This window comes from Conger conger, chromosome 6, assembly GCF_963514075.1.
Source record: "Conger conger chromosome 6, fConCon1.1, whole genome shotgun sequence".
NCBI lineage: Eukaryota > Metazoa > Chordata > Actinopteri > Anguilliformes > Congridae > Conger > Conger conger.
The window spans coordinates 5,571,671-5,687,300 of record NC_083765.1 but is presented as its reverse complement, the minus strand read 5'-3'; the positions used below and the strand labels follow the sequence as shown (position 1 = coordinate 5,687,300).

The 115,630-nt window shown below is 45.1% G+C and overlaps 5 protein-coding genes and 2 long non-coding RNA genes across 10 annotated transcripts in view; 2 read left to right on the top strand and 5 right to left on the bottom strand.

The window, feature by feature from the left end:
• ctu2 (cytosolic thiouridylase subunit 2 homolog (S. pombe)) overlaps nucleotides 1–7,946 on the bottom strand; it is a 9,745-nt gene extending 1,799 nt beyond the window's left edge. Inside the window, 13 exon segments of the mRNA XM_061245159.1 lie at nucleotides 457–574; nucleotides 835–926; nucleotides 1,653–1,784; nucleotides 1,882–1,905; nucleotides 1,907–2,018; nucleotides 3,290–3,405; nucleotides 3,408–3,602; nucleotides 5,423–5,532; nucleotides 5,744–5,804; nucleotides 6,003–6,062; nucleotides 6,147–6,225; nucleotides 6,638–6,712; nucleotides 6,909–7,946. Coding sequence (XP_061101143.1) covers nucleotides 457–574; nucleotides 835–926; nucleotides 1,653–1,784; nucleotides 1,882–1,905; nucleotides 1,907–2,018; nucleotides 3,290–3,405; nucleotides 3,408–3,602; nucleotides 5,423–5,532; nucleotides 5,744–5,804; nucleotides 6,003–6,062; nucleotides 6,147–6,225; nucleotides 6,638–6,712; nucleotides 6,909–6,964 — 1,230 coding nt within the window. The 5' untranslated portion in view covers nucleotides 6,965–7,946.
• On the top strand, nucleotides 7,569–29,813 carry LOC133130467 (E3 ubiquitin-protein ligase RNF166). The gene is made up of 6 exons (XM_061245081.1): nucleotides 7,569–7,980; nucleotides 21,737–21,893; nucleotides 23,069–23,181; nucleotides 24,769–24,883; nucleotides 25,935–26,042; nucleotides 27,127–29,813. The coding sequence occupies exons 1-6, from the start codon at nucleotides 7,799–7,801 to the stop codon at nucleotides 27,190–27,192; spliced, it is 741 nt and encodes a 246-aa protein (XP_061101065.1). The 5' UTR covers nucleotides 7,569–7,798; the 3' UTR covers nucleotides 27,193–29,813.
• A 13,733-nt stretch (nucleotides 29,814–43,546) lies between these two features.
• On the bottom strand, nucleotides 43,547–49,282 carry snai3 (snail family zinc finger 3). The gene is made up of 3 exons (XM_061245075.1): nucleotides 49,148–49,282; nucleotides 45,242–45,841; nucleotides 43,547–44,049 (listed from the first exon to the last, which is right to left on the bottom strand). Exons 1-3 carry the CDS (start codon nucleotides 49,221–49,223, stop codon nucleotides 43,868–43,870), a joined length of 858 nt encoding a protein of 285 aa, XP_061101059.1. The 5' UTR covers nucleotides 49,224–49,282; the 3' UTR covers nucleotides 43,547–43,867.
• Nucleotides 49,283–49,847: 565 nt separating this feature from the next.
• Nucleotides 49,848–55,135, top strand: LOC133130473 (uncharacterized). The gene is made up of 2 exons (XR_009708957.1): nucleotides 49,848–50,251; nucleotides 54,387–55,135. It is a non-coding gene; the product is annotated as an uncharacterized LOC133130473 (long non-coding RNA).
• Nucleotides 54,360–98,995, bottom strand: LOC133130453 (B-cadherin-like). 4 transcript variants are annotated; one of them, XM_061245058.1, is made up of 16 exons: nucleotides 67,842–68,033; nucleotides 67,239–67,356; nucleotides 62,914–63,188; nucleotides 61,486–61,620; nucleotides 61,237–61,392; nucleotides 60,756–60,903; nucleotides 60,379–60,551; nucleotides 60,141–60,269; nucleotides 59,781–59,966; nucleotides 59,370–59,614; nucleotides 57,837–57,979; nucleotides 57,526–57,750; nucleotides 56,665–56,883; nucleotides 55,792–55,922; nucleotides 55,222–55,371; nucleotides 54,360–54,644 (listed from the first exon to the last, which is right to left on the bottom strand). In XM_061245058.1, the coding sequence occupies exons 1-16, from the start codon at nucleotides 67,890–67,892 to the stop codon at nucleotides 54,435–54,437; spliced, it is 2,694 nt and encodes an 897-aa protein (XP_061101042.1). In that variant the 5' UTR covers nucleotides 67,893–68,033; the 3' UTR covers nucleotides 54,360–54,434. The 4 variants fall into 4 exon arrangements, with proteins under 4 accessions (XP_061101042.1, XP_061101044.1, XP_061101043.1 ...); XM_061245060.1 differs by lacking the exons at nucleotides 55,792–55,922; nucleotides 56,665–56,883; nucleotides 57,526–57,750; ... (9 more) ...; nucleotides 67,239–67,356; nucleotides 67,842–68,033 and adding exons at nucleotides 88,920–89,050; nucleotides 91,108–91,332; nucleotides 92,116–92,340; ... (7 more) ...; nucleotides 96,976–97,125; nucleotides 98,949–98,995; XM_061245059.1 differs by lacking the exons at nucleotides 54,360–54,644; nucleotides 55,222–55,371; nucleotides 55,792–55,922; ... (11 more) ...; nucleotides 67,239–67,356; nucleotides 67,842–68,033 and adding exons at nucleotides 85,105–85,845; nucleotides 87,748–87,891; nucleotides 88,920–89,050; ... (9 more) ...; nucleotides 96,976–97,125; nucleotides 98,949–98,995.
• A 17-nt stretch (nucleotides 98,996–99,012) lies between these two features.
• Nucleotides 99,013–100,150, bottom strand: LOC133130472 (uncharacterized). Its single transcript, XR_009708956.1, has 3 exons — nucleotides 99,950–100,150; nucleotides 99,463–99,556; nucleotides 99,013–99,169 (listed from the first exon to the last, which is right to left on the bottom strand). It is a non-coding gene; the product is annotated as an uncharacterized LOC133130472 (long non-coding RNA).
• Nucleotides 100,151–101,111: 961 nt separating this feature from the next.
• LOC133130516 (B-cadherin-like) lies at nucleotides 101,112–108,011 on the bottom strand. The gene is made up of 11 exons (XM_061245158.1): nucleotides 107,952–108,011; nucleotides 107,415–107,555; nucleotides 107,166–107,321; nucleotides 106,688–106,832; nucleotides 106,311–106,483; nucleotides 106,074–106,202; nucleotides 105,714–105,899; nucleotides 105,319–105,563; nucleotides 104,770–104,912; nucleotides 104,064–104,288; nucleotides 101,112–101,780 (listed from the first exon to the last, which is right to left on the bottom strand). Exons 1-11 carry the CDS (start codon nucleotides 108,009–108,011, stop codon nucleotides 101,614–101,616), a joined length of 1,770 nt encoding a protein of 589 aa, XP_061101142.1. The 3' UTR covers nucleotides 101,112–101,613.
• Nucleotides 108,012–115,630: the final 7,619 nt, after the last annotated feature.

Genomic DNA, 115,630 nt, shown 5'->3' with positions numbered 1-115,630 from the left:
GCGCTACACTGGGGCATGACACACTGAATGAATAATAGACAAATACATAAAATACAAATACTTAGTTGACTACATGAGTTAACGGCATTCATGCAGCCGTGTCGTAAAGTGCTACCCTGAGCAGAAAAATGCACACACGCACAGCGCTGTTCCCCACCTGTTTTAGTGTCTAACGCACACACACACACACACACACACAGACAGACAGACAGACAGACACAGACACAGACACAGACACAGACACAGACACACAGCGCTGTTCCCCACCTGTTTTAGTGTCTAACGCACACACAGACACAGACACAGACACAGACACAGACACAGACACAGACACAGACACAGACACAGACAGACACACAGTGCTGTTCCCCACCTGTTTTAGTGTCTAACGCACACACACACACGCGCACAACGCGCACACGCGCCACACGCGCGCACACGCACACACGCACACACACAGCGCTGTTCCCCACCTGTTTTAGTGTCTAACGCACACACACACAGGAGACACTTGGCAGAGGCCTCAGAGCCGGCGTTCTGCGATGGACAGACCGTGCGTAGCTTCTCACTGGTCCTGGAGCAGAAACAACAGACATCTGTACCGTATCAGCCAGTAGTACATCTCCCTCTCACACAGACTATACCACACACCCTACCCCTTTTTGCATGTATATAGCGCTTTTATCACACCCAAAGTGCTTTACAGTGACAAGGGGGAAACGTCTCGACCACCACTGCAGTACTGGAGGATGCACGGCCCCCAGAACACTCGCCACACACCAGCGGAGGTGGAGAACGAGAGGTGCGTTAGGGCGGGGCGGCTGGCGCGGTTACCTGTAGATGGTGCTGACGGTGGAGGGGAAGTCCGTCTGCAGCTTGGTGACGAAGCTCTCCGTCAGCAGCGGGATGCTAGCCTTGTCTGAGGCCTGGGGGGGGGTGGGGGGTGGGGGGGGGCGGGGGGGGGAGAGAGATGTAAACATCACCTGGTCTCCCAAACGAGCGGTCACAGGGGTGCGTGTCTGTGAGGACGCCTTCCCTCCGCACCCGAGGTTTAGTGAGACCACATGACGGGCCCTCGGGGATCTGGGACTCTGGGACAGGAGCCCAGCTTTCCCATTTAAACAGCAGGAAAGGAGAAGGAGGGACGAGAAGAGGAGAGAGGGGGGGGGCACTTGGTTCCCAGCTAGGCGCCGTGCCCTCACACAACTGCCAGAGCTGGGCAGGGACTGGGGCCCGCACACCAGAGCACCAGGGGGGTACGGTGCTTCACAAAGCAGGATTACTAAATTAGTTAACTGGGCCCTGTTTCACAAAGCAGGATTACTAAATTAGCTGGATAACTGGGCCCTGTTTCACAAAGCAGGATTACTGAGTTAGCAGGATAACTGGGCCCTGTTTCACAAAGCGGGATTACTGAGTTAGCTGGATAACCGGGCCCTGTTTCACAAAGCAGGATTACTGAGTTAGCAGGATAACTGGGCCCTGTTTCACAAAGCAGGATTACTGAGTTAGCTGGATAACTGGGCCCTGTGTCACAAAGCAGGATTTCTGAGTTAGCTGGATACCTGGGCCCTGTTTCACAAAGCAGGATGCCTGAGTTAGCTGAGTAACTGGGCCCTGTTTCACAAAAGCCCTGAGAACCGAACGCTCACCTTAGTGTCTAGGCCCGGGACGAACACGGACGGGACCCCGAACATCTTGTTGTAGAAGGCGATTTCTTTGGAGGAGTAGTCCCTCATGGGACGGATGATGACCACATCACCGTAGCGGGGATCGGAGAACCCCTGGGAACGGGAAAGCGGAGGGGGGGGGGGGGGGGGGGGGGTTTAGATTTTTGGGGTGGGCCTCCACCTCGGGGTACGGGTAGGGAACACCCCTCACCGTGTCTGTGGCCAGTGTGGCACCCCCTGCCCTGCGCGATGTTGCTTAGCAACTTCACCGCCAGCCGAGAGCAGCTGTCGCCCATCATCACCTTGGAGTAGCCGTGGGTCCTCGCCGTGTGCACCATGAGGTGATGCCTGATCAAAAACACCCCAAGAAAGAAAAAAATTATAATTATTAAAAAGCACACCCCAACAACTGTTACCCAATCATAATAATAATTAAAAAAACACCCCAACAATCCTGATAGAAAGCAACCCAAGACTGTTATCCAAACAATCCTGATACAAAAACCCCAAGAATATCACCCAAACAATCCTAATACAAAACAACCTAATACTGGTAAACACACAATCCTAATAGAAAACCCAACACTGTTATCCAAACAACCCTGATACAAAAACCCTAACATTATCACTCAAACAATCCTGATAAAAAACAACCCAACACTGTTAGCCAATCCTGTTGAAGAGCAGGCACTGTAACGCCCTCAGACAACCTAAAAGCAGGCGCGCACACCACACATACAAACTCACAGCCCTATCGACTGATGTCTGAAGTCTTGCCCTGAGCAAAATGGCGGCAGTAACCTTGATAGAAAGAAACTCATCAGCACACAGCGGACATGGGCTGTGAGCCAGTACATAAGGAGCTGAACTACAGCCCCCCCTCAGCCCAACTGCCTCACGCAAAGGTGAGCCTTAACAAGACGAGAAACGCCAGAGACCGTCAAGGCCACAGGCTGTCAAGGCCACAGGCCCACAAGAGGAAGGGTTCTTGCCCCTCTCTTCTCTTCCAAAACTGTATGTCATAGATAGACAGAGACATGTTACAAAAAATCTTAATATATAAAGTGTTTTCTTGCAGTACTGTTGTGGATGTTCATAGCATCAGCACACCAAGGTTAAAGAAGTCAGCTGATGACCCTGTTTGTGTACACCTGTAGTGAATCGGCAGTTCTGCTCGTGTGTGTGTGTGTGTGTGTGTGTGTGTGTGTGTGTGCGTGTGTGTGTGTGCGTGTGTGTGTGTGCGTGTGTGCGTGTGCTCTTGAGACTCAATACAGTAGTTCACACAACATGTTTTCAAGGTTATCATGTGGATCAAAACTCAGCTCAGACAATCTAAAATGCTTGTAGCATTAGTGTTCTGGAGGGCTGATGTGATGCTCAAATCCAATGCATTACGTTCCTTTAGATTACCAGGTTGTGTGTAATTCCACACCTGACATCCAAATCGCCCAACATATGTAACATAACATAATGTAAATGCAATTTCAAGAATTTTTTAACAAGCATACGGAGCTGGAAACACACACTTGCACTCATTCTGACACACGCACACGCACACACACACACACACAAACAGGTGAAATATTATCTAACAGGTCTAAAACTACAGAAATACCTACCTCAGCGTTTGCAGCATGTCCTCCTTGGCGGTCAGGGTCCTGACGGAGGACAGTAACCTCCCCAGGTCCTCGCTGCGCCCCAGGCCCAGCCGGGCCGGCCCGTTTTGGGGCGTCCCGCGTCTCCAGGCGGGACAGGCGACCCTGGGCCTCCCGCACGGCGGGGTCCCCGTCCGGACCGCCCTCTCCGGGGCGAGCTCGAGCCCCGGGCTTTAGCGCTCTGGAGGAACTGGTCCACGGCCGCCTTGTAGCTCCCGTCCGGCCTCTGTGGAGCGGACGCTGCGGCCTCCAGCACGGAGGAGGGCAGCTCAAACACCTGGGACACACAACCCAGAGCAAGGGATTACAGAACCTTCACACACTGTTAGCTCCCAAAATGTCCTGTACTCCACCCAGAGCAAGGGATTACAGCACCTTCACACTGTTAGCTCCAAAAATGTCCTATACTCCACCCAGAGCAAGGGATTTACAGCACCTTCACACACTGTTAGCTCCCAAAATGTCCTATACTCCACCCAGAGCAAGGGATTACAGCACCTTCACACACTGTTAGCTCCAAAAATGTCCTATACTCCACCCAGAGCAAGGGATTACAGCACCTTCACACACCTTTAGCACCCAAAATGTCCTGTACTCCACCCAGAGCAAGGGATTACAGCACCCTTCACACACTGTTAGCTCCCAAAATGTCCTATACTCCACCCAGAGCAAGGGATTACAGCACCTTCACACACCTTTAGCACCCAAAATGTCCTGTACTCCACCCAGAGCAAGGGATTACAGCACCTTCACACACTGTTAGCTCCCAAAATGTCCTGTACTCCACCCAGAGCAAGGGATTACAGCACCTTCACACACTGTTAGCTCCCAAAATGTCCTATACTCCACCCAGAGCAAGGGATTACAGCACCTTCACACTGTTAGCTCCCAAAATGTCCTATACTCCAACCAGGGAGCTTGCCTTCAATTGCCACGGTCACCTCACCTAGAGCGAGGGATTACAGCACCTTCACACACCTAAATGTCCTATACTCCACCCAGAGTAAGGGATTACAGGACCTTCACACACACACACACACACCTTTGGCTTCCAAAATGTCCTATACTCCACCCAAGGAGTCCTCTTCCGTTGCCATGGTCACCTCACCCAGGGCTTGTATTTGTGAGGGTTATGCTTCTATGAAGCGCATGCGAAATTCCTCACTTAAATAATGGCTCCCTTTATTCACCTTGATTTTACACCTTTTGATGCATCAGAAGCTTGTAAGACAAGGCGTGAGAAAGCTGTTTGGTTGTGGCACGTCACCTGTGCGTCAGTTTTCCATTTGACTACAGTTCCCGAGATGCAAATCTGCAATTCTGAGAAGTTATAGGACCGGTTTCACAGAAACCGATTAGGTTCAGTCCTGCACTCAACTGGGTTTGTATCTCCATTCAAGATTGAATTCACTCTAGAACTAGGCTTAAACTGGGTCTGTGAGACTGGCTCATGAACAGTCGCTGAATGAATCAAACTTTGTGCAATATATTTTTTCATATATGCCGCACAACGCTATGGCCTACACAACCCCTGCGTGCATCTCAGAGAGTCTAGGAAAGTTGGCCTTGGGAGGCTCTATGTTCCCTTCCCTTATTTTTTAATTACCAACATAAACAAACATTCAACTACTTTCAGCATTTTATTTGGCAATTATTTTTACTATAGCACTCTGGTACTGGTCAAAGTACAAGGGGCTGCTGCAATCGCTCATTTTTATGGATTTGTTGCTGGATATTAGCGCCTCATATACCAGTGAGCCAGTACACATAGTAGCCCCCCATATACCAGTGGACAGTACACATATTAGCACCTTGAGTGTGCACAACAGATTTTTATTAATCTTAGCTCAACAGAATTTGTCTGCAAATCCACCTTTGTATGAGAAAGCTCAAATTTAAATTCCTCCAACACAATCAAAAGCTAATTGCATCGCAACGGATACACAACACTGAAAAACGCATATGGGGGGGAAACAGTGAAATGTATACACACATTACACACAAAGTTTCAAAGCAGAGCAGAGCACGACTGCATCACGCGGAGGGACACAGCACTGTGTCACGGACCGAAGTGAGGTGTCACACGTCACAGCTCACCTGTTCCAGAGGGACCGTGTGGAAAGGGTAGCCCGTAGCTCGGAATATCGCCTCCAGCTGGGCCGTCGACCGCTCTCGTTCCTCCAAGCTCTGGCCACAAGCCCCGCCCTCTGTTAAAAGGTAAACGTGAAAGAACCCCATCACCTATGAAATTGAAATTACAAGAGTGCAAGATAAAAATAAAAATAAATAAAAAACACACAATGTGCTTAGATGAGCCGGTTTTATATCCAGTGTATTTATGTATATGCAGTGCCACCGAAAACAAGCTCTTGGGCGCAGTAGATAAAACGATCAATGACGCAGAGCAATGGTGATTACCGTCTATGTGGAGTATTCCCGGAATGAATCTTAACTTCTTTGGAGCATCCCGACTCAAACCCTGCAAGAAAAGAGCAGAACAACTGGTCAGTTGTTATCATCAGAAATATGGCACAGTTTGGAATTGCAATACCATGTGAGTGACCGCTTGGCACTAAGATTGCCAAAGGCAGCCTCTGCCAAGCATCTTGAGTGCCATATTAGATTTGGATCGAATGGTTATGTGAAGTCCTTTCTGTGCAAAAGGAGTAGCCCTAACCTCCTGGACTTGTGACAGCATAGCGCTCGAGGCCGGCCCCCCGGATACAGCGAGGAGAACCTAAATGCGGAGACAGCGTGCGTCAGCGATGAACTGCATACCGAACGGCGCAAAAAACACGCAAGTACGAAGTAGCTCACCCACCTTCTCTCCGGGAAAGATCACACGGTTCTTGCCCAGCATGGCTCTGAATTTGTGTACAAAGTACTCCTTAAAGCAACACCTAGACACAAGATTGGTGACTGAGAAAATAGCAATAACATAACATAATGACGCTGTTTAATATCCGTGAGTAAAAAAAAAACAATGGTGAACCAAAGTTAAGCATCGTTGCTGCTTTTGAATTTGAGTACTTCTAGCTGTACATCTGAAAAACCAGCAGTAAGACTATTCATGACATGACAGTTGGGTAACAGCTTGGACATGGTCATAAATGTAAAAAATAATAATAATAATAAATATTGATTAATGCTAGCAGATGCTCGAATTCTAAATCGTGAATTGAATTGCCCTGCTCCCAGCTTGACCTGGTTTGACCAGCTCAAGTTATGTTTTGAAACAGTTCAGACAAGCAACCAGCATATAACAAGCTAAACCAGCTAGCATAGGTTTTTTTTCTTTTTTCTTTGCCATACCTGCAAAAGGCATCACCAGCCCGGATGATCAAGACAGCACTGCCGTCTTTACATTTCACGCAGTTCTGGGACACACTGGGATAGAAACAGATGAGTCTTTTTTTTTTTTTAATGCGTAGACTGACACGTCAGGCAGCTAGTTCCACAGCCAAAATAACTGTGGTATAACCAAAATAACCCCTGATTTATGTATTCATAATTTGTACAACGTTACACTACAGAAACACCTCTTAGCAGTGTTAGCCTTTGAAAACGGGATAATATTACTTACCTCGGTACAGTTCTCTTTTCCAACTGCTCGCTGTATTCCTCATCCACTTGACACATTTTCAATGCTGCTAGCTAGCTAGCTAGCCAGCCGGTTACAGTACTCAAAGTTACCCCAAAAGGTAGTCTGAAGGGCCTACTGATACAACTTAGTTAGCATTACTGATAGCGTTAACACAGACGTCTAACACAAGACCATAATTGTGTACATGTTATGTATTACCTAGACAAGCGCTGGATGAAAGCCGGTTTGCTTCCCAACATGCTGGATGTGAGCTGCGTTCAGCAGAAGATCACTTTCAGGCGCATGCAACTGTCTGCAACGTCGCTCTTTTTGATGACGTAGCTTGTCAAAATAACTGCGATTGTACACAAAGCGGCGACATACACAATGCAGGCGACAAATTTTCCCCAATGTTTGGATTGTGTTCCTGTCTTTCTCAATTATTTTCGACACTGAATCCAATAATTTAATTCCACTGAAAATAATAGACATTCTTACAATCGCATTTGGGATTACAGCGCCAGCTAGCGAATGCTATTGCGCATAGAAGCAGTGCATTATGGGAGCGTAGTTTATACAGTTCCGTATTCCATTATGAAGCTCATCAGCAAAACTTCAATACCCAGAAAAACATTCGACACTTTCTGGATTTTAAAGGCTTATTGTTTCCACTGTCTTGCAATGTTTACTTTCGCGTCCGGCGTGTATTCGTCAACAGCTCTACCATCTTCGTAGTGGGGTTGATGTATCCGATGCTAGCCCTCCTTTCCACCCTTCTTGTTAACGCCACTGATCTGTATTAGCTTGACAGCTTATTCAGATCAGTGGTAGCCTACACGTTACACATTGCTGTGAACGCTAACCAACAGTCTGCCGAGAGATCCGCGTTCATGATGGCGATGTTCCGCAGTTTTGTGTCGGCTACCCAGCTCAGACAGCATCACCATCACCCGCAATCGAACGGGGCAGCGGCGGCGGCCGCCCCGACTGAGAGCATCGAAAGCCAGTTTTCCTGCCCCATTTGTTTGGAGGTCTACTACAAACCTGTCAGCATCGTAAGCTGCGCGCACACGTGAGTAGCCAGTCAGCTTTAATGCAAAACAAAATATTGCGTGTCATGGGTCGCGGTTTCGTTCACTTTTTTTTTTTGGTAGCTGGTTTTTGCAGCCTTAAAATATTGATGGGTCCTGTACGTTCGAAAAAAGCAAAACCGTGAAATTGATACGTTGACATTTAAATAATTCACAATTCTCCAAACTGGCTGTCTAGATCACACAAGCCGTTAGATATCATTTTGTTTTACTATGTGCACTATTTGCAGTTATATATAATGCTCTGGCAAGTCGACAAAACAGTGTTTCACATAACAAAGGAATTGGAAAACTGTGTGTTTTGCTTTGTAAATGCTGCCCGACTTCAATATGTCAGCGATACAATAACTGTTTAATTAGTTTTATGACACCACACTTCAATATTTACGCAACAAATGCGCGTCCTTTGTCCGGCTGCACGGTGAACTATACTGATAGGCAGAGCCGCTCTGTGTAGCTAGATTGTTACCTTGCTAACAAACTGCCTTGCCAATGTGGATCGTGCAGTGCATACCCAAGTCATTTTATGCAGAGTATAGTTTCTCGGATTTTTCTGCTCATTTGTAACGGTTGCGGAAAACGCATGCGCTGGAATGAGACAATAACACAAGGTTATCATAGTAAATCGTAGTATTAATGCGTTAGATAATACTGCATATTTTAATGGTTTTTAGGGGTTAGGGGTATTTAGGGGTTTTTTTGTTGGGGTTTTTTTTTTGTTGGGGGGGAGGTGTGCCCGCTTTCAGCGTACGAGGGGCAATGCCCACTAGCCCAGAGGAAACGAAACCTAATTAGAGGGCCCACAGAAAACAGGACGTTGAGCCAGTAAGCACAATGGGGTGTGCACATTTCAAGTCCAGGATGAGCAGTTGAACTTAAAGGGGAACCCGATACTGTAAAGAATTACATTGGAGAAAGGAAAAGGAAAATAAAAAAGGGGGGGGGGGGGGGGTCCTTTGTGGTCGGTGTTTTTGATGCTTTCTATCGTTTGTCAAGTTTTACTTCATCAAGCAATTAGGGTTTGATCGCGCTGACACATGGCACGCACTTCGTTCTCGTCTTGTTGCTGGAATTAGCTCCCCCGTGTGTGCCCATGAGTGTTACAAAGGACAAATAGGCCTCCCACAAATTGTACTCCGTATGCTGCTTAGTTGCTGTTGTTTGAAACAAAGCCAGTTGAAAAGCCTGTCGTGAAAGCACGAATAAATAAATCATAATGTAACATCGGCCTTGATCTAGGTGCGCCTCATTTTGGTATGAATGCATGGACACGGTTTGATGACAGCCGAAGGCATCTGGGCTCGCGTTTGCAGTGCACTTCAGATGTAAGAATTGCCTTCTGGACATACCTGGCATGCAGCTCGCGGTTTGCAAGAAATACAGCACGCGACAGCGCACACGCGCGTATAAATCCTCCGCCTTTGTAGCGCGCGATATGAGCTTCTATTGTCTCGCTCAGCGCTGGCTGCGCACAACTCTCGCGCAGTCCCCAACTGACATTTCGGTATGGATGTCGGGTTGTAAATGTGTAATTTTTAATGTGATTTTTTTTTATTTTCTTGACTTAAGCGCATTCACCAGAACGAGCCTGAATAAAACTGCCAAAAGCCCTCTCGGTCGGCTTTTTACTATAGCCAAAGCCTGAATTTTGTGGGCAAGTATTGGAGATTCACGGCGGAATGACGTATTACCCATTACAAAGTGCAATGGAGCATTTCCAGCAGTGCTCCAAGTGATGGATGATTCCAGAAGCTTATTGGGCCTGTGTAAATGCCTCACCAAGTTCAGCTCCGACAGGTGACATTAGCTTTAACCTTGGCCCTGACCCTTTGTTCTTCGTAGTGTAGAGAATTACTTGCATGCCCTTTTGTAAAAAAAAAAAAAAATGTTTTTATAAAATCTTTCTCAAAATTAAAAAAATAAATAAAATCTTTCTCATCCACAGGGTATTGCACATCCTGTATTGTACATTCCCGGACTGTCCGTTCTGATTTGTGGGGTGCTAGCAGGGGAGGAACACTTGCGTTTGGCAGTCTGATTCTGGCATATGAACTGGCCACAGTTTGTGAATTTCAGCACTGCGGAAGAATTATCACCTGTATCTTGGTTTTAGCATAGGACTTCATGCCAGGCTGATGGTGTGTGTAATATCTCACGTTTGGCTCCCCGTAGCTCTGCCATATGGGTGGGTAGCTGGAAGACGTGACGTTTTCTTCTGGCAGTCTGCGGAGAGAACGATGACGGGACAGAGCATCTCAGAGATTGTTTTCCTGTGGTGTTTTTGTTTCTGTAAAATACAGCCTCCTCCTCTCCATTTTTTTTCTCATTTCAGTTAATTTCAGATCATAAAGGTGATTTATTGGTTGGACAAACACATACCATAACTGCGCTAAATCAGTTGCATGTAATAGACAGCAAATAAATGAACACATAATTCAAGGCATAAAGAAACAACAGCTCTAAATTACATTTATGTCTGCAGAATATCACTTTATAGGTATAATTTCCTTCCTACACTCATGCATGAGTGCAGTACCAGATATTTAATCATTAAACAGATGTTTGACCCTCAGAAATATACACTGAAAATCCTCTCATCTTTGCTTAAGTTCCTTAAGCGGGCAGCAACATTAATTTGAAATCGCAATGTTGTTGGGTTTGCTGCAATTGTGGTCACAGACAAGGCCGAAAAATAAACAAATCATCAAGTCTCGAAGGCATTTTTAAAATGAAGAAAGCATCCAGATTGTTCATGATGGCTCATAGTGAAGCCTTGGGGAGTTTGTACAGGAACATAAAGCTTGTTGTAATCTCTCTTTCCCTCTTGCTCACTCTCCTTCTCACTGTCTCCCTCTTACCCTCTCTCTTCCTTTCCCTCTCCCTCTTACACTCTCTCTTGCTCCCTCTCTCTTCTCCCTCCCTACTTTTGCTCTGTCACCGTCTACGACTCGGTACGAGCGACTCTGTAAATGTTGTCTGTGGAAGCGCTCCCTCTACTGCCCCCTGTTGGCAGGTCTGTGAGAGCCAGGCAGTGCACATGCCACGGTGCACAGTTCCCCAGCCATCCGTGTCAGCGCTCAGTAAGATGTGCTGAAACGGACATTTAAAGTGACTCGTTTGTGTTCTCTCAGGGCCTTAATGAGAGCGGACAGTAAGGATATATTCAGACATTACACACGCTTTTATTCAGAAGCCCATCAGTCGCAATCTCGCAGAAAACAACAGAACTCCGATGCGTGGAGGCTTGATTTGTGTTGTTACTTTCCTAGGCCTAGGTATTTTGTGTGTATTTGGCGGATGAACATGACCATGGTGGAACACAATGTGCCCGTCAGTGAGATGACAAAATCGTGGCTGTCACTCACTGCTTGCCAAACAGATCATGTGCCCTCTGAATGCTTGATGAGAGACTACTGTGAACAGGCCACACACAGGCCAGCTAAGCTGTCACTCTGAGCCGGGGGGCGGGCCTAGCACACGGGAAGTCAAAGCCATGTCACATGCTAGGTCACATGACTAGTGGAGGCGGGGGGGGGGGGGTGTTGTGTCGCTTTGAGGTGGGTGAATCCCTGGTCTTCAGCTGTGCTCTTGCAACCTCACAAAGAACGGATGCTGAGAACCCTGGTGATGTAGCCAGTAGCCTGTAGCCTAAGGTACATGACTGGGACCGTGAAGGTTGGTGGCTTGAGCCCTGGTGTAGCAAGGCCCTTAACCCCACGTTGCTCCAGGGGTCATAGTACTCTGCTTAGTCCAATCAACTGTAAGTGGCTTTTTGCTGTGTGTGTGGTGGGTTTTCAGAGGAACATGGTTCCTCTTTCGCGCAGTTGCGCCGCACGCAAGGGTCTAAGTCCGGTCGAGTAAACGTTCCTGACGGCATTCCACTTCGCCTGCTCCATCATGAGCTCTCTCCGAGGGAGCCCTGCTGATCGTCATGGCGATGAGGAGAGCCCTGCTGATCGTCATGGCGATGAGGAGAGCCCATGGCTCTCCCACCCAATTAAAAAATATTAAAATATTGCTGAGTGCATACACATACACACACTCTCACACTTTCACTCACACTCACACACACTGACACACACACACACACACGCACGCACGCACGCACACACACTCACTCACTCACTCACTCTTACGCACACTCACACACACACTGACTCACACTTACACACACACTGACTCACACACACACACACACTCTCACACACACTCACACACACACACACACACACACACTGACTCACTCACACTCACACACACACTGACTTACACACACACACACTCTCACCCACACTCACACACACACTCACACACGCACACTCTCACACACACACACACACTGACTCACTCACATGCACACTCACACACACTGACTCACACTCACACACACACCCTCACACACACTCTCACACACACTCTCACACACACACCCACACACACACACACACACACACACACACCGCACTCACACTCTCACACACACACCCACACACACACACACACTCCACACACACACACACACACACACTCACACACACGCACACACACACACACTGACTCACTCACACGCACTCTCACACTCACACACACACTGACTCACACTCACACACACACCCACACACACACACACACACACACACGCACTCACACACACACACACCTTGGCTTGGGCTTCGGGGGTCAGCTTAGTTGTTACCATGGAGCTGGTTGTGAAGCATCTGTGAATGTGCCAGCCAGCAGTGTGAGGGTCTGAGGGTTGTCTGTCCCTGTCAGCGTCTCTTCCCTGCTTTGGTGCGACGGTATCAATGTTCCCCGGCCTGGCCGCAGCCTCAGCCGACCCGACCCGGCCTGGCAGGGTGACGGCGTAATGGAGGATTGTGTGAAACTATTCTCACCGAAGGACTGTCTATTCAGCAGAGCTGCTGACCACTGAATCCTGGAGCTCAGTGTGGTCACGGCAAGCGCAAGACTGAATTAAATTGTTTCATTTCTGGGCGGTCGGATTCGTCTTCGAAGACAGGGTGTTGTGAGAATAGCCCCCCCCCCCCCAAAAAAAATAAATAGGATGATTTCTCTTCGGCATTTTAATTGCTGTGAACGTATCCGCGTTGAAGGCTTGATTTATTACCCCAAAGAAGGACAAAATTATTTGTAGAAATCGCAGCCAAAAAAAACAAAAGAAAAAAAACAACCTTTGTTCTATTTCCAGCGCTAACAAAATGTCAGCTGGTTTCTTCAAATGTTTATGCTGGAGCTTGTTGGCTTGAACTCCTTTTAAAGTGATTTCTAAGCATTTATCATTGTCTTTGCGGTAATATTCCTTGGCTTTGTTTGTTTGGGGTTTTTTTTTAGAAATGTGATTAGACCTTTTTTTATTAGAACTTCTGTAACAAACTCTTGGTCCAGTGATCCTCCTGTGGGACTTCTCTTGCTGTCAGCGGATGCACACATTGATTTTCAGGGTGAAGAAAAATCGGTCCCTTATATTGCTCATTGCCATTGGCTCTTAGTTGCATAATTCTTACAATGACTATTGGTTGTATATTTCTTTATCTAATTTTTTAATTTATTATTTTGGTGAATTGTCTATTGACTATACCTTATATTTGAATGTTGCTCATTGTCTTAGAGGTTTGGGGGGGTACGGATCATTTTTGGGGTTTTGGCTGCTATTTTTGTGCATTTAAAGAAAGGAAGTGATGTCCCTGCAGAATGAGGGGTCAGGGATTGGGGTCGTGAGCAGACCCACTCTGAGCTGGTTGGGACAGAGAGGATTGGTTTATAAAACGGCTTATAAAAGGAAGGAAAGAACAATCATTAACTGCCTTAAACTGCAGGAAATGGCTTTTGAGCTTCCAAGCCATACTTCTTCAGCGTAGGGAGCGACCTAATCAGGGTGGAATTGTGTGTATAGTCCAATTTCCCTGACGCCATCTTACTATACAATGTGCAGTTGGCTCATCTCCTACGGGAAGGGATTTGCAGTCACGTTAACCCAGGAAACAATTTGGGCATCAATTCTGTCCAATGTCCAACACCGAAAGAAAGTGTACTACATAAACAAATGACAGTTGTTGACATGCGGTGTAAGTGTAAGTTTTGAAATCTTTTAGAAGAAGAAAAAAAACATGTTGGGCTTTGCTTCTGGCAGTTTGTTTGAGGAGTGAGGGGGAGAGAGGGAGAGAGAGAGAGAGAGGGGTGGAACTGTTTGAGAGAAAGTGAGAGAACCAGGGAATGTGGGGGTGAGTGAGATTTTGAGGAGATAAAAAAAAAAAAGTGTTTGAGGAGTTGAGGAGAAACGAAGCGTGCGGGAGAGCAGTGATTGAATCGAACGAGAGAGAGAGAGAGAGAACGCACTATTCTCAAATCTCCCTGACAATCAAAAGCATCCTATCCTTTGTAGACAGGCGGGGGAGCGTTCTTTAGCAGCAGAACATTGTATTCTGTCTGTCGCCCTGAGTGGGACTGCGAGTAACTTCCTTTGTTTCGTTTTTGTTTTTTTTGTTTTTTTCCCCCAACTTATTTTGGAATTTTCTTGTGTACAAGTTTATTTTGTCAGTTGAATTGAGCCTGAGTGTGTCTGTGACTAGAACTGGCCTCCCCAGCCAGCCAGCCAGCCAGCCAGTCAGTCATTTAGTTACAGTAAGATATTTATTAAACACACAATCCTTCCACAGTTACATAGAAACACCAGCCTTTGTATACAGTCCTCAGATACGTGGTCGTCGGGCCCAGTGTGAGGGCCCAGTGTGAGGGTGGAAAGCAGGGCTAGATATGCAGCCCTCAGGCCCTACATTACATAACATAACATTACATTACATTATTGGCATTTGGCAGACGCTCTTATCCAGAGCGACATACAACAAAGTGCATACCCATAACCAGGGATAAGTTCGCTGAAAGACCCTAGAGGGAAGTACAATTTCAACTGCTACCTGTACAACAAAGATAAGGACGAGGGCCTTTTTTTTTTTTTTTTTTTCTTGAGATCAAAGAAACAAACAAACAGAGCAAAAGTGACCGAAGTTAACTATCCAAACACTGCTTACCTAGCCAACTAAAAATACCGATACACAAAGCAAGTCACAGAGACAACAATTAAGGTTCACAGGGAGGTAGGGAGGGATGGGGAGAGGTGCTGCTTGAAGAGGTGTGTTTTCAGCTTGCGCTTGAAGGTGGGGAGAGATTCTACAGTTCTGACCTCAACGGGGAGTTCGTTCCACCACCGTGGAGCCAGAACAGACAGTAGTCGTGAGCGTGAGGTGGAGGTTCTGAGAGGGGGAGGTGCCAAGTGGCCTGTGGAGGCTGAACGAAGAGGTCTGGCAGGGGTGTAGGATCTGATGATTTTTTGTAGATAAGCTGGGGAAGACCCTTTAACTGCTTGGAAGGCTAGCACCAATGCTAGCACCAAGGCTACAGCGTGACCGCGTGCGACCGTCTGTGACACAGTGCTGTGGGAAGGTCTGTCTGTGTGTTCTGTCTGCGGTGCGTAGGTCTGTATGCGTGCGTTAGGTGTTTGGTAGAGGATTTAATTGTTAATGTTCTCTGTCTTGTGCGGAATGAGCAGGTCCAAACTAATGTAGCTTACTGTTGCATTATCAACATTGCCTTCTCGCAGCGCAAAGCCCCAATGTCAAGTTTAGTACAGTTCTTTACACATGTTCGGACAAGTTTTTTAAAGGATTTTTAAAATGGTGGTGTTTATTCTCTGCTGGCACTCTCTGCTCTATTTCGGGAGATGACATCCCCCCCCCCCCCCCCCCCCCCCATCCCTGTGTGTTTCTCGCACTTCTCAGGGGGGAGAATATTTTGGTAGAAGGAGTATTCGGAGAGTTATGGGAGGGGGAAGAAGCTCGTCGCACAGGGCTCTCCGCTGGGGGGCCCCTTGAAGACTGCAGATGTGTTTCCTTTTTAATTGGAGAAGTTGCTTAAATTGGAATTGCGGAAAGCCAAACGTGTTAACAAGAGACGGTACCGCAACAGAGACCCACGGTTGAGGAGTGCTGTCGGCTTTTAAGGTTCTGTTCCACCGGGAAAAAAACAAAAAACCACAACATTTTCATCAATCTCATCTGCCCCGTTCTGTTTAATGCGGCAAATCATCCCTTCACCTTTCAGGATAATACCTCCATTTGAATGATTACGCTGAGGAATTTGAAGGATAATTGAAGTGTTGAATGTTCCACGGAAATGATCCGGAAGACCATTACGATGCGTTTTCGGTGAAGCATAACCTTAACGAGCGGAAACATCCGGATGGTTCTACTCACGAGCGACACAGCGACCCAGTTTACGCCCGTAACTCCATAACCAGTCATTTAAAAGAAGACGGTTCAGGGAGGTTCTTTCAGTGAATTGAACCCTGGGAATATACACAACCCGAGACAGCGAATAGTCCTGAAAAACATTCCCGTGTTCGTCATGCTTCAACCTAAATATTTTATGGCTGAAGTTTGTATTTCAATATTTGCTGACCATTTGAAAGTTTTTTTTTTTTTTTACATTGATACCGAGCTTTAATTGGATTTACTTGATAAATAATAAATGAGGCAAACTCCCGGCATTTATTCAGACTGCTATCGAGGGGGCCTTTTTAATCGTTCTAATATTCTTCTTGCGTCTGGAGTTTGAGGGATGTTTTTTTCGGTCTGAGTTTAGGATGATCGTTATCGTTCGTTCTTCTGGCAGGCTCTCTGTTATCTGGAGTAAGTTTGAAGGCCTCCAGGACGAGATGGCTGCACATTTGCACATCACAGCGGCAGCCGGAGCAGAGGCGCCCGTGCAGAATCGGAAAACAAAAAATAATAATAATAATAAGAAGAAGAAGCATAACAACAGTTCCAAGATAAGCATAGAGAACACGTCTGATAGAAACGCCTTCAAAGAGCTTGGCTTCATCACAGGGAACGGTGTGACTAATCTAGACGACCGTGAGCTAAACCGGAATTCTGTTCTCCTCCGAAACCTCACATGTCTTGTTACCTCCTTCATACAGGGTTACATTACATGTCATTTGGCTGACGCTTTTAACCTAAAGCGACTTGCAGTTGATTAGACTAAGCAGGAGACAATCCTCCCCTGGAGCAATTGCAGGGTTAAGGGCCTTGCTCAAGGGCCCAACGGCTGTGCGGATCTTACTGTGGCTACAACCGGGGATCGAAACCGCTGACCTTGCGGGTCCCAGACATGCACCTTAACCGCTACGCCACTGGCCATAGATAGTCCCCAGCTAGAGTTAAAATGGGCGAATACCGTGCTGGTCGTTATGAAGCGTCAGAGGCGGTCAGAGGAGGATGGGCTCCTCTTGTCGAGTCCGGTTCCTCCGCTTCCTCCGGTTCCTCCCACGGTTCCGTCTAACGGCCAGCCTAGGACCTGTTTCCCATCGCTGCGTGCTTTTGGGAGGGTTTTAGGGCTTGTAGGGTGCCATCAGGGAGGGTCCGTGTGAGGCCTGTTCACTGACCGCTGTACACACGGTCCCGTCTCACCATTCTGACGTCACTGGGTTGTGTACGGCGTTCCCAGCATGCACTTGTGCTACGGGCGGGGCCAACCCCAGACTGACGAGACACGCCCCCCCCCCCCCAACACACACACACACACACACACACACACACAAACACTGAGTCAGCCCAGGTTCTAAATCATGAGTGACTTCTCAAGTTTTCATTGTCCTTCTAAGTGCTCCCTCCTCCGTAACATCGCGGCAGTTTTATTTCACGATTTGCCTCATACAAGCAACGGAGTGCATTCACCACAACATTTACAACGTTGTCTTATGTGTTGTAGTTGTTGGTCCTCTGTGTTTTAGTGTCTGTGGTGTGGCGTGTGATTGGCACTCGACACGTCTTGGAGAGAGGAGCGTAACGACTCCCGTGGGCGCGATTCACTTGCCTTAAAACGTTTCGGACAGTTTTTTAATCTGTCTGTAGAGCTGTAGGTTATTGCTTTTATAACACCGTAAAAGGAGCGTTTTCCAGCAGTCCTTGGGAGGGTTGAGTTGATCTGAGCCAACCGACAGCAAAGGGCTCAACACTTTCTCCTCAACTGTGCAGAGAGTGAGAGAGAGAGAGAGAGAGAGAAAGAGAAAGAGAGGAGGAAAGAATAGAGAGGATTAATTACAGAGAGAGAGAGAGGCGGGAGAGAGATAGGATAGATAGAGAGAGGGAGAGAGAGGGAGGGAGAGGGAGGGAGAGGGAGAGGGGGAGCGTAGGGAAAGGGCAGATCAGGCACCAGCGGTCAATGACGCTTCTCGTCTAATAAATTATTGCCAGGTGGGGACTTTTAATAGAGCCAAAAACGAGCGGTGGCCGACTAGCTGATTAATAGCAACGTACAGTAAAGCTGTAACCAAGGTAACCGCTTAGAATGATTAAGCATATACTGATACGGTCAGCTCCAACCTCTCCACTGCGCTCGAACAATTTTTATTACTCGTTTATTTTTTTTCCCTGCCCCTCACGGAGCACTTAGTAATTCTCAATTAAGTAAACTAGGACATTTCATGCTCAATTGAGCCCAGTGTGTGCGGTGTATTGTTAGAAAGAGCGCTCTCGGCTTACCGGCGATCGTCGGCGCGGGAGACCCAGGCTAAATTGATGGCTCGTGTTAATTGAAACATAGACAAATTCATTTGCTTTACCGCGGTGGGAAAACGCCGCGCCGTGGCGTGTCAGGTCATCGGGCGGTACAGAGCCAGGCTGGGAGACAGCAGGTGCCGACGGGGACGTTTTCGTGCGCACGGAACGGAATAAATTCAAGCACGGCTGGGGGAAGGGGAAAAAAGCTCCCTTTTTTAAATACGGCCCGTGTCGCTGAAAGCGACTTGTTTTTAAATGTTTATTTCTTGCAAGCGAGAGCATCACGTTCCGTTACCCCGTCTTTAATATGAAGTGGAGCTTTCGGGGTGAAATTAAGAACTTTTATTTATTTAGATTTTAAATTATTTTTTATGTAAACTGTGGAAAATTCTGGAAAGCACCAAATGCCAAGCGCGGGTGTGGAGTCAGCTTAATTTTGCCGCAGTGTTTGTCCGGCCCTTTTGCCTCGTTACTTGCGGAGAGAAACCGAGAGCAAGAGGAGAGATGGACAGGGAAGCTTCAGGCCTGCCTCAGACCTGTGGGAATATTTCCCTGCCTCAGAGTAACCGTTTTGGAAATTGCTGTTAAAAGGCCACACTTTAACACAGTGGCCTCCCGCCCGAGTCCTGGAGAGCTACTGGGTCTGCTGGTTTTTGTTTTTTTGTTTTCGCATTAAAGTCATGAGACCCAGGCGCCCGAGCAGGCGTGGTGAGTTGTGTAATCGAGTTCTGAGTAATCGACTCCTCCAATCGATTCATTAAGTGCAGAGTAACAACGAGAAGCAGCAGACCCTGTGGCCCAGGACCGGGGTTGGAGACCGGGTCCTGGTGCTATCCCAGAATGCACTGGGTGAGAAGCAGCAGCGATATGACCTGGACAGGTGAAACTGTCAGATGCATGTCTGATGTCCTGTATTCCTGTATGGACTTTGCAAAATATCCTTTTTTTTTTTCTTTTTCTTTTTTTTTGGTTCTTTGCTACTGTATTCACTAAAATGTCTGTGTGGAGCAATTGCCGTTTTCCCCCCCCCCCCCCCCTTTGTTAAAAATAACTTTCCACTTCTCTCTGTCTTGCGGCAGCTCGCCCTGTATGAACATTACATCACATTAATGGCTTTTTGGCAGACGCTCTTATCCAGAGTAACGTACAGTTGATTAGACTAAGCAGGAGACAATCCTCCCCTGGAGCAATGCAGGGTTAAGGGCCTTGCTCAAGGGCCCTACGGCTGTGCGGATCTTATCCTGGCTACACCGGGGTTAGAACCGCCGACCTTGTGTGTCCCAGTCATTTACCTTAACCGCTACGCCACAGGCCACCCTAGGAATTGACCTGAGCACTCGTTCTCGGGGGGAAAAAGGCGTGAGGCCGCCCACTCCCCCGCCCCCCCCATTCGATGTGGGGGCGTGAGGGTTGCAGGCCACACCCATCAGCCGATGGTGGGGGGGCTGCCCCCTCACCCCCCCCCCCCCCCCCCCGTGCTGTTTGTCACTGTAAGCCCATGTGTGCTGACTCACGCAGTCTGTGGTGAAATCTGATTGGTCAGCATGCTGATCGGGGTGGGGGTGGGGGTGGGGGGGGGCTCCCAGCCAACTTCTGCAGACGCCCCCCCCCACCCCACATCCCCAATTTGGCTGTTAACCTGGCGAACACGTCCGTCCCCGTACAAACCAAGCTGGACACGAGGGAACATTCACCCAAACCCCAAGCATGTGAGGAAACATACTGTTTCTTTGTAAGAAATGCAGATGTGGCAACATTGGCAGAGAGCAGTCGTCTGGCAGTCGGGGGGTTGCCGGTTCGATCCCGCCCTGGGTGTGTCAAAGTGTCCCTGAGCAAGACACCTAACCCCCAAATGCTCCTGACGAGCTGGTTGGTACCGTGCATGGCAGCCAATCGCCGCTGGTGTCTGAGTGCGTGTATGTGAACGGGTGAATGAGAAGCATCAATTCATGCCGACATTTACCATTTATTTTACACCCTCAGCACAATACCTTATATTCTGTGTCTCACAACATGGCAATCCAATGATTTAGACAAATGAAATTTAAAACACGGGTGTTTTAATCAAAAACCCTGCTGAATAATAGCATTAACAGTGTGTCAGCATTCATGATCTCAGCGATTTTTTTTTTTTTTTTTTTTTTTTCTCAGAATCAATCGTCTGTGGAAACGTGTCTGCTTGTTCTGTCGGGTCAGCGGTTCTGCACGTCGATGGCGGGGCGTGATGTTCCGTTCCGCGCGCGCCCCGTCCCTCGAGCGCTAGCGTCTGGCTGCGGAGTCATCGCGCGTGCCGTCCGCGATTTCCTGACGGAACCGTTAATAGGGAGCCGTTATCGCGGTGCCAAATCGAAAGAAGCCCAGTTCTGCCAAGCACGACAGAATTTTAAACAGCTGCCTTTTTTTATGACTTACGAGAGCGAATCAAATTGCATTTGGTTGGGATTGCTTTCGCAATAAACGCAAGTAGATTTTTTATTTTTTTTTCTTCCTCTCGCCCAGATTCATAGAGCTGCCGCAACTTCAGAAGGAAATGGATTTCTGCTCATTCCTCCCCCAGTGCCGCCCCCACCCCCATTTGAAACAGTAATTCTTAAGCAACATGGAATACGCCTTTAAAATCAGATTTGAATGAGTTCAGTGTACACTGTGTACAAAAGTACAGTGGCGCACTTTTGGCAAGATGGATTATTCATAGGATGCAGATCTTGAGGGTTAGGTTCCAACCTCAGCCATTGTTGTGTGATAATATCTTAAAAAATCTAATCGCGTATGAATAAGGAATGTGGAACGGACAACAGCAGGCGTTGTCTGTCTGCAGTGAGGGATGAGAATACTGAAGGAAATACTGACCCCTCTCTCTGGATTGCAGGTTTTGTGGTTTGTGCCTGCAGGTTTGAGAACGCGTTAACTTTATCATTTGTGACTCATCTCTCTCCTGGTTGCAGGTTTTGTGGTTTGTGGCTGCAGGTTTCAGACAGCGTTATTGTTGGCGACCCCTCTCTCCGGATTGCAGGTTTTGTGGTTTGTGGCTGCAGGTTTGAGAGTACATAATCATTGGGTGACCCATCTCTCTCCGGATTGCAGGTTTTGTGGTTTGTGCCTGCAGGTTTGAGAAAGCGTTAACTTTATCGTTTGTGACCCATCTCTCTCCTGGTTGCAGGTTTTGTGGCGAGTGCCTGCAGCCCTGCCTGCAGGTGACGTCCCCACTCTGCCCCCTCTGCCGCATGCCTTTCGACCCAAAGAAGGTGGACAAGTCATCCTGCGTGGAGAAGCAGCTCTCTTCCTGCAAGGCCCCCTGCCGAGGCTGCAGTAAAAAGGTGTGGGCTGTGGGGGGAGGGGAGGGGTGTGTGTGGAGGGGGTGTGTGTGGGCTGTGGGGGGGTGGGGGTGGGGGTGTGTGGAGGGGGTGTGGGGCTGTGGGGGGGGGGGTGGGGGGGTGTGTGTGGAGGGGTGTGTGTGGGCTGTGGGCTGTGGGGGGAGGGGGGGGTGGGGGTGTGTGTGTGGAGGGGTGTGTGTGGGCTGTGGGGGGAGGGGGGGAGGGTGTGTGTGTGTGGAGGGGTGTGTGTGGGCTGTGGGGGGAGGGGGGGTGGGGGTGTGTGTGTGGAGGGGTGTGTGTGGGCTGTGGGGGGAGGGGGGGAGGGGGTGTGTGTGTGGAGGGGTGTGTGTGGGCTGTGGGGGGAGGGGGGGAGGGGGTGTGTGTGGAGGGGTGTGTGTGGGCTGTGGGGGGAGGGGGGGTGGGGGTGTGTGTGTGGAGGGGTGTGTGTGGGCTGTGGGGGGAGGGGGGGAGGGGGTGTGTGTGTGGAGGGGTGTGTGTGGGCTGTGGGGGGAGGGGGTGTGTGTGTGGAGGGGGTGTGGGGGGAGGGGAGGGGTGTGTGGGGTGTAGGGTGTGGGGGGAGGGGGTGGGGGTGGGTGTGTGGAGGGGTGTGTGTGGAGGGGGTGTGGGCTGTGGGGGGAGGGGAGGGGAGGGGAGGGGTGTGCGGGTTTGGGGAGGAGGGTAGTGAGGGCAGCGCCGCTTGACTCCTGGTTTTCCAGATGAGGCATTGTTGCCAGTGCACACTGTGTCTGAAGTGCACACTGTGTCTGAAGTGCACACTGTGTCTGAAGTGCACACTGTGTCTGAAGTGCACACTATGTCTGAAGTGCACACTATGAGGTGAAACTCTGTCCAGCAAGTAACAAGGGGTCAGCCGTGTGACGATGATGGACCTTTTCGGCAGAACACTCGCAGGGTGCGAATTTGAGGTTAAACAGCCGCATTGACCCCCTGTTCTCCGGTTGGGTGTTTGGTCTGATGTGGTTCTCGTAGCCTATTATATCGCTCACCTAGCTCTCTCTCTCTCTCTCTCTCTCTCTCCCTCTCCCTCTCCCTCTCCCTCTCCCTCTCTCTCTCTCTCTCTCTCTCCCTCTCCCTCTCCCTCTCTCTCTCTCTCTCTCTCTCTCTCTCTCTCTCTCTCTCTCTCTCTCTCTCTCTCTCTCTCTCTCGGATGGCTTCAGGTCACCCTGGTGAAGATGAGGTCACATATTTCCTCCTGCACGAAGGTTCAGGAGCAGATGGCCAACTGCCCCAAATTTGTGCCAGTTGTGCCCACATCCCAGCCCATTCCCAGGTGAGCCATCCATTAACATTTTTGTATTTTTAAAGATGACACAAAAAAAAACATGGTAACAACATGGCAAAAGAAGTTACTGTCTTTGTGTTGAATTTTGTTAGTAATTACACAGCCCGTGTTCAATTGTAAAATGGTCTCATTTCGAATGAATTCTCGTACAGAAAATTAAATTGACGGATCATTGGAATGACGAGTGTTTTTAGTTTGGTTGTGAGCCAGCTTTTTATGTAAATCAAAATTACATCCAGCCAAAATTTAATTGTCTATTCCTTAGAATTGTTCTGGGGGGAGAGATAAAAAAAGAAGTTTTCAAGGCATGCAGACTTTAAATATTACATGTATCACTAGTCCACAAGCTACTGTTTATTAATCAAAAGAAAGTGCCTTCGGTGCAATTTTATAAAAAAAATTATCCAGAGGTCTTTGGAGGGGCAGGCTTTGTATTGCACACGATGGTATAATCTTCGGCTCTCCCTGAAACAACAGTGAAAAAATAATGAGTTCCCTTTGGATTAGAGGAAAGGGAAGCACTTTCAAACCTACCCGGAGATACTGATGATGCACAGCCTGCCCGGTCACAGAGGAAGCAGCTCCGTGCGTGACCGACACGTTTCACGCGGAAAAGGAGAAAAGGAATGAATATACGCTCTCATATATACCTGTCTCCCCATCTCAGACCCTGAATCCCCATCACAGACCCTGTCTCTTCATCTCAGACCCTGTCTCTCCATCTCAGACCCTGAATCCCCATCTCAGACCCTGAATCCCCATCTCAGACCCTGAATCCCCATCTCAGACCCTGAATCCCCATCTCAGACCCTGAATCCCCATCTCAGACCCTGAATCCCCATCTCAGACCCTGTCTCCCCATCACAGACCCTGTCTCCCCATCACAGACCCTGTCTCCCCATCTCAGACCCTGTCTCCCCATCTCAGACCCTGTCTCCCCATCTCAGACCCTGTCTCCCCATCTCAGACCCTGTCTCCCCATCTCAGACCCTGTCTCCCCATCTCTGACCCTGAATCCCCATCTCAGACCCCGTCTCTCCATCTCAGACCCTGACAGGGGAACATGGCTGACATTTTAGCATTTTTGTGCCCCGCTGTTACATGATGAACTGTGGCCGCAAATAAATAATAATAGTAATGAATGTGTGCGTGCACATGAGTGCCCGTTATACAGAAGAGCGTGTGTCCCGCCCGCAGCTGTCACTCATCGGCGTGGGGGGCGGAGCCCTGCGGTTGATGGTGGTAATGGCGTCTCTGATGTTCGCGGCAGAGCCTTGCGAACGGAGCCGAGCGAGAGAGCGGAGCGTCTAGACGAGGTGCCGCAGGGCTTCCCGCGCGCGTCACCGTCCGTTTCATTTCCCCGCGCGTAATTGCACCGTGCAGTTCATTAGCTGGAGAGCTGTTTGAGATTTCTGCTCAACTTTTTTTCGGTCTCGGTTTCGGGGCCCGGAGGAGGCCCGGACGTCGCGGCCTGCCTCAGATCCTCCCGGCCGCCGTTTAGCAGCGGCGTTCCCCCTGACCGCGCGTTTGTGCTCTTCCTCCCCCCCCCCCCCCCCCCTCCTCCCCTCCCCGCAGCAATATCCCAAACCGCTCCACGTTCGTGTGTCCGTACTGTGGGGCACGCAACCTGGACCAGCAGGAGCTGGTCAAACACTGCATGGAGAACCACCGCAACGACCCCAACAAAGTGGTGAGGAACCCCGCTGCAGCGTCCGCTTGTTTGGTCTGTGAAGCAGGTCAGATCTCTGTCTAAAACTGTGTGGCAGTAGCAAGCACTGGAATCCCCGGTTTATCAAGATTGAGCATGTTTTTTTTTTCTAGTCTTAAAGGTGCAATAGGTAATTTAAGACTTCTAACGGTCGAGAGAGGAATAGCAGCAACAAACACGCTCAAACCACAACACTGTTTATCCCCACCCCATCCCCACCGCTGACGTTGAAACGCCTTTCGCTGTTGCAGAACCAATTTTCAAGCAATGAGCTTGAATTATTGTACAGCTATACAATGTTTTGGCACCGGGCGTTGGTTTGTCAACTGCATATTTTGAAACCCGAATTTAAGCACTATAAACACAGGCAGAGGGCGAGTCAACATGTCAGTGAGCCTTTTTCAATGATAGGAAGGGATTTGCAATGGTCTTGTAACAATGTTTTAACACAAAAATCTTACCTATTGTACCTTTAATGGTGATGTAATAACTGGCTTCATACTGTATGCATCGAGCATGATGAGTTATGTACTTGACAAGGAGCCACAGAAATGCATGTATGCAAAAAAATGTATGCATATTATAAGGACAAGCAAGGAAATTTCAGGGGTGAAGCGTTATGTGGTAGGCAATGTTCCACTCTTTTTCCTTCCATAAAATGTTAAAAAAAAAAAAAAAAACAGTAAATGGTACATTTATATAGCGCCTTTATCCGAAGCGCTTTACAATGGATGCCGTCATTCACCCATTCATACACACGCTCACTCTCACACAGTCGACTAGGCAAACGGTAGCATTTATCTTTCACACGACACGTTAACTTGCCTCAGTAGTGTTTTTTTAATGTGGGTGCGTTTATGACCTATAAAGGCTATAGGGGGGTGAAAGGGGTCACCTTGTTGGGGCCAGTGCCCTTTCAGTTTGTTCCGCTCAGGAAGTGAACTGAAGTGTGGCTTAATTAAGAGAGAAATTGGGTGCGTGTCCAATGTTCACAGAAGCGTACCCTCCTGTCTCTCGCCCCACCTGTGCCCAGGTGTGTCCGGTGTGTTCCGCCATGCCCTGGGGAGACCCCAGCTACAAGAGCGCCAACTTCCTGCAGCACGTCCTGCACCGGCACAAGTTCTGCTACGACACCTTCGTGGTGAGAGACGCCGCCGGGATGGCCCCCTCCTGTCCGTCAGTGTCTCTGAAAATAGAGGAGAATAGAGTTCCCCAAAACATTTATATGACAAGGCTCCTCCCCTGAGGAACTTTGCCTTAGTGGATGTCAAGTGCATTAACCATTTTACTGTTAGACTTGTGTGGTAGCTGTTTAAATCACTCGTACATGGGGTGGGGGGAGGCTAATGTCTGTGTAAGACATAGTGTAGCCACAATAAGATCTGCACAGCCATTGGGCCCTTGAGCAAGGCCCTTAACCCCGCATTGGTTAAGGGCCTTGCTCTCCTGCTTAGTCTAATGGTGAGAGACACCGTCGGGATGGCTCCCTCCTGTCTGTCAGTGTCGCGACGAAATTCACCCCACAGACCCCGGCTCCTCTGGAACGGTCTGCCTGAGGAGAACAGAGTTTCCCCAAAACATTTATATGACAAGGCTCCTCCCCTGAGGAACTTTGCCTTAGTGGATGTCAAATGCATTAACCGTTTTACTGTTAGACTTGTGTGGTAGCTGTTTAAAATCACTCGTACATGGGGTTGGGGGGAGGCTAATCCCGGTCTGTGTAAGACCTTTAGCTGTTTGGTACAGTGCAATATTAATATTTAACTCCTGAAATGGGTAGCGTAGTGGTTAAGGTACATGACTGGGACCCGCAAGGTCGGTGGATCGACCCCCAGTGTAGCCACAATAAGATCTGCACAGCCGTTTGGCCCTTGAGCAAGGCCCTTAACCCAGCATTGGTTAAGGGCCTTGCTCTCCTGCTTAGTCTAATCAACTATACTTCGCTCTGGATAAAAGCGTCTGCCATTTCCATTAATGTAATGTGTAGGCATAGCAACCTTTGACCCGAGCAAAGAAGGCTGAACCCTGGCCGTGTGTGTGTGTGTGTGTGTGTGTGCGTGTCTGTATGGTTGTGCGTGCGTGTGTCTGTGTGTGTGTCTGTGTGTGTCTGTGTGTCTGTGTGTGTGTGTCTGTGTGTGTCTGTGTGTGTCTGTGTGTGTCTGTGTGTGTGTCTGTGTGTCTGTGTGTGTGCGTGCGTGCGTGCGTGCGTGTGTGTGTGTTCACAGGACTACAGCATCGATGAAGAGGCGGCGCTCCAGGCTGCCTTGGCACTCTCGCTGTCAGAGAACTGAGGACGGCACCCTGACACACCCGCCAAAAACAAGTGGGCCCTTCTCTCTCCCCCGCCCCATCCACCCTCAGAGCTGACTGCCCCCTGCTCCACCCTGCCCCCTGCGGGAGCTGCTCCTGCCCCCTGCTCCACCCTCAGAGCTGACTGCACCCTGCTCTACCCTGCCCCCTGCTCCACCCTCAGAGCTGACTGCACCCTGCTCTACCCTGCCCCCTGCTCCACCCTCAGAGCTGACTGCACCCTGCTCCACCCTCACACCCTCTGGGACCTGGTCCTGCCCCCTTCACAGCCCTGCTCCCACATCTGCAGTATCCTCCAGGCCCAGTAACATCCCGTGCTTACCCACTCCTCTCCTGTCCTGTAGAGGAAGAGGCTGCCAGTCACATCAGCCAATCACAGCAGGGCCGAGTGATGACATCATCAGCGCTGCCCAGGAGAAGTGCATGAAGATATAACCGCGATCGGTTTCCAAGCAATGACGTTACGCTCGTTTTTTTTTTTTCCACGTTTAGTACTTTTGTATAAAGATGATGAATATCATGAATATCATGAATGTGTGTGTGTGTGTGTGTGTGTGTGTGAGAAGACGGCAAACAAACATGATTTTTATTTTACTTCAGCGTGTTTTTTCTCTAGCTTATAATTTTGTATTTTTTAACGGACCAAACCACAGTGTTCACAGCATAGCGGAACGGCCTCCTTCTTCAGGAGGTTCACTTCTGATGGCAGGCAGTATTAGTCAAGTACAGAAAATGGTGTGCCTCTTTTGGATGGAAAAAATCCAAAAAAAGCCTCCAGTTCCCCGTATTTACTAGAGTTCTTTTCAACACGTGCACGTTTTTCTACATGAGTCTCATAACACGCTTATTTTATAGTCAACTAACCAAACGATAGCAATGCATCTCTCCTCCAAACTGCTTGTTAACTTGCTACAATTGTATTTTTTATGAAACATCAGATAAGATTGAAAAAATATATATTTTTTAAACCGTTTCAGTTTCAAATGGTGCACTAATAAGAAGGTATGAGTAACACACATTAGGGATGTGTTGGTTTTGTTCTATAATTATTATTATTATAATAATTATTATTAGTATTATAGTTATAATTTTCACCATTTTGTACTGTGGACTCAAGGACACACAGCTAATGTAAAGGCTCTTGAGAGCACACACGTTTTTAAACATTATGTGTGTCCGGTCTGTGCAGGCGTGTAATGACCAAGCTGGAACACTAGGGGGCACACCTATTTAAAAAATGATGTGTTCTGGCAATGTACAGATCCTCCCGAATCACCCCTGGTCATATTCCTTTTAGGGAAAGCTTGCTGTGTGTTTAATGCCCCCGTATGTACAGTACTGTTAGTGTGCACTGATGTGTTGACATTTCTCAGAAAGATCTGCTCAGCTTTTGGGCCCCTGAGCTAGGCCCTTAACCCCACATTGCTCCAGGGGGCCGAGTATCCCCTGCTTAGTCTAATCAACTGTAAGTCACTTTGGATAAAAGCGTCCGCTAAATAATGGTAATGTGATGTAATGTAAAGAGGCAGATGTGTATCCTCCTGTATACGATGTCAGTAACAATGGCATGAAGCCCTTCTGGGTGGTTTGTGGAGGTTGGTGTGTGGCATAGTGTCTGTTGAATGGAGGCCTGGTGCAGGTGTCGGTGGCATTGGTAAAGTTGGCAGAGGGGAGGGTCGGTGACTTGGCAGGAGGTTGTGGGTAAATGGCGATGAGCAGAGGCCCTCGGAGAAGCCTCAGGTGCTATCCCATGATCCTCTCTGTGTTCCTAGCGTGGAGACGCGGGTAAATCGCGAGGAGGGAGCTCTTCCTTTTCGGAGAGCGAAAGGTAAAGGAAAACTGGAAAAGGAGAGCGGGAGAGAAGCTTGTTGCCCGATGCTTCTGGTCTTCTCCGTGACCGGAACACTCCCGAGTTCTCCCGCACGCAGTCTATCAAACTGTCTATCCGTGGCGTGGATTTCCCCCGTAACCCTGGGTGCAGAGTCCAGCAGACGCCATGTTGCCCTGAGTTACCATCCTGGTGAGACGGGGCATCGAGCCCCTATGTCTTGAAAAGAGATCGCAGAAAAAAGTAAAGCACGGAAAGGATTTGTCTACAGATCAAGCGAGACCGAAATATGCAGCGTTGCGACATATTAATCAAACAAATCAAAAGATCCATGATGTAGCTGATCAAACCAGCCTTTAAAATGGTAATACAGACAAGCAATATTTTTTTAAAAGCAGCACAGCACAGCGCATGTGTCATTTGTGATTTGACTCTTTACGTGGTTCTGTAATTTGTCCTTTCGATGCGGAACAGCAGCCTTCAGTTTAGCATCAAAAGCTGCAGACTTTTGATGCTGGCATTCTCTTTAAACATTTTTCCAGTACAACTGAAGCTTTGTGTCACCCTTTAAAATTGGCAGATTAGCCATGTTTATTAATCTTATTCAGCAAGAAATCGCACGATGGCATACCATCTTCCTTTAAAGTGTTCCATGTAGATGCGCGATCACTGCCACAAGAAGAAACGCTTTGTGGGGAAGTTGTGCTTCGTGACGCTCCAGGCAGGCTGGAATGATCTGGCCGAAGGTTAAATCTGGGACGAGAAGATTCTGTTTTGATGCTGGCACAGCGAAACTCCGAGCGGACGTTTTGTGAACGCGAGGTGGCAGGAACGCGGATCGTTTTGGGAAGTGAAGGGACAGGACGATGCTAGTATGGTGACTGACATAGGGAGGTGAACTGGGGGTAACTGCTGCTTGTTCCCCTTGTAGAATAGACCATGGGATTTGTCAGTAGTCATTTTTCAATGGGAAATTGAAGTTATTCATGTAAAGTTGACGGTTTTGTGAAAACTTTAGACCCAAAATTTCATTGCCTAATAAATTTGAGGTCACTTTCCCAGGGTGGAATTCCCAAAGTATTGCACTTTATTTTTCAAGATACATGGGGTAGGATACCTACCAGCATTTTGTTTAAATTATTACAAAATAAATTTGTTAGTTTTTTTTATAACCCAAATTACTGGTAAATAAATGTATGTTAAGTGATTGTTGAGGTCAAACTTAAGTGTATGAGCTGTTTTAAATATAACCGAAAAATGTTCTGGAATGGGGAAGATGGGGATAGTAATTTTGTACGAAGTTGTAGAATGTTAATTGTCAAGTAATAATATGGTCAGAAATGTTTGCAGAAATTGAAGCAAGTCTAACGTTACCCATGGACCATTGAGAGGAGGAAAATGGCATGATCTATCGAAGGCCATAAGGCATTTCCGCGTAGCTATATTTATTTAAAATGATTTCTTAAATGTTCTCACCATTTATATTGATGGATTTGGGCCTGAGAAATTGGACAATAAGCAAAGCATCTTTTTCGCTACCTAAACTACAGAATCCAGTCATCTAAATTCAATTCCTCCTTTTTTTCATTGCCTCTTGGTAATTTCTCTTTAGTGATACTCATGTGCACAGTTGAATTATTATAAATTGTAGTTTTTTATTCTACTCCATATTTTAAAGTACTTAACACCTTAGTAAATGATCAAGTTTGAGTTCAAACATCAAAGTAATACTTCTATTTGCCAGCAGGGTACCGTGTTGGCTGAAGATTCAGGAGCCAGTACTCGTACAGTAAATGTACAATCAGTGTGTTAGATATGAACAACAGATACGCGCATCATGGGAAAGCTAGTGAGGTAGCCCTTTTAAAAAGATTACTGTGTTTCAAATTGGAGGTGAGGGCTTTTTTTTACAATGCTGCCAAAATGATCTGGAGGACGTGTACTCTCAAAGACCAGCCATGGTCAGGCCACCGTTAACCAGGTCAATGGTCAGAACCCCCCCCCCACACACACACACACACACACACACAGTCTTCCCTCCAACATTCGCCTGCGTTTCGGGGGGGGGGGGGGGGGGGAGGGGGCTGGCTGAAGAGTTGGGGCGAACAGCACCTGAGGGTACTTATGCATTCGTGAATAATAACAATACCTACAATAACAATAATATGGTTATAGGAATTACACTGTTTGAGGTCCAATAAGACTTTTTTCTTATGTATTTGTAGCGGTTTATACTTTTTTTTTTTTTCTCTTATTCCTTCAATAAACACTGACTCATCCCATCCTGTCTGTCTGTCTGTCTGTCTGTCTGTCTAGTTGTTCCTGATTGCGATTGTATTCTGGGCTCCGGTGTCCGGGCAGCCTCTGGGGTTGGCTGCTGACTTGGCTTTTCCATGACAATAATGAAAATGTGCCGTGTGATTCATCCCCCACCAGATCCACAAACTGGGGGTTTTCGGGTCCCACTGCTTAGTCAGGAGTGGGGCTCGGGTGGGTTACTACATCCACCCATCCATTATCTGAACCCGCTTATCTTGATCAGGGTCGCAGGGGGGCTGGAGCCTATCCCAGCATACATTGGGCGAAAGGCAGGAATACACCCAGGACAGGTCGCCAGTCCATCGCAGGGCACACACACCATTCACTCACACACTCAGGCTTGGCACTCACATGGCACTCACATGGCAGCCAATCACTGTCGGTGAGTGTGTGAGTGTGTGTATGAATGGGTGAATGAGAAGCATCAATTGTACAGCGCTTTGGATAAAGGCGCTATATAAATTCCAACCATTTACAACCATTTACACTCATACCCACAGGCAATTTAGACTCTCCAATCAGCCTAACCTGCATGTCTTTGGACTGTGGGAGGAAACCGGAGTACCCGGAGGAAACCCACGTGAACACGGGGAGAACATGCAAACTCCGCACAGAGAGGCCCCGGCCGACAGGGATTCGAACCCAGGACCTCCTTGCTGTGAGGCGGCAGTGCTACCCACTGCACCATCCGTGCCGCCCGGGTTACTACATGAATATACAAAACAAAAGAAAGCCTATTTGTTATGTTTCCCTAACATTGGTCAAAAGTTCTACATCAAATTAACCTGTATACCTGCACACCTATATACCTGCACACCTGTACGCCTGCACACCTGCACACAGCCATAGTCCCCAACCATCAACATTCAGAGTTCCAACAGTCCTTTGATATGGAAATGAGTCCACTACATAAATCATTATTCTTCAACCTTTTCCCATCTTTTGTTTTTAAAAGACAAAACGGGTGCATGGTGTGTTTAATTATTCTTACCGCAATCATTTATTTTTATTTTTATGATTAATCACAGGTGTTTAACTGGAGTATCTGCAGAGTCTCCCTGTTGCATTGAGATGGCAAGTGTTGGCGATGCAACCTCCTAAATTCAGGACTGCCCAACCCTGTTCCTGGAGATCTGCCATCTTGTACGTTTGCACTACAACCCTAACAAAGCACACACCATTCAACAGTTCTTGTTGAGATGCTAATTAGTGGAATCAGGTGTGCCAAATTAGGGTTGAAATGAAAACCTACGGGACAGCAGATCTGCAGGAACCGGGTTGAGCAGGCCTGTCCCAGCACAAAAACCCCGCAAAAATATCCCTTCCCCTAATGCAGCGCTACCAAACTCCTCGTCCTGCTGGCTGCGGTGTCTGCAGGTATTCGCTCCGACCGTGCGCTACACCACCTGATTTCACCTATTATTTTACCTCCCTGGTTCAGATGATAAGCTAATTACTAATTAGCTATTGCCGCTGTATGTCGGAGGCACTGATGTTTTTGGTAAGAATGTGACCAGTTGCGGACCAGGTGACAGGTGACATGGTCTGTGTGTCAGGGGCAGGTGGGAGGGGAGGAGGTGTGGAGGTGGGGGGTAGGGGGGTAGGGGGGTAGGGGGGAGAGAGGTTGGGGATGGTTGTCCGAGGAGCCCACGCACCCAGAGGAAGGAGCCCAGGGCATTGTCTATTCTGCAGTACCTGGGAATAACAGCAGTGCTCCACTGCTCCAAGTGTTCCAATTACCGGGTGCTTGTTGGGTCCAAACCCTTCACCTCGGGCTCTGATCATTGTTCCGGTTCCCGGGCGTCTGGCCCCGGTCCACCGTGTCCGATGCTTTGCTTCTGTGGCCAAATGAACATGATACAGCAGTCTGCTCCGGTCTGCTTCCAAACCTTACCAAAAACTAAAGGCATTTCACAGCCTGGTCAAATACAGTTGTGTTCAAATAAATAGCAGTGCGTTAAAAGGTAGTGGAAACATTACATATTCAATTCCAAAGCATTAACTAATTTTATCAAGTCTGCATTATTCTTTTACAGGAAGCAAAGAAAAGGAATATTAATCTGTTAAAAATTTAAATTTAAATTCAGACACTGTATAAACTGAAGGAATCTTCCAAGATTTAACTTCACTTTAAATTACTGAACTAATATTTAGCTGCATAACCATTGTTTTTGCTGCGCATCTGCATTGCATCGAGTCAACCAACTTCTGGCACCTAGAAACTGGTATTTCAGCCCAGGATGAACAAATTATATTCCACATTTCCTGTGAATTTTTGGGGTTTGCGTCAGAAACTGCATTTTTAATGTCACCCCACAAGTTTTCAATGGGGTAGAGGTCGGGGGATTGAGCTGGCCACTCCATTACCTCAATCCTTTTTGTCTGGAACCAAGATGTTGCTCGTTTACTCGTGTGTTTGGGATCATTGTCTTGTTAAAGAACCCATTTCAAGGGCATTTCCTCTTCAGCATACGGCAAAATAATCTCTTCAAGTATTTTGATGTATTCAAACTGATCCATGATCCCTGGTATATGATAAATAGGCCCAACACCGTAGTATGAAAAATCCCCATACCATGATTTTTGCGTCACCATGCTTCACTGTCTTCACAGTGTACTGTGGCTTGAATTCAGTACTCGGGGGTCGCCTGACCCAAAAATAACAATTTTGCTGTCATCAGTCCACAGAATGTTACGCCATTTCTTTATTTTGGCCAATCGATGTGTTCTTTGGCAAATTTAAACCGATTCTGCACATGCCGTTTTTTCAACTATGGTGCTTCATGGGGGCTTCTTGCTGATAGCTTTGTTTCGATCAAACGTCTTCTGACTGTAACAGCACTTGCAGGTAATTGTAGATCATCTTTGATCTTTCTGGAGCTGATGAATGGCTGAATCTTTGCCATTCTGACTATTCTTTGATCCATTTTAACAGTAGCTGCTAGTTTTCTTCCGCATGTTTCAAGTTTTTGTTGCCATTCTAAAGAATTTGAGATCATTTTATCTGAGCATCCTATAATTTGCTGCACTTCTTTATACGTTTTCCCCTCCAATCAATTTTTTAATCAAATGATGTTGTTCCTCTGAACAATGTTTGGAACGGCCCATTTTACTTAGCAATTCAGAAGGAAATATATTTTATAATAATGTGTGAAACATTCGCTTTCCTTTTTCCTTAATAAAGGACAATTAATGCCACCTGTTTTTTCACAGAATGAATTCATTATCTAATTAAACTCCACACTGCTATTATTTTGAACAAGCCCCTTTTAATGAATTAGTCAATTACTCAGAACAAGCAGTGTGCATGTCATGACGGTTGGGTCTGTTGTTTTTCTATTACACTACTACACCTACAATTAAATTATTTGCCATGCAGAAACATTGCTACTACTAACAGTGGTTCATCAGGTTACTGATGTTGTACTGCTATTTTCTTTAACACAACTGTGTGTAACCTAAAATATGACTTTTTGTTTATGTCATACTTTTACTTCAGTGTTTTCTTTATTTTACATTTACATTCAGCAGATGTCCTCACACAGTGTGATTTAAATAGATTTTTTCATTGTAATAAAAATAGCGATTTGCAAAGCATTTGCAAACATACATATACACAAAAGGAAATGAAAGCACAAAATAAATACTCTTAACCATTACAGTGCTTGTACTGCACACAGTATACCGTGCACTTTGTGGGCCCTGTATGCAGCATTATATGCAGCATATTGGATTTCAAACAATAAAAATCACAATTTTCATCCGTATTGGGTGATACTTGTAGGAATTACGCTTTTAATGCAGAGAAATGCTTCTCCCTATACATGTCCTCCCCTCGATTCTTCGTTCCCACGATCTTCATAAAAAACAGCAGAGTGGTTCATCACTTGAGATGTAGGGAGATGGTAGGGGCTGTACTTGATCCTGACCCCCCCTGCCCCCCTCCCCAATAACGGCCAGTCACCTCACCCTCCTCCACCGCTGCTCAGCCCCCAAAACTGTCACCCTTTCCACACCCGGGAGCCTGGGAAACCCGTGGGGGAAAATGGCCGGTGGACCGCAGGAACATAAACAAGGTCCCTGACGTGATTACCCGGGGATAGTTGGTTTCCGAGGAGAGAGAGAGAGAGAGAGTGCAGTTCACACACAGACTGTAGAACGAAATATGGGCCAAGTGCCTGTCGCGTCACCCGCGGACGAATTCACGGAACGTGGCGCCGCCATTTTGTGCCGTTGGGAGCCGGAGACCGCGCGGTAGGGAAGCTCCTCCTTTAAGCGTGCGAGAGAGAGGGTGATGTAATCTGTCCCTGATTTGTCCACAAAGTATTGATGTATTGCCCTAATATCACAGTAACTTGTAGAAAAATTAGTGCATCAGGCATAACCGATTGCAACTACATTTTTGTTGTGGGAAATTTTTTTTTTTTTGGATTTTGGATTTCGACCGCAATTGTACTTTACACTGAAAACGGGTCTGAATGTGCAATACTGGAGCCAACCACAGTGGCGCTAGTGAGCACCGTCTCTCAGCATGACCAGGAAATTAGGTTCCAAAAAGAAGCCCAGTTTTGGCCGCTTGGGTTCACCAGAACACTGAGGGACGCAGGTATAGCTGTAGCTCCCTCCCATTTAACAGCTCCTCTTAACCCTTGTGTTGTCTTGGGGGTCAGAAATGACCTGCCACTATGTTTAACAGCAGAGAAAGCCCAGTTAATTACCTTTTTTCAACTTGAAACTTGATGACAGAGTTTGTAATGAGTGACAGGTTGTTTCTTCATGCAAAATAGATTTGGGGTCAATTCAATTAAGCTGCTTTATTTTAGGGGTTTAGTGAAGGCGGGTCATTTTTTACCCTTAGGACAAGGGGAGTTTACATAGTGTTAAGACTACACCAGGGTTAAAAAAAACAAAAAAACATCTATAAAAATCTCTTTTTTATAAGCAGAAACTCAAAATATTTATTCCCCTCAAAGTTTGTCCATAATAATAATAATAATAATAATAATCCTTAAATGAAAATAATAAAAGTATTTTGCAAGGCCACATTAAAAATCTAAGAATGACTGTTATTTAAAGGTACAATAGGTAATTTCAGACTCCTAACGGCCAAGAGAGGAATTACAACAACAAAACCGCTCAAACCACAACACTGTTTATGCTTCCAACAGTCTATGAATATAGCGTGTAATATAAATCGTTATTATACAGTTCAGTGTTCTTGTGCACTGTTTTGGAAAGCTGACAGTGACAAACGCAACAGAGCCAGCCGTCTTTTCATAGTGTTCTAGTAAGAAAATGTGACTTTATGAGATCTTGACTTTGGTGTGCAACACAACACTATTTATAGTTTTCACTTCAGCTAACCAACTATATTGTGAGCAAGCAAGTTATTTGGCTGCGTAACTAGCTGGCTATGTAACTAAGATATGATATGAGATGAGATATGAGAAATAAAGGTTTACGGATGATTGAACACGTAAAGAGACAAAGGGAACGTGTTGCTCCCCAAATTGCACTCCAGACAAGCGATCACTGAAACAGTGTATACTATTACTTATCTAGTAATAGTATACCAGTTCGCTATAACAAGCAAATGAGCAATTACTAGTCAGCTTCCCAAATGTACAAATATCCACCTGAAGCACAACGCTTGTGCAATCACTACTACGTTCGTATGACCTATATTTTATGGTAAGTGGATATTTGTAAATTCTTCAAGCTAACTATAGCTAATTTGCTTGTTGCTACTGATAACAAACTGGTATTGTTTTATAACTAGATATGCAATCTAGTTATAAACTAGATATAATAATAAGCAATAGTACACAGAGTTTCAGTGAGTGCAATTTGGACAGCTACACGAACAATCAAAATAAGCCCCACACCATTGGCTGTGGCAGCTAGAACCATTTTTCAACCAATGAGCTTTAACTGCTGAACAACTGTACAATGTTTATATACATCTGACAGCCCAACAAATGTACAGTTTGAAACCAGAATTTAAGGACTATAAACACAGGCAGAGGGTGAGTCAACATTTTTTCAATGATAGGAAGGGATTGGTCTTGTAACAATGTTTTAACACAAAAATCGTACCTATTGTACCTTTAAGGATTATGATGATTTTGGACACAGATTCATCCGCACTCCGAAAGACTACAGCCTGCCCTTTAAAAAGCTGTGGATGCCAAGACGATTCTGAATCTGGGACTGTATCCATCAGTGTGACGAATTCCTTACAGGGTTTCATTGATGTTTATTCTTTTATCATTTATTATCCTTGATAAATGGGATGATGGGATGTTTTCCCATTTCCATTTGAATGCATTTAATATCCTTAGAATCAATACGTTGACGGTTTGAATGCTGGATGTACCACAACTATTTTTGAACTTGTGACGCGCATGACTGGATAATAATATATTAGGCTCAGACCTGCATTGAATCCTCTTCGCATTTTATTTGAGACCGTCAACGTCGAATAGTACACATTCGGAAGAATATGTAGGCTAATGTCGCGTCTGCCTTCGAACACTTGTGAAACTGCAGAGCGCTGGGAAGTGGCTCCAAAGGCCTACGGACAGAACATACTTAGCACAGCGAAAGGACAAGAGAGAAAGGACGGCGCCACAACGTGACCTTTGGGGGTCGAGGGTCGGAGGTCAGAGTACGGGGTGACCGCGCGGCGCGACTGATGGCTTTGTGGAGGAAGGCGCGCGGACAATGTGCCAGCACTTAAGCCAATGCGGCCGACGCAGCACCAGGTAGGAGACGGAAAATACTGCGAGGTTGCTGGCCGCTGTGTAAAGGCCTCTAAATGTTAACAGTCTGCACCTGTTCCCAGGCTGCACTGTTTTTTTTTCCACGACAAGTGGACGGATATAACCAGTCCTCTGCACCGCAGCATAGGGTAACAAGTGCACGCATAGCGCTCATACGCGGTGTGTCAGCGACCGCCGGGGGCGCGATATTTTTACACACCCCCCCGCTACACACTGTGGAAAATATTCTGCAAATCTGAGTCGCTACAAGGCTGCTGCGAGGTCGTCCACGAAAATATCCCCACAGGCAAGATAGCGGTCGCTGGATCGTGTAAAAATAGTCACACTTTGTTTTCGCGCTGCTAAAAATGGTAGCAGGGATTTTATTTGGCTACTGCTCCGCTACGCAACGGAGTAGTTTGAGAAACGTTATTCTGTATTTATAGATTCAAATGGTTGTATTAATATCCATGCAGTAATGGTTCATCTGTAGTCCAAAGACATGCAGGTTATGGACTACAGATGAAAAGTAGGCCATTGGCAAATTTTGGCACATTTATGTTGATGTGGAAACTGAAAATGTAGATTAATGTACACTGTCCCTGATAAATAAAATTAATTAAATTAAGTCAGTAGTTGATTTTTTATTTATTTCTATACATCGAGGGTGTGAAAATATTTCCAATGCAACAGGTGGTTGAATAATTATAGTGATTTATTAGCCTACCTATTCATTGAGGCTGTAGCCTTTAGTCGGAATTGAACAAAGTTTAACACACATTGATTACAAATCATAAACAACGTTACTTTTCCTTATTGTTGTGTGTTTGTCCCTTGTGAGATACTGTCATGCCATTGTGTTACGTGCTTACGTTATTATTATCCTCAGTTTTGAGTTTTGTGACTAAATACATGCTACAAACAATTATCCCGGGTCTCATGTTATCCTTATTATTATTCGTTGTTTTAGCCTACCAAATGGTAGAACGGGTAGCATATACAACACTTATCTTTGTCCAATTTTCTTCTGTAGTTTGAAAAAAAACGTTTTGTTTTTTCAAAAAAATTGCACAAAATTGCACTTATAATGACTATATGTTTAGAACAACACTTCATGTGTATTTTACTAGTTATGGATGTGATGCTTTAACTTGTGGAAGAACCTATGCACTTGTAAATTGCTTTGGATTAAAAGCGTCTGCCAAATGACAAAAATGTAAAATGTAAATGTCATTTGACACAAGCAGGAGGGTCAAAGTGCGGATTGGGGTTTTCTCTTTTGGCGGGAAGGTACTGGGAATCGAATTTAAAGATTGTTGCAGAATTCGTATGTTTTTACGTATATTTGTATTGTTCTCTTCAATTTTACAGCTGTGTCTTAACGTTACAGGAGACTTGACGAAGAGGGTACATTAACCGCAAGGCGTGAACTGCTGGGAAGGCTCAGGTCATATCGGTGTTTTTTTTCGGAAAGCAGTGAGAGGCATTGACAAACCTCCCCGACGGGTCTGTCTTTGAGCCGTGACATGCCTTCCATGCCAAGGAAGGTTTCATGTCAAAGGTTTAAAGCCAACTGTAAGTCGCCGGATCTGAAACAAGAGGTGAGAAAGATGAATATTGAAAAAGGCCCTGCCCTTAGGTACCTATGCTACCTTCATCTACCCCAGCTGAGCCGGGGGGAGGGGGGGGGGGGGAAGAGCACCTTCCATGGGTGAACCTGACCGCGGGATTTCATTCAGAGACCGCGATCATCTGTGGAAGAAATCCTTGGCAGCCAGGCCGGGACAGAGCGGTAGGTGGTAGGGGGTAGGGGGGAAGGGGGTTGGGACGGGGTGTTGTGTGGTTTGAGGGGGGGGGCGAGAGATGTCTGGAATTCTTCCGAAAGGAAAAGATGCGCAGGTGCCCTTTGGTGTCGGAGCGCTCGCTCCGCGGGGCATGGGAACGTCGCCGGGTTCCACTGCGCTGTGCCAGCTCCCCAGTAGCGGCTGCCAAGGTGGTTGTTTGGGGTGGGTGTGGGAGCCCCCCCCCCCGCCAGTGCAGGCCTGTTGTTGCCCCAGTCCGAAAATAGCCACCGGGCTCTATTTTCGGCCTGCGGGTTGCCGTATCGGGAGCGGGCAAATGCCTTCCTCACCCTGGCTACGGCGTATTTATAGGGCGGCGGGCTCCTCCGTAGCGCCGAGGAGTCAGCTGATGCCCGCGTCATGGCAACCGCTGACGGAGGGGAAAGATCTGGGCTGGAAACCGGGAACGCGTTTTTAATGCCCCCAACTCTTGGGGGGGCATGAGCATCCGCGACCCTTATCATCTTGATTTTTTCCCCTCCCCCCTTAGCATTAGCTTCATCATTAGCATTAGCATTGGCATTAGTGTTGGCATTAGCGCTATCGTTAGCATTAGCGTCATCATTAGCATTAGCTGCCCCCGGGTGTGGTCGGGGGGGGGGGACAGGGGGACAGGGGCTAAGGAACGTGGGGGTTTAAATTGAGCCCGTCTGAAAGGCGAAGGATGGATGGATGGATTGCCGCAGGCTCCAGGCAGACGCTCTCCCTGGAACGGGCTCCAGTCATGTCACAGTTTACTCCTGCGCAAATCCCCCCCCGGCACCCGCCGTCCGCACCCGGGCCTCTCCGAGGCGCGAGGCGCTGTCAGACGGGATGAGCCCCGCTGGGGATTTCCACTAAATAATGACTCCCGCCACCGTTCCTCCCAGCTTAGGGAATATCCAGCAGGATTGCGAGCCCCATTCCCGGCTGACATTCCCATACGGGGGTAATAATAGGTGGAGTGACGGGGCGGGGGGGGGGGGGGGGTTCGGCGGACCACCTTGTCACAGCGTTATTCGGCATGACGTGATGCTCCAGCTGCTGCCTCTCCTTTGTTTGCTGAAGGACTGGGCGTGTGGGGGGGGGAGCCACAATCACTCAGCTCTCAGCTCTCAGCATCCACCCGATTCTTTTTCCCAGCCTTGTCCCCATCCCGTAAATCAGGCCCGAGCCCAGAGCGGGCTCTGACCTGCGCATATTCCGAGAAGTTTTCGGGAATGCCCGGCGCGGTTGGGATCTTGTAGAAACGAGTCCGGTAAGTGGGAGTGTGCCAGGTGGCGGGGTGGGGGTGGGGGGGGGCAGCTGCTACCTTCCACTTGTGCTGAGTGACCACGCTCCACCCCCCCCGACATCCCCACCCCACCCCACTGCAGTTTGGCACCAAGCCACAGTGGCATAGCCCCTCTCCACCTGCCGATAAACAGATATAGTTAATAAGAATTTTCCATGCACCGTCGGAAAAGGGAATCACAGTTTTATTTAGACTCATAAATCCCTTCTCTCTTTCTCTCTCTCTCTCTCTCTCTCTCTCTTTTTCACCAGCTGCTCTCAGAAGACATGTTAATTAGCCATAGGGGAAAAATAAATAAATTAATACACAAACACAGCCGGTGTAATTCAGGATCTCCTGGAAGTGGTGTGTGTGTGTGTGTGTGTGTGTGTGGGGGAGTGTGGGTGTGGGTGTGTGTGTGTGTGTGTCTGTGGGTGAGTGTGTATGTGGGTGAGTGAGTGAAGTGGGGGTTCCTAAACCTGCCCCTCACAGATTTTATTTTGTTATTTTTCCTGCATTTCCACCCTCCGTGGGTGAAGTGGTGGCCCCGGCACCCCGACCCCGGATGCCTGGTTGTGGGGGAAGCTCTCCAGGCTCACAGGCCCGTGTGAGCTCAAACTGCCCCTGTGGTTAAAGGGCCACTGTGCCTTATGAATATTTTAATGGATATCCCTTCTGGGGCTCCAAAAACGGAATGTTCAAAAACTCTCCTTGACTTCCCATGCAGCTCATGTAAACTGACGTGCCGTTTTAAAAACCGAGACGATTCACTTCCCTTTAGCTTTTCTTCTCCTGGGTGTTTTTATTTTTTTTTTCGTTTTTTTTTTGACTGAATATACAATGCTTTGGATGATGTTGCAGTGAGAATATTTTCAAAAATTACATTTTGTTACATTTTAATTGAATGTGCCTTATGTTAATAAATACTGTATAGAGCTCAGGGAAGCCAAAATTTAACACAGGGTCTGAGGAGGTTAAACGGACGATTTTATGACAACTGCTAAATATCCTTAAGGACAGATGTGAACAGGTAGATTTGTGTTCTCGTGATCCACCACCGCCTGCCTCTTCCACCACCCCTTATTTTCATCTGAAGGGTCCGTATTCGAGGACGGTCTGGTTTTGTTTCTCTTCAGTGACCTGTGCCCTTCCTACTGGGTCCAGGGGAGGTGGGGTGGGGTAGGAGGGAAAGCCAGGAATATGCCAGGAATGATACAGCTATTTTTAATCGCCACGATTGAAGAAACAGTTAGTGGAATACGTCTTATCACACGAGCCTGTCAGACTTGACCAGCCAGGTGGCTTAGACCAGACTTTCGAAATTAGTAAAAAATTTGATTAGAGCTAATTCCATGGCTCTCTCATATTTTTTAGACGATAATCAAATGATTATTTCGTTTACTAAACAACCTCAGAAGGAAGGCCCATAAAGGACGGGTGACCATCATCTGGAGGAACGGCAAAGAGCAGCGTTTCGGAAGCGTGAACATTTCAGCGTTGACAGAAGCACAGAGGCAAGATGCGAACAACGCAGTTTCTGCGCATTAAACTCAGTTTCTGCGCATTAAACGCAGTTTCTGCACATTAAACGCAGTTTCTGCGCAGCTGAGCTGGAGCCCTGACAGGGGAACTGAAGCGGCAGCTGGCTGTACACATTTCAGGTTCCGCCGGGTGTGAGTGCTCAGGCCTAAGCCCGAGACCAGAAAGTAACATCCATCCTCCATTCATTCCTTTTGTCATTTCACTGATCCAAACGGAGCGAACGGTATGTATTTATACAGCGCCAGAATCCAAAGCGCTGTACAATTGATGCTTCTCCATCACACACTCGCACACCAATGTCATGCAAGGCACCAACCAGCTCATCAGGGCCAATTGGGGAGGGGGTTAGGTGTCTTGCTCGAGGGCACTTCAACACGCCCAGGGTGGGATCGAAACGGCAACCCTCCCAACAACCGCTCTTACCTTACCTAAGCCGAGGTCGCCCGACTCGGTGAGGCCTCTTCCGTTTCGCTCTGACCCACAGAACCGGCGCTCCATCGGTCAGGTGAGGGAGGAGAGGACACCGTCAGGGTTGTCGGACGTGGTCGATGCTCTGTAGGATTCAGCAGAAGATGGTGGCACTGGAATGGGAGCTGGACGCAGGACTGGCAAAACCTGGGCTAAGTGTGCGGAGTGGTGCGAGGACTGTATCCAAGCAGAACGTGAAGAGGTCGTAGGAAAATAATGCATTTATTTTCATTATATACATAATGGGGTACAAAACAAGTCTTTGTAAAATACGGAAATACATTTCTTTGCTCAGATTCACATAGGTGAGCAGTACAGAGCGTTCATTGTTATGAAGAGGGCGGGGTTGGGGCGGTTGTCAGGAGAGCAGGGTGTTGTCAGGACAGCGGGCGGTTGTCGGGACAGCGGGCGGTCGTCAGGACAGTGGGCGGTCGTCAGGACAGCGGGCTGTTGTCAGGACAGCGGGCTGTTGTCAGGACAGCGGGCTGTTGTCAGGAGAGCAGGTTGTTTGTCAGGACAGTGGGCGGTTGTCAGGACAGTGGGCGGTCGTCAGGACAGTGGGCGGTCGTCAGGAGAGTGGGTTGTTGTTAGGAGAGCGGGCGGTTGTCAGGACAGTGGGCGGTCGTCAGGAGAGCCGGTTGTTTGTCAGGACAGCGGGCAGCAGCCCGCCTCCTCGTGCTTGGACAGCAGGGATATCCTGGAGAAGGTCTTGGAGCAGCTCTTGCACTGGTACTTCTTGATGTCGGAGTGGGTCTGGAGGTGCGCCCGCAGGTTGGACCGGTCGGCGAAAGCTCGGCTGCAGTGGGGGCAGGAGAACGGCTTCTCGCCTGAAACGGACCGGGCACAGACACCGGCGTCAGCACGCTGCTCTGAGCGGGAACGCGCGGGAAAATCACAGCTGCGTTACTCTCCAGGAGGTAACTTCATGACGTGCTCCGGCACCATTAAGCAGGAAGTAAATAAAAGCAATAAATAAAATATAAAACAAACCAAAAAACTATCAGGTCACTGTGTAGATCGATGCGAGACTAAGATTACATTAAATTACACCCAGAGAGCTCAACACAACTTTCTCATTTTTAAACCCATTAATACAGCTGGATATTTCACTGAGGCGCCTGAATTTCTCAGGTGAGTGTAGCTGTACCCATGTGTGTGTGTGTGTGTGTGTGTGTGTGTGTGAGAGTGTGTGGGCAGGTGAGCGTGTGTGTGTGTGTGTGTATGTGTGTGAGTGTGTGGGCAGGTGAGCGTGTGTGTGTGTGTGTGTGCGTGTATGTATGTGTGAGTGTGTGTGAGCAGGTGAGCGTGTGTGTGAGAGCGTGTGTGTGTGAGTGTGAGCGTGTGTGAGTGTGGGTGTGTGTGTGCATGCGTGTGTGTGTGTGATGGTGTGTGTGTGTGTGTGTGTGTGTGTGTGATAGGGTGTGTGTGATGGTGTGAGTGTGTGTGTGATGGTGTGTGTATGTGAGTGTGTGTGTGTGTGTGTGTCATGGTGTGTGTGAGTGTGATGGTGTGTGAGTGTGTGTTTGTGAGTGTATGTGTGTAGTGATGTGAGTGTGTGTGTGTGCACGTGTGAGTGTGTGTGTGTGTGTGATGGTGTGAGTGAGTGTGTGTGTGAGAGTGTGGGTGTGTGTGTTGATGCGTGTGTGTGTGTGTGATAGGGTGTGTGTGATGGTGTGAGTGTGTGTGTGTGTGTGTGTGATGGTGTGAGTATGTGTGTATGTGAGTGTGTGTGTGTGTGATGGTGTGTGTGATGGTGTGAGTGAGTGTGTGTGTGAGAGTGTGGGTGTGTGTGTGCATGCGTGTGTATGTGTGATGGTGTGTGTGTGTGTGTGTGTGTGTGTGATGGTGTGAGTGTGTGTGTGTGTGATGGTGTGAGTATGTGTGTGATGGTGTGAGTATGTGTGTATGTGAGTGTGTGTGTGTGTGATGGTGTGTGTGAGTGTGTGTGTGCACGTGTGTGTGTGTGTGTGTGTGGGCAGGTGAGCGTGTGTGTGTGTGTGCGCGCGCGCGCAGCCGTACCCGTGTGTGTGCGGATGTGTCCCTGCAGCAGCCAGGGCCGGGAGAAGGCCTTCCCGCAGAGCGTGCAGACGCAGGGCAGGGTGTGCGTGCGGATGTGCATCTTCAGCGCCCCCAGGCTCACGTACTCCTTCTGGCAGAACCTGCAGCTGAAGCAGCGGGGGCAGTGCCACTCGCAGTGCAGCTGCCTGTGCTTGGCCAGGCCCGAGAAGGTGAAGTAGGCCCGGCGGCAGTCCAGGCACTGGAAGCGCTCCTGCCCGCCGGCGGGCCCCAGCTCCAGCAGGGGCGAGGGGACGGAGCGCGGCCGGGGGCCGGGGAGGAGACGGAAGGCGCGGGGCTCCAGGGCCGGGGGCGAGTCCGGGAGGCGCGCGTGGCCCCCCAGCAGGGGCCCGGCGGGGGGGAGGCGCGCGTGCCGCGGGCGCCCGTCCGTCGACGGGGCGGCGAGGGAGTCGTGCTCCCCCGACGTTTTGGGCGCGGAGGTGAGGAGGGCTGCGGGCCGCCACTCCCCCGCGACGTGGGGGCCACGGGGGGGGCCGGACGCTGGAGCGTGGGACAGGGGGCCCGGCGTGGACCGGTCGCGGGAGTGTCGAGCGAGGACGTCCTCTGTGGAAAACACAGTCAAATTGTGTGCGTTACATTACATTACATTACTGGCATTTAGCAGACGCTTTTATCCAGAGCGATGTACTATTGATTAGACTAAGCAGGAGACAATCCTCCCCTGGGGGGCAATGCGGGGTTAAGGGCCGTGCTCAAGGGCCCAACGGCTGTGCGGATCTTATTGTGGCTACACCGGGATTCGAACCACCGACCTTGCGGGTCCCAGTCATGGACCTTAACCACTATGCTACAGGCCGCCCCATTACGTATATTCAGCAGATGGTGTTATCCGAAGCAACAAAATATGACCGCGTGCCAAGGGTCAGGGTAACAACTACAGGACATGGGTCGGATGAAGTACGATTCGCCTAAAGTATTGGTTGTCTACTGCCGTGAACGTCACATCCAGTTTGCATGGTACTGTACCTGTAAATATCTGGTAAGTCAGTAGATATGGTACTGTACCTGTAAATATCTGGTAAGTCAGTAGATATGGTACTGTACCTGTAAATATCAGGTAAGTCAGTAGATATGGTACTGTACCTGTAAATATCAGGTAAGTCAGTAGATATGGTACCGTACCTGTAAATATCAGGTAAGTCAGTAGATATGGTACTGTACGTTAGACTAGAAGCAAGGCCTGATGGAATAGATACGGTAAAGACGTACAGCTGGATATAAACTCAACGCAATAGTGCTCAGATGAGAATGCAAAGGAAAAAAGATGGAAGATCAAGACCCAGGTGGTACATGAGATACTAGATTAGGGCACTCCTGTGGAGGATTAGAGTTAGAGCTGTGTGTGTGTGTGTGTGTGTGTGTGTGTGTGTGTGTGTGTCAACTGCAACAGACACACCATTCATACTCATAGTGAGACCAGTCTGACCTCCTGCAGTGTTACCTGCTCAACCTCTGAAACACTGAAGGCCATATGTGTACAGCACTGTGCAAAAGTCTTAAGGCACCTGTATAACACTCTGTACAGATAAGATTCTTTCCAAAATAATTCAGTGAAAGGTCCTAAATAAACGTACTATACATTTTCTATTACATTTAAGAGTACATAGTAATTTATAATTAAAAACTGAATCGAATCAATATTTTGTGTGACCATCCTTCGGCGTTAAAACTGCATCACTTCTCTGAGATAGCCAACGCTGTCCTGCAGTTCCATAAGACAATCGGCAGGGAGGTTGTTCCAAGCATTTTGGAGAACTTGCCACAGTTCTGCAGACTCCCTGCTTCTGATCTCAGACAGCCTTGATCAAGTTAGTTTTTATGTAAAATGTAGTCAATTGATTACAGTAAAATGTTACTTTTTTAAAATTAAATACAAAAATGTCTCTGTAAAATTAAATCTTTTGGAAAATGAATATTTGGAAATCTTAAATGTGTTCTTTTATACTAACACACACACAAAAATAAACATATATATAATAAAATCTTGGGTGCCTAAGATTTCTGCACAGTACTGTATATCGCCACAAATAGGGAAAACTAAACAGAGGGTTTCTCACATTAAAAAAAAAAAAAAAAAAAAGAATAATAAAAAAAAGATTTTTGACCACTTGTCCCCATAAATGATGGACAATTTGGACTTCTGAAATTGCTGTTGTGCATTTCAAATAAAAGATTAAGCAGTTTTGTATGTATTATTAAGAGGTGAAATTGCAGCGGAAGTTCTACTGGGCCTGCATTCAACTTTTTTATTTTAAATAATACTACCATTTAGATTGTAGAACTGGATTATATATGCATATGTTCTCTAGTACTAATAATGCTGAACAGCCTTTGTGGCTTGATTTTATTTGTGTTAAAAGGACTGGATATTCAATTTATGGAAAAGTTTGTGCGTTCATGTGTACGTACAGTGCAGTCCGTAAGTATTAGGACAGTGGCACAATCTTTTGCACAATCGATTTCGAATTAAACGATGTGAGGCGCAGACTTAATATCGGATTTGATTTGAGTGTACATACATCCATATCAGTGATCAATGTAGGACTTTATAATTCCTTCATAGTTCCTCCATTTTACGGGACTGAAGGTAATGAGTGTTCTTGTTCTGTTTGACAGTTGGGAAGGGTTTTCTTCACAACTGAAAGGATCCTTCACTCATCCACTACAGTGGTCTTCTGTGGTCTACCAGGTCGTTCGCTATTGCTGAGCTCACCAGCGCTTCCTAACAATGCAGTTGATTTTTCCGAATGTTTTGGCTGCGTCACTGATTGAGTTATTCTGATTTTTTCAGCCTTGTGACAGCCTGCTTTACTGGCATTGACACTTCCCTGGTCCCACGTTGAGAGACAACATCAGCAGACACAAAATAAAAATGCCACACACTGTCAACTGTGGACCTATAGAGTTCAACTGATGTGGATCTAAATACTCTTATATAAAATGCGGACAGTCGACACCTACATCATATCCATCGTTTAATTTAAAAACCACAGCCAAAACAACAAATGCACTGCATAATTTTAAAAGGCATCGCTTTCAACTTATATTAATTACCTGAGGTTTAAATAATTCTCACTGTGGTGTGTAGGTATTCATGGTCTGATTATGTAGGCTTGGTAGTTCAAATGTACAGTAATTACAAGGAAATTAACTTTGTTATTTTAAATTCTTGCGCCGCCGTATTTTCCCATCCGATTTCATAATGATCATCGTCGAAGTTGGTCATGAAAGGGGGGGTAACTGTAGAGTAGCTCGCATAAAGGGATGCAGTTGAACAAAAACGCGGATTTCAGGGGGATTTCGGAGTAAAAGGGGCACGGAAGGGCGCTACATTAGCCTCTTCAACGTGCTTAATAGGCCCCTTCACATCCCAAAAGCAGGGACTGACAATAAGCCCCCCTTTTGTGCGGGAGATTTTGCACCTGCTAAACTCCAACCGCGTTTGCAGTATCCGTTGCAAAAAGTTTTTGTTTTCATCATCATTATTATTTTATCATTATTTTCAGCGTTGCTTGGCAACACTTTGGATACCACTCAAATAAACTTTTTTTCTCATACGCTCATGAACAACTGATTTTCCTTATATACGCGAAGCATGCTTCATATTTAAATCAGCTTCCACCACAATATTTCTTAAACGGTAGCTGCAATGTAAACATGTATTACTTGCTTGATACATAAAAACCGCCAGACCCCATGAAAAAACGGATATTAAAGCACAATAAACGTACTCTTTAGAGAAATACATTAGATAATTATCAAATCATACACAAGAAGGCAAACCATTTATGGACAGAAGCGATGATATCATGAAAAATAGTGATAAGTTAACTTCAAAAAGTTATCTACCTCTTTTGTTTGAATCCAGTTGGGCGTAGTTTGGCTTCTTACTAAGGTATTTCTTCACCAAAAAAGACCGTGGCATCTTACAATATCTGCGAATCGCAGATGCGCATACACTGTACGACCCTTAGCAACGCAAGAATGCTGGAGTGAATGATCATAGGCAGGAGACCTGTTGAATAAATAGGAGGTCTTGGAGGCTGTCTTTGCCGCACATTCTTCCATGGACTGGAGAGAGTCAGGTGCAGAGGCTCACTGCCAATTAGCATAGGCTCCCCGTCGGGCCAATTAGAATGAAAGGACAAGTGGAAGAGGGCGGAGCCTTACGCGACGATCAGCATACCCCAGCGAAACAGGTGCATCGCGCCCTTTACTGCGCAGGTGCAGTGGTTCAAGTTCGCTTTAGTGTTTGTGTTGATGTGTAATTCTGGCGACATTTCCTTTTTGTTGGCAGTGTGTTCATCACAAATATTCACAATTCGTTTAGTCAAACCACTGGTTTTGTCGACCGGGGGATTTTAAACTTTTTTTATTTTTATTTTTATTTTTTATTTTTACAAATGCACACCAGTTACTGTTTCAAATTAATTGACTATTGAAATATAAAGGAGAATATAGTAACGTGGGGAGGTGTGTTTTCCCTATAATACCGTTAGAATAATAAAAAATAAAAAAACATTTAACACTTAAAGTATTCTATAGTAAGCGCACCATTCTTTGACCAAACGAAAGGAGCTGGAGAGGGGGGCCCACCATCCCACTTCTATTTTTCTCCGTTTCTTTTCTCCCGCCCCGTATGTCTCCCATTTAAACCTCCGAAAACAAACAGCATTCCAGGTCGCTTTTTCCATCCCGGCCCAGAGTGTGTCCTTTTGAGCGAACCCTGCTGAAAAGAACAGCTTTGCGCAGTAGACTAGAGGACGAGAAGGAGAACGACGACGTGGAGGTTAGCAAAACAAGAAAACGGGCCCGGCCCAATTAACATGTGAATACGGAACCTACGAGCAATGAAAAGCGGATTTCCTCTCATTGCCTCCCGGGCAACATCCCCTTTCACTGCCGCGGGCAATATTGAATCTCAACACCAACCTCGAATGACACAAAAATAAGGTGTGTTGTGCGTATTTGGTAACTAGTATTATTTCTATTGCGTTTTAATGAGCTATTTTATATTTTGTCAAACCCAATGTGAATAATTAGTGCTAAATCATTGTTTTAAAAATGTGCCACCTGTAATTTTATATATGTATAGTACTGTGCAAAGTTTTTAGGCAGGTGTGAAAAAATGCTGTAAAATAAGAATGCTTTCAAAAATAGAAATGTTTATTTTTTTATGAAATTACAAAATGCATGAACAGAAGAAGTGAATGAACAGAAGAAAAAACTTGATCAAATAAATATTTGGTGTGACCACCATTTGCCTTCAAAACAGCATCAATTCTTCTCAGTATACTTGAACACAGTTTTTCAAGGAACTCGGCAGGTAGGTTGTTGGAGAACTAGCCACAGTTCTTCTGTGGATTTAGGCAGCCTCAATCCCCTGTAATCCCAGACTCTTCATGTAATCCCAGACAGACTCGATGATGTTGAGATCAGGGCTCTGTGGGGGCCATACCATCACTTCCAGGACTCCTTGTTCTTCTGTACGCTGAAGATAGTTGTTAATGACATTGGCTGTATGCTTGGGGTCGTTGTCCTGCTGCAGAATAAATTTGGGGCCAATCAGATGCCTCCCTGATGGTATTGCATGATGGATAAGTATCTGCCTGTACTTCTCAGCATTGAGGAGACCATTCATTCTGACCAAATCCCCAACTCCATTTGCAGAAATGCAGCCACAAACTTACAAGGAACCACCACTGTTGCCTGCAGACTCATTCTTGTACCGCTCTCCAGCCCAAAACAAGGCAGTAAACAAACTGTCTTCTGCTACAGCCAAATATTTCAATATTTTGTGCATAGTTGAGTCGCTTGGCCTTGTTTCCACGTCGGAGGTATGGCTTTTTGGCCGCAATTCTACCATGAAGACCACTTCTGACCAGACCACACAGTAGATGGGTGTACCTGGGTCCCACTGGTTTCTGCCAATTCTGAGTTGATGGTACTGCTAGATATCTTCAGATTGCAAAGGGAAGTAAACATGAAGTGTCTTTCGTCTGCTGCACTAAATTTCCTTGGCCGACCACTGCACCTACGGTCCTCAACGTTGCCCGTTTCTTTGTGCTTCTTCAATAGCCTGAACAGCACATCTGGAAACCCCTGTCTGCCTTGAAATTTCTGCCTGGGAGATACCTTGCTAATGCAGTATAACTAATTTGTGTCTTGTTGCTGTGCTCAGTCTTGCCATGGTGTATGACTTCTGACATTAAACTGTCTTCAGCAACCTCACCTTGGAAGCAGAGTTTGGCCGTTCCTCGTCAAGTTTTAACCCTCCTACACCTCTGATTGTGTTTCAACCTACATATTAAATTGATAATCATAAGCTCTTGTTTGGTATAATTGGTTTATCACACACCTGGCTATATGCCTACAAGATCCCTGACTTTGTGCAAGTGTACCGAGAAGAATTGATGAAAGGGTGGTCACACCAAATGTTGATTTGATTTAGATTTGTCTTCTGTTCACTCACTTTGCATTGTGTTAATTGATAAAAAATAAACTATTAACATTTCTATTTTTGAAAGCATTCTTGCTTTACAGCATTTTTTCACACCTGCCTAAAACTTTTGCACAGTACTGTACATTGGATTTGAAATGAAACTATGAATCTGGGGTTAAAGTACAGAGCGCCACCTTTAGTTTGAAGATATTTACATCCATATCGGGTGATCCCTGTAGGAATTACATTCCCTTCTTATACATATTCCCCAGGCAAGGGATCGAGCCGGCAACCCTCCGGCTGCCAGACAACTGCTCTTACTGCCTGAGCCATGTCGCTCCATTTATCAGACATAGATTTGGAGGGTTTGTCTTCATCATGGCGAGAATTCTGTGGTCATCAACTGTACATGTCTTCCTACCAGTTCCTTTGCAATTACTGAGCTTGTCAAGCTCTCTTTCTTCTTAATGATGTTCCAAATCGTTGATTTTTCTAAGCCTATTGTTTGGCCTGTGTCTATGACTGTTTTTGTTCTTATTTCTCAGCCTCATAATGGCTTCCTTGACTGTCATTGGAACAACTCAACAGAAACAGTTTCGGAAGGCAGCTGTCCAATTACTTTTGGTCCCCTAAAATTGGATGACTCAATATGGATGCAAATACCTCAAATTAAACGTGCCAGTCTGCACTTTAAGCTCATATTCATAGTTTTATTTCAAATCCAATGTGCTGGAGTACAGAGCCAAAAGAACAGAAATTGTACCACAATCCAAATACTTGCAGACTGCACTGTGTATATACTCACTGAGCACTGTATCAGGTATTTATTACTTATTTTTTAGACTTCTACTGTGGTAGCCTATCCATTTAGAGTTATGATTGCGTTGTGTGTTCAAAGATACTCTTCTGCATACCACTGTTGTAATGTGTGGTTATTGCGTTACTGTCACCTTCCTGTCAGCTTTGACCAGTCTAGTCATTCTCCTCGGACCTCTCTCATTAACAAAGCGTTTCAGCCCACAGAACTGCTGCTCACTGGATTTTTGGTTTTTCGCACCATTCTCTGCAAACTCTATAGAGAAAATCACAGGAGATCAGCAGATTCTGAGATCACCATCATCTCAAACCACCCTGTCTGCCACCAGCCATCATTCAACATTGTCACTTAGATCAAATTTGTTCCCCATTCTGATGCTTGATGTGAACATTAAGTGAAGCTCCTGACCCATATCTGCATGATTGTATGCATTGCACTGCTGCCACACGATTGGCTGATTAGATAATCGCATGTAGGTGTACAGGTGTTCCTCATGAAGTGCTCAGTGAGTGTATATTCCCTCAGGTTTTGAAATCTGTGATGAATGTGGTTTAAGAAACCTTGATAGGCCAGCAGAATAAACCCTCAGTTGTGAACTGTGAAGACCGTGGTTTCCCAGGCCCCAGTGATGGGACAGCGCCCTCTGGTGTTGTGGAGAAGTCATATCTGGGGAGTTACATCATTTAGTTCAGGGCTGCCCAAACCTGTTCCTGGAGATCTACCGTCCTGTAGGTTTTCACTTCAACCCTAATTTGGCACACCCGATTCTATTAATTACCTACTAAGTAGCTCAATGAGATCTGAAGCTGTTGAATGAGGTGTGGCTTAGTTAGGGCTGAAGTGAAAACCTGCAGGACAGTAGATCTCCAGGAACAGGGTTGGGCAGCCCCGAGTTAGTTATATCATTTAAACGACCCCAAATTTGTTTGGGGTCGCATCAAAAAAAAAGTTTGGGAAACCCGCCATTAACACCACCACCATGGCATCAATATCAAGATGAACAGAGAAAAGTTTTCATTTTAGATTTATTCAAAAATATTTGTACATCTCATGACAACACTTCTGCAAGTGCTAATGGATCATCCTTGCTGCCTTGCATGTGAACAGCATCAACAATAATCGTAAGGCAGAAAACCGGTTACAAGAACATAGCTTTAAAAAAAAAAAAATGTATCAAAAGCATTTAAAAAATGTATCTGATTTCTAACTCATTCTAAAAGTTCTTTAAAAACATACAAACAAGCAAAATACAGGAACTTACTAAAAAACATCAAAATTGGTTTAGTTTAGTTTTTTTTGCCTTTTGTGGTGCTAAACAGAAATCCTGAGATATTATGGCATAGTAAAACTAAAAATCTTGGAAAGAATTACTGTACAAAAAAACAACAACAACTTATATACAGGTGAGGGTGGAGCTGGCTGGCTGGGGACGGGCAAAACATCGGGCAGCGAGTTCATTTAGAGTCTCTCACGGTTCTTTAACATCGGCTTCCAGCGCAAAGCCAAGAAACCTCACCGTCTCAAGAGGCTCCAGCATCGATGCACATAAAGCTTTTTTAAAAACACATGCGCAGATAACGAACGGGGCCGCTTCAGTCCCCAGCCCTGGACTCAAGCCAACGGCACTGCGGCTTGGCCCTCAACCTGCCTCGGCCTTTCTCTCCGCCACTCTCACTTACCGTTTCACCGACAGGGGGATGGCACCCGCAAAACATTTTAGAGAATTTTTTTTTTAATTTTTTTTTTAAACCCCGAACAACTCGAGTCAAGGACACGCCACTCTTTCTCTCTCCTCCTCCTCCTCCCCCCCCCCCCCCCCCTCCTCCCAGGTTGGATCAGATTTCTCCCCGATGCCCAGGTGAGGAGCGAGGCGGCGCTCAGTCTTCGTCTTCCCCGCCGCCGTACATGTCGGCCAGCTTCTTGAAGCGCGGCCCCCATTCGGCCAGGCGGTCGTAGTCCTGGTCCCCGGAGCTGGAGGAGTTGAGGGAGCTGAGGGACTGAGCCTCTGAGCCGCCCCCTTCGTAGTCGAACACCAGGAGGGAGTCGTACGGCGGGGCGGTGGGGTCGCTGTCCGCGGCCTTCAGGTTCTGCAGCGCAGCGGAGAGGGAGGCTCAAACAACGGCAAGAGCAACAGCAGCAGCAACAACAACAGAGAGGGAGGCTCCAACAACAACGACAACACAAAACGGGTCACGTCCGTTTAGGAGTTACTGATATGAAGGTTAGGCTACTGGGGGCAGGGGAGAATCAACAGGGCGGCCTGTAGTGTAGTGGTTAAGGTCGGTGGTTCTAATATATGTAATGGGGCGGCCTCTAGCATAGTGATTAAGCTCCATGACTGGGACCCGCAAGGTCGGTGGTTCGAATCCCGGTGTAGCCACAATAAGATCCGCACAGCCGTTGGGCCCTTGAGTAAGGCCCTTAGCCCTGCATTGCTCCAGGGGAGGATTGTCTCCTGCTTAGTCTAATCAACTGTACGTCGCTCTGGATAAGAGCGTCTGTCAATTGCCAATAATGTAATGTAATGTAAAACAGGGCGTTGATGTAAATGAGGTTAAATAAAATTAAATAAATTGTATATATACTATTTTATTTCCCCCCCCCCCTGCTTTTGGCTTTCCTCACGAATTGTACAGAAGTCACAGAACACAAACGAAAACTCACGTCATCGATGAAGTTTCCAAGGTCCTCAGGGTTGGCGGGTCGGGGCCGGTAATGCGGAACGTCGGCGGTCAGGAACGTGGGCAGCACGTCATCGCGGATGATCTCGGGCCGGTTGTCCAGTCCGCGGTGCAGCTGGCTCAGGTCGTAGTCCTGAACGGAGAACAGGCGAAAACGAGGGTCAGCGAAATCCCGCGCGCGAAAGAAAAAAAAAAAACGTCCGTTTACGAGAACCGCCGCTTCCCACGCGGCGGCTACCGGGAGATCGACCGGCGTGAAGAAAAAAAACAAAGATTGTGAATACACTCGACAGAAAGGACTAAGGACAATGGGCCTAGACAATGGGCCGAGAACTTCCGAAGACACTTCCGCTATCCCATTGTAACGTAGCGCGGAGGATATTTTGAGGATAGCCCACACCCAAGTGAAACCCTGGTAAAAATGCAGCAGCACTGCATTTAGAGAGTTTTCACCTACTCACACGGACGCGCTCGTCCAGCGTACTCCGTGCATTTACGTATGGAGTAGTGGGCGAGTAGGCAGTTTTAGACACAGCGACGCTGCAACACCCACCTGGTCCTCCTCCCCGCCGCCCTCCTCGTCGTAGTAGTAGAGGTTGTCCCGAACGTCCTCAGGGAGGAGAGGATCCCCCTTCTCCGGTCTGCTCCTCCTCCTCATGAACATGAGGAGCAGCAGCCCCAGCACTGTGAGTCAGAAAAACATACCGCCATAAACACCACGGCCATTTTATACCGCCATTAACACCACAGACTTTTTATACCGCCATTAACACCACCTCCATTTTATACCGCCATTAACACCACCTCCATTTTATACCGCCAGTAACACCACCGCCATTTTATACCGCCATTAACACCACCGCCATTTTATACCGCCAGTAACACCACCGCCATTTTATACCGCCATTAACATCACAGCCATTTTATACCGCCAGTAACACCATACAAACACCACGGCCATTTTATTATTTTATATTATATCATTATTATTATTATTATATGTTATTATATTATATTATATTATTGGCATTTGGCAGACACGCTTATCCAGAGCGACGTACAGTTGATTAGAAAAAATGTTTTATTCGGTCCGCACGTTTCTACGTCAGTGCAGTGCATGCTGTTACGTGGGCACACCACTCCCAACATTTTGACAAGCTGTTAGTCTTTCTTAATTAGTTGGTTTTGTGTTTGGAGGCTTTATTTAGCCTCTTACAGGACATTGTGAGAAATAGCAAGAATACATTTTAACACCTAATTTGGAAGGTCCAATCATAATTGTTGGCCCCATTTACTTGGTGCGACATCCTCTGCCAATTTGAGAGGATACATTTGCATACATGCGCTCCAAAAACCTCTGATGATTTCATACTGCAGACTAAGTGTGTTCCAAGTACAAATGAAGAGAAAATTTTGAATTACTCACAGAGTAAAAGCAGGATCGCTCCCAAAATTCCCAGAATTCCTGGCAGGCCTACACCGGCCACAGCCTTATTGGCGCACGAGTAGTCATTTCCTTTGCAGTCGCACACTTTTGCAAGGACAGTGTTATCTTGGAACATTCCGTTGTTGTCATATACACGGAGTACAACGTTGTAGTCAGCCTGGTCCAAAAAGATTTTCAGTCCTAGTATTATGCCCGTCTCTGGAACAAGTAAATAAAACATTACATTATTTAGCTGACGCTTTTATCTAAAGCGACTTACAGTTGATTAGACTGAGCAGGGGCCAATCCCCCCCTGGAGCAATATGAGGTTAAGGGGTCTTGCTCAAGGGCCCAACAGCTGCACAGATCTTATTGTGGTTACACCACCAACCTTCAGGGTCCCAGTCATGTACCTTAACCACTACGCTACAGGCTACCCAAAATAGTCAACTTTCTGTTATTGGTAGATATGTGAATGTCATGAACAGCAATTCAGATAACAGCTTTATTTAAATAGGCAAATGCTTTTAAAAAATATTTACACAGCACAGAATTGCTAAATAACACACATACAACTAAAACATAATTAAAACGTAAAATGAAAGCATGTTCCCTTAAAAGTAAAGTAAAAGGTTGTTGCAAGAGTTTATTTAATTTTTTTAATGAGTCTTTTCTTAAGGTAGTGCATTCCAAGCATGAAGCATGAAAAATAGAGTTACTTCACCAAATACTTAATGTTTCATCAAGGAAACCTAAGATAAGCCAGCAGCTGACTAAGTGTTGATCTTGGAGCATATGCCGACAGACTGTCAGAAAAGTATGATGGCGCTAAAGCTAAATCTGGTAAACAGGCTTGCTTACTTGTGCCATTCATGCGAGCTGTCCAGTTGTTCGCGTTCATTCCCTGTAGATCCACCCGGAAAGGGGAGGTGAATCCAGGCCCGTCTCGGTCAGTGACGGACAGCGTCACGGGCTGAGATTCTTGGTTACAGATTGTGATCACCCTCTCCTCGATTGTGGGAGCGTTGTCATTTACATCTTCCAGCTCAATCAGCAGAGTCCCGGTTCCCGTTGCAGGGACATCATCTATGAAAAAAAGAGGCAGGTCTTAGTTCACAGTACTGAATGGATACAAGGAAGCATCAATGGTTAAAGAAAAAAAAAGACTATACCGTCATCAATGGCCAGGATGAGGGCCCGGTATCTGCCCCCTATGACAAAGGGAGATTCTCTATCCATGGGGCTCCTCACTTTGATAAGTCCAGTCTCTTTATTGACGTTCAGCCATCCAGCTGGATCATCGCCCGATTTATACCTACAGGGAAAAAAATTCTCAATTGCTTGTTTCTGTTCTCTCAACCACTAGTTTGTATTTTTCCCCCACACAAAGTGCAATAACTTGCCAGGTCATTAGAGGCAGAAACTCTGGGGGATTTCAAGACCAGGCCTGATACCGTGCAAGACCCTATATCGCTTTCAGGTAAACTAAGCATTAGCTACACTTTAGTGGTAAGCGCACACAGCTTGTGGTAAAACTAAGTCAACCGTTACCCCCCCCAAAAAAAACCTATGCTACTGATTAGGTTTTTTTTTGGGGGGGGGGGGGGGGGTTTACTTAGTTTTGGCAACTAAATAATCTACGATATCATATTTTATTTTATATCAATATCAGTATATATATATGTAGGCCTTCATTAATTGCCATATTTCAACGTGAAAGCGAACATTTGTTTTACATAAACAAATAAACATAAACAAATGTTCGCTTTCACGTTGAAACATGGCAATTAATATATATATACTGATATGACTTTAAAATTGAGTTTGAATGTAAGCGTAACAGCCCTATTGAAAACATACACATCTGTCCAGTACCCGTCTACCATCGACAACGTAGGCTAGGTCATACGTCAACAGCGTGTGGATTTGTTCATTTCCTGCACGGCTACAGTATTTCCGTTTCCATAGGATGAAGATGGAACGCGGTAAACGGCTAAAAGTGTGGCTTCATTTTGTGAGGGAAAATGGCGACCAGGCAAAATGCAGAGCAGGAGAAAATACAACAGTTAAAATGAAGAAGAAGGAGATGAGATGAGAGTAGGAGCATGTAAATATATGAGAATAGCTGAAATTATATTTGATAAGGTGATTAATGATTATCTTTATATTTTGGGGATTTAAAAAAACAGATATCTTTTTAGTCATAAGTTTCTTCGCGATGTTATCTAGCCACATTTTTGACTTTGTGGAAATTTGAGTCAATGTATTTTTATTACATTTAATTTGTTAAAAAGACCTTGAGTTTGGTCATTTGAATAAAACAATACCCTTGGCTGTAGGGTAAACACTTTAAAGAATAAAGGTTTTTTTGGGGGGTTTTTTGCGCCGACTAAAAATGACACTTTCAGCCATATTGTTATTGGAAAGGGGAACCGATAAGCCGAACCGGAATCGATAAAATCCAGACGATACCCAACCCTAACTGCAAGTGGATTAATTTCCAATTTAATAAAGTCAAGAGCAGTTATATTCAAAATTAGAATGGTGAAGGAGATCAGGGAAATGTCTCATGACAGCAGGCAGCATTTGTGGAGTCATATGAACGCATGTTAATGAAGCAAAGCTGCGGTAAACAAATGAATGACCCTGATTATTCCATATGAACGATGTTAAAATATGTTGTATTCTCAAAAACATTCCCTTACCACACTTTCTGATTTCTTGCCGTGTCAGGGTCAGTTGCTGTATATGCAATTATGTCAGCACCAGTTTCCAGGTTCTCTGGTTTAATGACCACCTTCTCGGCTGGATTAAACACTGGGGCCTCGTTCACATCCTTCACGTTCACAATAACTGTGGCAGTGGAGGTTAGCATATTGGTGACAAAAGGGGCATCGTTCTCCACGGTGACCAACAAGGTGTACTTTGCGTTCTTCTCAAAATCAAGGCCCTGATTGGGGACAGAACATTTATACACAATTATATACAATTAATAATGAATAAATAAATTTAAAATTTGGCAACGGTCTGACGAATGTTTGGTGCTGAAGCAGATTAACTATTATGTGGATCAGAGATCCTTTGAAATGTTTGGTCTCCAGAGCATGGATATTCACCTTGACTGTAGTAATAATGCCCTCCAGCTTGCTGGGTCCAGTGGTAACATTGAAGAACCCTCCATTGTCTCCTTCAATAATCTTGTATTTAGTTGACCAGGCTAGTGTGTGAGGTTCATCCCCATCAGTCACTGGCATTTTCACCACTACGGCACCCACTGCATTCTCAGGCACAGTCACTGTGTACTATGGAAGAGAAAGTTTACAGAATGTGTGTTACACAAGGTAGAAGACACAATTCAACTTAAAGGATGCTTCTTTAACATTAACAGAAACTGCACAACCCACCACACTGTGGATAGGAAAGACTTGAATAGCACACTTCACATAACTGAAAAGTCCCAGTTAAAGCTCACTTACTGAATTTGGGTCAAACTGAGGAGCGTTGTCGTTGCTGTCGGTTACTGTGATGCTTGCTTTGCAGGTGGTTGAGAGGCCGTTCCCCTCCATATCAGCAGCGCTAATTACCAATGTATATTTAGGAAAGTTCTGCAAAAGGAAAAGCACAATGGTTCTCTCACTGGATTTGCTTTTTTACATTTTCTTAAAATCATTGTCGTTTTTTTCATATAGATCCTGTTATAAGTGGATCGCATACCTCTCTGTCCAGCCCCTCTGTTTTAAGTTGGATCCCTCCAGTTATAGGGTTAATAAAGAACATCTCTTGTGATGGACTCTCTGGGTCTTGGCTCACAATTTTGTATCTAATGTCAGCATTAGCTGAACCAGGTGCATCTAGATCAACAGCGGTCACCTTCATGAATTCAAAACCTTAAGAGGGAAAATTAGTGAACACAAATTAATATCAGCATGAACAATTAAACAAAAATGTATCTAATTCAACAGAACAACACCACCATGGCCGTTTGTGTTAATGGATCTTGAGCAGTCAACCCAGCTAGTGAATATTGCTACTGCTGTCAAAGACTATGCTTCTGTTGTACCATACTGACATTTGCCCTGAGATGAGCCTACCTGCTTTGGATCCTTCAGCTAACTCGCCAAGAAAGGTTTCTTCAGTGAATTTGGGTTTCTCGTCGTTCTGATCGATGACAAAGATGCTAATTTCCATGGGATCCTCGGCCGCAATAGTTTCACCCACTGCTTCAGCGTGAGCAAAGAGCTAGAGAGGGGGAAGAGGGTACCAAGGAGAGAGAAAAAGATTACAAATCGAGGGTATTAAACAAAAAAACGAAACATAAAATGACATTTGAAGACAGACGATACAACAGTTTTACAGACACGTGTGTCGTGCAGAAATGTACCCTCGATTCTATCATTGATCATTGACCAATAGCTGCTAAAAACCCTGATCAAAGAAGTGATTGACTGACACAAGCATGTGATCCCCAGCCTTCCTGAATAGATGGACTACACTGGCCTGAAGTTGCAGCTGGGACTCAACCAAACACAAAAAAAAAATTAATGTTCCTGGGAAAAAAACCCAACAACTCACTTTATATTTATCTTGCGTCTCTCGGTCCAAAGGCTGTGTGACACTGAGCCAGCCAGAGTCTCGGTCAATTTTGAAGAGCTGAACAGGGGGCTGATCTGCCCCAGGCCCAGTGATTTTGTATTGCACCGGCACTTCCTTATCCCTGCTGGATCTGATCTGTGAACACAAAAACAACCAGGCGTCGGTCAGTAAAACCTGACTGAGTTGTAACCAAACTGAAATGGGCAAACCAAAGCGCCGGGCACCTACCTGCACCATCTGTTTGGGGAAGGGGCCTCTGTCGTTCTCTGGGAAGTTGATGGGGGGAATGACCCAGTCCCTCTTCTGCCTCTTCAGCCCTTTGGAAGAGCGTGGAAACATCAGCACTGGAAGAGCTGCAGAGTGCTGAGGAAGGAAAGGACCATCAGTACACAAACTGGCATTAGCGGCAGCCTGTAGCGTAGTGGTTAAGGTACATGACTGGGACCCACAAAGTCGCTGGTTCAATCCCTGCTGTAGCCACAATAAGATCCGCACAGCCGCTGGGCCCTTGAGCAAGGCCCTTAACCCTGCATTGCTTAGTCTAATCAATCGTACATGCCTCTGGATAAGAGCGTCTGCCAAATGCCATTCATGTAATGTAATAGCATTAACTAATGTAGTTAACATGAATTACTTGATAACTACATCAACTAATGAAAAGCTAACTACTACTGTATTAGATAAATTAATATGTATACATTATCAAACAGAGGATAAACACATACTTTTTAACACATTCAACTTTTTTAATTCCAAGATGAATTGGAATTAACTAATGTCGTTTATAACATGAATTAATTGACATACAGTACACATGCATTAAGCATGAAATCAAGTTCTTTTGTTAATGCATTTGTTAACTACTAACTAATGTATTTGTTATATGATATTTATACATTACCAAACATAGGATAAATGTATGATTAGTTAACCATTAACAAATTAATTAACTGTCTTTTTTATTTCAATAAGAATTGGGACAAACTAATGTAGCTAACATGAATGATGCAGATACATAAACGAAGCTCAACAGATTGACTACATAAGTTAATGGCATTTCAGGTAATCCTGGCCTTTAGCATTAAGCACTGTCCATTCCCCCCACATATTACCATTAATCAGCAGTGCCAAGACACTCAAGGTCTCCATTTCCGCAGTCGTTTTTTTTGTTTGTTTTTTTTTTCAATATAAAGATTCCTGGATCTTTTCATTGATTATAAGAGATTAATTTTGATAAGCGTCGCCAGTTTAGGGGGCAGCCCGCAGCCTAGTGGCTATGCTACATGACCGGGACCCGTAAGGTTGGTGGTTCAAGCCCTTGAGCCAGGCCCTTAACCCTGCATTGCTTCTCCTGCTTAGTCTAATCAACTGTAAGTTATAAGGCGTAGCCGCACACGCCGCCTCCGGTTTCAACGCGTGTTCAGTTGAGTCTATGACAAGAGTTCTCCTCAGAGTGAACAAGGAGGTGCCGCCTGCATGCAGCCACCCCCTCCCAACAGCAGACGGCGCTGTGGTTCCCCATTTTTAGCCCGCACGAGAAGCCTAAGGTACTGTCCTTCCCTCAGTGAAGCGTGGAAGGCAGGAGCTAGAAGTATGTGCACATAATCTGTGCCACTGAGGGAAGGAAAGTACCTTTGGGGGCGGAAATAATATTACCTGTTCAGGGTGCTGATGCTCATGCTGGTGTTGATGGGGTGGGTTGGGGTGGTGAATCCCATGATGGCCACCGTGTGTGGATACGCGAGCCAGTCTGATCGTGGCCGACTTCCGTTGGCTCTTTGAGCCATAAATGCGGATTGTGAAGTTCCTCTCTGCTCCGTGCAGCGTGACGGGCCGACTGACACGCACAGTCCCGTCCGGCTCCACTTTAATGTGCGAACTGTTTTTTGCCTGAAAGAGCTTCTGTGGACGGCCGCAGTCATCAAAGCGAACTGGAACGAGAAACAAAACAGAAGAAATCAAAACACTTTATTAACACACGCGCACACGCACACATACACACACACACATATACACACACACACACGCACACTAGTAAAGAACATAAACATTATGATCCTGTCAAAGAGGATTGTCATTTTTTTCATGCAGTGAACCATATTCTGGACATTATCCATCAGAGTAATATGCGAGTATTACATATTTAATATTGGACCTTTTTACACCAAGGGGAATAAATGCAAGCTGCTTTTAAAATTGTGAATGTTAAATCGTAGCAAATTTGTACATAAATACAAAAACCGCACTGTTATGTCCCTTAAACGTAAGTGCTTAGCATTACACTATTGGCATTAAGCCTTTGGACTGGTTATTAAAGACCTTGCATGCCTTTATGAACTTATCCAAGTTCCCACAAAAAAAATAAAAAAATAAAAACAGTAACAGTCCATTACTGCTTAAACAGGGAGGAACAGAGTGCTATTGTTTTTTTTTAAAGTACGATGAATTAATAATGCCATTGTGTGCTGGCAATGCACATGTCGGAAACTTCATTTGAAAGCAGTCTGCTGCAATTGAGATGAATCGCATTTCAAGTGTTCATTCTTGCAGTGGGGTAAGGGTGACCTTCTAGCAGCAAAATGGTGTTTAAATGGATCACACCTGCAACTGGAGCCCTCACATGGGGGTGAAGTATATATACAGTCCCTTCGAAAAGTATTGGAACAGTACAACAAGGCCAATTCCTTTGTTTTTGCAATACACTCAATAAATTTGTGGGTGAGAGAAAAAGAGGAACACAAGACAAGGGTTCAGAGTTTCAGCTTTTCCGGGTCATCTTATTGTGGCTGCACCGGGGATCAAACCTTGCGGTTCCCAGTCACGTACCTTAACCACTACGCTACAGGGTCATGTACCTTAACCACTACGCTACAGGCTCATGTACCTTAACCACTACGCTACAGGGTCATGCACCTTAACCACTACGCTACAGGTTCATGTACCTTAACCACTACGCTACAGGGTCAAGTACCTTAACCACTACGCTACAGGGTCATGTACCTTAACCACAACGCTACAGGGTCATGTACCTTAACCACTACGCTACAGGCTCATGTACCTTAACCACTACGCTACAGGGTCATGTACCTTAACCACAACGCTACAGGGTCATGTACCTTAACCGCTACGCTACAGGGTCATGTACCTTAACCACTACGCTACAGGCTCATGTACCTTAACCGCTACGCTACAGGCCAATGGGAGGCGGAGGTAAAGTGACAGGAACATAGGTTCCTTCCTTATTGCCTGTACATGGTCCTCTCGGTGTGTCTACTTCAGGGTCAGCGTAGCGGTTAAGGTACATGACCCTGTAGCGTAATGGTTAAGGTACATGACCCTGTAGCATAGCGGTTAAGGTACATGACCCTGTAGCGTAGCGGTTAAGGTAAATGACTGGGACACGCAAGGTCGGGGGTGCAGCCACAATAAAATCTGCACAGCTGTTGGGGCCCTTGAGCAAGGCCCTTAACCCTGCATAGCTCCAGGGGAGGATCGTCTCCTGCTTAGTCTAATCAGCTGTAAGTTGCTTTGGACAAAAGTGCCAGCCAAATGACATGTAATAGGGATTTTTTTTTTTTTTTTTTTTTTTAAATGAGGATCTTCGTAGTTAAGATACTAAAGGGGGTAAGAAACTTAACAGAGAAAACGTTCACAATTAATACATAATTACAGTATTAATCATAATAATTAATAATAATTAATAATACAGTATTAATCATTAACGTCGACATGATGCCTCTTCTTTTTTATATATTGGGTGTCAATTTGTTGATTGGTAAATTGTTGATAAGCTCAGCGTTTTTCCAGCAAAACAATTTAATTTATATGAGTTTTTTCTTAGTCAACTCCTCCCACACACACACACACACACACACACACACACACACACACACACACACACACACACACACACACACACACACACACACACACACACACACACACACACACACACACACACACACACAAAAAACAGCCAAGAAACAGCAAAACCAGCACAGCCTTCTGAAACGTCCCTCGTCATCCAGGTTAATGCGTGTGGTGCTCTAGCACAAAATGGCTGCCTTGCCACACAATCCCCGGTTCTGATTCGCACTTTACTGTACGTTGCTCTAGATAAGAGGGTCTGCTAAATGACTATAATGCAATGTAATATAGCATTGCCCAACAATGTTCTGGGGGTGGTTAGGGGAGTACCCAACATTGGCACTGGGAATGACAGCCTCTATATAAAAGCAATTGACGATCATACTTGTCTGTTGTTTCGGTTCTGTCCAGTGAATTTCCCCTGCCTGTACTGTACAGTACATATAACCATTAAGCAATGGTCAAAGTTCACCTGAGCTCCAGTTCAGATGTAGGCACAAATCAAGTTTCACTTTCCATTGAACAAATGTACTCAAATAGCTGAATGTTAAATCCAAAGGGTGTGCCAGACAGGGGGGAAGTAGCTCAGATTAGCCACAACCACGCGGCAAATTATCAAAATGTGAAAGTGAGGAGGAACAATGGTTGCCAACCAGACCAAAAAAAAAAAAAAAGAAGAAATTTTGCTACAGACTTGTACCCTTCCCCCTTCCCAAGGACAGAACTGCTGTGCACAAAGAATAGTATTTTAAAAAACTTTCAGAATGTAACAATGGCCAGCCATTTCTAGCACCTTCCAAGAACCCTGGGAGTCCCAGCCCCTTCCCGGCTCCAAGCTCCGAAGTCGAAACCAGTTCTTCTCCCTCAGCAAGTACAAGCTTGAGTCCACGCCCTGCTACGCTACAAAACGGACAGGAACTTGCAGCACAACTCGACAATGACCAATGACATCATTCAGCCCGTGCCGCAATTCCTTATCCTGAATTGGCACACCTAAACTTCACCTCGCTACAGCAGAACAAACAAACAAACAAACAAATAAAAACGTATAAATAAAAATCGACTTAAGTCATAAATGAGCAGGTCCTCTGAACAAGACCCACACACACACACACACACACACACACACACACACACACACACACACACACACACACACACACACACACACACACACACACACTTTGTGGTAGTGAACATTCCGCTTTAATGATTGACTTCCCCCCCCCACCCGGCCAAGGTGAGGCCGCTGATAGCTGTCCATTACCTCCAATGCTAACCGCCAAAAAGACAATGCAACTCAAGGGGAACAAACAGCACAGTCAGGCATGTTTGCTGGCTGGGTGAGGCCCATCTCCAGGGCTGCTTATCGGGAGGGGAAGCAAGATCTCGCTAATCATTAGGCTGTATTAATGTTTTTTTTCATATATATATATATATATATATATGCATACATACATACATACATACATACATACATATACACACACACAGCAGAGACCATTTTTCATAAACTTGACATAAGCAGTCGTTGTATGCAGTTTATCCAAATGTAAACTATTCAGCCAGTATCCAAAAATGTAATAATCCTCAATTCAAATGGTCAACACTGCCACCTGTAAGCCCTATTTTAAAAAGTGAACAGACTCGACTTTGAGCCGCCAGGCCAGGGTAGCGACTACAGTATTAGCCAAAGGCAAGACCATGCAATTAAAACGGCAATTTAAACACCTGTCCTCCTGGTTTTGTCTAAATGCAGCCTGCCGTTGTCAACGGTCAGATTATCGCAAATGGAGGCTGTCTGGAATACACGCAGATAAACAAACACAGCCGAGCCGTCCGTTGTGATTAACGAAAGCCATCTACAGAGCGAATGTGTTTATACTACAACGCAATTCAAAACCTTACAGTATAAATAACCCCAACAAGTGGCAGGTAAACAACTGCGCGATTCGACGCTAGGTGCCACCAGGAAAACGCCCAACAAGCATTTCTTTTTTCCCCCAGAAGGGAGTTTCCTGACGCGCTTCGAAGCCAACTAGGTTAAAATAAAAAATTATTATTATTATTATTATTATTTTTATTTTTTAAAAAGTATAATTAGGCGGTCTTACCTTTTCCTAGTTTCCTTCCCACGTGAAGACGTTCTCTATGCACCGGGAATACAAAAACTTCTGCATCGAAACTTGGCTGGCATGGCGCTGCCTCTTCACAAAATCCCGACCTGAACGTCTGAATTATATACAAAAATAACACATCCCATTACACGGGTTTGTGGAAATAAAAGTAAAATCTGATCTGATATTCCAAAGCGATTAAAAACACATCTCTCGGCCAGTTAATAGCCTACATGTAGTCAAGGTACTCTACGAAATTCAGAAAAAAAGACCGATATGTCAATTTAAACTATGTACCTTTGGTTATCCAATACATTTAACTGTGGATAAAACTAATTAATAATGAGTAGGCCTACGTTAATATCATACTAGAGACTATCCCTGTTCGCCGCTGTCAGGATAAAACTTGAATTAAAAAAACTCAATTCAAGTTTTGCGAAACCTATTAAATGTAGGTTATTACCAAAACCATGAACCATATTACCTCGCGAATATATATAAATCTTTTATGGAATTTCATTTCACACATTTCTTTCTCTAACAGACAACACATAATTCGCATAGGCCAAATAACTACTTAAGAAATTGCCAAAGTCTTACCTGGATTAAGAGAAGAATTACTCCTAACTCTATACTTCGTAGCCGCCCCATCCGATTAAAATCCTTTCCGTAAAGTCTCTAAAATGTATAATAAAAACGTATAAAAAATAAATCCGTTCCGTATGTCTCTTCCGAACAGTATTCCTTGCTCGAAGTTGCTCTCGGTGTGCACAGCAGTTCTAATTAACCGAAGCAGGTAGTTTCGGGAAGTGCTGACGTCAGTGGGCAGGTGATCTCTCCAAGTATGGGCATGAGACCTTTTTATCCGCACCAAGAGTATCAAGGTGATGCCTTCGCTGTCAGTCGGGTCCTAATGCCAGCTGAAGCGTCAGAGATCTGTGAATTCCCCTTCATACAGAACCGGAAAACACCAAAAGTTAGGAACTGTACTTCTTAGCATGTGCTTATCCTAATTGTACCGGCTATTCATTCCGTATTCGTTGAGATACGTTATTATGAAAATAAATGCTTGCACGTTATGAAACGTTAATCTGGCGCTATTTTATCAAATTTTACATTCACATTTATTTATTATTGCTCATCTGCAAGTAAAATTCGCTGTATTGTGAATAAACATATTACTAAGATAAAATACTATAAAACACTGCAGTCAGCGAAAAATATGGCAAACTAGCATACAACAATTACATTAATTTTAATTAAATGCTTTGAAAAAAAAAAACTTCAAATGTCTTAAATTGCACACTGATGTAATAAAGGCAATAACGCCTTTATTATTCAGGCATTCATTTTCCATAAATAAGAATTTCTCCCAATCAACATTAATATCAATTACCCAATCAAAATGACAGAAATTATTGTAAATAGACTGTCAGAGATAAGTCAGGAACACAATGAGGGCAAAAAAACACAAAAAAAAACCAAAAACATCTACTATAATTCATTAAGTGTGAAACCAATGAAACCAAATGGCTAGAGAAGCTAGATGATATATATATAGATTGTTGGTCTACTCTATGTTCTGGAGGTTCAACAGGTAACTAACGGTGCTGTAGGGAGACCCGAGCCCAGACGGTGCTGTAGGGAGACCCAGATACAGACCCAGGTACAGACCCAGATACAGACCCAGGTACAGACCCAGGTACAGACGGTACTGTACCCAGGTACGGACCAGGTACAGACCCAGCTACAGACCCAGATACAGACCCAGGTACAGACCCAGGTACAGACGGTACTGTACCCAGGTACGGACCAGGTACAGACCCAGGTACAGACCCAGATACAGACGGTACTGTACCCAGGTACGGACCAGATACAGACCCAGGTACAGACCCAGATACAGACCCAGATACAGACCCAGGTACAGACGGTACTGTACCCAGGTACGGACCAGGTACGGACCCAGGCCCAGGAGGTGCTCCTTGGCCCTTCACGGTATCCTAGCAAGCTCCTCGCATGGGGTGGAGTACGTCTTCCCGATTGGTGACACGTGTCTGAAATGCTTTTTACTCCTACCATTATTCTGACCATTCTGGTTAACAGCTGATAGTAGCTCACCCGTTATGAGAAATCCATACGGACCACGTGACCATGGTAATTGTGAAGTACATGGTGCCTGGCGCTGACTCATCACTTATGAGTTTCCTCTTTCCCCCGATTAATGATTTAGTCATACATAATGCAACAGGGAGGGGGAAGGGAGCAAGGGACAGAGTGCCCCTTCCTATTCAGCAGACAAAGCTCTAAATGAAAAATGGTTGGCATTTATATAGCGCCTTTATCCAAAACACTGTACAATTGATGCTTCTCATTCACCCAGCCACAGCCACGCACACACCAACGGCGATTGGCTGCCATGCAAGGCACCGACCAGCTCGTCAGGAGCATTTGGGGGTCAGGTGTCTTGCTCAGGGACACTTCCGACACACCCAGGGTGGGATTGAACCGGCAACCCTCCGACAACAACTTGGTAGTTAACAAAACAGACAAAAATAAAAACTTTCTCACAGTGTAAGGACGGTGTCTAATCGCATGGACGTGTTTTCCTGGCATGGGTTGGGTACACACTTACTGCGGTCCCCGCTCATTATTCCTTAATGGTACCAAGTGATCACCCCCACCCCCACCCCCACCACCATATTTACAGCAATTAAAAATAAATAAATGTTTTTTTAACACTTTAGTCATTTAGCTGACGCTTTACAATCCAAAGCGACTTACACGATGACAATGGCACTGTGCATACAGCTCAAATCGTGAGCTCTGAACCCATATCTGAGAGGGGTAATCTACTTTATCTATATGTCTATTTTTCGGACATTGCACGCACCTCAGACTTAACAGCAAAACCAGTTTTGGGACAAATGGCACTTCAAATGTTTGTGGATTGCCAAAAATTTCAGCTAACCTGTTTTTCAGTAGAAGTATTGGGCGACATGGCTCAGGCAGTAGGAGCAGTCGTCTGGCAGTTGGAGGGTTGCCAGTTCGATCCCCCGCCCGGGCTGTGACGAAGTGTCCCTGAGCAAGACACCTAACCCCCAAATGCTCCTGACGAGCTGGTCGGTGCCTTGCATGGCAGCCAATCGCCGTCGGTGTGTGAGTGTGTGTATGGATGGGTGAATGAGAAGCATCAATTGTACAGCGCTTTGGATAAAGGCGCTATATAAATGCCAACCATTTACCATTTACAAGTAGTTACAACGACACATGCACTCACGGTTCTGAACCCAGAACGTAGGAGCAGCAGCAATTTCCGGTCAGAGTCCAGGCCATTTCCAAGCTTTCAGCATGGAGGAGAACTGTGCCTGAACGTGTGACAGAGCCCGGTCCGGAAATCACATTTAATCGATCTGCAAAGCACAACAATCACACTATGTCCGTTTCTGGGACTCGTTTCTGGATCTGCAAAAGCCTCCCGAAACTCTGTTAATCATTCATGGCATCCAGCTGCATCGATCCATTCCTGCAGGGCCTTCTTCAAGCCAGCCCACGTTAATGTACAGTTTAAAGGGCCCATCCCCACCATTAGCATTGCATTCAGTCTGTGCTTACGGGCAGACGAATTAACAGCCTGCAGCCAAATGTTAAAGAGGCACCAAAATATAGCCCAGACGACATATTTAGTTTGATGCGCTTCGCAAATATAAATTATCCTTATAAAGCACGTTGACTTGGCTTTATCTGGCGTGTCCAATTTAACTCTCTCTGAGTTATTAGACTGATACTGCCTTTTCTGCTCGTGAAAATCAAACGTAATTTAATACACATAAGGACAGTTTCACAGACACAGATTAAACCTGGTCGAAAACACAAATTAGTCCAGTCCAATTTAGTCTCAGTATAATGTGTCTGTGAATCTGGCCCACGTAGTTTTACGGTACGCGTGTCGTTTTTACAGAGAAGAGCTTGAAGCAGGCAAGTGATGCTCACAAACGCCAAAATGCAGCCACTGTTGACCTGACCGGATTTTTGTACTATATGAACCAATGAACACACGAAGACAGTATTGAAAGTAAACCGAAGCCACTGATGGTGAACAAAAACAGAACTTTGTCTTAATGCAGGAGCAAGCAGATGCTGTTTGTGTATAAATGGCACCCTTTTCATTCGTAAGCCAGCACGCCGTATACAAGGCAATGGAATCTTCGGTGTACACAGTGGACCAGTAATTTGAAATATTTTTTATTTTGTTCTACAATAAAAACCTGGCAGGTACGGACTTCTCTTCCTCGTTGCAATATTTTAAGGAGGCGTAATATTAATAATATTTACGGATTATATTTTTCAAAGCTATTACATTTGTAGTACCGATTATAAGGAGTAATATACTGTCTAAAGTTACATGACAATCTTACAGGTACAGTACTGTGCATTATTATATATATGCTTATTTTTTTGTGTTTCCAAATATTCATTTTCCAAAAAATTTAATTTTACAGAGACATTTTTGTATTTAATTTTAAAAAGTAACATATTACTGTAAGCAATTGACTACTTTTTACATAAAAACGCAGTCTGAGATCAGAAGCAAGGAGCCAACGAAAGTCTGCAGAAGAACTGTGGCTAGTTCTCCAACATGCTTGGAACAACCTCCCTGCTGATTGTCTTATAGAACTGCAGGACAGCGTGGGCTATCTCAGAGAAGTGATGCAGTTTTAACGCCGAAAAAATATTGATTCAGTTTTTAACTATTCTGCCAAATTACTCAAATGTCATGTAAAATGTATAGTAAGTTTATTTACGACCTTTCACTGAATTATTTTAGAAAAAATCTTATCTGTACAGAATGTTATACAGACGCCTAAGACTTTTGCACAGTGCTGTAGGTCACAGCAGTTTTTATTTGTTGGCTTTGTAAGCGGTTGGCCTTAAGCCTGTTCCTTCATCATCAATCCTAATTGGCAATATTTCTCATAATTATAGAAGCGATGACATCAAAAGTGTTTCTCAAGTCTTGTTTTGACTTCTTGGAAATTACAGTGTTTTTTTTTTCCATTATCCTGATCAGGGATTGCCTAAACACGCATATAAGTACCTGCCTCACCCTGAGGCATTTTAGCTTGTGAAAAGGCAAGGCTTGGGCCTACAGACTGACTTCTACTCCTGAAATTCTCATTTTAAGACAAGTAAGCTAGCTACAATAAAAATAGCAGCCATTTATAAGAATCATAATATCCATTTATATTGCAGTTGATGTTATACGATCCCAAGACAAATGATCTATGACAACAAGCATGTTGACCACAAATACATGTCTGTTTGAATGTAGCATGTCCACACAAGCTAGAGCTAAAGATGTATTTTAAATTATGTTTATAGCAGCTACGTCACTCTGCTTGGGTAGCAGGAACTCTGCTCAGGCTGTGTTCAGTCGCAGGTAACAGGTGAAAGGGAACGATGAAGGCATAGTTTATAGTTTAAAAGTTTATAGAAAGCAGTTGATTCCACACAGGTGCGCTTCCTGGGTGAGTTAAGCGGTTGTTTTCCCAGCATGCTTGTGGTTTGGTGGAGCCATTATTTTGGCCCAAATGGCAAGAAGAGGAGATTTTTTTCTTAAATATTGCGATGATACCAATCAGTGGCAATTTAAACGGTAAATGGTAAATGGTTGGCATTTTATAGTGCCTTTATCCAAAGCGCAGTACAATTGATGCTTCTCATTCATTCATCCATTCACACACACACACACACACACTCACACACCAACGGCGATTGGCTGCTATGCAAGGCACCGACCAGCTCGTCAGGAGCAATTGGGGGGGTTTGGTGCCTTGCTCAGGGGCCAACACAAAGCCACTAGCCTTGCTGGCAACTACAGTAAACAAATTAACTCACTATCAGAACTACATCCACTTGTGATCCATTAAGTTGAAGATGTGGACATCATGTCCCCCCTTTAAGACACATCCCAAGCCAGAAAACATTAGGGAACTGAGTGCTTATTTATTATTAAATTATTATTATTATTTTCCAGCTAGCATTTTAAGGATCAAACCAAACCTTCATACACGCACACAGGATAGAATCTCACAAGTTCCTTTTTATAAATTAGGGGTAAAATGATCAGGCAATTTTCTGATCTTATCGCATTTCTCGTCTTTTTTTGCACCGGACTGTCCAAAGATCTTTAAATTAGCCGTACTCCCCAACTCACAGAACAGCAACCCTAATTGTGTTAAGTCACAATTTGTGTCTGTTCTTGAGTTCCCATTATGAAATATAAAAGGCAGGCTAATGGTGGCATGATGGAGCTGCCTCAAGTCAAGGCTGGTTGGCCCCTGAGCCAGTAAAAAGACGCGTACCGTAAAAAGACATTCACATAGACCATTGCTTGTTCTCAGAGAGAGAGAGAAAAGTAGGAGATAATTGGCACCAGTGGCCTTAAAGTTACTGTAATATTTCCTTTAAATAATAAAATGAGGAGTGTTAGTGACTATCTCTGCTGCTGAGTGTCATATACGAAATACATATACTCTCAGTGACCACTTTATTAGGTAGAGCTGTACACCTGCTCGTTAGTGCAAATTATCTGATCAGCCAATCATGCAGCAGCAACTCAGCCAAGCATGCAGACGTGGTCAAGATTCTCAGTTGTTGTCCAGAGCAAACATCGGAATGTGGAATAAATGTGCAGGGTGGCCTGTAGTGTAGTGGTTAAGGTAAATGACTGGGACATGCAAGGTCGGTGGTTCTAATCCCGGTGTAGCCACAATAAGGTCCACACAGCCGTTGGGCCCAAATCTAAGTGACTTGGAGGGACTGTTGAGTGTTGATCTTTACACAGTTTACACAGAATGGTGCGAAAAACAAAGAGCATCCAATGCGAAGCGGAACTTTGGGCGAAACTGCCTTGTTAATGAGCGAGGTCAGAGAAGGTTCAAGCTGACAGGAAGGTGACAGTGACTCAGGTAACCACGTGGTACAACAGCGGTATGCAGAAGAGCTTCTGAGAACACACAGCACATCAAACCTTCAAGTGGATGGGCTGCAGCAGCAGAAGACCAATAAGTCCAAAAAAACAACAGCTAAGTCCTAATAAAGTGGCCACCGAGTGTGTGTTGTGAATTGGATTTCGCTCTTCAACCACTACTTTACGGTTAAAATTGTAAACTTTTAAAATTCATGCCTGAACCGGTTCAGTTATTGCTCAGAACCAGCAGTTTCCAGGTGCCCATGTATAAAATTTTATGCAAAAAAAATCCATTCCACCCCCAGGCTGTTCAAAACTCAAGCGTCCAAAAATTAAAGGATGTTTCATTACCGGGGAGTGTCTGTCTAGCATTCTTTCGGTATGGCTATCTTTGCTTGAACAGGACAGACCCCCACTACCCCTATACACGCCCCCACTGCCCCTATACACGTCACGTAGCCACTACTGCCCCTATACACGCCCCCACTGCCCCTATACACACCCCCACTACCCCTATACACGCCCCCACTACCCCTATACACATCACGTAGCCACTACTGCCCCTATACACGCCCCCACTGCCCCTATACACACCCCCACTACCCCTATACACGCCCCCACTACCCCTATACACGCCCCCACTACCCCTATACACGCCCCCACTGCCCCCATACACGTCACGTAGCCACTACTGCCCCTATACATGCCCCCACTACCCCTATACACGCCCCCACTGCCCCTATACACACCACGTAGCCACTACTGCCCCTATACACACCCCCACTGCCCCTATACACACCCCTACTACCCCTATACACGTCACATAGCCACTACTGCCCCTATACACGCCCCCACTGCCCCCATACACGTCACATAGCCACTACTGCCCCTATACATGCCCCCACTACCCCTATACATGCCCCCACTGCACCTATACACGCCAAGTAGCCACTACTGCCCCTATACACACCCCCACTGCCCCTATACACACCCCACTACCCCTATACACGTCACATAGCCACTACTGCCCCTATACACACCCCACTACCCCTATACATGTCACATAGCCACTACTGCCCCTATACATGCCCCCACTACCCCTATACATGCCCCCACTGCCCCTATACACACCCCCACTGCCCCTATACACACCCCACTACCCCTATACACGTCACATAGCCACTACTGCCCCTATACACGCCCCCACTACCCCCATGCACGTCACATAGCCACTACTGCCCCTATACACGCCCCCACTACTAGACAGTAGTACACTGTGGAGCACTGGTCAGAGACTGTGTTAGAGGGCACGGTGATTACTTACTTCACAGGGGAATGTGTGAGAAGTTCATGTAGCCACCCCCTCATGATGTCACCACCACAAACATTTACCCCGCTCCACCCACTGTATGGTCAGGATTAATCGTTGTTGAGTGCTGAAATGCAGTGGGCTCCAGAACTGATAAAAATGACAAATTGTATTGGCTGCACTGAGTAAAAACGCAGATAATAATTTCTATGTTATGTTCAAACATAAAGGAACACAATATACTTTTATTGCAATACATTATTCTCATGTTTCAATGTTTTTTATTAAGTAATCAAATTCTTTTCTGAAAACCATAGGTATCAAAATGATTGGGACCCCAACCAATAATTGTCAATAAAATAGTAAATAAAACTTAAATTGGCAATAAAATTTTAACCTAAAATAATCTCAGTCTTAAGGAGCTATATTGTGTGATTCCTTCACTTCCTGTTTCACGAGGGTATATAAATAACGGAACACACGTGTAAAATCTCTTTGTCATCCATCAGCATGGGAAAAGCCAATGCACTGTCAATTCATAAGAGACGGATAGTCAGAAGTCTGGTAAAAAAAAAAAAAAACATAAACGCCAAATGACATGTAATAATAATAAAAGAGTAAAACATATGGAATGTTTGCAAACTTAAGTAAATGAGATTTCAGTTTTAGATTTTTAATACATTTGCAAAAATGTCTAAAAACATGTTCTCACTTGGGGGGGGGGGGGGGGGTGCAAAAAAAGTGTGCAAAAACTGAAGGGGTCTGAATACTTTCAGAAGCCTCTGTAGATATAGAAGTGAACCTAGGAGGGTGTTTGTGTTTATTTCTGAGCATATCATAAACATTTTTGCTCGAGGGTCAATAAAATACATGCAAACGGACAATGGAATTTGTTCTCCCCGTGTTTGTGTGGGTTTCCTCCGGGTACTCCGGTTTCCTCCCGCAGTCCAAAGACATGCAGGTTAGATTAATTGGTCTAATTGCCTGTTGGTGTACGCCTGCCTTGACCGAGGCACTGGCCTCAGAGCTGGAGCTGGTCCGCCGGGCGCTGCACTGTGGCTGCCCACTGCTCCGAGGGAACTAGGATGGGTCAGAGGACGTATTTCATTGCCTTAGAAGGCAACGGCAATGAAGTTGAACGTAGTCTAATCGAAGACATGTTATAACAGCGTCCATCTATTTTATTTTGTCTGAAGAATTTCCTCTCAAATCTTTTTGTCCCATGACCAAAGCCATTGATAGCTAATCCTTTGATCTGGGGGATACTAAGCAAGAGTTTGAACGTGTCCCAGCTTGTTCAAGCGGGCACAAAGCACTATTTACGGGAAAAGTGCATGCGGTAATTTTAGCCTCTGCTTGGTTTCTTATTTTGAAAGTGAAAATGTAAGGCGTCTGGATGGCCCAGAGGGGGGGGGGGGAAACTAGCAAATACTAGCACGACAGCCGAAAACCCACAATAACTTGTTGTTAGAAATAGTACAATATACGCTATCCCTAGCCTATTTGAGGTTTCTTTTGACTTCTATGGTGAGCACACAAGAGTAAGCTAGAAGACCAGCTCTCTGTTAGCTTGCTATGTGACTACAATGCTATCTAGCTACCATTTCAGCATCCTGACAAACAAATTGAGACTATTGATAATGTCAATCGTGGCTCTGATCAAACACTAGTTACAACCCCAGTAGCTACATTGCCGGCATCATATCTTAAAGGTACAATAGGTAAATTCGGACTGCTAATGGTCAAGAGAGGAATTGTAGCAACAAACACGCTCAAACCACAACACTGTTTAACCAAAGAGCTTGAATTATTGTACAGCTATACAGTGTTTTGGTACAGCCCGTCAAGTGCGTATTTTGAAACCCAAATTTAAGGGCTATAAACACAGGCAGAGGGAGAGTCAACATGTCAGTGAGCCCTTTTCAATGATAGGAAGGGATTTACAATGGTCTTGTAACAATGTTTTAACACAAAAATATTACCTATTGTACCTTTATGTGCACTGCCACCATACAGGCCTTTCTACAGTTAACTCGCTTAAGCTAACTATGTGGCTTGTAGTGCTATAATAATGTATTTAGCCAGGAGGCTAGTAACAGGCAAAAACTTGAATTAGCAGATATGTGTTGCGAGCTACAAAGTGCACAATCGAGCGTTTCATCCAATAGGGGGTCGACACAACACGATGAGACTGAAACCGAAAATTGCATTACATTACATTAATAGCAGTTGGCAGACGCTCTTATCCAGAGCGACATACAGTTGATTAGACTAAGCAGGAGACAATCCTCCCCTGGAACAATGCAGGGTTAAGGGCCTTGCTCAAGGGCCCAACGGCTGTGCGGGTCTTATTGTGGCTAGACCGGGATTCGAACCACCGACCTTGCGGGTCCCAGTCATTTACCTTAACCGCTACGCTACCAGCCCCCCGAAAATCTGGCGTCACAAACTTTGCAGGAGTTGCAGTCCTCGCGGCTACAGCAGAACAGGATTCTCAGGTACACTGGGCTCAACCCAGCTTCCTCCGAATTAATAGGTGGAATTTGTGGGGAACTCCAGGCCCAGACAAGCTCAGAAATTCTCTCAGGCGTGAGGAATGAAGCACTGGCCGCAGGACGTGTGGTTGCTATGCTGCAGGGGCGTTGCGTATGATATTACGGGACTAAATGGTTTGTCAGACGGTCACTGAGTAAACAGTCCAGTTTTTCGATAAGGAAACAAAAGGCCCGCTTGTTTTCACAGCACTTTCTTGCTCCAGCGCAGCCTGCTCGGAAAAGAGCGTTCGGCGATTGAACGTATTCTCAAATGTAAGAAACAATTGCTTTCTTTACCTGCATTTTGCTTACAGAAAACCTCTGTAGCCAAACGAGCGTGGATTCAGCCAAGGCCACTGTGGCAGGCTGTGTCGAGGGAGCGGAATGAAGGTTTGTCATACATTAACCCGGGTAGATTATTATTATTTTTCTCAGACGTGCTTCTGTGGGGTTTAACCGATCAGCAAATATTTGCTTTTGACGTACCACTTAATCTTGCCAGGTGTCAGGCTGTGCTTGGTTTATGCCCTATACATTTCAAAATGCATTCAGTGTACTTCAAATAAGTTTACATGTGTTCTTTAATATTTGTTATGCTGTGTCTCGCAGCTCCCTTGATGCAAAGAGAGACTGTTTTATTGTGCCGTGTATCTAGCACTATCCCCGAGGACACAAATCTGGAATAAAACAGTGTGATGGTAGAGATCATGAATTATGTATGGGGGGCTTAGTGTTCTGTGGTTCAAACAAAAGGCGGTCCGCCCGTTGGAGCGACAAAGGGAAACAGGGCTAGGTAGTGCTTAGTGGGGGGATGGGTGCTTATTTGTGCGTGGAGATAGCAGGGCTTTTATAGCACCATCAAAGCATGTTCCTACAGGTCGGGACTCAAAAGAAAGAGAAAGAAAAAAAAAATGCGCTAGCTCCGTCCTAGTTTTCACCCACATCAAAGCTTTCGACTGTGTGACACAGCGCTTGACAGTTGACACATTGGGATCATCAGGCTGAGATGATGATTTCGTTTCTTTTTGGAGGGGGGGGGGGTGGGGGGGTGGGGGCGGTCTGCTAAACGTGTGGGCTGCTGGTGTTCGCAAGAAACGCTTGGGCCACGGCTTAAAGCCTTAAGATCGCATCGCATTGTGGTGTCAAGTTCCCAAACAGTGACAGCCATTCTTCTCCTCCCAACTATCTGTCGAGCTAAGCCGGGAAATACATGCTCAGATTCGTCCAGCCACAGTCAGACTGGGCCACATCCCCTGGTGCGGAGACAAGGCCTGTCCTGTCTTGCTCTGGGCGAGGTCTCCGGGAATGTGAGCTGGACCCCTCGTCTAACACACGGACCACTGAAACCCCCCAAAAAACCCCCACCCACCCTGAACAACTCGGTCATGATATACCCTCACCTACTGGTAGGAGTATGCAACATAATGCTTTACATGTTTTCTTTAAATTAATTACAGGACCTAATTTAAGCATATTTAACTTTTTAACCCCCTGACAATAACCTTTAGACTGTTTTATATACAGTACATTATGACCTCAGAATCTAATTCTTAATAGGAATCCGTATTCTACTTGGAACAACTGGTGTTGGGAATGGGGTTGATAAGAGCTAATCTTGGGGCGGCATTCATTTCCAGGGAAACTGAGACACTTTTTACATTGGTTTGTTGATGGTCTGCAACACTCATGATTTAGCCTTCAGAGGTGCGGCTGTAGGGGTCCCTGCATTATGGATTTTGGGGGGGAACGGGACCGTAAAAAGGCTGGTGGCGTACGCGCGGGATACCCTGACAAAAATGTTCATCTCCGTTCGAAGTTATGCGTCATCCCTTGGAATCCTTCCTTCGTGGGCCTTTCGACCTCTCTCTGGCCTAGTCACTGCTATGTCAATGACTGCGCCCGCAGGTTCGCCAGTTATCTTGACTCTCCGATTCCGCAAAGAGCACCTGGGGGCTCTAAACCCCCCCCCCCCCCCCCCCCCAATGTCGGATGACGTCACAGCAGAGAGCCGTGAGGCTGAAACCACTGGGTGGGGGTGGGGTGGGAAGCACAGCAGCTGAGAGGGCGGGGCTCTGTGTACGGTCAACATTCCAGGGCAGAGAGGAGTCTGGGAGGTGGGGGGAGGGGGGGGGGGCAGTGTCTCCTGTGCATTCAGTTTTCTGAACACTGCTCACTGCAGCGCACTGCAAGCTGTTTACAGAAAACAGCTTCTTTTCACGCTGGCTTCTAGTTCAGCGGAGAACGAAAAGTTACTTTGGTATGGGCTTCCCAGGTCAAACACTGCCCCCGTCCCCCCGTCCACCTCCCCAGCCCCCTGAAGGCAGCCAGTATTTAGCCCAGGGGTAATCAGCCACACCCATGCCCACACATTCACTAACTCCTGTTAACATATAATTATGCTGTTTAATGTAAATTGCAGTCATCTTGGTAATAACCTCGTTGCTTTGTCCCTTTAAAACAAAAAGCTGCAACTTTAGGTGTAATCTCTCGTGTCCCATTTTTGTTTTTCTTTTCTTTTTAACCTAACCCTGTCTAACGAAATAAATGGGTCGACATTAGAAAACATTAGAAAGGCTGTTTTTATGTACTGCAAAAAAACCCCACAAAAAAACATGCCTCAGTAACACCTGAACCCAGACACACTTTTCATGTACAGACTCCGTAGCTGTTGGGTGAAGGTGGGAAGGTGTTTGTTACTGCACAAATCTTCACGGGATATAGTTATAACCTGACACTGCTGTCTGCTCGGATCGTTCAGAACAATGCGTGACTAATGCAAACGGGGGGAAGGAACTGTAGTTATCCGTCTGCCATCTGAACCGGTATTTCAGGTTAGCACCGGCTCAAAGTCGGAGTGGCAAATAGCTGCAAGGCAACAAAGAAAACTTGGTTTCTGTGAAAGAGCACCGGAAGGATAAGTTGCATCAACGCCGAGAGCTTTTGCAATCGATGATCAGTGGAAAATATTAATCACACAGTGGTGGGCCTAGCAACACACACCAAAGCGCAGTACAGTTCAGTATACACACGCCTGGGTGGAGCATTGCGCTGGAAATACATTTCAAGACCACCGATCAGACACTCAGAGCAGCAGTTTGCAAAAGCAGGTGGGCTCATTTGGCCGACTTACGTATACATTCTACCAACCAACATTATCCCTGATCCAATTAATCCAGGCCAGACAAGATTTGTTATAAACAGACACAACAGATAAGATTAAATTTAATGTGTCATTCACTTAAAAAGCAAACCAACTCTAAGTCGGGCCTTTGCTACGATACTTCGGCCCTTTGTTTGCGAAACTAGATATAAAATTTCCATTGTAATTTCATATCGCGGCTCCAGGCAGTGTATAAAATGCCAGAGTTGGAGTCAACTGAACTCTATCAACCCTTCACCTTAGCCAGGTAAACGAGACAAGGTGACTCCCCACTCACGTTTCATTCCTGCTCTAAATATGGAACCACTGGCAGAACGTATCAGGAGAGAGGAAAGTACTGTAGGATTAGGCTCCATACGAACTAAGTGATGTAGAGAACGTCCTGATACAAAGATGATGTCATACCCTGTATCACATGGCCCAAGACATCATAGCAGCCATTCATTATAACCGTGAGCAGCAGATGTAGAGTAACTCACCAGGCTACAAATGAGTCTGAACACAGGTACATAATCACAACTGGAGCTAATAATAGCACAACAGGACTAATACTGCAAATAATAAAAACTAATGCATATAAATTTGGGACAACGTCAAAATTAAATGTCTGCATTAAAATTCCTCAAAACATACACGCATCAGTCACTTTGTTAGATACACCTATGTATTCGACAAGGCGCTGTAACCTTTCCTTTTTCGATTTGGAGGTAGAAATCGAGATTCGTCAGAAGAGGCGACATTTGTCGTCTAGTTTTGCTGATGACATGCCTCACTTTCCTCCTCTTCACTGACCGGAGTGGAAACCGGTGTGGTCTCCTGCGGCTGTAGCTGTCAAAAGTTTGACGTGTTGTGCCCTCGAGAGAGTTTCTGAGATGCTGGAAGTCACTTAGGCCATGCATCTATTCAGTTAGATCACTATTCTAGTGTTTGGTCAGATGCAATAGTAGTAAACGTTTTCACCGCGTATGCTTGCTTTATATACTGAGTTGCAGCCATCGTATCCCCTGCTTGTCGGAGCAGGCTATTTGCATTAATGAGCAGGTACGCAGGTGATTGTATAAATGCCACTTTGACAAGGAAAAACTCAATAGTACCAAATGTGTTATCATTCATTGTAAATGACACCAAAAACGGACTGAATTGCACAGTTTTTGGGAGAATATTCATGGCAAACAAATACAAAATAGAATTGTAAAAGAAACTGCAACATGTCCTTTTAAACTAAATGGAGGCGCGTGCAAAACTACTTTGTTCTGTTTTTTTTAATATATATATATTTGTAGCCTATAATAATAAAATATACAACACTAAATCTTATATTAATTATTCCTATTATAAATCTTATAATATTATGAACCAAAACCACCTCCAGAGGATATTTGTAAGGAACAGGTCGATTAAGATGAACTTACTTCGGAAGTTCATGAAGCTTCTTCCTAACGGTTTTTTACACGAGGAGTTGACGTCTTCTGAAAAAGAATGTCAATTAATGTTATCTGAATTCATTAGCTTGCAAGGTAGCTGACGTTAAGTTAGTCGGTTTCTTTGCTGGTAGTCAGTAAGTTAGCAATTTTTATAACCAAAATAGATATCTGCTGTACTACCACATAGCTTGCAAAAATGTGGGACAAGCAGCAAACTGGAGAATAAAAGCTAGACCATTTAGATAGCATTAAATCAGGACGCTTTGCTAGCTAGCTTTAGCTAACATTAGCTCGCTGACCGATTGAACTAAATCTGACAATAAGAAGCAGTTGGTATACCTTTACTGTATAGCAGTAACTTACTGTCTTATCTACCTTTAACACATGTATGAGGTTTAAGTTAAGTTAGTATGGATAACAAGGACAAGACAACGTACTCAGGTAATCTTAGTTATAGCTATCATAGGCATGAAATAAGATTGCATGTTAGCAAACGTTAGCTATGTCAAACTAACGTAAGTTACATTTTCGCAGCCGACGTAGCGTCACAGCTAACGTTCAGTTATGAGACAGCGAGCTCGATAGCGAGTTTACCCAACGTGCCAAATTAGATTGCGTTAGTAGCCTACACCATCAGTTCTCCTGTTGATGTGACGCATACAGCTAGATTATATTCGATCACAGGTTTGTAAATTTGTATTGGATACTGTATTATGTTAACTAATATTTTTGAGCCATCCTGGTTTCGTATGAAACCCACCGAGGATCGCAGTTGAAGTCAGTTTACGTGAATATATACCACTAGGCCAGGCAGTTATTAGAGGCAGAGTATGTGGGAGATCTGGTGGCGTGTCAGTAATTCTATAATTTTAGCAAACTGTTTTTCTTAATCGGTGGCTTTGGATTGTTTACCCTCTGATTAACCTTATGTTGAATGAATGTATCATGATGTTCACCCTCGTTCGTGATTGCGATCTCTTCCCCACCTCCTGCCAAAAGTTTGCGAACCTGTTTGAAATCATGTCATTTGACATAAACAGGTATTTCCGCTGAGATTACGAATGAAGCCCTGCACTGTTAAATTAATTTTAACCCAAGTGTACTCTCACATCCCACTCCAGATTATAATAATAATGTGTTATTGACACTTTTATACAAAGCAATTCACAGCTGATTAGACTCAGCAGGGGACAATCCCCCACCCTGGAGCAATGTGGGGTTAAGGGCCCAACAGCTGTGCGGATATTATCGTGACTACACCCAGGCCTAAAACGCCAATCTTCCGGGTCCCACTCATGTACCTTAGTAACTAGGCTACAGACTGGCCCCTACTGGCTGGATACACGGATTAAAAAGGACATCAGAGTTCAGCTCTACAACGCGTAAGAGTGGAGGTAAGAGGTATGTTTTCAGTTACTATTATTTAATTCCATTACAAATGGTAAAACCGTCAGTGTGCTTTTGATGTCAGCGACTGAAATCTGAAGATGAGCCGTTACTTGTTTTTCCAAGGAAAGGCAAATGTGTGCACACGCCCAATTCATTTCCATTTAGACAAGACACCGAACAACTCCGCTCCCGCTGAACTAAATTATCTCCTCAGGGCACTTAGAGATTCTCTCCCCTCTATACGTGAAGCACTGAGTAGAGAATGCTCCTCAGTCAAAATCAAATCACACAATAATAATAATAATAATAATAATAATAATAATAATAATAGGCACAGATGGTGCAGTGCCGCCTCACAGCAAGGAGGTCCTGGGTTTGAATCCCCGTCGGCCGGGGCCTCTCTGTGTGGAGTTTACATGTTCTCCCCGTGTTTGCGTGGGTTTCCTCTGGGTACTCCGGTTTTCCCTCCTGTGACCCTGTCCACTTTTGAGAACATTGCAAAATATTTGGGGTGTGCCTTTCTATAATTTATTGCACAACACAACAATTTCCCAGTGACTTTTAATGAGGGCCTTGCGGTGGGGAGCTCCATGGCATAAGTAGGGCCACACCACCTACTGGAGAGCAGTGGCCTTGCAGGAGCGTGCAGATTCATCGTTTTCAGTGGCACTGTTACAACGCTTGATGGAAAGTTAACTATACTTTTTGTCATGTGAGAATATAAGTGCAATTATCTCTGTGTACACATAAATATGGACCCAGTTACGATAATGTGTGTCAATTGCGAACAGCTAAACTTTTTATTACTGCAATCAGGTGTATTCGCCTCTTGAATAAATCCCAAAATTGTCTTAACCACCATTTTAGAGAAGCGTGCAGTTCAAGTTGACTTTTTAAACGTTATCCCTCCATTACAGATATTTTCTGTCTCCGTAAGCAGTGTTTAAAAGCAACGGTGATGGTATGAAAAAATGTCTTGCATGGAGAGAAACTGTAGTTCATATTGGGCATCTGCATCTGTGAAACCGGCCAATAACATACTAGAAGATTCTGTTTACAGGTAAAAAAAGTGGGGGGTCATTTAATGTGTGTATACATTTATAATACATACAATTATAATTCATAACACAATGATACATTTCCAGTGGGATTCATAGTTCCAAAAAAAAAAAGCCTAAAAAAAGAGATTACTTTTCATCATTGCTATAGTTGAGCAACTGAAAGACTTATTTGTGGAGTAAAAAAAAAAAAAAACACAGACAGGAAATGCTATTAAAAAAAAAAATTTTTTTTTATTGAGGCAGCTGTCTTGAGCTCCTTGAAGAGAAAGTCGTCATCGCCCGTATGGAAAGACATGGAAAGACAGGTTCACTCCTGCCGCTGCGCCTGACCGAGGGCTCCGACCTGGAGCTGGTCCCCAGGCGCTGCACAGCTCCTAAGTCACTAGGATGCTAATCAGATGCAGAGGACACATCACCCCACGTGGTTCCATAACATCACGTACCCACTGCTGCCGTGGATGAGGAGACCTCGCCCAGGTGTGTGGCCCCCCAGCGTCCCCCTGCCCTTGCATCATCACACCCACTCTACTTTGCCGGGCAGTGTGTCCGAGTCACAGTCTTCCCCGCCGCCGAACATGTCGGCCAGCTTCCTGAAGCGCGGCCCCCATTCGGCCAGGCGGTCGTAGTCCTGGTCCCCGGAGCTGGAGGAGTTGAGGGAGCTGAGGGACCGAGCCTCTGAGCCGCCCCCTTCGTAGTCGAACACCAGGAGGGAGTCGTACGGCGGGGCGGTGGGGTCGCTGTCCGCGGCCTTCAGGTTCTGCAGCGCAGCGGAGAGGGAGGCTCAAACAGCAACAACAACAACAGCAACAGCAACAGAGAGGGAGGCTCAAACAACGGCTGATCAGATTGAACAATTCAATTTCTTTCTTTTTTTTTCTTTTTTTAAAGGATCACCATCAAAACGTTTTTGGAAATCCCTTCCTATCATTGAAACAGGCTCACTGACATGTTGACTCACCCTCTGCCTGTGTTTATAGTCCTTAAATTCGGGTTCCAAAATATACAGTTGGCGGCATCGACACTCGGTAACCAAAACATTGTGTAACTGTACTATAATTCAAGCTCATTGGTTGAAAATTGGTTCTAGTTGCCACAGCCAATGGCATTTCAACGTCAGCGCGTTTACAGAGAAGGGAGAGGGGATAAACAGTGTTGTGGTTTGAAGGTGTTTGTCGCTGCTATTCCTCGCTTGACCATTAGAAGTCCAAATTTCCCTAATGTTCCTTTGAACAATAAACTGGAATGACCAAAACAAACCAAAACTTATTGCCTGCAGCCAGAAGATTCTGAGTCTCTGAGTCAGAGAAGAGGGCCGTTTTGTCCATTGTCACATAGAGGCTCAGAGAATAGCCCATTAGCGCTCTCTGTTGTGCGTATAACTGGGGGTGCGGATGGGGTTTGGAGCCACAATATTGAGTTGCAAGCAGAGAGCTTCTGGAGTTCATTAGCGAGGCTGCCGGGGTTAATTTAGCTGCTATCAGCACTCTGTGTATTAGCTGTGAGTGGCTTTTACATGGTCAGCCAGACGGTGGATAGTGTCTTTTCAGTAGACTACACCATCCATAGCACATCATTTGAATAAAGGGTCACCGATAAGTGGTGCAAATTTCACGGCATTATTTGCTTAACAGGCACTCCTAGAACAAATTACTTGCACAGTTTATTCTTTATTTAACTGGTGGAGATATAACATAGACTTCTGCTCTTAATTATTTACTTTGCCAAATAATGTCTTGATCAGACATGTGTATATGCACCAGCTACAGCTACAGATTACATGTGTTTCCTAAAGATTTTACTGTGCTCAAGTACAGGAGAGAACCAGCTGGAGTTCGTTGTTCAGAACAGACATCTAGGCCTCACCCAATGTTTGAACCTGCAATCTTCCAGATTAGAGTGTAGCTGCCTGTATCCTGTTCCACACTCAGGGTTATGCTGACAGAGTGTAGATTCCTGTATCCTGTTCCACACTCAGGGCTATGCTGACATAGTGTAGATGCCTGTATCCTGTTCCATACTCAGGGCTATGCTGACAGAGTGTAGATGCCTGTATCCTGTTCCATACTCAGGGCTATGCTGACAGAGTGTAGATGCCTGTATCCTGTTCCACACTCAGGGCTATGCTGACAGATTAGAGTGTAGCTGCATGTATCCTGTTCCACACTCAGGGCTATGCTGACAGATTAGAGTGTAGCTGCCTGTATCCTGTTCCACACTCAGGGCTATGCTGACAGATTAGAGTGTAGCTGCCTGTATCCTGTTCCACTCTCAGGGCTATGCTGACAGAGTGTCGATGCCTGTATCCTGTTCCACACTCAGGGCTATGCTGACATAGTGTAGATGCCTGTATCCTGTTCCATACTCAGGGCTATGCTGACAGAGTGTAGATGCCTGTATCCTGTTCCACACTCAGGGCTATGCTGACAGATTAGAGTGTAGCTGCATGTATCCTGTTCCACACTCAGGGCTATGCTGACAGATTAGAGTGTAGCTGCCTGTATCCTGTTCCACACTCAGGGCTATGCTGACAGATTAGAGTGTAGCTGCCTGTATCCTGTTCCACTCTCAGGGCTATGCTGACAGAGTGTCGATGCCTGTATCCTGTTCCACACTCAGGGCGGCGGTTACATTGACAGCGTCTGCGTGACACTCGACTCACATCTTGGATGAAGTCTCCGATCTCCTCGTCCTCCTGGGGCCGCGGTCGGTACAGCGGCAGGGGCCCCGGCCCAGGGGCCACATCGTTGCGGAAGACCTCGGGGCGGTCATCCAGGCCTCTGTGGAGCTGGCTCAGGTCGTACTCCTTTAAGGGACGCAAAGCCACCAGCGTTTCAGCGTCACGTACAACCAGTGCGTGACGCGAGGGAAACAGAATTCATGTCGCTGAGGAACAATTGATGCATTATTCTAGGTTACATTTTAGCAGATTGGCAGATGTTCCTATCCAGAGAATCCACATATTAAATTATTGCACATTGTAATGTGCATTCGAGAGTAGCTCTACATCACCGTGATGTTTCTTTTTGAGCAAAGTAGATTACAATGAGTCTAAAAGTAATACCGCGCATTTCTCGAACAGTGTTTGTGCATTAGAGAGTGTTCCTGTGTATCATAAATTATGAGGGAAGATTCAGAATAACAGGTGGAAAAAAATATTTATTTTGTGTAGTAGGCTGCTGCTGTTGAGACCAGGTCCTTGGTCATGCTTTTAACCCTTTCACGAGCAGGGTTTCTTTTTTTATGGAATGTTTTTTTCCAAAAACCTCTACCTCAGTGTTCTAGAACTCCACTGCTTTCGAATTAGCGGGTGTGATTGTGACATCAGCATTAGAGTGTCCAGTAAACCACATTCTAATCAGATATACAGCATCAATTGTGCAGCGCTTTGGCTAAAGGCGCTTCATGAATGCCAACCATTTAGCATCTGTGACCTCACACTTTAAAGGGCATCCCGGCGTCCTGCTCACCCCGTCTGAATGGACTGTGGTCTGTGTGCTAATGAATGGACCGGGCACTTTGGCATTTTCTGCAGAGATTTTTCTGTGGACGTGGACTATGGAGGCACCCTCGCTACCATTTGCCTGTGACCTCGACTATTCTCTGGATTACCTTTGATTCACCCGTTCGCTGGAATTACAACCTACTGCTTGAACCTTTGTTAACAAACTGACCTCATCCCTGTTGCATCTGTTTGCTGGCCCTTGACCCTCGCCTGTTCAACCTGCTATAAGAAAATAAAGACTATTTATACTGAGAAACTCACATTGTGGTCACGCTTTTGGATCCCCAGTTCTGAGTGCCTGATACATTTTGTGACCCTTCAACACCCACCTGGTCCTCCTCCCCGCCGCCCTCCTCGTCGTAGTAGTAGAGGTTGTCCCGAACGTCCTCAGGCAAGAGGAGCTCCCCCTTCTCCGGTCTGCTCCTCCTCCTCATGAACATGAGGAGCAGCAGCCCCAGCACTGTGGGTCAGAAAAACATACCGCCATTTTATACCGCCATTAACACCACCTCCATTTTATACCGCCATTAACACCACAGACATTTTATACCGCCATTAACACCACAGCCATTTCATACCGCCATTAACACCACCGCCATTTTATACCGCCATTAACACCACAGCCATTTAATACTGCCATTAACACCACAGCCATTTCATACCGCCATTACCACGGCCATTTTATACCGCCATTAACACCACCACCATTTCATACTGCCATTAACACCGCACAAACACCACAGCCATTTCATACCGCCATTAACACCAGGGCCATTTCATACCGCCATTAACACCACGGCCATTTTATACCGCCATTAACACCACGGCCATTTTATACCGCCATTAACACCACGGCCATTTTATACCGCCAGTAACACCACCGGCATTTTATACCGCCATTAACGCCACACAAACACCACAGCCATTTCATACCGCCATTAACACCAGGGCCATTTCATACCGCCATTAACACCAGGGCCATTTTATACCGCCATTAACACCACGGCCATTTTATACCGCCATTAACACCACACAAAGACCAAGCACCACCATTTTATACCGCCATTAACACCACACAAACACCAAACAGCACCAACACTGTGGGCCATAGACTATCCCACCATTAACACCAAATATACAAGTTCACATACTACCAGCATTATGAAAAACAAAGTGAGAGACAGAGAAAAACACAAGAGCAGGACAGCAGCACCCGTGGGCTCTCTGGAAGGGACTACCACACCTATCAGTGATGTCAGCATTTATTATATTTTCATCGTTATCATTGGGAAATTAAGATTTAAGATTTGTTAGGATCACCATTAGCTGACAAAAAACTCATCAGCTACTCTTTCTGGGGTCCACACAAAACATAATAACATGACAAGAGATGAGGCACTTACAGACAAAACAAAACAACAAAACAATATAAACCAGAAAAGGTATAGCTGACAACATATTAATATACATAATTATGTCTTTGAGTCAGAGGTTGTAATGGCTCCTTTGGACAGGAACAAATTATTTTTGTTTTCTCCACACAGGAAAGAACGCCTGGCAAAAATGAATCATGATTAGAAAAAACATTTTTTGGTTGCTCACCTCAATCATCAGATCAAACTTCAGCAGCTTGGCATTTCAAGCTTTTTAGAATACGTCACAAAAAAGTACAAGCTAAAATTCTGTCGTATCAAGTGTTTTTGTCTTGTCATTTCTCTCAAATTACTTTTTATCAAGTGAAATTACTCCTCTGGTAAATCTTGAAATTAGTCAATCTGTCTCACCTCATTGGCAATATTTTGTTTTTATTTAACAAAAGTGAAAGATTTTAAGCCTAAATATAAGATTAAAATACTTAAAGGTACAATAGGTAAGATTTCTGTTTGAAAACATTGTTACAAGACCATTTGAAATCCCTTCCCATCATTGAAAAAGGCTCACTGACAAGTTGATTCAGCCCTCTGCCTGTGTTTATAGTCCTTCAATTCAGGTTTCAAAATATGCAGTCGACGGCCCGAATGTACCAAAACATCGTGTAACTGTACAATAATTCAAGCTCATTGGTTGAAAATTGGTTCCAATTGCCACCGTCAATGGCGTTTCAACGTCGGCGCGTTCACAGATAAGGGGGGAGGGATAAACAGTGTTGTAGTTTGAGCGTGTTTGTTGCTGCTATTCCTCTCTTGGCCGTTAGACATCCGAAATGACCTACTGCACCTTCAACTTTGTGCCTTTTAAAGTAAGAAAGGGGGCGACATGGCTCAGGCAGTAAGAGCAGTCGTCTGGCAGTCGGAGGGTTGCCGGTTCGATCCCCCGCCCGGGCTGTGTCGAAGTGTCCCTGAGCAAGACATCTAACCCCCATTTGCTCCTGACGAGCTGGTCGGGGCCTTGCATGGCAGCCAATCGCCGTCGGTGTGTGTGTGAGTGTGTGTATGAATGGGTGAATGAGAAGCATCAGTTGTACAGCGCTTTGGATAAAGGCGCTATATAAATGCCAACCATTAAGAAAGGACTCACGCAGGAGGCCGAGGACGGCGCCCAAGACGCCGACGGAGAGGGGAGCGCCGGCGTAAGGGCTCGCTGCGTGGCGGACGCAGGTGGAGACGCGGCCCTCACACTGACACACCTCCGCGGAGACCGTGCTGTCCTGGAAGTGCTGTCCCGCGTCGTAGATCCTCAGCAGCACCAGGTACAGCCCGGGGTCCAGCGTCCTCCGCAGGGTCAGGTTAATCACACTGTCGCCTGGGGGGAGGAAAACACACAGTTTGCTTGTTTCGTTTGTGTTTTTACCAGGATGTGATTTCACCGGGCGGCCTGTAGCGTAGTGTAGTGGTTAAGGCACATGACTGGGACACGCAAGGTCGGTGGTTCGATCCCCAGTCAAGCCACAATAAGATCCGTACAGCCGTTGGGCCCTTGAGCAAGGCCCCTTAACCTTGCATTGCTCCAGGGGAGGATTGTCTCCTGCTTAGTCTAATCGACTGTACGTCGCTCTGGATAAGAACGTCTGCCAAATGTCAATAATGTAATGTAATGTGTGTTGATGTGGAGTTTCATTCTCACCACTAGAGGAGGCTAATAAGTAATTAATAACATCGCATACATGTAAACAAGAGCTCAATCAAGAATCGTCGTCAAGTTGGATAATCTTATGTCCGAAGGTCTGTTCCAAGGTTTTGTGACACAAACAGCGAATGTTCAGTCCCCCGTAAGTTTAACCTTGTCAATCTTTCCATGTCACTGCTCTCCCATTGTCCATATTCTTGCCACCAGAGAGTTATAAACAGCATATCTGTAAGGCTCAGAATTGCCCACCATGTTAGGATCTGAACATACAGGGCAGATCATTAACTATTACTAGGCATGAGCTCCAGCAAGTAGCAGAAGCAACAAAAAGCTGCCATTGTGTGTTCAAATGAAGCAACTCGTAATCGCAGATAAGAAAACATTGGCAAAAATTTGGGTGCAGGGCCCAACAGGGCTGTTCAATTCTATTTTAACACTAGATGGCGCCAAAGAGCTTACTTGTAGAATTGACTTTGGCGGTCCAGTTGCTCCTGGATTCACCCAGCAGCTCCACGTCAAAAGGCCCGGCGTTCCCCGGCCCGTCTGCGTCGATAATGTCCAAACGGGCCGGTTCTGGTCGCTCGGCGCAGATGCTCACCTCTCGCTGGTGAAGGAGAGGCAGGTTGTCGTTGACATCGTCCAGATCGATTATCAGCGTTCCCGTCCCAGTGGCGGGTAGGTCATCTGCAGGAGAGAAAGCTCACTGAGTGTTTCCCTCAGAGAATAAAAGCTGTAAGCAGTTCCTTCTACAATATTTGCCCTAGAATGCCAGTTTATTGGCACCGTGTTAAATGATCAGGACACAGGCTTTACCATCGTCGTACGCTAGAATGATTGCTTTGTATTTTCCGTCCTTGACGAATGAGGATTCTCGGTCCATAGGACGCCTGACTGTTACGAGCCCTGTCTCTTTATTGACACTCAGCCATCGTGCAGGGTCATCCTCTATCCGAAACCTGAGGGGCAAAATCGCATGGGAGACGGTGACCACGTTAGTGTGAGGGTATGTGTTCACATTGCACATACTATACATGCATGTGTGCACATGTATGTCGGTGTATACAAAGACCTGTGTGTATGTCTGTTTGTGTGTGTGTGTGTGTGTGCGGACGTGCAGGTGTGTGTGTGCGCACACGCGTGTGTTTCACCTGACGGCCTGTTTCATGGCAGAGTCCGGGTCTTTTGCTGTGTATTCAGTCAGATCACTGCCCACTGGAGAGCCTTCAGACACTTTAATGACCTTCTCCGGAGGCATGAACGCTGGAGCCTCATTCACGTCCCCCACAGTCACAGTAACCGTGGCGGTGGAGGTGGGCAGACGCGTGGAGAATGCGGCATCGTTCTCCACAGTGACCAACAGGGTGTGCTTGTTTCTATTCTCAAAGTCCAGGCCCTGGTGAACACATCGGTTACCCTTTCATTTGACGATGGTCACAGAGTCTTTAAAAGCTGACACAGCGCAAGAGGAGGAGTGCTTTTAAACGCATTTCATACCTTCAGAAACACCCATAATATTCTGCATATGTGTGAAAGGTAGCAAGTGTTCTTCGGGAAAAAATAATCATTGCAAGCATGGTCCAATCAGACATGATGAAATGACACACAGCTGATAAAATCCCAATAAGCTTTGAGATAAATTGAAATATGAATGTATTCGCAATTAGTAGTACGTTAGTTTGAATGCTTTTCTCAGCCAGATGAAAGGTGCATACCTTGGCAGTAGAAATTATGCCCTCCAGCTGGCCTGGCCCGGCACTGACGCTGAAGAGACCTCCCTCGTTTCCCTTGACGATGATGTATTTCGTGGACCAGGCAGGCGTGTGGGGCTCATCCTTGTCCGTGACCGCCATCTTCAGCACCAGGGCACCTGCGTCATTCTCTCGCACCGACCCAGAGTGCTGTGGGAGAACGCTGGAATTATTAGACAAGTCTTTGACAAATAATTAGTTAAGTGTCATAAATATGCTGTTTATTGGGAAAGAAATGTGTGTGTGACGTTTAACAAGAAAATGTAAAACTAGAAAAACAAGAAAGAACTGTTTAAACGTATGAAGAAAATGCAAAATACAAAAAAGGTTGCATCTGCCTGGAGCCCATTCACTTTGCAATCTTTGAAGCTTAATATTTCAAAACCACTCGGAACACAGAGAGAAGAGCTTACAATTCCAAGGCCACAGCTGCTCACAGTTCTGCTGTAAAGTAATAAGATTGTAACATCCATGTGTAAATTTAGGAATTTGCAGTGAAAAATTATCTTCTCAAGATGAGAAAGTGGAACTAGTTACATTATGTATAGAGCGTAAAGCGTTTGGAATGGTTGATTAATCATAGCATGAAGATGAATATGTGATGAACTCACAGTGCTGTTGACAAACTGAGGAGCGTTATCGTTGGTGTCTGTCACAGTGATGATCGCCGTGCCGGTGTTTGTGAGGCCAATCCCTTCCATATCGGCGGCCTCGATGACCAGCTTGTACTCCGGGTACGTCTGTTTCGCAAAAAAACAAAAAGCTTGTGAGATTGTGGAAACTGAGAAGTGAACTGGAAACCGAGTCTTTGTTCGCAATATAAAAGATTCTGATAAAGTTTTTATAGTTACAATTACTTAAGTTGTTGCTCTTAAATTTGTTTCAGATTTTTCCTATTTTCTCCCCAATTTAGAAGCCAATTGTACCCTATCTATTACAATTGCGCATGTGTTAATTAGGGATACACTGTCTACACCCCGTCCCTTTGGCGGCCCAAATTAATCCGGTGATCCTGAGAACAGTACGCCTTCTCCAAGCCACATCGTCTCGCCCGCGACCCTGACCGTTACTTTCTCACGCAGCATCTGTAAAGTCGTTAATTTGTGGTGTGACGTTCGCCACAGGGGTCAATTCCACTTGAGTTCAGGACGTTGATTGACGCTGAAACCTACTGAAAACCCTGCTCAGAGCCGTACCTCTCTGTCCAGCCCGGCTGCGGACACGCTGATCACTCCGCTCACCGCGTTCACGGCAAACATGGCCCGGTTCGGGAGCTGCGGGGCCTGACTCACGATCTTATACCGGACGATCCCGTTGTCAGTCAAGGGATCATCCCTGTCTATCGCCGCAACCGTCATGAATGCAGAATCTGAAAATTAAACGTCGACCAGAGCGTATGAGAAAGACACTTCCAAGAGAAGCATAAGTAAAAGTTATAAGCTTAATCAAAATTAATCAAAATCCCGGGCTGATTGTATAGAAACGAACGTGCCCATTTTCCTAGTGATTACATGGTAATTAATTGCAGACATGCCACAACGTTTTGCCCATTTTATGAGGAGGGTGTCATGCTGCAGGAAAATAATGCAGTGAATACTTCCCTTGTGAATTAAGGCTCATTGGGGTTTTTTTGGGGGGGAAGAGCATCTCTGAACACACAACGCGTCAAACCTCTCAAGTGGATAGGCTACAGCAGCAGAAGACCAATAAGTCTAAAAAATAAGTCTGATAAATACCTAATAAAGTGCTCACTGAGTGCATAGGAACAAGATACAGGCTATTCATGGCTGATGCATCAAATTATTACCTTTCACAATATTCAGATTCTTAAAATGCATCAAAAGAAGTTTGCATATTCATTTTCAACATTTACCACACCTGGCAGCGCTCCTTCCGTCACATGACCCAGAAAGGGATTATGGGTAAACTCAGGCTTGTTATCGTTTTGGTCCGTCACTCGGATAACGAGCTCCATTGGCTGCTCGGCTTGGCCAATACCAACTGCCACTGCCTGGGCCAGGAGCTTCAGTGGAACAACGATATATTGGAGATCATGGCACAATTCACCACTGAACTTTCCATTGAACATATGACAGGGAATAGTGGTCTAATGTACTCAACAAACGGTGACCACAAGGGATATTCTAAGCCTGCCATTGCATTGGAATTTGACAAAGGATAAGATAGTATTTCTTCACACGGTCACTGTCTGGAATAGCTTGCCAGGACATAGTGGAGGCAGAAACACTGGGGGGGTTTTCAAGACCAGGCTGGATATGGTGCTGGGTACTATCTAGCTTTTAGGCAAACGAAGCAGTGGGTACACTTTAGTGGAAGGAAAAGGTGAGCATTGCTGGGCTGAATGGCCTGTTCTCGGCATTATGTTATTGTCAGGTTCTGTGTTTCTGTTATCTGTTTCATGTCTAAGTCCCAAGCGCTTTTGCCTTTCATTACCTCTGTGCTTTACGTAGTCTATTTTCTGCTCCACTCACCTTCATCCATTTCATGTCTCCGCCTCCCCACTCCTTATATGTACTTCCTTCCTGTCTCTTGTCATTCACTTCACCTGTTTCTCATTGTGTGCTTGTTAGTAATGGATTTGGACCAGGGCTGCCCAAACCTGTTCCTGGAGATCTACCGTCCTGTAGGTTTTCACTTCAACCCTAATTTGGCACACCTGATTCTACTAATACCTACTAAGTAGCTCAAAGAGATCTGAAGCTGTTGAATGAGGTGTGGCTTTGTTAGGGTTGAATTGAAAACCTGCAGGACAGTAGATCTCCAGGAACAGCGTTGGGCAGCCCTGATTTAGACCGTCCTTTTCAGTTTCTCGTTGCTAGTTCATCTTTCCGTTATTCTGTTCGCCACCCCAGTTCTAGCAGTCCCCATACCTGTGCCCTGTGATTATCTGTCTGTTCTGCTTCAGATTTTCTGGTTCTGATCTCCGCCTGGTTTTTGGACTCTGTTTTCGTTTTTTGTTCTTGTACTTTCGCTTGTTTGGACTTCCTGGTTTTTGTACTCCTGACTTCGCTCTGCCTGCCGTTCATGTGCCTTCATGTCTGCTCGGATTTTGACCGTTGCCTGTGTCTGGACTACGTTTTGGATCCTACCCCTTCGTCATTACAGCCTGCCTGATTACGTCATCCCCCGAGTCTGCGTCTGCTTCCTCTGTCCCGAACCCTGTCAGCTACGTTACTCACTACAGAATAAGTTGAAAGTTCATGTTCAGGCCACTGTAACTGTAACACTGCTGTAACTTGTTCCCTATGAGGAATTGTTTCCCGGGAACTTTGGGTACCACGTATGAGGCCTTCTTCTCCCTGTCCAGCGGCTTGGTGACGAACAGCATGCCGGAACGCTTGTCAATGGAGAAGATCCCCTCTGGCGCCTGGTCAGCCCCCGGTCCCGTGATGTTATAGGTGATCTCCATCTTCTTAGCGTTGCTGGACCTGATCTGGAAGTGTGAAAGTATTCATCCTGGTCTCATCTACAAACGGGAATGTGTTGGCAAATCCGCCCGCACCTATACTCAATTAACACTCATAATTAACAACTCCTGGGACACAGTTACCTGGACCATTGTCTTGGGGAAGGGGCCTCTGTCGTTCTCGGGGATATTGATAGGTGGAATAACCCAGTCCCTCTTCCTCCTCCTCGGGTTTCCTGGGGACTGTGGGAACCACAGTGTAGGAAACGCCAGCACTTCTGGACTGGACATAGGCTGTGAGTGGAAAGCAGAAATGTGAGGAACAGTGTGAAATGGGTGATGCTTAGGTGGAAAATTATTACAAAATTAAATTTATTTATGTGTAGCCTGCTCTATCAAAATCAGTCGTGTTGACCCCACAGGGTATTTTGACCATTCGAAAGAGGGGTATGTAAGCTTTCTGACGATCCCAAAGTTATCGATCTACTCCAGATATCAATTGAGTTGTGTCCCGTTTCATTCTGGGTGCCACCAAACCATGTTTTTGAGAAACTGCTTCAAAGTTTCCGTTTCGAGAGTTACGCCTGGGAGACTATCGACACCGGGCTAACGAAACTGCGGGTCTATAACTTGCTGTCTTGTGTACAAACTAACAATGTCCAGACGATGCTTCAGTTTTTTACAGATGGATTAATTTCACGAGTCCTGGACACTAGTGACACCTGCTGGTCAAATAATGTACCGCTGCCGAGTAATCGCGTTCCACATGCCGAAGCGCAGATGCGTTTTTTTTGGCAGCAAAATCCTGCATACACACCCAGGAATGGAGTTGTCCAACCCTGGTCTAAACTGAGAGTTGTTGTTGTTCCAATGGACCCGTTTCACTTAAGATTGCCTTTTCCCAAACCCCCATGTACTGAGTTGAAAAATAATCCGTTGGGCTGCCTGGGACTGCTCTCTTTAAAAAAAATTTAATTTTTTAAAAATCCCGATTTATTAACAAACGCGAACCGAAACAGGTTTGACAACTGGTGTAACCAATGGGATTCTCATGATATCGCTTCATGATATTATATATAACATTTATCTGATTTAACAATTTAGAAAATGGGTCAAAAACACAATTATGTTAAGTGACTGTTGACTACAAAATGGGGGACATGGAAAATTGAAGTAAAGAGGGACGATTTGTGTGGGTTCAACTGGCAGTGAAAGTGCTTGTGTAACCGGGGTCACACTTTCTAAAGGAACGCAGCTCTAGCGTCTAGTTTACCCTGTCATATTATGGTTAAGATTTTGTTTCATATTAATAATATGTGAAGAATTGGATCCAAAAGTAACATTAGCTTTACTTCCGTTATACTTGGGCACACATAGGTAACTTGTTAGGCGTATGTATATGCACAGACGGATACACTTGTTAAAGAACGCAGCTAAACGTTCATTTAGCAGTAACTATTCACAGCGAACACAGTTGCCTGTTCACCGCCTTGGACGCACAAGATTTTCTATCGACCCATTTCGGACTGCTTAATTGTAGTTTCAGGCCCATCTCTTCATCGCATCGTCCTCCCTGAATTCAGGAGGGCGCTAAATCGTATGCGCGTCCTCCAAGATCCATTAACCGTTCAAGCCGTGCCGAAAATGACTCCTCATTTTGTTGCGTACATTTTCTATTAAACTGAAACTTAACGGGGCACTCCAATGGTTATTTACCAATCACTGACAGCAATGGACTAGTTCAAGGACACCGATTTAGAATTTAGAAAAAAAAACATTTCCCGAAAGCTGTCCTATTGAAAGGCACTAGTGTCCCACTAGTTGAGCTACTTCGTCACTGCGAACCACCACTCAAACATCTGTTGCTGTTCCACAAAGAGGAAGCGAATATCTTGCCAAGTGAGACCATTCCTGCATGAGTGACACGATTGAAGATTGTGTCTTACAGACTAGTGAGGCTCCCCAAGCCACTGTCATATTGGAAACACTCTCCCGAGTTATTTATGAGGTGTAGCTACAGTCTTAGGAAGACGCCATAGAGGGAAAACTAGGCACCCAGGTGTTTGGAAACACACTGAAGCTGAGAGAGAAGCTTTATCCTTCCGTTCTATTCCTACCCGCTCCGAAGAGGCATCTCTTTGGCTTTGTTGGTTATGGTTGCTGTGTTGTGGTTCCTGTGATCCTGTCTCTGTTTTCGAACACCAAGCCTGCAGCGGGAAACGCTTCGGTCTTTCCTGCGAGATCACAGCTCCCTTCAGGCTGACAGTTCCATCGAGGGCCACTTTCCCGTCTGGGAGAAACGGCGCTCTCTGTTTCCCGACGCAGCTAGAACGCCTCGCTGCAAAAACAGCCGTGAAAGCCAAGAGATGAGATTATACAATGGAAAAGACATAAGATAAGAACTTTACACACAGTGCAAGCACATATACATTTTCAGATGACTGTCGCATCTAGTATATGATGCAATTTGTTCACACTGTTTTGGATTTATTTTCCTTTTAAAATTTTTTTAAAAATGCAGTGTCACAGTAAATATGTCAGTATACTTGCTAATATAAATTGTTTTATGAATAGGTTTCATGAAGAACTATGCACTGCTAATCTGTTAAGCCATGCAAAGGTCCAGCTCACCTTTACCATGAACCCCGCCCTCCTGGTGAAAATGTCCGTCCACCCCGAGAACCAACTCACCTGTGAATTGTGTGAACAAACCCAAAGCCCAGCCCTACGAATTTGAATAAAAAGACATCCTGAGCATTCATTGAAGTATTTTGACCTGTCTGAACGTCAAATAAAATTTTGAAATGGCCACATCTGGGAAATATTTTCACATATTGTCTCATCTATGGAGCATGAACACTTGCAGCAGCATCACAATTTTAAATTAAATTATTCAAGACATTCAGCATTTCAATTACAGACCCAGAAATAAATACGTTTTCACTAAATGCAACTCTGTGACTGTGTTACTGCATGCCTCTGTTTCCTTCAAAAAGAAAAGTATAATTATCTTCAAAATCTATTAAAGCCATGAATGGAATTTCACCCCAATACAGGGCTGTAGTCTCAGGCCTCTGTTTTCTGTCAGCCAAAGAGAAGGAGAATACCTGCCACACACCTGGATGAGGAGAAGGGCAAATCCGAAAGGCTTGATTCCCCGCATCAGTTCTTCAATCTCTGTCCCTGTTCGGGAACTCTGCCCTTACTCCCTCGGTTCCAGAATTCTACCCTCAATTCCAGAACTCTGCCCTTACTCCCTCAGTTCCAGAATTCTACCCTCAATTCCAGAACTCTGCCCTTACTCCCTCAGTTCCGGAACTGTACCCTTCCCCCCCAGAACTCAATCTCTCTCTCTCTCTCTCTCTCTCTCTCTCTCTCTCTCTCTCTCTCTCTCTCTCTCTCTCGACTTGTTGTTACCCTGAATCAGCAGGATCTGATCTTCAGCAGGGCGTGGGAAGATTACCATGGTGTGAAGGTGACCTCCACCACTGACAGATGGGAAAGTTTTTCTGCCATATTAAGTGCACGTTCGCAATCAGGCCCTGCGAGCAATTGTTGAAATGGCAGAATTTTTATGATACGGCAAGTGCATTGTGGTTGAAACACTAACTAAACCACCAGGTAAAATGTGTATTCTCTCATAATTTGTTTACCATGTACCATGTCCTATGTCAAGTTCTCTTAACCTTCAGCTTGTCCTTCTTAGAAACCATCAAATATCAGATGTTTACACAACAAAGCTCTGTGTATGATGGTGGTGCACATTGCATTCATATCTTGCATGCTTATTGAAAAAAGTTTTTTTTGTTGTCAAAAATAGAAATTCTTAGAATAAAATTCTTAGCCCAAAGCATACAATACAATACAGCAAGAATATCAATGCAAAAATATATCTTGATCAAGAACGTCTGATAATCACTGATATTATCATGAACACAGATGCCAAATCATGTCAATTTAAACTGAACTCAGACGGTAATTCTAAGTCGGTCTGATGCAAAAAGAACCCCTAGTTATGCAGGCTTCCCAAGTTGCAGTGGTAGTAATGGTGTTTACACAACAAACCTCTGTGTATGATTCTTCCAGAAGCAGGTGGTGAACACTGCATGTCTCAAAACACTCTGGTTAAAAGACATAATTGGCATTTATTGAATAATCAATATTTTTATTTTTATTCAAATTGTGAATTCCATTCATTGCATTGCACACATAAAAAGAGTTTAAATGAGTCTAACAAAGATTACATTTACTTAAACATACTCAAATGTATGCTTCTTATTGAACACTTTAATGTGTATTTAGTTTTAACTCAAGGGTTATGTAAAGTATATCTATCACATCCTACTATACTACATTTTCCCATATCTGTCTTTTGTTGATTTCATATTTTTGCCAAACAATTGTAGCTCCAATTAAAATGTGAGCAAAAGAAAAGTAAATTGTGTAAAAAAAGAAGTGTAAATCGTAACAATATTTAGAAAAGTATATTAATTATAGAAAAAATAATAATGACTTATTACAATGAATTTGCAATCATTTGCTCAAAAAACAAGAATCTGCTCAAGCATGCTTGAAAAAAACTTAGCAAAGATTTGTCAAAAATAGCATAGAAATTCTTAGAATAAAATTATTAGCCCAAAGCACACAATACAGCAAGAATATCAATGCAAAAATACATGAGATAATATCTTGATCGAGAACATTTGATAATCACTGATATTAAACTGATCATGAACACAGATTCCAATTCATGTCAATTTAAACTGAACTCAGACAGTAATTCTAAGTCGGTCTGATGCAAAAAGAACCCCTAGTTATGCAGGCTTCCCAAGTTGCAGTGGCAGTAATGGTGTTGTCCTGGAACAGTCCCTGGCTGTCAAATACGCGGAGGATAACAGTGTAGTCATTCTCTTCCAAATAGGTTCTCAGTCCCAGTATTATGCCCGTCTCTGGAACAAATAAATGAAACAGTCAAGTTTCTGTTATTGGAACGGAAGTTACGATACACTGAATACATCTGGGGTTGAGATAAAAGCTGAAATCACATTCAACTTTTTATTTCCTGGTATTTACACCTAGACGTGTTAAACTACTTAGAACATCGCAACTTTGGTATCAGACCACCCTATTTGTAGGTGAGCAAAAGTATTAGAACAGAGAGCATTTAAGTAAATGAAAGTAAATAACACTTAATATTTGGGAGAATATTCCTTGCTTGCAATAACTGCACTAAGCCGGAGACCCATTGACATCACCAAACTGTTGCATTCTTCTTTTGCGATGCCTTTCCAGGCTTTTACTGCATCTTCTTTCAGTTGTTTCTTCCTTAAATCTCCTCTTCAGGAGGTGAAATACATGCTCAATTGGGTTAAAGTCTAGTGATCATCAATGAAGAGCCCACTCCAGAAGCAGCCATGCAAGCCCAAGTCAAGACACTTCCTCCACTGTGCTTCACAGATGAGCTCGTATGTTTTAGATCATGAGCAGATCCCCTTCTCCACACTTCGGTCTTTCCATTACTTTGGTAGGTTAATCATGGTCTCATCAGTCCGTAACACTTTGTTCCTGAACATTTTTGTGGCTCATCTCTGTACTTCTTTCCAAATTCTTGCTACTGATGAGTGGTTTGCATCTTGTGGTATAGCCTCTATATTGCAGCTCTCAACGTCTTCTTCGAACAGTTGATTGAGATACATTCACTCCTGCCCTGTGGAGATTTTTTGTCACTAACTGATGTTTCTTCACAGCTCTTACAATCTTTCAGTCATGAACTGCTGGTGTTTTCCTTGGTTCACCTGTTCGATGTCTGTTGCTCAGTACACCAGCAGGTTTCTTTCTTTTTCAGGACATTCCAAGTCCATTTGATGAAAAAGCTGTGAACCAAGAGTAGACACGTCCACGTCCTCCTCTTCCTCAGGGAAGAAGTGTGGCGAATATTACATTACATTACATTATTGGCATTTGGTAGATGCTCTTATCCACAGCGACGTACAGTTGATTAGGCTAAGCAGGAGACAATCCTCAACTGGACCGATGCAGGGTTAAGGGCCTTGCTCAAGGGCCTAACAGCTGTGCGGATCTTATTGTGGCTACACTGGGATTAGAACCATCAACCTTGCGAGTCCCAGTCATTTACCTTAACCACTACGCTACAGGCCGCCCCATATAATAATAGCCCAGGCAGCAGGCAACAAATTTGGCCACATCAGGTGGCCTCAACAGAAGGCTGCCAGAAGGGGTGGCCCAGGATGGCCAGCTTACTGATAACCCTGATCTTTCCCCTGGAGACGACAAAGCCAAGGAACTGGAGGGTGGAGCAGTGAAATTCGCACTTCGGCTTTAACGAATAGCCAATTCTCCAGGAGACGACAGAGGACTTGGTGGATGTAACTGACGTGTTCTTGCAAGGAGACAGAGAAGACGAGAAGGTCATCCAGGTAGACAAACACACACTTGGATATTGTGTCCCGGAGGACGTTGTTAAGGAGGTTCCGGAAGACAGCGGGGGTGTCAGTGAGTCCGAAAGGCATGACCAGGTACTCATAGTGGCTGCTGGGGGTGTTGAAGGCCATCTTCCATTCGTCCCCCTCACGGATGCGGTGGTAGGCATTGCGGAGGTCCAGCTAGGTAAATGGGAACTGACAGAGGTTGAGGAACTTGAGCACCAGCCAGAGAGTTAGCCAATGTGGCCATCTGGTGCTGAAGGTGGGCCAAGTCCTGGTTCAGGGAATGAAGCTCGGTGTCACGCACTCCAAGTTGTTGTCCCTGCCGTCTCAGCGTCTCCTGGGTCGGGGTTGGGCTTGCTGGGTTCATGTTTGGCCAGATCAACAAACCCAATAGTGAGACCAGAAAAGTTCAATTTAAAGTCTTTAAGTTTATTGTAGATCATACAGGCAGGGGTCGAGAACCAGCAAACAGGAATGGTACAGGACAGGCAGTTTGTAATCGATAGTCCAGGCAAAAGTTTGGTATCCAGGCAAACGTTCGGTAACAACACAGGTAATCCCAAGAATGGTCGTGGTCACAGGCAGAAAAAAAACAGGTAGTCCAAACAGGCGAAGAAACAAAAGCACTAACCGATAAACCAAAGGGAGTCCAAAGACAGCGGGTTGAATCAAAACAGAAGGGTAACAATAAACAAAAACGCTAAGAACTTATACAGAACAGATAACAGAAAACACAGAACCTGACAGATGGCGCTAAAGCTAAAACTGGTAAACAGGCTTGCTTACTTGCGTCATTCATGCGAGCGGTCCAGTTGTTCGCGCTCGTTCCCTGTAGTTCCACCCGGAAAGGGGAGGTGAATCCAGGCCCGTCTCGGTCGGTGACGGACAGCGTCACGGTTTGAGATTCTTGGTTACAGATCGTGATCACCCTCTCCTCGATTGTGGGAGCGTTGTCATTTACATCTTCCAGCTCAATCAGCAGAGTCCCGGTTCCCGTAGCAGGGGCATCATCTATGAAAAAAAGAGGCAGGTCTTAGTTCACGGTACTGAATGGATACAAGGAAGAATTAATGCCATCCATCCATCCATTATCTGAACCCGCTTATCCTGATCAGGGTCGCAGGGGGGCTGGAGCCTATCCCAGCATACATTGGGCGAAAGGCAGGAATACACCCTGGACAGGTCGCCAGTCCATCGCAGGGCACACACACCATTCACTCACACACTCATGCCTACGGGCAATTTAGACTCTCCAATCAGCCTAACCTGCATGTCTTTGGACTGTGGGAGGAAACCGGAGTACCCGGAGGAAACCCACGCAGACACGGGGAGAACATGCAAACTCCGCACAGAGAGGCCCCGGCCGACGGGGATTCGAACCCAGGACCTCCTTGCTGTGAGGCGGCAGTGCTACCCACTGCACCATCCGTGCCGCCCGGAAGAATTAATGGTTAAAGGAAAAAAAAAATTATATTTATGAATATATATATACCGTCATCAATGGCCAGGATGAGGGCCCGGTATCTGCCCCCTTTGACAAAGGGAGATTCTCTATCCATGGGGCTCCTCGCTTTGATAAGTCCAGTCTCTCTATTGACGTTCAGCCATCCAGCTGGATCATCGCCCAATTTATACCTACAGGGGAAAAAAACTACTCAATTGCTTGTTTCTGTTCTTTCTCAACCACTAGTTTGTAGACTTTCATTTAATACACCACTGGCTACAGTGGATTTACACAAAGTGCAATAACTCTCCGTGCAAGACCCTATACAGCTTTTAGGTAAACTAAGCATTAGGTACACTTTAGTGGTAAGCGCACACAGCTTGTGGTTGCTGTGAGAAAAGAATCAGCTGGCTGGCAGGCACGTGTGTACATTACAGTTATTTAGCTGAAGCTTTTATCCAAAGTGACTTACAGTTGATTAGCCTAAGTGAGCAATGCGGGCTAAGGAAGGTACAGAAATACTAGTGAACCTGATTCAGGTTATTCCGTGTGAACGCTGCTGTGTTAAATGTTGTATTCCCAGAAATATTTTCTTACCATACTTTCTGATTTTTTGCCATGTCAGGGTCAGTTGCTGTATATGCAATTATGTCAGCACCAACTTCCAGGTTCTCTGGTTTAATGACCACCTTCTCGACTGGATTAAACACTGGAGCATCATTCACATCCTCCACGTTCACAATAACTGTGGCAGTGGAGGTTGGCAGATTGGTGACAAACGGGGCATCATTCTCCGCGGTGACCAACAAGGTGTACTTTGCGTTCTTCTCAAAATCAAGGCCCTGATTGGGGACAGAAAATATACAATTAATAATGTATAAATAATTTAAAATTTGCAACAGTCTGACAAAAGCTTGGTGCTGAAGCAGATTAACTATCTTGTGGATCAGAGATCCTTTGAGATGTTTGGTCTCCAGAGCATGGATATTCACCTTGACTGTAGTAATAATGCCCTCCAGCTTGCTGGGTCCAGTGGTAACATTGAAGAACCCTCCATTGTCTCCTTCAATAATCTTGTATTTAGTTGACCAGGCTAGTGTGTGAGGTTCATCCCCATCAGTCACTGGCATGTTCACCACTAGGGCACCCACCTCATTCTCAGGCACAGTCACTGTGTACTATGGAAGAGAAAGTTTACAGAATGTGTGTTACACAAAGCAGAAGACACAATTCAACTTAAAGGATGCTTCTTTAACATTAACAGAAACTGCACAACCCACCACACTGTGGATAGGAAAGACTTGAATAGCACACTTCACATGACTGAAAAGTCCCAGTTAAAGCTCACTTACTGAATTTGGGTCAAACTGAGGAGCGTTGTCGTTGCTGTCGGTTACTGTGATGCTTGCTTTGCAGGTGGTTGAGAGGCCGTCCCCCTCCATATCAGCAGCGCTAATTACCAATGTATATTTAGGAAAGTTCTGCAAAAGGAAAAGCAAAATGGTTCTCTCACTGGATTCGCTTTTTTACATTTTCTTAAAATCATTGTCGTTTTTTCATATAGATCCTGTTATAAGTGAATTGCATACCTCTCTGTCCAGCCCCTCTGTTTTAAGTTGGATCCCTCCAGTTATAGGGTTAATAAAGAACATATTTGGTTTTGGACTCTCTGGGTCTTGGCTCTCAATTTTGTATCTAATGTCAGAATTAGCTGAACCAGGTTCATCTAGATCAACAGCGGTCACCTTCATAAATTCTAAACCTTAAGAGGGAAAATTAGTTAACACAAATTAATATCAGCATGAACAATTAAACAAAAATGTATCTAATTCAACAGAACAACACCACCATGGCCGTTTGTGATAATGGGTCTTGGGCAGTCAATCCAGCGAGTGAATATTGCTACTGCTGTCAAAGACTATGCTTCTGTTGTACCATACTGACATTTGCCCTGAGATGAGCCTACCTGCTTTGGATCCTTCAGCTAACTCGCCAAGAAAGGTTTCTTCAGTGAATTTGGGTATCTCGTCGTTCTGATCGATGACAAAGATAATAATTTCCATTGACTCCTCGGGCACAGTAGCTTCACCCACTACTGCATAAGCAAAGAGCTAGAGAGGGGGAAGAGGGTACCAAGGAGAGAGAAAAAGATTACAAATCGAGGGTATTAAACAAAAAAACTAAACATAAAATGACATTTGAAGACAATACAACAGTTTTACAGACACGTGTGTAGTGCAGAAATGTACCCCTGATTCTATCATTGATCATTGACCAATAGCTGCTAAAAACTCTGATCAAAGAAGTGATTGACTGACACAAGCATGTGATCCCAGCCTTCCTGAATAGATGGACTACACTGGCCTGAAGTTGCAGCTGGGACTCAACCAACCACAAAAAATGTTTTTATGTTCCTGGGGGAAAAAAAATAACCAACAACTCACTTTATATTTATCTTGGGTCTCTCGGTCCAAAGGCTGTGTGACACTGAGCCAGCCAGAGTCTCGGTCAATTTTAAACAGCTCAACAGGGGGCTCATCTGCCCCAGGCCCAGTGATTTTGTAATGCACCGGCACTTCCTTATCCCTGTTGGATCTGATCTGTGAACACAAAAACAACCAGGCGTAGGTCAGTAAAACCTGACTGAGTTATAACCAAACTGAAATGGGCAAACCAAAGCGCCGGGCACCTACCTGCACCATCTGTTTGGGGAAGGGGCCTCTGTCGTTCTCTGGGAAGTTGATGGGGGGAATGACCCAGTCCCTTTTCTGCCTCTTCAGCCCTTTGGAAGAGCGTGGAAACATCAGCACTGGAAGAGCTGCAGAGTGCTGAGGCTGAGGAAGTATTGCAATCAAATTAATACCAATATCAGCTCATCATAACAGCACATAAAAGAGTGCGTGTGTGCCTACATGCCTGTGCGTGTGTGTGTGTGTGTGAGTGCGTATGTGTGTGTGCGTGTGTATGTGTGTGTGTATATTTGTATGTGTGAGTGTGTGTGTGTGCGTGTGAGTGTGTGTCTGCACGTGTATGTGTGTGTGTGTGTATGTGTGTGTGTGTGAGCGGGTGCATGTGCGTGTGTGAGTGTGTGTGAGTGTATGAGTGTGTGTGAGTGTATGAGTGTGTGTGTGCGTGTATTTGTGTGAGTGTGTTTGTGTATGCATGTGCGTGTGTGTGAGTGTGTGTGTGTTTGTGTGTGTGTGTGTGTGCACAGGAGTGATACTGCCCACCTTGTGTTGATGGTCATGCTGACTGTCTCCAGGTTCACAAATCACTGTGTCTGTGGACATCTTCTTTGAGCCATCTGAGAATTTGGGTCGAAGTTTTACGTTTGTCTCTTTAATAAAAAGAAAAAAAGAGTAGTATTTAACATTAGTTTAGTACTTGGATTTAAAATGAAAGACACAATATAGCATTATTAGTAGGATCTGCATGCTACCGCCATCTGCTGGATTTGACAAAAAACATGGATGCTATTGGCGGCTATTTGTGCCTCATGAGTTAAGCCTATTTTGTGAAAATTAATTTCACTCAGGCGGCATGGATGGTGCAGTGGGTAGCACTGCCGCCTCACAGCAAGGAGGTCCTGGGTTTGAATCCCCGTCGGCCGGGGCCTCTCTGTGCGGAATTTGCATGTTCTCCCCGTGTTCGCGTGGGTTTCCTCCGGGTACTCCGGTTTCCTCCCACAGTCCAAAGACATGCAGGTTAGGCTTATTGGAGAGTCTAAATTGCCCGTAGGTATGAGTGTGTGAGTGAATGGTGTGTGTGCCCTGCGATGGACTGGCGACCTGTCCAGGGTGTATTCCTGTCTTTCGGCCAATGTATGCTGGGATAGGCTCCAGTGACCCTGTTCAGGATAAGCGGGTTAAGATAATGGATGGATGGATGAATGAATGAATAATTTCATTTAATAGTGAGACAGGCAGTAGCTGTGACATTATTGACAGAACTGTTGCTTTACAAGACACAGCACCAGGCAGTTGTTTTATTTTATGAGACTAATTTGTATGTTTAATTTATGATGGGGGGGGGGGGGGGGTGATTGGATGGCCCCTCGCCCTCAGTCCTGACATTTGGAATTAATTTACAGCTTTCATACCTTTATTGAGAAGTTGGGTTGTGTCCGTGTTAATGGATGTGTTGCTCGGTTGCCATGGTACAGTCTCTGCTGGTATACCTGTAGCCCAGCCCTGAGGTGTGAAGTAATAGGTTTAGTTTTTTTCACAACACAACGGAATTACAGCAGAATTACTTTGCCAAACAGAAATTGTGGTTGGCAAAATACAGCAAAACCTTTGTGTATCACTGAAGTTTTGCAAAGTATTTTCTGACAAAGACAAAAGTCGCAAAGATGCCCAGTAACTTACTAAAATATAAAGAAATTTGGAAGGTTTAGAGTGGAAAACCATTTCACTTGACTATATTTAAAAAGATTTTGAAGTGACATAGTAGCATAGTATATATGGTAAACTGAACCCTCAGTGAGCACTTTATTAGGTAGACCTGTACACCGTTTCGGGGCTTGAAAGCTTCATGTTCCGAATACATATATTTTTCCTAAATATTTAAATTGAATTAAAATGAATTCACCAAATAGATTTCAACAAAGGGAAAAAAAGTTTCCATTGCTTCTGTTACTTGCAATTGCGTTAAGATTTGCTTTGCGAGGCAGAGTCTAATCATTAAAACACAACGCAGCACAACACAGTATACAAAGCAATGCTCACACTCACTGGATGCTTTTTGTTTTGAGCAAACTCTATAAACTGCACCAACGATCATGCAGTATCACTGAAATTACACTTTTCATTTGTATAGAGGAAGTGGCGTGTGCTAAGATTGCTTAAACATATGTGAAACCACAGATGGGCTAGTCAGTCTAGTCATTACGACACAGCACACCACAACACAGCAAACAAAGCAATGCCAATAATGGCAAAAAGCATACAATAAAGCGCAAAACAAAAAACATAAAAAAATATTTTTAAACTATTTATTTAAATTATTTGTGTTCACAGCAGGACGAAGGGTTACACAAAGATATAGATCTAATTCATGAACCAGGCTTTAAATTAACGGTCAAATTGCATATTTAAAAAAATTGTGTCCACGACAAATTACAACAGAGTAAGTGGCAGTGGAGCTCAGACTTACATGCAGGAAGAGAAGGATAACTTCATAGTATATTTCAGGACCCATTTGATGAGTGAAACTATTCTTTCCGCTTCTCTGAACCGTCTGCTGTCTTCTGTTCTTCTTCTGTGGTGTCTGTAAAAAACGTAGGCTGCTTTGAGGCTGCTGGTGGCATGAAAGGCGGAAGAAGCCCTTTTGTTCCTGATAGTAGTACATTTATTATTTATTTATTCTATTCAGTCAAATTTTGAATATCTGGACACAACCTTTAGCCAAGAAACATCCAAACACCATAAATGGACTAAAACCCTGACACCCTTTTAATCATGCTTCAGCATATTTTTCCACGTGTACTAGACTAAATGTTTGTGGCTGTTCAACTGATTCTATGTAAATTCTATCATATCTGACATGCTCTGTAGTTTGCCACGTTCTGTTTATAATTTCTTTGGACACCGTTTTAATGATGTCTTAGAGTCACCAAAGGGACATCTGTGATCGATTTAATGCTTTTATAAGGTAATTTAAGTGCTTAGTTTGTCAATAGGTAGGTAAGGCTGAATAGCATTTCCAGTATTCTGCTGAGTGCTATGCTAGCAGTATTCTTCAGAGAAGGCAACAACAATGATTTCATAGAAGGAAATTATGCAATAAATCATTCTCCAAGCACAGAATTACAAGGCTACAGATCATCCGCAAACTTATTGCTCAGCAGGTTTTCATAGTTTTTTTCAAATATTCGTAGTTACGAACATACATGATGCATACACACGTACATGATGCAGTAACAAAGATGTCGTTGTCTATCTAGGGATGGCCAGTCTCACAGGACTGTTGCCATCGATGGGCTACTGATCGCACGATTTACGTTACTGTCACCTTCCTGTCAGCTTTGACCAGGCTGGCCCTTATCCACTGACCTCTCTCATTGACAAAGTGCCCAAATAACTGCTGCTCACTGGATGTTTTTTGTTTTTTGCACCATTCTAAACTCAAGAGACCAACAGATCGCACTTTTAATCTGTGTAGAGGAAGTGGCAAGTGATGAAATTAACAGGCTCTTAAGCTTAAACAGGCGCACTGTGAAACCACAGACAGAAGAGTTAATCTAATTCTGTTTATTCAGCACTCTAGTGGGCTCTGTGGACAGAACTATCACATTAAATTAATGGCATTTGGCAGACGCTCTTATCCAGAGCAACGTACAGTTGATTAAACTAAGCAGGAGACAATCCTCCCCTGGAGCATTGCAGGGTTAAGGGCCTTGCTCAAGGGCCCAACGGCTGTGCAGATCTTATTGTGGCTTCCCAGTCATGTACCTTAACCACTACGCTACAAGCCGTCCCTTTGCAGTGATGCTTGGCTTGCTGGCCTTCTGACCCACTAATCAGAGCTGTGAAGGTATGTACCAGGAGAAAGCAAATACAGACGACATTGTGAAATGTATACTTTAACCAATTATGTCAGTCTTTGAATACTTATCATTAGGAAATGCGTTCTGTTGTGAGTCGCAACAATCATTTTTGTCAAATTAAACATGGACAGACACAGACTTGGAGTCAATTATTCTCAAAAACACAGTTTGAAATGAGCTGATCTTGCTGAAAATGTACAGTAAAAAGTTATTAGAAATATTACAAGAAAGCCGAGATCCTCCTCTTCACAATCGAATAGAACCCAAAATGATGGAGCAGGTCACACCATACTTACACTCAGTGAGCACTTTATTTGGTATTTATTAGACTTTCACTTCCATTTCACTGTGTACTTCTATCGATTCTGCAAGACAGCAAAAGAAACCACACAGGCAAACCTGAGGAGCAAAGACATTTTCAGCCATCTCTCTTGATTCTCTCACTAACATCAGTATTGCTTTTCTCCAAAGATGTGTTTTTACATGACAGCTCCACACTGGAGGATGTGCAAGAAAACTGCACTCTTGTTCAACATTTTTCTATTCTAATACATTCAAAAATAGTTTAGGAAAACTAACATCTAACCATTACAATATACACTCATTGGACTTCTTATTGGTCTTCTGCTGGGCGGCATGGATGGTGCAGTGGGTAGCACTGCCGCCTCACAGCAAGGAGGTCCTGGGTTCGAATCCCCGTCGGCCGGGGCCTCTCTGTGCGGAGTTTGCATGTTCTCCCCGTGTCTGCGTGGGTTCCCTCCGGGAACTCCGGTTTCCTCCGGGAACTCCGGTTTCCTCCCACAGTCCAAAGACATGCAGGTTAGGCGGATTGGAGAGTCTAAATTGCCCATAGGTATGAATGTGTGAGTGAATGGTGTGTGTGCCCTGTGATGGACTGGCGACCTGTCCAGGGTGTATTCCTGCCTTTCGCCCAATGTCTGCTGGGATAGGCTCCAGCCCCCCTGCGACCCTGTTCAGGATAAGCGGGTTAAGATAATGGATGGATGGATGGATGGTCTTCTGCTGCTGTAGCCTATCCACTCAGAGGTTTGATGCGTTGTGTGTTCAGAGATGCTCTTCTACATACTACTGTTGTAATGCGTTGTTATTAGCATTACTGTCACCTTCCTGTCAGCATTGACTAGTCTGACCCTTCTCCTCTGACCTCTCTCATTAACACCGCATTTTGGCCCACAGAACTGCTGCTCACTAAATGTGTTGACTTTTCTGCACCTCTAGTGACTAGTGTGCATGAATGAATGAATTACAGGAGATCAGCAGTTTCTGAGATACTACAACCACCATTTAATAAAAACATTTTCTTGGTTTTGTCTCTGGTTCTGCTTCACAGGTTTTTCTGCCATAATAGAGCTTTCAGGATCTAGTCTTGATTCTTGGGTTTTGGTTGCCTTTGGAAGCTGTGATTGGCCATCGTCAGACTGTGGACCTGAGTTGTGACAATTAAAGTCAAGGAAGCCATTATGCGGACAAGCAATGGAGTAGTTCAAGGACACCGATTTAGAATTTAGAGAAAAAAAAAATAATTCCCGAAAGTTGTCCTATTGAAAGGCACCGCGTTCCACTAGCTGAGCTACTTCGTCACTGCGAACCACCGCTCAAACATCTGTTGCTGTTCCACAGAGAGGAAGCGAATATCTTGCCAAGAGAGACCATTCCTGCATGAGTGACCCTATGGATTACATTTACTTAAACATACTCAAATGTATGCTTCTTATTGAACACTTATTGAACACTTTAATATGTATTTAGTTTTAACTCAAGGGTTATGTAAAGTATATCTATCACATCCTACGATACTACATTTTCCCATATCTGTCTTTTGTTGATTTCATATTTTTCCAAACAATTGTAGCTCCAATTAAAATGTGAGCAAAAGAAAAGTTAATTGTGTAAAAAAAAAAAAAGAAGTGTAAATGGTCAAAATATTTAGAAAAGTATATTAATTATAGAAAAAATTATAATGTCTTATTACAATGAATCTGCTCAAGCATGCTTATTGAAAAAATCTTTTTTTTTTGTCAAAAATAGCAAAGAAATTCTTATAATAAAATTCTTAGCCCAAAGCACACAATACAATACAGCAAGAATATAAATGCAAAAATACATGAGATTATATCTTGATCAAGAACATCTGATAATCACTGATATTAAATTGATCATGAACACAGATGCCAATTCATGTCAATTAAAACTGAACTCAGACGGTAATTCTAAGTCGGTCTGATGCAAAAAGAACCCCTAGTTATGCAGGCTTCCCAAGTTGCAGTGGCAGTAATGGTGTTGTCCTGGAACAGTCCCTGGCTGTCATATACGCGGAGGATAACAGTGTAGTCATTCTCTTCCAAATAGGTTCTCAGTCCAAGTATTATGCCCGTCTCTGGAACAAATAAATGAAACAGTCAAGTTTCTGTTATTGGAACAGAAGTTTACCCATGCAAGCCCAAGTCATGACACTTCCTCCACTGTGCTTCACAGATCCCTTTCTCCACACTTTGGCCTTTCCATTACTTTGGTAGGTTAATCATGGTCTCATCAGTACATACACTTTGTTCCTGAACATTTTTGTGGCTCATCTCCGTACTTCTTTCCAAATTCTTGCTACTGATGAGTGGTTTGCATCTTGTGGTTTAGCCTCTATATTGCTGCTCTCAACGTCTTCTTCGAACAGTTGATTGAGATACCTTCACTCCTGCCCTGTGGAGATTTTTTGTCACTAACTGATGTTTCTTCACAGCTCTCACGATCTTTCAGTCATGAACTGCTGGTGTTTTCCTTGGTTCACCTGTTCGATGTCTGTTGTTCAGTACACCAGTGGGTTTCTTTCTTTTTCAGGACATTTAAAGTCCATTTGATGAGGCAACACCGGGATTCGAACCACCGACCTTCCGGGTCCCAGTCATGGACCTTAACCACTATGCTACAGGCCGCCCCATTACGTATCTTCAGCAGATGGTGTTATCCGAAGCAACAAAATATGACCGCGTGCCAAGGGTCAGGGTAACAACTACAGGACATGGGTCGGATGAGGTACGATTCGCCTAAAGTATTGGTTGTCTACTGCCGTGAACGTCACATCCAGTTTGCATGGTACTGTACCTGTAAATATCTGGTAAGTCAGTAGATATGGTACTGTACCTGCAAATATCTGGTAAGTCAGTAGATATGGTACTGTACCTGTAAATATCTGGTAAGTCAGTAGATATGGTACTGTACCTGTAAATATCTGGTAAGTCAGTAGATATGGTACTGTACCTGTAAATATCTGGTAAGTCAGTAGATATGGTACTGTACCTGTAAATATCTGGTAAGTCAGTAGATATGGTACTGTACCTGTAAATATCAGGAAAGTCAGTAGATATGGTACTGTACCTGTAAATATCAGGTAAGTCAGTAGATATGGTACTGTACCTGTAAATATCTCGTAAGTCAGTAGATATGGTACTGTACCTGTAAATATCTGGTAAGTCCGTAGATATGGTACTGTACCTGTAAATATCTGGTAAGTCAGTAGATATGGTACTGTACCTGTAAATATCAGGTAAGTCAGTAGATATGGTACTGTACCTGTAAATATCTGGTAAGTCAGTAGATATGGTACTGTACCTGTAAATATCAGGTAAGTCAGTAGATATGGTACTGTACCTGTAAATATCTCGTAAGTCAGTAGATATGGTATTGTACCTGTAAATATCAGGTAAGTCAGTAGATATGGTACTGTACCTGTAAATATCTCGTAAGTCAGTAGATATGGTACTGTACCTGTAAATATCTCGTAAGTCAGTAGATATGGTACTGTACCTGTAAATATCTGGTAAGTCAGTAGATATGGTACTGTACCTGTAAATATCAGGTAAGTCAGTAGATATGGTACTGTACCTGTAAATATCTGGTAAGTCAGTAGATATGGTACTGTACCTGTAAATATCTGGTAAGTCAGTAGATATGGTACTGTACCTGTAAATATCAGGTAAGTCAGTAGATATGGTACCGTACCTGTAAATATCTGGTAAGTCAGTAGATATGGTACTGTACCTGTAAATATCAGGTAAGTCAGTAGATATGGTACTGTACCTGTAAATATCTGGTAAGTCAGTAGATATGGTACTGTACCTGTAAATATCTGGTAAGTCAGTAGATATGGTACTGTACCTGTAAATATCAGGTAAGTCAGTAGATATGGTACTGTACCTGTAAATATCTGGTAAGTCAGTAGATATGGTACCGTACCTGTAAATATCAGGTAAGTCAGTAGATATGGTACTGTACCTGTAAATGTAAAGGAAAAAAGGGGGGGGGAAAGATGGAAGATCAAGACCCAGGTGGTACATGAGGTACTAGATT

Bases quoted from the DNA above. Each gene is read 5' to 3' on its own strand.
- LOC133130516 (XM_061245158.1), bottom strand. From the start codon at position 108,011: ATGTCCACAGACACAGTGATTTGTGAACCTGGAGACAGTCAGCATGAC. The intron at 107,322-107,414 runs GTAGGTGCCCGG...TTGTGTTCACAG, and splicing joins TCCCCAAACAGATGGTGCAG to ATCAGATCCAACAGGGATAA. The intron at 106,833-107,165 runs GTGAGTTGTTGG...CCCCCTCTCTAG, and splicing joins AGACCCAAGATAAATATAAA to CTCTTTGCTTATGCAGTAGT.
- snai3 (XM_061245075.1), bottom strand. From the start codon at position 49,223: ATGCCACGGTCTTTTTTGGTGAAGAAATACCTTAGTAAGAAGCCAAAC. The intron at 45,842-49,147 runs GTAGATAACTTT...TGTTTTCCACAG, and splicing joins ACTGGATTCAAACAAAAGAG to AGGACGTCCTCGCTCGACAC. The intron at 44,050-45,241 runs GTACGGCTGCGC...GGTCCGTTTCAG, and splicing joins ACACATCCGCACACACACGG to GCGAGAAGCCGTTCTCCTGC.
- LOC133130453 (XM_061245058.1), bottom strand. From the start codon at position 67,892: ATGGGGCGGCTACGAAGTATAGAGTTAGGAGTAATTCTTCTCTTAATC. The intron at 63,189-67,238 runs GTAAGACCGCCT...TTCTCGTTCCAG, and splicing joins GGGAAGGAAACTAGGAAAAG to TTCGCTTTGATGACTGCGGC. The intron at 60,904-61,236 runs GTGAGTTGTTGG...CCCCCTCTCTAG, and splicing joins AGACGCAAGATAAATATAAA to CTCTTTGCTCACGCTGAAGC.
- LOC133130467 (XM_061245081.1), top strand. From the start codon at position 7,799: ATGATGGCGATGTTCCGCAGTTTTGTGTCGGCTACCCAGCTCAGACAG. The intron at 7,981-21,736 runs GTGAGTAGCCAG...TCCTGGTTGCAG, and splicing joins ATCGTAAGCTGCGCGCACAC to GTTTTGTGGCGAGTGCCTGC. The intron at 21,894-23,068 runs GTGTGGGCTGTG...GGATGGCTTCAG, and splicing joins GCCGAGGCTGCAGTAAAAAG to GTCACCCTGGTGAAGATGAG.